General features: G+C 42.7%; 2 protein-coding genes and 1 pseudogene across 7 annotated transcripts; 1 reads left to right on the forward strand and 2 right to left on the reverse strand.

The window, feature by feature from the left end:
* Positions 1-11,105: 11,105 nt before the first annotated feature.
* LOC309856259 (melanoma-associated antigen D4) lies at positions 11,106-18,791 on the reverse strand (the record flags this gene model as incomplete). Of its 3 annotated transcripts, none has more annotated exons than XM_082717175.1 (13): positions 11,106-11,324; positions 11,527-11,957; positions 12,510-12,624; positions 13,468-13,530; positions 13,960-14,002; positions 14,085-14,164; positions 14,775-14,866; positions 15,255-15,334; positions 15,573-15,636; positions 15,741-15,944; positions 16,299-17,153; positions 17,441-17,651; positions 18,662-18,791. In XM_082717175.1, the coding sequence occupies 12 exons, from the start codon at positions 17,648-17,650 to the stop codon at positions 11,315-11,317; spliced, it is 2,247 nt and encodes a 748-aa protein (XP_082573301.1). The 3 variants fall into 3 exon arrangements, with proteins under 3 accessions (XP_082573301.1, XP_082573302.1, XP_082573303.1); XM_082717176.1 differs by having other exon boundaries at positions 17,441-17,681; positions 18,662-18,734; XM_082717177.1 differs by lacking the exons at positions 11,106-11,324; positions 18,662-18,791 and having other exon boundaries at positions 11,523-11,957; positions 17,441-17,650.
* Positions 18,792-38,615: 19,824 nt separating this feature from the next.
* Positions 38,616-95,028, reverse strand: LOC309856610 (elongation factor 1-alpha 1 pseudogene; annotated as a pseudogene). Its single transcript, XR_014316630.1, has 2 exons — positions 94,948-95,028; positions 38,616-39,612 (listed from the first exon to the last, which is right to left on the reverse strand). The product of XR_014316630.1 is annotated as an elongation factor 1-alpha 1 pseudogene (transcript).
* A 20,674-nt stretch (positions 95,029-115,702) lies between these two features.
* LOC309856258 (melanoma-associated antigen D4-like) lies at positions 115,703-123,359 on the forward strand (the record flags this gene model as incomplete). 3 transcript variants are annotated; one of them, XM_082717173.1, is made up of 13 exons in its annotated part: positions 115,703-115,790; positions 116,771-117,011; positions 117,299-118,153; positions 118,508-118,711; positions 118,816-118,879; positions 119,118-119,197; positions 119,586-119,677; positions 120,287-120,366; positions 120,449-120,491; positions 120,931-120,993; positions 121,837-121,951; positions 122,504-122,934; positions 123,141-123,359. In XM_082717173.1, the coding sequence occupies exons 2-13, from the start codon at positions 116,802-116,804 to the stop codon at positions 123,148-123,150; spliced, it is 2,247 nt and encodes a 748-aa protein (XP_082573299.1). In that variant the 5' UTR covers positions 115,703-115,790; positions 116,771-116,801. The 3 variants fall into 3 exon arrangements, with proteins under 3 accessions (XP_082573299.1, XP_082573298.1, XP_082573300.1); XM_082717172.1 differs by having other exon boundaries at positions 115,707-115,790; positions 116,800-117,011; XM_082717174.1 differs by lacking the exon at positions 123,141-123,359 and having other exon boundaries at positions 115,707-115,790; positions 116,800-117,011; positions 122,504-122,938.
* Positions 123,360-144,179: the final 20,820 nt, after the last annotated feature.

Below are 144,179 nucleotides of genomic sequence, written 5' to 3' on the forward strand. Positions count from 1 at the left end.
CAAAGTTGTCTGCATTTAGAAGAAATAGATCATCTACATTGAATGAGTACAGCGTGAGAAGGTGAATGGCATGAATGTCCATGTGGGCATTCACCCTAGCAAGGTGGCTACCACTAGACTAAAGCTAGACAAAACCCACAAAATGATCTTTGAAGGTCAAGCCAGATCTCATCAGGTAGGAAAGGAAAACTGGAAATGTAAGGAAGAAACATTGACAAGACAGAGGAATAAACTAATCTCATATAAGACATCAAATAAAAACTGTTAAAATGAAAAAAAAAAAAGTGAGTTTCTATTCAATGGCATATTGTGTGTCTTGCAGCTCTCCTGCCTAACAATCTCCCTTTTATCAGGAAAATTTAGAATATATACAACTAGCTTAAGTGTAAGGATTGTTGGCTTTAACATCATCATCTTATTTTTTAAAATTTAATTTAATTTAAAATTTTTCAGTGTTCCAAAATTCATTGTTTATACACCACACTCAGTGTTCCATGCAATACGTGCCCTCCGTAATACCCACCACCAGGTTCACCTAAGCCCCACCATCCTCCCCTCTAAACCCCTCAGTTTGTTTCTCAGAGTCCACAGCGTCTCATGGTTTGTCTCCCCCTCCAGTTTCCCCCAACTCACATCATCTTATTTTGAGTAGCTTTATTTCTCTCTTTCTTTCCTTCTTCCGGGCTTCCTTTATCCTTCCTTCCCTCCTTCCTTCCTTCTTTTATTTCGTTCTTTCCTTTGTCTTTTCATTCTTTCTTTAACCCAATTCCCTCCCCACCTTATGTATAACTGAAGTATTTATCTTTCTCTTTTCCTTTTTTTGATGTATTTTCCAGTATTGCATTTTTAATCTACATCTTGCTTTAATACTTATTCCTTTTGTTTTATATGTAAGTGGTTCCTGTAAGGATTATGTGATACATAGTTAAAATCAGGCATTTCATCTTCAATGATAAAATTTTTCTTCACGTATGAAGTAAAAACTTACCTTGCATGCTTTTATTTCTACACTCCCATCTGATTGCTTTTATTTCCATAAACTTTATATATATGTATATTGCACCCCCCCAAAAGCATTGTTATTGGTTTTATAAACATTCACCTAACTTTTTTTTAAAAGATTTCTTTATTTCACACACACGCACACGCACACGCACACAGAGCACGTGTGATTAAGGGGAGAGGCAAAAGGAGAGGGAGAGAGAGAATCTCAAGCAGACAGCCTGCTGAGCATGACACCTGACACAGGGCTCAATCTCAAGAGCATGAAATCATGACCTGAGTCAAAATCCAGAATAGGACACTTAGCTGACTGAGCCATCCAGGTGTTCCAACATTCACTTAACGTTTATGTATTTAATTTTCTTAAGCAAAAAGATTTCATTATGTTCAATTAGCCAACATATGGTACATCATAAGTTTCTGTTGTAGTGTTCAACAATTCATCAATTGGGTATAACACCCAGTGCTCATCCTAACACATGTGCTCCTTAATGCCCATCACCCGGTGACCCCATCCCCCTGACCTCCTCCCTTCTATAACCCTCAGTTGGTTTCCCAGAGTCCAGAATCTCTCATGATTTGTCTCCCTCTCTGATTTCTTCCCATTCTGTTTTCCCTCCCTTCCCCTGTGGTCCTCTGCTCTAGTCCTTATGTTCCACATATGAGTGAAACCATATGATAATTGTCTTTCTCTGCTTGACTTATTTCACCTAGCATAATCCCCTCCAGTTCCATCCATGCCGATGCAAATGGTGGGTATTCATCCTTTCTGATGGCTGAGTAATTTTACATTGCATATCTACACCACATCTTCTTTATCCATTTGCAGTTTGGCTATTGTGGACATTGTTGCTATGAACATTGGGGTGCACGTGCCCCTTCTTTTCACTACATCTGTATCTTTCAGGTAAATACCCAGTAGTGCAATCACTGGGTCGTGGGGTAGCTCTATCTTTAACGTCTTGAGGAACTTCCATACTCTTTCCAGTGTGGCTGTATCAGCTTGCGTTCCCACCACCAGTGCAAGAGGGTTCCCCCTTCTCCACAACCTCGTCAACACTTGTTGTTTCCTGTCTTGTTAATTTTGGCCACTCTAGCTGGTGTAAGGTGGTATCTCATTGTAGTTTTGATTTGTATTTCCTTGTATTTGATTGTATTTCCTCGATGGCTAGAGATGCTGAACATTTTTTTTCATGTGTCTGTTAACCATTTGTATGTCTTCTTTGGAGAAGTGTCTGTTCATGTCTTCTGCCGATTTCTTGAAGGATTATTTGGTGTTGAGTTTGATAAGTCCCTTATAGATTTTTGGATATCAGCCCTTTATCTGAATGTCATTTGCAAATATCTTCTCCCATTCCATGGATTGATTGCCTCTTAGTTTTGTTGACTCTTTCCTTTGCTGTGCAAGAGCTTTTCCATTCACAATAGCTCCAAAAACCGTAAGACACCTAAACCAAAGGGATCTATACTCTAGGAACTATAGAACACTTAAAATACAATGAAAGAAATTGAGGAAGACACAAAGAGATGGAACAACACTCCATGCTCATGGATTGGAAAAAATAAACATCGTTAAAATGTCTATGCTGGCCAGAGCAATTTACACTTTCAGTGCCATCCCTACCAAAAGAGCATTGACATTTTTCACAGAGCTGGAGCAAACAATCCTGAAATTTTGTGGAATAAGAAACGATCCCGAATTGCCAGGGGAATGTTGAACAAGAAAACCAAAGCTGGGGGCATCACAATGCCTGACTTCAAGCTGTATTACAAAGCTGTAGACATCAGGACAGTATGGTACTGGCACAAAAACAGACACATAGACCAATGGAACAGAATAGAGAGGTCAGAAATGGACCCTCAACTCTATGGTCATATGGTCAACTAGTCTTCAACCAAGCAAGAAAGAACACCCAATGGGAAACAAAAAAGTCTCTTCAAAAAATGCTGCTGGGGCATATTGCATGGAGCACTGGGTGTGGTGCAAAAACAATGAATACTGTTACGCTGTAAAGAAATTTAAAATTCTCATTTAAAATGAGAATCTAGGGAATCTAATGGGTAGTAACCTTAGGTGGAATGTTTATCATGAATTTGAGTCATAGTTTTTATAAAATAAAATGCACTCCTTTTAAGTTTGATGAAAATAAATGGTGCTGGGGGGATGCCTGGGTGGCTCAGTTGGTTGAGCATCTGCCTTCGGCCCAGGTCAGGATTCCAGGGTCCAGGGATCGAGTCCCGCATCGGGCTCCTTGCTCAGCAGGGAGCCTGCTTCTCCCTCTGCCTGCTCTGCCTGTTCTGCCTACAGCTCTCCATGTTTCTGCTCTCTCTCTGACAAATAAATAAATAAAATCTTTTTAAAAAATGGTGCTGGAGGCATAATACTCCATAGTGTATTACAAATAGCATGGAGGACAAGGGGAGATGGAGAGGAGAAGGGAGTTGAGGGAAACTGGAAGGGGAGGTGAACCATGAGAGACTATGGACTGAAAAATAATCTGAGGGTTTTGAAGGGGTGGGGGTGGGGGGTTGGGGGAGCCAGGTGGTCGGTATTATGGAGGGCAGGTATTGCATGGAACACTGGGTGTGGTGCATAAACAACGAATACTGTTACACTGAAAAGAAATAAAAATTAATTAATTAATTAATTAATTAAAAAATTAAATACAAAAATAATGGTGCTGGGAAAACTGGACAGCCACATGTGGCAGAATAAAACTTAGACCATTCTCTTACACCATGCACAAAGATAAGCTCAAAATGGATGAAAGACCTCAATGTGAGACAGGAATCCATCAAAATCCTAGAGGAAGACATAGGCAGTAATCTCCTTGACACTGGCCACAGAAACTTCTTTCAAGACACATCTCTAAAGACGAGGGGAACAAAAGCAAAAATGAACTTGTGGGACTTCGGTTAATTTTAAAGAAATTTTTGAAGAGCAAAATAATTTACTTTCCCTACATTTACACCATTTCTATAGCTATTCATTCATTCATTTGTGTTCATCTGGGTTGACATTTGGTATGGTTTTCCTTAATCCTAGAAGAATGTATTCAATATTTTTTTTTTAGTGAAATACACTACTGTTCAATTCTAACAATGTTTGGTTGAAAAAAAAACCATTTTGTCATTATTTCTCCAATTGTATCTTTAAATACAGTGACATAGACTTCTTCTGGACCTCCAGTTCTAGGGATTTGAACACATGTATAGATTCCTGTAGCCCCCATCAGAACACATCTACAGCCCCAAGAAGACCCTGGTATTATCCCTTTGTACTCACATTCCTTTTCTACACCTAACCAGGGCACCACTGACTTGCTTTCCTTTATGATACTTTTAACATCTCCAGAAAGTCATAGAAATGGAACCATTTAAAATGTAACCTTCTGGGGCTCCTGGTCGGCTTAGTCGGTTAAGTGTCTGCCTTCAGCTCAGGTCATGATCCCAGGGTCCTGGGATGGAGTCTTGCCTTGGGCTCCCTGCACAGCCAGGAGTCTGCTTCTCACTTTCCCTCTGCTCTGCTCATGCTCACTCTCTCTCTCTCCTTCAGTCTCTCTCTCTCTCTCTCTCAAATAAATAAATAAAATCTTAAAATAAAATAATAAAACAAAATAAAATAAATTGTAACCTCTCTGAGCCTGGTGTCTATCACTAAACATAATGCTTTTGAGTTTCATCCAAGTTGTTGACTGCATTAATACTTCATTCCTTTAGACCACTGAGTAATATTTAATTGTATGGAAGGAATACACTTTGTTGTAGGATATTTGGGTTGTTTCAAGCTTGGGGTGATTTTTTTTTTAATTTTATTTTTTTTTCAGTGTTCCACGATTCACTCTTTATGCACCACACCCAGTGCTCCATGCAATATGTGCCGTGCCTTCCTTAGTAGGTTTGGGATGATGAAGAACAGAACTGCTACAAACATTCACTCACAGGTAATTTTAATGAACTCAAGTTGAAAATCGTCTAGGAGAAATACTTCAGAGTGAGATTGGTAGGTCATGTGGCTGAGTAGATGTCTAACTTCATAAAAAGCAATAACATTGCTTTCCAGAGTGGTTGTTCCACCTTACATTCCCCTCCAGCACCAGTTGCTGCCCATCCTCAACACCATTTGATATTGTCACATGTTGGTGTTTTATTTGCTTGTTTGCTTTTTGTAATTTCAGCAATTTTAATACAGGAATACTGGTATCTCACCATAGTTTTAATTTGCATTGTCTGAAAGCCAGTGAGTGTGCTCATCTGTTCATGTGCTCAATTGCCACCTCTATATCCTTTTCATTGATGTATCTCTTGAAAACTTTTTCCATTATTTTCTTACTGTTGTTTTTTTTTTTTTAGAATTTATTTATTTATTTGACAGACAGAGATCACAAGTATGCAGAGAGGCAGGCAGAGAGAGAGGGAAGTGGACTTCCTGCTGAGCAGGGAGCCCAATGCTGGGCTCCATGCAGGGCTTGATCCTGGGACCCTGAAAGCATGACCTGAGCTGAAAGCAGCGGCTTAACCCACTGAGCCACCCAGGAGCCCCTTACTGTTGAGTTTTGACAGTTCCTCACCTACTCTGGATCTGAGTCCTCTATTATTGAGGTAATTGTTAATACATTCTCCAAGCCTGAGATTTTTCTCCTCAAACCCTTTAACAGCATATTTATCAGAAACAAAGACAAAAACCAAAACCAAACCAACCAACCAACCAAATGAACAAAAACAACAAGGCGTGCTGGGGGATGGTGGGGGAAGTGGTGGCAGGTTGGAGTTATTCTACCTAGAACATGTTTCTCAAACCTAAATCGAAGATTTTGTTGCTCCTTTTTACACATTTTAGAGTTTCATATTCATGATTTATATATAAGTTTTAGTTTTAGTGAGTTATAGTATAAAGTGTGCGATCTTTTTTCTTTTAGATGGACAGCCAGTGTTTTCCACACATTTGTTGAAGAGTTGTCAATGTCGCTAATATGATTCCTCCACATTTATTCTTTTTTTCCCCCATACATTTCTTGGCTATTCGTCTTGTTTGTGTGTTTGTTTTTAGTTTCCATATAAGCTTTAGGATCAGCTTGTCTATGTCTACAACACATCCTGCTGCCAGGATTTTTATTGGAATCACAGTAAGTCCAGAGATCAATTTCAGAAGAATGCACATCTTTACTATGTTAAATATTCTAACTTGTGACCACGGTATGTTCCTCCATTTATTTAGGTCTTCCTTTGTCTGTTTGGTTTTTTTTTTCCCCCCCAGCATTTTCCTGCTTTTAGCATATAAATACCCTGCATCATTTGTTAGAGTCACATCTAAGAACTGATTTTCTTTTTTGGAGTGATGAATTTCTTTTTCCAACACTCTTTTGCTAGTGTGTATAAATATGGTGGCTTTTGTATTTTAATCTTATATCCTGCACTGTAGGTTAATTCGTTTATTCGTTCTAAGATATTTTTGTGTATCTGTGTGATTTTAACAGAGAGAATCAGATTTTCTGTGAATAGGAGCCATTTTGATTTATTTGATTTATTTATTTTTTAAAGATCTTATTTATTGACTTGAGATAGTGAGAGCTAGAAAGAGGACGAGCGGTGAGCAGGGGCGAGGGGCAGAGGGAGAGGGCAAAAAAGAGACTCCCTGCCAAGCACGGAGCTCTGACCTGGCTTCTATCCCAGAACCCTGAAATCGTGACCTGAGCTGAAGTCACGTCCTTAACCAGCTGAGCCTCCCAGGTGTCCCACCATTTTGATTTAACCTACTGATTTGTGCCACCCCATGGATGAATATCCAAAGCACTGAAGCAGAGAAAAAGAAGGCCGACATGGAAGATTACATACGGTATGTTTATGTGTATATCAGACTCCAAGAAAGAGAATTCTAATCCGCAGTGATAGAGAAAGGTCAGTGGTAGACTCAGGCTGGATGTGGATGGTAGGAATTCCCTGGGAAGAGGTGCAAGGGAACGCACTTAGATGGTGAAACTATTCTTTCTCTTGATTGGGGTGGGAGTGACATGGATGGTAGCATTTGTCAAAGTCCGTGGAACTGTCCACTTAAATGGGCATTATTTTGTTTGTAAATTAAACCTCAGTAAAGCGGATAAAGAGAGCCCTGCTGTTAGGTTGATTTGGAGGACCTCGGGTCGCTAAAAGACAAAACAGAGACCTGTGATAATGAAAACGTTCCAGGCCTGATCATCATTCAAAGCTTGTACCTGTGGGCACCAGGCAGAAGGCTCCAGCCAGCCTCTCCTCCCCACCCACTCCCGCCACCACACAGATGAACAAGGCGTGCTTCAGAACAAGAATTTGAAACTACACTGGTTGGAGTCCATCTCCTGGGAAACGTCCTTCTGCATTGATTTTTGCCCTTACCTTTGCCCCCACTGCATTCCAACCTTGTGCCTTGTGCCCCTTTTTTTCAGGTTGGGGGGGGGGCAAGAAGGAGGAGATTTGAGGGAGTGGTCTGAGTGTAGGAGCCCTCCACGGTGTCTCTGTTCCAGTTGCTAGGACCCCAAATTTTCTCAGACAGCTTCAGAGACAGGCTAAAGCCTAATTTGCAGCTGCTGCTGTTCCACAAGGCACATGTTTACTCAGCTCCTCAGGTATCTCAGATTCCTGGCTAAAGTCCATGGGCTAGTGGTAGTAGAGCTCCGTCTTTCCATTTCTTCTCTCTCTGCTTTCAGAAGGCTCACTTCCACATAGACCTTGTCTCTGACATCCCCTCCCTCGGGGCCACGTGGGGTAGCAACATGCGACAGTTCTCTAATGTTTTTGAAGAGTCATGCACAAATTCAGACTTCCATGGACAGTGTAGGGGAGTTGATCTGTTCCACATCCTCCTCAACTCTCGCCTCACAGTCATTGTAGTTTTCTTCTTTCTTGTGGTCATTGGGTATGTACACTGCTTTTCACTTCTGGAGCTTTGCAACCCATAGATACGTCAACTACTGCAAAAATAAATTTTCATGTACTGCCTGAACCACAGGCTGAGACAGGATGCCTGGCAAGGGACTGTTGTGTCACCTTGAGGTGTGACAGCCCATTTCTGACATAGATGCTGAAGTGTTGGCATCTTGGGAGACTGCGACGCTATGACATGGAGTGTTCAAAGTCATATTTGAAGTGTACGATGTCCTGCAGGTTTGTACCATTTCTACGATGCTAGTTTCCAAATAAAAGGCACCTGTAATACGGAGTCGTCCCAAACTGAAATCTGGGGAACTTGAGAACTTGAGATTGGCCAAGTCCTTTCCTCTGCCTGGCCCTCAGTCTCCTCACTGGAAAGGGGGTTGGTGTTTAGGGTGAGGGTTCTTGTGCTACTAGATTTCCGATGACTTCCGGTCTGTACTGCTTGGTACTGTTTTTGAGACCTCCAAGCAAACATTGTAGGTAACCCTAACTGTGCAGATGAGAAAATGGAGGTTCTGAGAGGTGAAGGGACTTGCCCGAGGTCACGGGGCTCAGAGGGACAGGGAGGGATGTCAATCTCAAGTGCTTTCCCGAGGACCCCCTTCTCAGACATGCACACATTGGGGGAGGGGCACATGCATCTGTCATTCTCACACTGCTACACTGCTTTACCCACTTCCTACCTTCTTTCATGCACAGGCCACACCAGCTGCTCCCAGCCGCGCATGGAGCTGGGCCAGGCAGTGCTGGGTTCACGCTTTTACCCCTATTACTCCGTGAGGAAACTTGAGGCCCAGAGAGTTGATGTGACTGGGAAAGCAGACCCATAATACCTCGGAGTACATCTATCTAGCCCAGTCTTGTGCTGTGAGAGGTGGGAACTCTGAGGGCCAGAGTGAGAAAAGGCTGGGCCAAGGTCACTCGTCCAGGTGGTAGCAGAGCCAGGTCAGAGACTTCAGGCAAGTCACTTCCCTTCTCTGAGTCCGATTTGTCACGTGTGCCATGGGGAACAGTAAGCCCTGCAGAGTATCCACGAGGGTGAAATGAGGTCTTACACCCAAAGCACCAGACCCCAGGGCCTGACAGCCATGATGACAAAGAGGAGGATGAGGAGCAGGATGGATGCCTAGGATACCTCCAAACCTGATGTCTCAGGAGGCTGGGAGGCTGGTGGGAGCCTTAAAAGCCCAGGATGGATCTCAGGGACAGAGAAGCCATGAGGGGTTTGGATCTGGCCCAGTGAAGGGAGATGGAAAGTGGTAAGGGCAGCCTGGGAGGGAGAGAGTGGCTGTTGTTGGAGAGTGGTGAGAGATGGAGGTGTTGTTCCCACAACACTGTGAGCCCCTCCAAGGCAGTGGTAGCCGGCTACAGTGGATGGAGCGAGCATGCATTTAGCCTTGAAGGGTCTTGGGTTGGGGTCCCGGAAAGGACATCTGCCTTGGTGTCACGTTTACCCTGTTGAGTGAGCGGGTGGGCAGCCTCCCGGGTGACCGGCCTGACAGTCTGTCAGCATTCCCCTGGGCACTCCTTCCTCCCTGTCCCAGAGGCCACCCCACTGCTTTCTTCCTCCCCGCCCACCCTGCTCTCAACTACCCTGTGCAGAGTGCAGCTCCTGGGAAGCCCGCCCCGCCCCCAAACCCTGCCTGGAGAGGCCAGGCAGGGGAAAGGAGGATGGAAGAGGGGAGTGTTGTGAGGCCACAGGCCTGGGCAGGTCTCCCTCACCAGCACCCTGTCTGTCTCTGAGAGCTGCTTTCTCCTCCTTTCCAGATGAGATGCCATATCTCAGGTGTGCTCTGCACCCAGTGCTCAAATTCCCGCCTGTGGTTTTGGGTGAACGCCCGAACCCTCATCCATGAAAAGGCCCGTGCCTGCTATGTGCAGGTCCTGGGAGGTTCCCAGGCTGAGAGAATCAGAAAAGTCTCAGATCGTTCATCACCCCAGGACCACGGTCCCAGGCATCCTTCATCCCTCTCACATCCCTGACCACGTGTCAGTAGATGTCAAAGTGAAAGGAACTCAAGTTGTGTCGGAATCACAGCATCCACGTGGCCAAGCAGGGGCTCAGCGGCCGGACAGGCAGAAACCACAGCAGTGGCCAGCATGGCAGAAGCCCCGCTGAGGCCCGACTTCAGGGGAGGAAAACTTATACAGCTAGCTTCCTGGGGGTGTGACCTATGAAGCCCCAGATGACCTTATGCTCGGAGGGGCTGCACACCCAGTTCACGGCTAAGCCATCAGTCTCTTGGAATTCTTCCTCATTTTTGAGCAAGGGGACCCACGTTCTTCATTCCTCACTGGGCCTGTGAAATTATGTGCCTGGATCTGGGTCCGGAGCCAAGGCTGGGGGAGAGAAGGGAACCTCTTCCTCGGGAAAAGAGGCAGTGGGGTGCAGGGGCCCTTACGCGATTCACTCTTTCTTAACCTGGGGCCTCGTCCTCCCAACTATGGACATCACTTAGCTCCGGACACTGCCCCAACCTGCCACTGAGCCCTTCCCAGGCGTCTCTGCTCTCACTGCCAGTCACTGGAGGAACTCCAGTCCCAGCCCCACTCCTACAGGGATTCCCCCCAGCCCTCAAAGACACCAGGATATAGGCCCGGCCTTGGCTTCACTGGGAGGGCCCTGCTTCCAGTGAAGAAGAGTTCCGGAGCCCACCAACTGGCCTCGGGTCAGGGTCACAGGCTGTCGAGGTCTGTTTTCATCGAACCTACTCTGTGGGCAATAATGCCTCCTCCTTCAACCTGCTGGAGGGGTGAGAACGTCGCCAAGGCCTATCTCATCGTCCTTCAGCCTCCATCTGAGGGAGGGATGAGGTGCTGAAGTTGTGTGGAGGATGAGGGAAGGGTTCCAAGATGGCACCTCCAAAGATGGGGAGGAGGAAGTGGGCCCGGTTCCTTGGTGGGAGGGACAGCGGCTCCAGCCCACAGCCTTCCACTCCATCCCTTTTCCTGCCACCTCCCCCACCACTGGCGTCTTAACTGGGGTTGTACCACATAGGAAATCATGTCACGGTGTCGAAACTCATGGTCTAGACACTCAGCTGGCACCTCTCCACATCTCCCCAGCACCCTCCCCACACCTGCTGCCTTCCAGGCAGAGGCGGGTAGTGTCTAGGTCACAGCCCCCAACCACGTGCCACTCAGAGCACCACGGGCACAGGTACGTGAGCAAATAAAGGAGGAAACGTCCCAAATAATTTTGCAACTTTAATGGAACACTGATACCAAAAACATGGAAACACGACAAAAGCGCACGACAAAAGCACACACCAAAAGCAGGAAGGGCAAAGAGAGCTTCATCTTGCATGCCACCTTGGATGGGCTGGTAGAAGCTGCCTAGAGTGCTGTGTTAAGGAGGGGTCTGAGGAGGCACTCTGGCTCAGTGAGGGACGGCCAGGGTTCATCAACGCTGTCTGTAACACAAGACAAAAGCTGAAACAGGACTATCAATAGACGGGAGAGGGGGAGGGACGCGAAGAACAAAACAAGTGTCTCTCACAACTCTTTGTTCCGCGACCCTGCACCCAGGCCTGCCTCCCCACCCCCCGACCTAACTTCTCACAGCCCCTTCCCACCCCCTCCCTCGGAGTTTCATGTAGCCACCGAAAATCTTACTGGATCCAGGAGAAGAAGTTGGCACTCGTTCTGGCGGCATTTCTGGTCCGGATGGTGGAGCTGGTGCTGGGCCCATCTAGAATGCTGGTGCTGGCCCCACCATTAGTGCCACTGCTGACGCCAGCTCTCCAAGTGGCCCTCCGGTTGGCACGGTTGCTATTCAGGATGTACTGATGGTATCTGGCCCAGAAAGCGAAGGGAATCCTGGCCCAGGCGTCACCAAAATCTCCGTCCTCATCCCAGGTCAGTAGCTCCACCTGTATGTCATCCCAGCTCCAGCGTCCAACCAGAGCTTCATCCCCGATGTTCATCTGGGCTCTCATCTGGGCCCTGGCATGTTCCTCAGCCATATCCACGTCCATCGTCTTGAAAGCGTCATCCACAGCCTCCAGGAAATGAGCCTTCCATTCCCGGGGGTCTCGGTTCTGATTCTGCGGTAGAGTAACAGACGCCATCCACACAGCTACCCCATGTTCACTGAGCACCTGCTTCCAGCCATCCAACCCTCCCATGGGTGGTGCACGGTCATGACAAAAGTCAAGACCAGGGGCGCCCTGGGTGGCTCAGGGGGTTAAAGCCTCTGCCTTCGGCTCAGGTCATGATCCCAGGGTCTTGGGATCGAGCCCCCCATCAGGCTCTCTGCTCAGCGGGGAGACTGCTTCCTCCTCTCTCTCTGCCTGCCTCTCTGCCTACTTGTGATCTCTGTCTAACAAATAAATAAACAAATAAAATCTTAAAAAAAAAAAAAGTCAAGACCACTGGAATCCGACTCTCCTATGACTCCGTGCCAGCCCCGGGACCTCACCCCATCCCTCACACTTACGACACCTGTGAACTTGCCTAAGCTACCGACTTAGGAACCTGTCCGGATCCTCACTGGACCAATGGCCTCAGGAGGAGGCCATAGCCAAGAACCAGAGAAGGTACAGCAAGTGCCAAACCCACACCCCACCGCCGGGCCCCAAACAGAGGCTCTCTGTTACCTGGGCGATGAATCTCAGCACCCTCATCTTGCTGGTCTCGTGACGGGCTCGCAGGCCCCAGAGGAATTCATACTCGGGTGGGCTGCTATTGGGGATCTTCTTGTATTCCAGGTACCTCAGTGCAAGAGGAAGAGAAACGTTTGCTTCCAGCCAGGCAGACCTGTCGCTGGGGACCCCAGGTAGCCCCTGCCCAGCCCCTGGGGTTTCTGCCTCCAGGACTGAGGCCTACAAAGAAGCCACGTCGAGGTGCGGGGTGGGACACGTGTCGGGTATCTGTTTGTAGGAAGGCCACAAGTTTCATGCCCCTTGTCACAATGAACCCAGATTCCCGTCGGGTGTGTTGTAAGCACAGGAGCCACTTCTTCAGGCCCCCTGCCATGAGCACACTCCATCACAGGCCCCTACCCACGGCCTAGTGGAACCCTGGGACAGTCCACCATAGAAGAGGACCGTAAAGGGGAGAAAAGCGGCACACTCCGTGCATGCCCTCCACGCTGCGTGTGCGCGCTGCGCGCGTCTGCGTGCACGTGGGCATGTGCAAGTGTCACCTGTGTGTTCTCCAAGGACCTAGGTAGGACAGGGTGGGCCAGACCAGACAGTTTTTGGAGCACGGGGCTCCAGGACCCAATGGGCCCCTTACTAGCCAGGGCCATACTCAGACTTCCACTCTCTGAGCCCCAGGTTCCTGGGATGGAAAGCAGGAGAAATTCTCCTGCAGCCCGCGGGGCAGGTACCAAATGGCAGTGTGGTTCTAATACTCTGTCAACTTCGACTCCTTTTCCCCAAGGCTGCGCTGGAATTCTACTCCCTGACAACACTCACATACCCCGCCCACCCTCACACCAGAGACACCTATCCCTCTGGTGCCAAGATCTGGCACGGGGAATGGCTTGCGCAGCCAGACCAGCCCACGAGGAATGCATGAGCGTGAGACAAAGTTAACTTGGCCACTACTTACTTCTGCTTCACAAAATCCTCCGTAATGAGCTTCCTCAGATCTCCAAGGAATGGGTGCCTCACCCTGAAGGCCAGGAAAGGAATCCGTAACTATAGACAGTGGCAGTGCCCAGATGGGGGCAGGAGCACTCCCTATCAAGGCGGAGAGCTCCCAGCAGGTAGCGCGCGGGGCCGGGGGGGGGGGGGGCATCCCCATGGAGGCCTGGGATGGCAGCAGGGGTCACAGGGCCACACATGTCAGGGATGCCTTAGGCAAGGCTGTGACTGGAACCCCTAATTCTGATGGGTTCTCTTGGATCTCATCTGGGAACAGAGAAGGGATATGGAGCAGAGAGGGGAGGAGAGTTCAGGACCACTTCCCCATGCACCCTCTGAGCCCTACCCAGTCCAAGACGTCCACTCCCCTGCACTAGGCCCCCAAGCTAATCCCATCCCAGGGCCACTGGTGCCCAAGGACAACGCTGAGAGGGGGAAGCCGAGAGCCCAATCATACCCAGGGCGCAGACCCATCTTTCGCAGTGCCTCCCAGAGGACAGCTGTGAGGGGAGAAGAGCCACGAGACTTCAGCACACAAAGCTGACTGTGGGCAACCCCCCAGCTGCGGACCCAGCCACTCACCCTCGCTGGCACGGTTGCCATTCATGAAAATGACTCCCAGAATCACCAAGAGGAGGCTCAGCCTGGGAGTGTCCTTGGTCCTGAAGGTGTAGAAAGAGAGATCCTGTCCAGCAGCCGTTTGCCCCAGGGACTAGGGCTTGCTCACCCAACTAGCTCTTCCCAGAGGGCTGGGCGACCGGGTGGTCTTCCCACTCTACATATGGCTTGCTCTCTCATCCAGACCATTCATTCCTCTGAGACTGAGTCGTTTCGCGCCTCAAATGTGGATGCAAACACGTGGGTTCAGGCGGGGAGCAACCACTTGGCAACAGTATGTCTAGAGCGGGCATCCAGACCTCCCCTGCCCTTTGAGCATTAGGAGTCACACTGGATGGGAAGCCTCCTTCTCCCAGGACCACTCTGCTAAGCCCAGACCAGGCACGTAGCAGGAAGAGGCAGGCAACAAGGAGCCTGCTTTCCTGGGAAGACGGGGTGGTGTGGTAGTGGGGAGGGGGGGGGTGGGGGGGAGCCCTGTGAGCACCAGGGCTTCACTCCAGGCTACTTCCCCTTTCATCCCCTAATCACTGGGCACCACTAATGGTGGGTGGGAGCTGTGCCAGGCACCAAGGCCCCTGTTTTTCCATTTCTCTGAGAAGAAGGGGAGGGGGAGGCACCAGTGAGGAAGGCCCCAACCCTCCTGCCCTTTCTTACTTTCCCAGGAGGCGAGCTGAGGAGTCCCGCGTGCACACGAGAATGTACAGGTGTTCTTCCTTGTCGATTTCCTTCAGGTGGATCCCAAACTTCTACATGGGGGAGGAAACAGCATGAGAGCAGAAAGCCACACTGCCTGTCCTGCAGACAGTCCCTCTGTTCCCCATTAGAAGTTTCCCTCAGCAGGGACCCCGAAGTCATAGGGAAGACTCAAGAAGAGAGGCTGCAGAGGGACTGCCTTGTGGGAGCTCTGGCATTGGCCAAGGCAACAGAACCCACTTCAGGAGACAAGGGACAATAAAGAATCCGAGGGAGAGGGAACCTCCAGGGACGGAAGTATGCAGTGGGTGCTCCCAGGAGGAGAAGCTAGGGAAGCTTTCCCAGAGCAGGTAGCACTGAAAGGGGGCCTCAAGGAGCTGCAGGGCTCAAGGCTCCCCTGCAGCTCTGGCACCACCATGAGCTGCCCAGGCACTCGCCCACCTTTTCCAGGGTGTATGTTGCTCGTTCAATGATCTCGGGGAAATGTTCGTCGTATTCTCGGATGACATCCTTCATCATGTCTGCAGGAGGTGAGAGAAGTGCAGAGAGCACCTGGGCTGAGCAGGGGCCAAAGAGCTGCAGCAGCCCCTTGGTCAGCCCTGCTGAGGGGAGCACCATTGGGGACCCCACCCCCACCCCCAGCCCCACCCCCCTTACTGTGCAAATGCGGCGATCAGCTGGGCATGCTGGGTGGAGGCCTCTGATGCCAGATGGGACAATGGAAGGGCAGAGCTCGGGGAGGGGGCCCGGGTTGCCTACCTGAGCGCTTGATGGGGATCTTCTTGTAGTCCTTAATCATCAGATATTTCACCAACTTATTCGCCTGGAGAAGGAGCACCGCACAGGGAGATCAAGACATGGGTGACCTCCAAGAACTGGCCCACAGGAGAGGAGAGGTGGGAGATGGGGGAAAGGCAGGTTTCTTACCCTCTCCTGCAGAAGGGTCACGTTGCGGGGTGGCAAGCACAGTACGTGTCTTGAGGGTACCTGGGACCTCAGGGCCATGGGGGGCCGGGGAGCCATCTGAGCCCGCACCGTCAATGGGGGCTGCGACGCTCTCCAGGTCGGTGGGACCGCAGGAGGCTCTCTCTCCTCCTCGCTGCTCTCATATTCATCATCCAGGTGCTTGGACTATAGCGTGAGAGGGAGGAGAGACCCAGGGCTACCAGGTTCGCCGTGCAAAAGTGCCCAGCACACATCTTAACCAGAGCAGGTGCTTGGAAATCAAGTAGTACAAACAGCAGATGACGTGTGCTGAGTGCTTACTACGTGCCCGGCACTGAGCCAACCTCTTCTCCCTCCAGGCCTGAGGGCAGAGACTTTGTGCAGTCAAAGCACGCTATTGCACTTGGGTTGGACAAACATGCACAAGCTGAGAGAAGGGGAGAGGGGAGGGGAGGGGAGGGGGAGGAGGGGGCAGGGATGAGGACTAAGCAGAGAATGGAGGGGAGCAAGGGGGGATGGGAGATAGCAGGGAGGTCTCACCTTCTTGGTCCTCTTGCCTCCCATCCTGACCCAGGGCTCAGCACTGTGCTGAGCGGTGGCAGCTGCACCCTCGGGCTCAGGGATGCTCGGGGCCACCTTGGCCTTGGTGGCAGCTGCTGGCACAACATTCTGAGGCTCCACCCACCGAGTCTTGGCGAGAGCCTTTCCGGACTTGGTCGTCTTGGGCCGGGTGGCTGCCCCTTCCCTGGCAGGTGCCGCCTGGGGCACCCCCGAGGAGGCAGCACTGGGGCCCTCTGGGGCAGCCTCTTGGGCCGGGGCGGGCCTCTTGGGGCGTGGAAAGGCCATGCCACTGACACCTGCTGGCTGGGTGAAATCAAAGACATCGTTCTGACCCAGGAAAGCTGTCTTGGGCCGGGTGGCATCCATCTCACTAGCACATGGAGCCTGAGCGAAAGCACAGGCGGTACTGGGGCCCTCGGTAGCGGCCTCTTGGGCCTGGGAGACTGGCTGGGGCTGAGTGGACGCTGCCAGAGCCCCGGGGGCGGCCATCTCACTGTTGACTAGCATCTGGGAGGAAGGGGGCAATGGAGCAGCCAGGGTTTTCTCGGGGGCAGCTGCCTGTCTCGGGGCAGCTGCCTGAGCCTGGGCCGCATAGGTCATGGGCTGAGTATCTTCTGAAGCCTGGTCTGTGGCCACCGGGCGGTTAGCAACCACCTGATTATAGGTGGCACGAGCAGCAGCGGCGGCGGCCCTAGCAGCACGGTTGGAGGCGGCTGCACGGGCTACGTTGGCAGCACGGGCAGCAGCCTCATTGGCAAGTGTTTCTGGATCCAGCTGAAATGCCTCCATCAGAGTCCTAGCCAGCATAGGGTTTTCCAGTTCCCAGGGCTCATTCTGCAAAGCCAGAGAGAAAGAAGGGTAGGGGAAGGCAGACAGCTCTGTGTGCTCCCATGATGCTTCCCTGTGCTGGCCAGCCTCCTCCCTGCAGCCAGCGCCCACCCCGCCCCCCAAACCTTCCCAAGCCCCCTTTCTCTGAGCAGGAGAGGGAAGGCTGGGGAAGCTGGGCATTCCTTCCCCCACTCAACCCTCCCTTTGATCCACCGCCCCTCCCCTCCCCAGCAGCTTCATGGGGGAGGGGGCAGAAGGCCCAGGGCCAGCAGGTGGCCCCCAAGGGGCCTCACCGATAAGATGCGAAGGCCTGGACCCAAGCTCCCAAAGGCTCTGAGGATACGGATGTCAAAGCTGGTGAGGGTGCCATAGCCTCCAAAAGCACCGAACTCTTCATAGTCGTTTCCTTCAACCATCTCCTCCTCCCCGACTTCATCACTACCCTCATCCATGTCTTCAACGTTGTAGGCTTCCGATTCCACGCGGTAGCTTCCCTCAGCCATGCTGGGGGTCCCAAGGAGAAGAGAGCTCAGCCTGGGAGGGAGGGTAAGGCCTCTTCAGGGGGAGGGGGAGGCGGAGGGATCCAGTGGGAGGTGGGATCTCTCAGGAGGTGGGGGGGGAGTCGGCAATCATCAGGTTACTAGGCAGTACAAGGCGGGGGGAGAAGGCGGGGGAGGAGGCGGGGGCGGGCGGGGGGGGGGCAGGGGTATCTGTTGGGTTAGAGTCTGTCAGAGACAGAGCTCTAGGAGAGGGAGAGAGGTGGTGGGAGAGACCCGGCACTTAAAGGGGAGTTTAGGATGGGCAGGCTCCCCATCCCAGCGGCTAGATTTGAATAGGGGGTGGACTGGCGGGCTTGGGTCTCAAGAGTCCCACAGGGGATGTGCATGGAGACAGGGAGAAACAAAGGGCTTTGATTTAACGATGAAAGGGGAGCAGATGACACAAGAGGGCTTAGACAACAGGGGCCCGGAAAAGCTTATGGGAAACTGAATCCAGAGACCCTCTGGCTAGGTCCGGGCGGGGGCATTCAGCTGATTGAGGTCTGGGTTGGGCTCATACAGGAGGAGCTCTAAGGGGTGGGGGCGGGTGGGGGGCGTTAGGGGCTCGGACCAGGTGAGGCATGGATTGGAGCGCTGGAGGTCTCAAACCCCAGGGCTGCAAATCCAGGAAAGGGGCAACGGGGTCAGCTGGTTGGGAGTGATCTAGGAGTGGTTGAGGTGGGGGTAGGGCCGCCGCTCTAAGGAAGCTCAGCAGGCAGCACACGGGTCTGCTGAAGGGGTTCGGATCCTAGGCTCTGGTGTAAGTAGGGCTCGGATCAGAGAGTCCTGCGTCTCCTACCGGGAGAGGGCGGCGAGGGGGCGGGGGGAGGGTCCTACCTAGACCTTGGGTCTAAGAGGGGTCGGGTTCTGAGTGCCTGGGCTTTGTTCAGATCCGGGTGTGGGGGTGGGGAGGGCGCAGCGTGCCGGGTTCCACTCGCCCTCTCCCTGTCCGCTCTGAGGCTGCAGGGTCCTTACCTTCCCTGGGGCTCCAATGGCGTCCGTCCTCAGCACCAGGAACCCCGCAGCCGCGCCCTCGCCTACTGCTGCCAGCACAGCAGCTCCGACCACCCCGCCCCTTTTCTCCGCGCACACCCCCCCCCCACCCCCGCGGCCGGGCAGCCTGCGCATGCGCGGACCCCTCCAGCCCGCCGGCTTTCCCAACAAAAGCCCTCTCCACCGAGTCCCCAGTGCTCTTGCGATCCAGCGAGTGGGTGGGCGGGGTGGGGGGCTTTTTCGCCTTCCCTCCAGATACCCCTCACCCCTCCTCTGACCCGAGGCCCGCGCTCTCACAGCCTGTGGTGCCCTTGGACCACCCAATCATCTACCCTTGATCCTCGCACTTCTCTTCCCTGCCCTCTGGGTTCCCGCTAAGCTCCTCTGGTGTGGTCTGAGGTACACTATGCCTGGCTTCCCCAGCACGACCCCTAGGTCACAGACACAGAGGTCTCTAGTTGGGTCTCTAACTGCAAAAAAGGAATGGAAGGGGGTGCCACTTGCCTTTGTGTTCCCCAGCACTATCCATCCCTGCGGCCCCCAGACACCCTGGGAGCATTTGCTTCCCCAGCTACTCTTTTTTTTTTTTTTTTTTTGAGATTTTATTTACTTATTGGACACAGAGAGACACAACGAGAAAGGGAATACAAGCAGGAGGAGTGGGAGAGGGAGAAGCCGAGCAGGGAGCCGGATATGGGACTCGATTTCAGGACTCTGGGATCATGACCTGAGCCGACGGCAGAGACTTAACCCACTGAGCCACCCAGGCACCCTTCCCCAGCTGCTCTTAATGCGGCTTGGGCACCACAGCACACTGGGTGCTGGGGCTGGTCTTCCTCTCACAGCAGCCCTGGGAGGCAGATGTCAGCATCCCCATTTTACAGAACAGAAAGCTGAGGCACAGACACACCGCAGGAACAGCTAAGGCCACAGAGCCAGTCAACAGAAAATACAAACTGTGGGCCTGAGTCTCCCTGACTCCAAACCCCATGTCCCCAATAGTGCTGGCGTGGGGACGGAGGTGGGCTCCCCTCTCCAGTTTGAGCGACAGACCTACTCCTCCCAAACCACCCACCCACACACACACACACACACACACACGCACACACACGCCCCTCTTCTGCCCTGCCAACACCTGTCCCAAACAAGCAAAGTTTGTGCTCTCTGAGACCCAAGCTCATGCTCTGCATCCAGGACACAGGTAGGAACACCACTCGCCTACTCTAGGTGTGAGAATTGCTCCTTGGGATCCACTCCCTGCCCCAACTGTCAGGCCTCTTCGCTGTGAGGGACACAAACAGGCTGCCCCTGAGGCCTTCCTGGTGCCTGCTGAAGCAGCCAGGACAATCAGGCACTTGTGTGCCTGAGCCATGGCGAGCCCCGATTCAGAGTAAATGTTTGCCCCGGGGTTCCTTCCAGGGCAGGGGCTTGGGGCAGTTGTGGTCTTGTGGAAAGAAGCTGGGCTGGTCTTCAGAACTCCAGGGAAGGAGTGCCTGGCCAGTCTGTTGCTAGCTGTGTGAGCCTGCCCAGGTCACCGGACGTCTCTGAGCCCGGTTTCTCAATATGCAAAAATGGGAAGCACAGGAAGCACTTACTTACCCAGCCCAAACCAGGCTTCTATGCTTCCAGAATGACTGGAGGAACCGCTTTGGAGGGAGAAGATGCTATGTTTCCAACTCCGATTGGACCTGTGTTTTTGACAAAAACCCTGGTGGGCTTTTATATTTGTTTTTAAAGTCAGTCTCTCCGAGACTCCTGTGCATGAATGGAAGCTATTGCTAGGACCACAGCTTTTACTCTCCAGTGCCCAGTATCAATTCTGGCTGGTTGGATGGCTTTCCTCAGCTGTTGCATAGCAACCGCCACTGTCAGCAGCCTGCGTCTCTTCAGCCCTTCCTGTGTAACACGTTTCCGTGGGAGGTGACCAGACCCTAGAAATGAAAGCCTTGACAGACTGCTCAGTGCTAGTAGAAAATACTACGTTCCCATCTCAAACTGAACCTGTGCTTTTTACAAAAACCATAGTGGACTCTTATATTCGTTTTGCTATTTGCTTTATTATTTAGTTTTTTCTTGCTTTCTCCTTTTTAAAATTGAGATATAATTGACAACTAACCTTATGTTAGTTTCAGGTGTACAACATAATGATTCAAAAGTTTTATATATTATGAGATGATCACTGCAGTTAGTCAGTTAACATCCATCACCATATATAGCTACATCTTTTTTCTGATGATGTGGGCTTTCATTACATTTATTTTTCTATAAGCCTCTCTCTCTCTCTCTTCTATATAACTATTTATGCTAATATGCTAATAACTCCAAAATCTACAGCCCCAGTTTGAACTTCACCTTTGAGATCCAGAGCCGTCTATTCATTCTCGTACCTGACATCTCTGCATGGATGTCTTGAGGGCTCTTCATAGTGAGTCTGTCTAGAGCCAGTCACTTGGTAAACCTCCTCCTCCCACACACTCACACTCCCTGTCTCCCTTGTTTTTAAAATTCTCATCTTTACCACCTCAGTAAGTGGCACCATTACCCACACAACTCACCACAGAAAATGGAAGTCCCTACCACCACTCCCCCTTGCTCATACACTGCACCCCGAAGAAACCTCCGCAGCTCTCTGAAACTACCTCTCCGTGTGTCTCTCCCCTCCCTTCCTTCCAGCAAATTCTAGTCATGTTCGCCTCTCAGAATTCTCAACTCTGTCTCCTTCACTCAGGTCCTCCACTGGGCTCTGTTTGTTTCCAATCTCCCCGTGCGATAGCCTGTCAACTCTATCCAGGCAAGAAGCTGGAGGAGATGGGCAATCTGAGGGCTCTCCATGTTAGTTTCCCTTTCTCAGGGATCACTGGCCTGTGTTGCCTGTGGTGCCGTGAGGTAAAGCACAATAATTGTTTTGGTTTACAGATATTTAGGTGGGAGAGTAAATCGGGTTCCTGTAAATCCATCATGGCTAGAGGCATGATGATATAAAATTTTTCTTAAATCTGAATTTTTTTTCACTGAATGGCTTTAAGAAGTGTTTACTTTGCTATGCATCCATCGAAGATCTACCGAAGTGACTAGGCACAGATACCGCAAAGTGTGTATTCATGACATTCTTCCAGTCTGGTCCCCCTCACTCCTAAAGAAGTGAGAGACCAGAAAAAATATAGAATCATTCAGGACCAGAGGTAAGAATTATAGAGAACTTCTGATCAGAAACAGTGCAAGTTATAAGAAAGTGGCGTACCATCTTTATAATAGTGAAATAATTAATTACTGTCAACTCAGAATTTTGTACTCAATGGATATCTTTTTAAAGTGAAGTGGGGGGTGCCTGGATGGCTCAGCCCCTTAAGCTTCTGCCTTCAGCTCAGGCCATGATCCCAGGGTCCTGGGATTGAGCCCAGCCTTGGGCTCCCTGCTCAGCGGGGAGTCTGCTTCTCCCTCTGCCCCTCCCCCTGCTCATCCTCTTGTACTCTTGCACTCCCTCGCTCTCAAATAAATACATAAAAAATATATTTTTTTAAAAAGTGAAGTTGAATTAAAAGTTTTTTCATACTTACCAGAGTTGAAATAATTCATCATCATTAGGTATGCACTATGAGAAATATTAAAGGATGCCTTTCAGGTACAAGAAAAATGGCAGTAAATGTAAACATGTTCTATAGAAATGAATAATCAATACTGGAGATGCTAAATATGATGATAGTAATAGAATGTTTACTTTTTTTAAAATTCCTTATGAATCAATTCAGAGTGTAAACAGAAATTCATAACAATGCATTGTGGAGTATAAATTATGTGGAATTATTAATTTCCTGGACAATAATAACACAGGGACTGGGGGGAATGTAAGTATATTGTGGTAAGACTCTAATTCTACAGGTGAAGTAGTACAATATTATTTGATGGTAGACCGAGGCAAGTTAAAGAAGCATCAAGTATAAACCAAAATGGACTTATCCAAAAAATTACGGTTAATAAGCCTACATGGGAGATCAATGATAACATGAAATACTCACTTTACTACTCATTCATTCATTCTGAGAGAGAGAGAGAGTGTGCTTGGGAAGGGGGAGGGGCAGAGAGAGGGGGAGAGAGAGCATCTGAAGCAGGCTCCACAACCAGCATGGAGCCTCACACAGGGCTGGATCTCATGACCCTGAGATCATGACCTGAGCCGAAATCAAGAGTTGGACCCTTAACCGACTGAATCACCCAGGCACCTCCTCACTTAATTTGAAATACATCCTAAAAGGGGAATACAATAAGACAATAGATGAGCAAGTAGAAAACAGGTAGCATGACAGCTTTAAATCCAACCATATCGATAACGGTATTAAATACAAATGGTCTAATTCACCAATTAAAATGTAGAGATTGACAATCTGGAGTCCTTTTTCTTAAAATAGACTTTATTTTTTTTTAGAGCACTTTTATGTTCACAGCAAAATTGAGCAGGAAGTACAGAGCCATCCCATAAATCTCTTGCCCAAAACAGACACAGCATCCCCGACTATCAGCATCCTGCACCAGAGAGGTATACTTCTTACAATCAATGAATCTACGTCCATACATCATTATCACCCAAAGTCCACAATTTACATCAGTGTTTACTGTTGGTTTTGTGCATTCTGTAGGCTTGAACAAATATATAATGACATGTATCCACCATTATAGTATCATACAGAATTGTTTCACTGCCGCCCCCCATCCCCCCTCCAAATCCTCTGTGCTCCACATACAAACTCCTCTCTCTCTCTCCCCTGACCACAAGCAACTACTATTTTTTTTTTTTAGTACTGTTTGCATAGTTTTGCCTTTTTCGGAATGTCATATAGTTGGAATCATGCAGTATGTAGCCATTTCAGATTGGTTTCTTTCAGCGAGTCATATGCATTTAAATAAGTTTCCTACATGTCTTTTCATGGCTTGATGGCTCGTTTCTTTTTCATGTTGAATACTGTTCCATTGTCTGGGTGTGCCACAGTTCATTTATTCATTCACCTACTGAAGGACATCTTGGTTGTTTCCAAGTTTTAGCAATTATGAATGAAGCTGGTATAAGCATACATGTGAGATTTTTATGTGGACATACATTTTCAGCTCATTTGGGCAAATACCAAGAAACGATCCATACAGCTTTACTGTATGGTCCGAGTAGATTTAGTTTTGTAAGAAACTGTCAATATGTCTTCCAAAGTGTTCTTGCTATTTTGCATTCCTACCAGCAATGAAGGAGAGTTCCTGTTGCTCCACATCCCCACCGGCATTTGGTATTGCCACCGTTTTGGATTTGGGCCATTTTCATAGGTGTGCAGGGGCATCTCACTGTTCTAGTTTGTATTTCCCCGATGACACAGGACATGGATTTTAAAAATAAGATCCAGCTATATGCTGCGTAAATCCCACTTTAAATATAAAGGTGCACAGAGGTTAAAAGTAAAAGGATGGGAAAAGATAGATCATGCTAGCTGTAGCTATAACAAAGCTATACTGGATATATTAATATCAGACAAAGCAGATTTCAGAACAAAATATATCAGCAGGGATAGAGAGGATCATATATAAGAAGATCCTTTATATTGGTAGTCGGCTAAAATGGCCAATTCATCAGGTAGACGTAAAAATTCTAAATGTTTATACACCTATAAACAGAGTTTGGAAATACATGAAAGAGAGAAAGATTCACAATTAGTTAGGGTCAGAGATTTTAAGTCTTTCCTCTCAACAACTGAACAAATTGATGAAAAGGTAAGTGTATAGACCGCAAAACACTATCACCTAAATTAACCTAATCAACATCTTAGAACACTCTCCCCAACAAAGAACACACACTACTTTCGCATGTACACGAAAACTGACCAAGATAGACAGTATATTCCAGGCCACAAATAAGTCTTACTACATTTGACAGGATTAGCATCACCCCAAAGATTTTCCTAGAGGACAGTGGGATTAAATTAGAAGTAGATAGCACAAATGTATCTGTAATATTTCAAAAATACTTGGAAAATATGGAATACATTCTTCAATAACAGATGGGTGAAAGAGGAAATAAAAAAGAAATTTAGAAAGTAATTTGAACTGAATGAAAATTAAAGTACAACTTACTAAAATTAGTAGGCTGCATTTACAGCAGTCCTTAGAAACAAATTTATAGAACAAAAATGCCTATATATAAAAACTGGAATTCAAACCAATGGCCTTAACTTCAGTACTTAGAAACAAAAATACAGAAACAATGGAGACCAAAAGAGCAGAAGAAAGGAAACAAGGGAAAGTGCAGAAGTCACTGAACTAGACAATAGAGAAGATAAAAGACTTTAAATCTGACCTCTAAGAATATCAATACAAACGGGGTGCCTGGGTGGCTCAGTCAGTGAAACCTCTCCCTGTGGTTCAGGTCATGATCCTGGGAGTCCCGGGATAGAGCCTCAGCCTGGCATTGGGCTCCTTTCTCAGCAGGGAGTCTGTTTCTCTCTCTCCCTCTGTTCCTATTTCTCCTTCTCCCTCTGCTCCCCTGCTCCTTCTGCCTGTCTGTCTGTCTGTCTGTCTGTCTCTCTCTCTGTGTGTATGTGTGTGTGTCTCAAAGAAATAAATAAAATCTATTTTAAAAAAGAGTATCAATACAATTGATAAGCCTTTATCTTGAATGATTAGGGGAATACAAGAGAGAGGACACGAGTTACCAATATCAGGAATGAGAAAATTGTCATCAAGGATCTTTCTTTTAAAGTTTATAAGTGCATATTTTCAATAACTTTATTGTAATCAATGCAGTTTGGTGCAACAAAAATAAGTAATCAAGAGAATGAAATTTAAAATACCATTTGCAAGAGCAAAAATACCATTTACAATAGCCTAAAACTATGAATTGTTTAGGTATAGATCTGACAAAACACGTGCAACATTTTACCTGAAAACATTAAAATATTGCTGAAAACAATTAAGACAATTAAAGAAGACCTAAATAAATGCAGAGATTTACCGTGTTCATGACATCAAAGACCAGATATTGTTAAAGAGTTAAATCTCCGCAGATTCACCAATAGACTCAGCACAATCTCGATAAGAATCCCATCAGGGTTTTGGTAGGAATTGACCAACGGATTCTGAAATTTATAAAGAGAATGAAGAACACCTAGAATAGCTAAAACAATTTTGGAAAAGAAAAACCAAATCGAAAGATTTACACTGTCAGATTTCAACATTTTTATTTTTTAGGTGATCTGGATTAAGGAGGGCGCTCCTTGTGATGAACATCGGGAGTTGTATGGAACTGTTGAATCCTTGTGTTGTACACCTGCAACAAATACTGTCCTCTGTGTTACCTAACTGGAATTTAAATGAAAATTAAAAAAGAAAAAAATCAACACTTACTATGAAGCTACAATAATCAAGAGAGTTTGCTGCTGACATAAAGATTGATGACAGGACAATGGAGCATAATAGTGATTCCAGGTACAAATACACACAAGTATGTAGTCAACTGCTTCTTCAAAAAATGTGCCAAGAATATTCAATGGGGAAAAAATAATCTTTTCAAATCATTGTTGTGGAAAAGATGAAATAGCCATATGCGAGAGAGAGAGGGAAAGAGGGAGAGAGAGAGAGAGAGAGAGAGAGAGAGAAATCGGAGGGGGGGGGAGAGGAACCATGAGAGACTATGGACTCCAGGAAACAAACAGGGTTTTAGAAGGAGGAGGGTGAGGGGATGGGTGAGCCCGGTGATGGGTATTAAGGAGGGCACAAATTGCCTGGAGCACTGAGTGTTATACACAAACAATGAATCATGGAACACTTCATCAAAAACTGATGATGTACGGTATGGTGACTGATATAACATAATAAAAAATTTTTAATTTAAAAGAAGAAAGAAAAAAAGATGAAAGAAAGAAAGAAAAGGAAAGGAAGGAGGAAAGAGAGACTTCTATTCTTACTTGACACCATAAGCAAAAACAAACTGGAAATGGAAATGGAAAACCTAAGTGTGAGTTAAAATTCTTAAAATCCTACAAGGAATCATGGGAAATTATGACCTTCATAGTGTGCTTGATTTGGATAAAGTTTTTCAAAATAGGATGTCTAAAGCACAAACTATACAAGAAAAAAATGGGTAAATTTGACCTCACCAAAATAAATAAATATGTATATATATATATATATATATTTGGTATTCAAGTGTCACTGTTTTGAAAATGAAAGAGAAAGTCACAGGCTGGGATGAAGTACTTAGGAAAAAATATATATCCAACATAGGACACGTTTCAACTATATAAAGAACTCTTCAAATTCAATCATAAGAAAATAAATACCCAACTAAAAAACTAAAAGCCTGGACAAAATATTTCAACAGAATACCTCAATAAAGAAGTAATACAGGTGGCAAGTAGGCACATGAAACATGCTCACCGTCATTTATTATTAGGGAAATGCGGATTAAAACCACTAAAACTGTGGACACCCTAGCATGACTAAAATAAAATAGCTGACCATAACAAATGGAACAGAGCAACTGGAATACTCATACACTGGTGGTGGAAATGTAAAATAATGCAAACACTTCAGAAAATAGGGGGCACCTGGGTGGCTCAGTGGGTTAAGGCCTCTGCCTTCGGCTCAGGTCATGGTCTCAGGGTCCTGGGATCGAGCCCCACATTGGGCTCTCTGCTCGGCGGGGAGCCTGCTTCCCCCTTTCCTTTTCTCTCTGCCTGCCTCTCTGCCTGCCTCTCTGCCTACTTGTGATCTCTCTCTGTCAAATAAACAAATAAAATATTAAAAGAAAATAGTTTGATAGTTATCTGGCTAAATATACATGTCCCATACAACCCAGCCATTCCACTCCAAAGTATACACAGAAAAAAGGAAAATCTATTTCTACAAAAAGTGTGCATATGAATGTTCCTTGCAATTTTATTTCTAATAAACAAAACCCCAGAGACAAACCAAATGTCCATCAACAGGGACATGATCTAATTGTGGTATATCCATACGATGTCATAAGCCATTGAAAAGGAATGAATTATTGATATATACAGCAGCGTGAATAAATCTGAAAATATAATACTAGAAAGAAGGCAGAAGATCCCCTGCCCCTCAAAAAGAATACATGCGGTATGATTACACTTATTAATACTAGAAAATGAACATTAATCTATAGTGACAGAAATCAGTTCTATGGTCGCCAGGTGATGAGGGCATGAGGAGGGCAGGATGGCTTTCAAAGGCACACAAGGATATTTTTGGTTGTTGGTATTGAATAGATAATGAATATATACGTATATGTACATATACATACATACATACATACATACATATACATACGTATACATACATATATATTCATTATCTTGACTATGATGATTGGTCCACAAGTACATATAACAAAGTGCATCAGACTGTACACTTTACTTCTAGAAGATTTACATTTGTTAATTTGAGAGAGAGGGGGAGGGAGTGTGTGCCCCAGAGTAGGGGGACGACGTGCAGAGAGAGAGAATCTTCAAGCAGACTCCCTGCTGAGTGCAGAGCCCAACGCAGGGCTCAATCCCCTGATCCATGAGATCACCACCTGAGCCAAAACCAAGAGTCGGGCGCTCAACTGACTGAGCCACCCAGGTGTGCCCAGACTGTGTGCACTTAAATTAAGTCTGCTGGGTCTCTAGTATGTCAGTTTTAACTCAAGGCAGCCATAAAAAAAATAAATAAATAAAAGATCAGGGATGAGGATATATGTTACACATTTTACAAATTTATAAAATATAAATATCAAATACTGTGTACACCAAGAACACTGGTCTCACTGTATGCATTTTTCAGTTGCATAAAGAAAATGATACATATTAAACACACTGGATTTCTTGTTTCTGTAAGAGGCACAGAGTTGGAGTGGAAAATGCAAACAAAGAGCATCAAATAAATGAATGACAAGTGAGGGGCCTGGCCTGAAAGAATCACGAGAACAGTGATATGAGCTGGAAATAAGATTTTGTCAAACTCTGACCCTAAAGTATCCGCACTGCCCCTTTGCTTGAACTATTCTGACCTTCTCTTAGGCCTGTGAGAATCATACTTGGGCCTGCCTCAGGAACTTTAGAGTGCTATTCCTGGAGACCCCGAAGTGGTAAGCCATTTTCCTCTCCTGTTCATCTGTCTACCTCATGCTTATTTTTGAGGTCTCAACTTAAATATCACTTTTTCATGAAGGCATTTTCTGGCGACCAACCACTTTATCCCCAATTTAAATTACTCATCCTCTTTTCCTTTCTCTTAGTACCTGAAAACTTCCTCCACTTCGGTATTTGTCACAAAAGTTTATATTCATTAGAGAGAGCCTTTCTGAAACATCTGTCTCCCCGTTCCAGCCCAAGCCCCATGGTGAAAGTTGCCATTGTCTGTTTTCTTCTCCACTGTATGTCCTGAGGGCCTATTCCAATGCCTGTTACATAATGGACTCTCAAGTATGTCTGTGGGAGGAATAAACGAATAAACGAATGAATTGAAAAACTGAGTGGAAAGGATGGAAGAATTGGTAGAGGGATTGGTATATGAATGTATAAATTCACGGTTTTCCTGCAGATGTGGCTCCATGTGGCCCTGACAGTAGGGAAACAGACAGGCATATGGGAGGGAGAGCAAACGGATGAAAGGTACCCAGATATGGAATATGGGGGAAAGGATGGAAGGGAGAAAGAGAGACTAAGCAGAAAAACCAGTGGGAGGACCGAAAAGACTTAGGAAAGAGGGAGAGAGAAGTAGTAGCAAAGAGAGAGGGAGGAATCAGGGGAGACGAGGGAGAGGTGGGGGGAGAGGGGCAGTAAATAGGACAGCAGGGTGACAAGCAGAAAGGCAAGGGGTAGGAAGAAAAGTTAAGGAGCACCTCTCCCCAGTGACACACCTTACTGGGTGGTGAACAAAATAATGAATTCCAGAAGTGCCCCCCTTTTCTTTCTATCACTATCATCTCTCAACATGGGCCACGGAAAATTTAGAGCTGTTTGTAAAAACCGAGACCACAGAGGTCCTGCCTCATTCATTGCTCTTGGTGAAAAGCTGGTAGCTGAGATCTCACCAGCGATAAGGCTACAGGGAAGAAACATGAACAAGAACACACTCCTCATTCTGAAGCCAGCTGCATTCAGGTGGCTACACAGGAAGCACATACTGTGAAGGTATGTGCTACACTGACGTGTGCATTGTATTTGTGGAAAGAAAATAAAAAGGAAATATTTTACCAAGTCTTTCATGTAACATGCCATGGAGAATTCCCCATCGTGGGGGCACTGGGAAGGAATTGAATCCTCTCAGGGACAACACAAGGAATTCCAGATAGAATTTGCTTCTGCTGCTGTTGGTATTGGGAATTCATTATGTCAAACCTCTGGAGTACTCTCTGGAATAGAGAATTTAATGTCCCAAAGCCATGAAAAGGTTTGTAAACATGATCATTTGATCCCAAGCACGTTTCTGCAAGTGGTGTTAGACTAAGGGCACTCAATGAAAACAAACAGCCACATTTTAGCATTTACATGCTAATACGAAACTACCCTAACATCCTGATCTTAGTTTTGCCATTAGATCTTCCCCTTCCTTCTCCTGAGACATGAGGGAGGTAAAAATTTACAATGATCCCATTTTGGTTACATTTGAGTAATGGTGTGGGGGGGTGTGTGTTGCCCCTCACAGTGGATTTTATTTGGGGAGGACAAGGAAAGCAAACATGAGGAGAACTTATGAGAACAAAAATTCATTATTTTGTCCAGTTACTATTGGCTTCCCAATAGTAAACGGCAGCCCTGGGGCAGGTAACACAGGATTAACCGAAAGGCTGATTACTAACAGACTTGTGAGGCTTATTCAGAAAGTGGTTATCAAGGGAAAGTTATTCTTGGATCCCTTTTATCATCAGATCCTTCTTTGGGGGGGGGGAGAGGGGAGGGGGCCATTAGGGGGGCTAGGTACAACAAGAAATGTGCAGAGTATTATCAATATAGTACTTAATGGTAGCCAAAAGGCATTTCTCAAAAAGGCAGTAGGGTTATGTGTTGTCCAGTTGCAGATAACTGTAAAATGTGAGGTACATGAAGTAACATCGTGTCCAGAGTAAATGGATAATTATTTACATATGTGGGAGTAGTTACTAAGTATGACCTGAAGTGGCCAATTCTATCTGAAAAATATCAGACGCCAGTAACTCAACCATGGGACGTGTTGCCAGTTTGGACAATCTAAATGTCAAGAACAAAGTGCTGAGAGATAAAACGAGGCTTAAATGAGGACAACCTACTTATGTGGGACCAGTTTAAGGTTAAGAACACTGATGTCATGGTACCAGACATTAGTGCATGAGCCCCTGATGGAAAAGCAGGTGTGAGGGAATGACTGAAAATTCAGGGGTCCTTAACCAGACAATTTACCTTATCTTCACATGCGTTGAGTCCACCAACCATGCCTGCAAACACCAAGTGCCGGTCTCTGGATGAGACTATGGCATCACCTGAGGCCATGTCTATTCAAATGGGTACATGTGATATTTCAATGTGGGTTATGACATTTGGGTATATGTGTTTCCCATCTGCAGTAGGGTGAGAGGTATGTGAAAGTGTGGAGTTATCGGTAAGAATCTGACAGTACGGGACTAGTATTTGTCCAGAGGACGAAACGACATCTTCCTCCTACCCGGCACTGCCACTCTGCCCTCTCCCAGAGCTTTCTCTAAATGAGGCACAGACACAAGGGCTTGGAATATTGTTCACTGGGCTAGTTCCTTGTACCCCTTCATTTAGAGCCTTCTGGTTCTACACACAGGCGTGGGCTCAAGAATGAAGCAGAATTCCTTTAATTCATTCTGCATCTTACCACCACTGACCCCTAATGTGCAAGGATGAGGACTCAGCCCCAAAGCTCCAGTGGGAAGACAGGAAGAGAGAGTGACGTGGCAGCACCCAGCCTTCACAGGTGGGCACTGACTCAACTTACCAATTAGTATTGTAAGAGAGAACATGGGTGTGTCCTACATGTATGCATGTCACCTCACAGTGGCCAGTGGTACTGTGCTCAGTGCTCCAGAACCTGGACCATCATAGGAGTCTTCCCCCTTGGGATCAGGGCCTTTCCCTGGACTGAGGAGTGCAAAGAGAAGCCCGATTCCATTCCCTGTGAGCTAGAACCACAGATAGAAACCAATTTGGTCAAAGAACAAGGAAGTCATGTGTAAAAACTGGTTTCTCTAAAACAAAACAAAACAAAACAAAAAAACAAAAAACAAAAAACTGGGTTTGCTGTTACAACCTCAAACTGTTAAAATCTGGGCCTGATGAGAAAAACAAAGGTGAATTCACGAAAGTGAACTTTCACTAAAAAATGAAGGAGCAATAAAATCTAGAATGTAATGGCTGACGATTTTGAAACTTTTAATCAAGGTGGAAATCAGTCACATGATTTGGTTGACAACCTACAACTCTATAAAGTACTACAGTGTGGGGTTTATACAAATTAAAAAAACAAAGGATATTTATTATACACATTTATTACAACATGTTAATTATTTTGAAAAAATCAAGCACTACAAGAAAATATTAACATGGATACAATAAATTATATCAAATTGCAATGTTCAGAATTACTGGTTCAAAATCATTGCATACAAACATCTATGTTTTCACTTGTGAGATAAACTGACAGGCTAGCAGGTGGATAGCAAGAAAGATAGATAAATTTACAGAGATGATTTTTACAAGAATCAGCTTCTAACACACATGCTATTCAAATAAAAAGTACCAGATTTTATTTTATTAGACTATGACAAAATAAAGGGCAGGAATCAAGAAAGAGGTAAATCTTGTTTAGTGATCTCTTTACCCGAAGAGATATTTGTTTATGGAAGATTACTCCAACGTTAAGGAAAAAGAATTCTGGAAACCAATAAAAGGTGGATCTATTGAGAAAAATAAATGTGAATTCACTCACAGAAAATTACCCCTGAAACTAATATTATGCTGTATGTTAACTAACTAGAATTTAAATAAAAACTCAAAAAAAAAAAGGGAAAAAAGCAACAAAATCTAGCATATAGATGCTGAGGATTTTAAAGTGTTCGATGGTGGGTATAAATTGAAAACACGGTTTAATTAACTAATGCTATTCCGATCAAAATTCCACCGGTATTCTTCAAAGAGCTGGAGCAAATAATCCAAAAATTTGTATGGAATCAGAAGAGACCCCGAATCGCTAAGGAAATGTTGAAAAACAAAAATAAATCTGGGGGCATCACGTTACCTGATTTCAAGCTTTATTACAAAGACAAGCTTTATTACAAAGCTTTATCACCAAGACAGCATGGTACTGGCGTAAAAACAGGCACACAGACCAGTGGAACAGAGTAGAGAGCCCAGATATGGACCCTCAACTCTATGGTCAAATAATCTTCGACAAAACAGGAAAAAATATACAGTGGAAAAAAGACAGTCTCTTCAATAAATGGTGCTGGGAAAACTGGACAGCTATATGTAGAAGAATGAAACTCGACCATTCTCTTACACCGTACACAAAGATCAACTCAAAATGGATAAAAGACCTCAATGTGAGACAGGAATCCATCAGACTCCTAGAGGAACACATAGGCAGTAATCTCTTCGATATCAGCCACAGCAACTTCTTTCAAGATATGTCTCCAAAGGCAAAGGAAACAAAAGCGAACATGAACTTTTGGGACTTCATCAAAATCAAAAGCTTCTGCACAGCAAAGGAAACAGTCAAAAAAACAAAGAGGCAACCCATGGAATGGGAGAAGATACTTGCAAATGACAGTACAGACAAAAGGTTGATATCCAGGATCTTTAATGAACTCCTTCATCATCACTAGCCATCAGGGAGATTCAAATTAAAACTACATTGAGATATCACCTTACACCAGTTAGAATGGCAAAAATTAGCACGACAGGAAACAACATGTGTTGGAGAGGATGTGGAGAAAGGGGAACCCTCTTCCACTGTTGGTGGGAATGCAAGTTGGTGCAGCCTCTTTGGAGAACAGTGTGGAGATTCCTCAAGAAATTAAAAATAGAACTTCCCTATGACCCTGCCATTGCATTACTGGGTATTTACCCCAAAGATACAGATGTCGTGAAAAGAAGGGCCATCTGTACCCCAATGTTTATAGCAGCAATGGCCACGGTCGCCAAACTGGACAGAACCAAGATGCCCTTCAACGTACGAATGGATAAGGAAGATGTGGTCCATATACACTATGGAGTATTATGCCTCCATCAGAAAGGAAGGATACCCAACTTTTGTAGCAACATGGACGGGACTGGAAGAGATTATGCTGACTGAAATAAGTCAAGCAGAGAGAGTCAATTATCATATGGTTTCACTGATTTGTGGAGCATAACAAATAACATGGAGGACATGGGGAGATGGAGAGGAGACGGGAGTTGGGGGAAATTGGAAGGGGAGGTGAATCATGAGAGACTATGGACTCTGAAAAACAATCTGAGGGGTTTGAAGTGGCGGGGGGTGGGAGGTCGGGGTACCAAGTGGTGGGTATTATGGAGGGCACGGATTGCATGGAGCACTGGGTGTGGTGAAAAAATAATGATACTGTTATGCTGAAAATAAATAAATTAAAAAGAATTTATATATATAAAAAAAACAACATGTAGCTACATTTACAAAATGTAAGAGGGTTAGGTATTATAAATTTAAAGACATAGGCCTGTGATTTCATAAATTTATTACAATACGCTGATTGTTAATAAAAGAAATCAAGGACAATGTGGAAAAATAAGTGCAAAACAAAAAATTATACCAACTTTAACATCCAGAATTATCTAGTTCCAACACTGGCTCAAAATCACTTCAGATACTTTGTTATTCACCTATGAAACAAAAGGATAGGTTGGTAGAGGGAAAGCAAGAAAGAAGGACAACTTGAGAGAAATGAATATCACAAAAAGTGGCTTATACCACACATGCCATTCGAGATAAAAATATACTCAATTTTGTTTTATCAGTATGCTAAAATAAAGGGAAAGGGAAAAAGAAAGAGATGAATCTCAGTTTGGGGATATTTGTGTCTGGAAGATTCCTTCAAAGTTAAGAAAATAGATCCTCAGTAACATTATGTATTTGGGAACTTTATTATTTTCATGGTTCATTTAAATTTTGTTGGGCTCAGGAAAATCCCTGCCTTGGAAGATAACATACGAAGAGGATAGTTCCCTTGCACTTTCCACCACAACAAACCCCACCCACATCCATTCTCCCATTTTTTTCAAATACACTTATTTATTAAAGTATAAATTACAAAAATTATACAAATCATGATTGTGTTGCTCCATGTAATTTTTTTTTCACAAAGTGAACACACCATACCTATACAATCCCCACTCAGACTGAAATGTAGAATATCACGTACCTCCCTACAAGGCCCTCTTGGGCCCCTTGCCAGTTACTGCCCATCCCTCGTCTGCAAAGTAACCATAGTCCTCACCTCTGGCATCATGGTGTGGTTTTGTCTGATTTTAAATTTATGTAAATGGACTCATATGGTATAGAGTCTTTTGTGTTTAGCTTCTTTTCACTCAACATCATTTTCCTGTGTTTTATCCATGCTCTTGGGTCTGGTAGTTATTCAATCATTTAATTGCTACGTTGTAGTCTGTCATATGAATGTGTATAATTTATTCATCAATTTTACTTGTTGTAAATATTTGGGTAGTTTTTTGGTCTGGAAAAGTACATATTTTGCTATATGAACAATATTGTATAGACTTTAGCATTAACTGTGCTTATATATGTGAATTTGTGTGGTCACCTAGGAGCTGAACAGCTAGGACATAGGACATTGCCTACAGTCAGCTTTATTAGGTAGTACCAGAGAAATCTCCAAAATGATCGTACTACTTTAAAAAAAAAATGCATGGTAAAATGTACATATCATAATAGTTATCATCTTAACCATCCATAAGTGTAGAATTCATGGTATTAAGTACATTCACAATGTACCCATCACCATCACCACTAACTGTACCTAAAAGTTTGTCATCATCCCCAACACAAACTCTGTACGTATTAAAAAATAACTCCCCATTTCTTCCTCCTGCTGGTCAACACAAATATAGTATTTGTTTTACTGTGTCTGCCTTATTTTAGTTAGCATAACGTTTTCAAGGTCCATCCATGTTGAGGCATATGTCAGAATTTCATTTTTAAAATATCTGATTAAAATTCCATTGCATGCACATACCACAAATCATTTACCGATTCACCAGTTGATGGGCACGTGGCTGTTTACACCTCTTGGCCACTGTCAATAATGCTGCTATGAACGTGGGTATACAAATTTCTGTTTGAGTCCTTGCTCTCAAATTTTCTGGATATATACCTACAAGTGGAATTGCTAGGTCATGTGGTAGCCCTGTGTTTAACTTTATGAGAAGCTGCCAGCTCCTTGGCCATGAAAAGCTGTGATCAACAATCAGAATCCAGAGCCTCAATATTTAGAGAACAAGGTTCTAATTGCCCACGCTGGCTCCAGCAAGCCACACCAGCTGCCTGACTGTATTTTCTTCTGAAAGCTTTATTATTTTACATTTCTTACTTAGATGTGGAATACATCTCAAATGGATTGTTTCACATTTTGTGAGAATGGAGGAATATTCTTTTATTTCCCCCTGTAGAGATACACAACTGATACCGCACAAGTTATTGAAAAGACCATCTTTTCCCCACCTCACTGCAATGGCATTTACATCATCAGTGACCATATATGTGCATGTGTGTTTCTGGACTCTTTAGTCTATTCCATATGTCTGTTTATCCTTGCACCAATAATACAATGTCTTCATTATAACTTTCTATTAACTCTTCTTATAGAGCCCTTCAGCTATGCTTTTCTTCATCAAGATTAATTGGCTCTTTCTCTCCATTTCCATTTCCATATACATGTTAAAATGAACTTGTCAATTTCCAAAAATCCTGCTGTGATTTTTAAAATGTAATTAAATGTAATTTAATTTTAATTCCAGGATAGTTAATATATAATGTTGTATTAGTTTCAGGTGTACAAATAGTGATTCAACAATTCCATTCATGACCCAGTGCTCATCACAGCAAGTGCACTCCTTAATCCCCATCACCTATTTCGCCCTTCCCACCCCCCACCTCCCATATGATAACCATTGGTTTGTTCTCTGTAGTTAAGAATCTGTTTCTTGGCTCTTCTCTCTCTCTCTCTCTCTCTCTCTCGCTCGCTCGCTATTGGTGTTTCTTTAATTCCACATATGAGTGAAATCATATGGTATTTGTCTTTCTCTGAATGACTTATTTCACTTAGCATTATACTCTCCAGCTCCATCCATGGCATTGCAAATGGCAACATTACTTTCTTTTTTGTGGCTGAATAATATTCCATTGTGTGTATATACCACATCTTCTTTATCCATTCATCTATCAAGGGATACTTGTGCTACTTCCATAACTTGGCTATGGTAAATAATGCTGCTATAAACATAGGGGTGCATGTATCCCTTTGAATTAGTGTTCCTGTATTATTTGAATTAATACCCAGTAGTGTGATTGCTGGATCATAGGGTAGTTCTATTTTCTAACTTTCTGAAGAACCTCCATACTGTTTTCCACAGTGGCTGCAAAAGTTTGCATTTCCACCAACAGTGCAAGAGAGTTCCCTTTTCTCCAGTCCTCATCAATACCTGTTGTTTTTTGTGTTGTTGGTTTCAGTGATTCTGACAGGTGTGTGGGGTGATATCTCATTGTAGTTTTGATTTTCTCGGTGATCAGTGATGTTGAGCATCTTTTCATGTGTCTGTTGGCCATCTGGGTGTCTTCTTTGGAGAAGTCTGTTCATATCTTCTGCACATTTCTTAACTGCATTGTTTGTTTGGGGAGCTGAATTTGGTAAATTCTTTATAGATTTTGGATATTAGCTCTTTATCAGATATATCATTTGGATCTATCTCCTCCCATTCAGTAGGTTGCCTTTTTTTTTTAAGGATTTATTTATTTATTTATCTGAGAGAGAGGGAGAGTGGAGCGAGGTGCAGAAGGAGAGGGAGAGAGCGAATCTTCAGCTGACTCTCCACTGAGTGTGGAGCCTGACGTGGGGCTCAATCTCAAGATCCTGAGATCACGATCTGAGCCAAAATCAAGAGTCAGATGCTTAACTGACTGAGCCACCCAGGCACCCCAGGTTGCCTTTTAGCTTTGTTGATTGTTTTCTTCAACATCCAAAAGCTTTTTATTTTGATGGAGTCCCAATAGCTTATTTTAGCTTTTGTTATCTTTGCTTCAGTAGACAGAAGCTGCTATGGCTGATGTCATAGAGATTACTGCTTATGTTCTCCTCTAGGATTTTGATAGTTTCCTGTCTCACATGTAGGTCTTTCAACCATTTTAGAGTTATTTTTGCAAATGGAGTAAGAAAGGGGTCCCTTTCATTCTCCTGCATGTTGCTGTCCAGTTTCGCCAACACCATTTGTGGAAGAGACTGCCTTTGTTTTCACTGGATGAACTTTCCTGCTTCATCGAATATTACTTGACCATATAGTTGTGGGTCCATTTCTGGGTGTTCTATTCCATTCCACTGATCTAGGTGTCTACATTTGTGCCAGGACCATACTGTCTTGATGACTACAGCTTCTTTTTTTCCCCTCATTAAACTTATGTTTTAATGGGTCTCGAAATTCTGTGACAGATTTTTGGTCAAGTTGTTTCCATTACAAAGTACTGATTTTAGTAATAGCTTAGAATTGCCACACACATGAAAAAAAAAAAAAAAGAACAAATGGTCCACAAGACATTTTCCTTTCCTTCTGAAGGTTTTACGATGCATTGTTATCATTTACCAGTCTTTTACTATTAAACTTAAATGGTCAACTGACACAAACCATTCTGAGACCATTCTTCCACAGCTGATTAAGACCAGAGTGACAGATATTGGGAATAATATACATTTAGGCTTCTGAGCTTTCTGGGAAGACTTGGTGACCATACCAGCTCCAGCTGTCTTCTTGTCCACTGCTTTGATGACACCCACAGCAACACGGCCCAGAGGGGGATAGTCAGAGAGGCTCTCAACACACACAGGCTTGCCAGGAACCATCTCAACAATGGCAGCATCACCAGATCTCAAGAACTTGGGACCATCTTCCAGCTTCTTTCCAGAATGATGATCTATCTTCTCCTTCAGCTCATCAAACTTGCAGTGTGAGCTGTGTGACAATGCAGCAGAGGTGCATATCCAGCACTGATTTGGCCTGGATGGTTCAAGATAATCACCTGAGCTGTGAAGCCAGCTGCTTCCATTGGTGGATCATTTTTCCTGTCACCAGCCACATTGCCACGATGAACACTTTGGCAGACACCTTCTTGACATTGAAGCTCACATTGTTCCCAGCAAGAGCCTCACTCAAAGCTTCATGGTGCATCTCAACAGACTTTGCTTCAGTTGTAACATTGACTGGAGCAAAGGTGACCACCATGCCAGGTTTAAGAACACCAGTCTCCACTCGGCCCACAGGGACAGCACCGTACCACCAATTCTGTAGACGTCCTGGAGAGGTAGACACAAGCTTGTCAGGTGGACAAGTTGGTGGCAGAATGCAATCCAGAGCTTCAAGCAGTGTGGTTCCACTGGCATTCCCATCTTTTCGGGTGACTTTCCATCCCTTGAGCCAAGGCATGTTAACAGTTGGCTCTGGCATGTTGTCACCATTCCAACCAGAAATTGGCACTAATGCTACTGTGTTGGGGTTGTAGCCCATTTTCTTAATGTAGGTACTGCCTACCTTAATGATTTCCTCGTATCTCTTCTGGTTGTCGGGTGGCTCAGTGGAATCCATTTTGTTAATACCAACAGTTAGTTGTTTTACACCCAGTGTGTAAGGCAGAATGGCATGCTCATGGCTCTGCTCATTCTTGGAGATGCTTCCTTCAAATTCACCAATGACAGCAGCACTAATCAGGACAGCACAGTAAGCCTGGGATGTACCTGTAACCATGTTTTTGATAAAGGCTCTGTGTCCTGGGGCATCAGTGATGGTCCCATAATACTTGCTGGTCTCAAATTTCCACAGGGAGATATCCATGGTGATACCACATTCACATTCAGCTTTTGGTTTGTCCAAGACCCAGGGACACCGGAAGGAGCTCTTTCCCATCTCAGCAGCCTTCTTCTCAAAATTTCCATGGTTCTTTTATTGATTCCATCACATTTGTAGGGCAGATGACCAATAGTGGGTTCAATTCCTTGATTTATCTTTCTGCTGCTTCTTTATGGGTGTATAGAAGTACAAGACACATAGATCATTGTAACAGAATAGAGAGCCCAGAAATAGACCCTCAACTCTATGGTCAACTAATCTTTGACAAAGCAGGAAAGAATGTCCAATGGATAAAAGACAGTCTCTTCAACAAATGGTGTTGGACACATTGGACAGCCACATGCAGAAAAAAGAAACTGGACCACTTCCTTACACCACACATGAAAATAGACTCAAAATGGATGAAAGACCTCAATGTGAGAAAGGAAATCATCCAAATCCTTGAGGGGAACACAGGCAACAACCTCTTCGACCTCAGCTGCAAATCTTCTTCCTAGGAACATCCCCAAAGGCAAGGGAAGCTAGGGCAAAAATGAACTATTGGGACTTCATCAAGATCAAACTCTTTTGCAGCAAAGGGAACAATTAACAAAACCAAAAGTCAGCTGACAAAATGGGAGAAGACATTCACAAATGACATATCTGATAAAGGGCTAATTACAAAAATCTATAAAGAACTTAGCAAACTCAACACCCAAAGAACAAATAATTCAATCAAGAAATGGGCAGATCATTTGCGAGGATGTGGATGGAACTAGAGGATATCATGCTTAGTGAAATAAGCTAATCAGAGAAAGACAACTATTATATGATCTCCCTGATATGAGGAACTGGAGATGCAACATGGGGGGTTATGGTGTAGGAGAAGAATGAATGAAACAAGATAGGATTGGGAGGGAGACAAACCATAAGTGACTCTTAATCTCACAAAACAAAATGAGGGTTGCTGGGGGGAGGGGATTTGGGAGAGGCGGTAGGGTTATGGACATTGTGGTGGGTATGTGCTATGGTGAGTGCTCTGAAGTGTGTAAACCTGGTGATTCACAGACCTGTACCCCTGGGAATAAAAATACATTATATGTTCATAAAAAAAAATAAATAATAAATAAATTTTTTAAAAAAGAAAGAAAGCTCTAAGTTTTCCCCTAAAAAACCTGCTGTGTTTTAATATTTTTTTTTAACTTTTTATTTTTTATAAACATATATTTTTATCCCCAGGGGTACAGGTCTGTGAATCACCAGGTTTACACACTTCACAGCACTCACCAAAGCACATACCCTCCCCAATGTCCATAATCCCACACCCTTCTCCCAAACCCCCTCCCTCCAGCAACCCTCAGTTTGTTTTGTGAGATTAAGAGTCACTTATGGTTTGTCTCCCTCCCAATCCCATCTTGTTTCATTGATTCTTCTCCTACCCACTTAAGCCTCCATGTTGCATCACCACTTCCTCATATCAGGGAGATCATATGATAGTTGTCTTTCTCTGCTTGACTTATTTCGCTAAGCATGATACGCTCTAGTTCCATCCATGTTGTCGCAAATGGCAAGATTTCATTTCTTTTGATGGCTGCATAGTATTCCATTGTGTATATATACCACATCTTCTTGATCCATTCATCTGTGGATGGACATCTAGGTTCTTTCCATAGTTTGGCTATTGTGGACATTGCTGCTATAAACATTCGGGTGCATGTGCCCCTTTGGATCACTACATTTGTATCTTTAGGGTAAATACCCAATAGTGCAATTGCTGGGTCATAGGGCAGTTCTATTTTCAACATTTTGAGGAACCTCCATGCTGTTTTCCAGAGTGGCTGCACCAGCTTGCATTCCCACCAAAAGTGTAGGAGGGTTCCCCTTTCTCCGCATCCTCGCCAGCATCTGTCATTTCCTGACTTGTTGATTTTAGCCATTCTGACTGGTGTGAGGTGATATCTCATTGTGGTTTTGATTTGTATTTCCCTGATGCCGAGTGATATGGAGCACTTTTTCATGTGTCTGTTGGCCATCTGGATGTCTTCTTTGCAGAAATGTCTGTTCATGTCCTCTGCCCATTTCTTGATTGGATTATTTGTTCTTTGGGTGTTGAGTTTGCTAAGTTCTTTATAGATTCTGGACACTAGTCCTTTATCTGATATGTCGTTTGCAAATATCTTCTCCCATTCTGTCAGTTGTCTTTTGATTTTGTTAACTGTTTCCTTTGCTGTGCAAAAGCTTTTGATCTTCATGAAATCCCAATAGTTCATTTTTGCCCGTGCTTCCCTTGCCTTTTGCGTTGTTCCTAGGAAGATGTTGCTGCGGCAGAGGTCGAAGAGGTTGCTGCCCGTGTTCTCCTCAAGGATTTTGATGGATTCCTTTCGCACATTGAGGTCCTTCATCCATTTTGAGTCTATTTTTGTGTGTGGTGTAAGGAAATGGTCCAATTTCATTTTTCTGCATGTGGCTGTCCAATTTTCCCAGCACCATTTATTGAAGAGGCTGTCTTTTTTCCATTGGACATTCTTTCCTGCTTTATCGAAGATTAGTTGACCATAGAGTTGAGGGTCTATTTCTGGGCTCTCTATTCTGTTCCATTGATCTATGTGTCTGTTTTTGTGCCAGTACCATGCTGTCTTGATGATGACAGCTTCGTAATAGAGCTTGAAGTCCGGAATTGTGATGACACCAACGTTGGCTTTCTTTTTCAATATCCCTTTGGCTATTCGAGGTCTTTTCTGGTTCTATATAAATTTTAGCATTATTTGTTCCATTTCTTTGAAAAAGATGGATGGTACTTTAATAGGAATTGCATTAAATGTGTAGATTGCTTTAGGTAGCATAGACATTTTCACAATATTTATTCTTCCAATCCAGGAGCATGGAACATTTTTCCATTTCTTTGTGTCTTCCTCAATTTCTTTCATGAGTACTTTATAGTTTTCTGAGTATAGATTCTGTGTCTCTTTGGTTAGGTTTATTCCTAGGTATCTTATGATTTTGGATGCAATTGTCAATGGGATTGACTCCTTAATTTCTCTTTCTTCTGTCTTGCTGTTGGTGTAGAGAAATGCAACTGATTTCTGTGCATTGATTTTATATCCTGACACTTTACTGAATTCCTGTATAAGTTCTAGCAGTTTTGGAGTGGAGTCTTTTGGGTTTTCCACATAGAGTATCATATCATCTGCGAAGAGTGATAATTTGACTTCTTCTTTGCCGATTTGGATGCCTTTAATTTCCTTTTGTTGTCTGATTGCTGAGGCTAGGACCTCTAGTACTATGTTGAATAGCAGTGGTGATAATGGACATCCCTGCCGTGTTTTTGACCTTAGCGGAAAAGCTTTCAGTTTTTCTCCATTGAGAATGATATTTGCGGTGGGTTTTTCATAGATGGCTTTGATGATATTGAGGTATGTGCCCTCTATCCCTACACTTTGAAGAGTTTTGATCAGGAAGGGATGCTGTACTTTGTCAAATGCTTTTTCAGCATCTATTGAAAGTATCATATGGTTCTTGTTCTTTCTTTTATTGATGTGTTGTATCACATTGACTGATTTGCGGATGTTGAACCAACTTTGCAGCCCTGGAATAAATCCCACTTGGTCGTGGTGAATAATCTTTTTAATGTACTGTTGAATCCTATTGGCTAGTATTTTGTTGAGTATTTTCGCATCTGTGTTCATCAAGGATATCGGTCTATAGCTCTCTTTTTTGGTGGGATCCTTGTCTGGTTTTGGGATCAAGATGATGCTGGCCTCATAAAATGAGTTTGGAAGTTTTCCTTCCATTTCTATTTTTTGGAACAGTTTCAGGAGAATAGGAATTAGTTCTTCTTTAAATGTTTGGTAGAATTCCCCTGGGAAGCCGTCTGGCCCTGGGCTTTTGTTTGTTTGGAGATTTTTAATGACTGCTTCAATCTCCTTACTGGTTATGGGTCTGTTCAGGCTTTCTTTTTCTTCCTGGTTCAGTTGTGGTAGTTTATATGTTTCTAGGAATGAATCCATTTCTTCCAGATTGTCAAATTTATTGCCGTAGAGTTGCTCCTAGTATGTTCTTATAATAGTTTGTATTTCTTTGGTGTTAGTTGTGATCTCTCCTCTTTCATTCATGACTTTATTTATTTGGGTCCTTTCTCTTTTCTTATTGATAAGTCGGGCCAGGGCTTTATCAATTTTATTAATTCTTTCAAAGAACCAGCTCCTAGTTTCGTTGATTTGTTCTATTGTTTTTTTGGTTTCTATTTCATTGATTTCTGCTCTGATCTTTATGATTTCTCTTCTCCTGCTGGGCTTAGGGTTTCTTTCTTGTTCTTTCTCCAGCTCCTTTAGGTGTAGGGTTAGGTTGTGTACCTGAGACCTTTCTTGTTTCTTGAGAAAGGCTTGTACCGCTATATATTTTCCTCTCAGGACTGCCTCTGTTGTGTCCCACAGATTTTGAACTGTTGTATTTTCATTATCATTTGTTTCCATGATTTTTTTCAATTCTTCTTTTATTTCCCAGTTGACCCATTCATTCTTTAGAAGGATGCTGTTTAGTCTCCATGTATTTGGGTTCTTTCCAAACTTCCTTTTGTGGTTGAGTTCTAGCTTTAGAGCATTGTGGTCTGAAAATATGCAGGGAATGATCCCAATCTTTTGATACCGGTTGAGTCCTGATTTAGGACCGAGGATGTGATCTATTCTGGAGAATGTTCCATGTGCACTAGAGAAGAATGTGTATTCTGTTGCTTGGGGATGAAATATTCTGAATATATCTGTGATGTCCATCTGGTCCAGTGTGTCGTTTAAGGCCTTTATTTCCTTGCTGATCTTTTGCTTGGATGACCTGTCCATTTCAGTGGGGGGAGTGTTAAAGTCCCCTAATATTATTGTATTATTGTTGATGTGTTTCTTTGATTTTGTTATTAATTGGTTTATATAGTTGGCTGCTCCCACGTTGGGGGCATAGATATTTAAAATTGTTAAATCTTCTTGTTGGACAGACCCTTTGAGTATGATATAATGTCCTTCCTCATCTCTTATTATAGTCTTTGGCTTAAAATCTAATTGATCTGATATAAGGATTGCCACTCCTGCTTTCTTCTGATGTCCATTACCATGGTAAATTCTTTTCCACCCCCTCACTTTAAATCTGGAGGTGTCTTCGGGCTTAAAATGAGTTTCTTGGAGGCAACATATAGATGGGTTTTGTTTTTTTATCCATTCTGATACCCTGTGTCTTTTGACAGGCACATTTAGCCCATTCACATTCAGGGTAACTATTGAGAGATATGAATTTAGTGCCATTGTATTGCCTGTAAGGTGACTGTTACTGTATATGGTCTCTGTTCCTTTCTGATCTACCACTTGTAGGCTCTCTCTTTGCTTAGAGGACCCCTTTCAATATTTCCTGTAGAGCTGGTTTGGTATTTGCAAATTCTTTCAGTTTTTTTTTGTCCTGGACGCTTTTAATCTCTCCTTCTATTTTCAGTGATAGCCCTGCTGGATATAGTATTCTTGGCTGCATGTTTTTCTCGTTTAGTGCTTTGAAAATATCATGCCAGCTCTTTCTGGCCTGCCAGGTCTCTGTGGATAAGTCAGCTGCCAATCTAATATTTTTACCATTGTATGTTACAGACTTCTTTTCCCAGGCTGCTTTCAGGATTTTCTCTTTGTCACTGAGACTTGTAAATTTTACTATTAGGTGATGGGGTGGGGGCCTATTCTTATTGATTTTGAGGGGCGTTCTCTGAACTTCCTGAATTTTGATGCTCATTCCTTTTGCCATATTGGGGAAATTCTCCCCAATAATTCTCTCCAGTATACCTTCTGCTCCCCTCTCTCTTTCTTCTTCTTCTGGAATCCCAATTATTCTAATGTTGTTTCGTCTTATGGTGTCACTTATCTCTCGAATTCTCCTCTCGTGGTCCAGTAGCTGTTTGTCCCTCTTTTGCTCCGCTTCTTTATTCTCTGTCATTTGGTCTTCTATATCACTAATTCTTTCGTCTGCCTCATTTATCCTAGCAGTTAGAGCCTCCATTTTTGATTGCACCTCTTTAATAGCTTTTTTCATTTCAACTTGGTTAGATTTTAGTTCTTTTATTTCTCCAGAAAGGGCTTTTATATCTCTCGAGTGGGTTTCTCTAATATCTTCCATGCCTTTTTCGAGCCCGGCTAGAACCTTGAGAATTGTCATTCTGAACTCTAGATCTGACATATTACCGATGTCTGTATTGATTAGGTCCCTAGCCTTCGGTACTGCCTCTTGTTCTTTTTTTTGTGTTGAATTTTTACGTCTTGTCATTTTGTCCAGATAAGAGTAAATGAAGGGGCAAGTAAAATACTAAAAGGGTGGCAACAACCCCAGGAAAATATGCTTTAACCAAATTAGAAGAGATCCAAAATCGTGAGTGGGGAGAAAGGGGATAAAAAGAGGTTCAAAAAGGAAGAAAGAAAAAAAAAAAGCAAAAAGAAAAGAAAAGAATTTTTAGAAAAAGAAAACACTTTTCAGAAAGTGGTTGTTTTTCTGTTTCCAGAATTGCTGTTCTTCTTCTCTTCGATCTGCCGATGGATTTTCAGGAGTTTGCAATCTTTAGATAGGCTATCTAGCTGATCTCCGGCTAGCTGAAGCAGTCTCAGCTTGCTACTTCTCCGCCATCTTGACTCCTCCCCCTGAACATTTTATTTCTTTTTCTTGCTTGGTACTGTCTAGAATCTCCAGTACAACTTGAAAAAAAGAAAAAAGAAGTTGCGAAAATGGATAACTTTGTTCTAAATAATAAGGGAAAATATTCAATTTTTCACATTGAAATATGATGTTAATTGTGGGGAGTTGTTGTAGATGACCTTTATCTGGTTGAGGAAGTCCTTATCTTTTCCTAGCTTTTTGAGTGACTCTATCATGAAAGGTGTGATATTTTTGTTACATACTTTTTCCTGCTTGTATAAGATGATCATGTGAGGTTTGTCCATTAGCCTGTTAATGTGGTATATTGTATTAATTGTTTTTGAGGTGTTAAGCCCACTCTCCGCTCCTGGGATAAATCTCACTTGGACACACTGTATAAAGCTTTTTATATGTAACTGGAATCAGTTTGCTAGTATTCTGTTCGAGTTTTTTTTTAAGATTTTATTTATTTATTTGGGAGAGAGAGAATGAGAGAGAGAGAGAGAGAGAACGTGAAAGTAGAGAGGTCAGAGGGAGAGCAGACTCCCTGCAAGCAGGGAGCCCAATGTGGGATTTGATCCTGAGACTTCAGGATCATGACCTGAACTGAAGGCAGCTGCTCAACCAACTGAGCCACTCAGGCATCCTCAAGATTTTTTTTTTTAATTAACATACACTGTTATTTGTTTCCGAAGTACAGGTCTGTGATGCATCAGTCTTACAGAATTCATAGCACTCTCCATAGCACATACCCTCCCAATGTTCATCACCTAGCCATCCCATCCCTCCCACCCCCCTTCCCCTCCAGCAACCCTCAGTTTTTTTCCTGAGATTAAAAAGTGCCTAATGATTTTCCTCCCTCTCTGATTTCCTCTTTTTTCATTTTTCCCTCCCTTCCCCTTATGATCCTCTGTCTTGTCTCTCAAATTCCTCATATCAGTGAGATATGATAATTGTCTTCTTCTGATTGATTTATTTTGCTTAGCATAATAAACTCTAGTCCCGTCCATTTCATTGCCAGTGACCAGATTTCATTTCTTGATGGCTGCATAGTATTCCCTTGTATATATATATACCACCTCTTCTTATCCATTCATCTCTTGATGGACATCTAGGTTCTTCCCATTATTTAGCTATTGTGGACATTGCTGCTATAAACATTCAGGTTGCAAGGATTTTTTTATTAAAACATTAAAAATTTTAAAATTTTTTAAAAAATTATAATTGCAATAGGGTAACTCTATTTTCAACTTTTTGAGGAAACTCCATACTGTTTTCCAGAGTGGCTGCACCAGCTTGCATTCCCACCAACAATGTAGGAGGGTTCGCCTTTCTCCACATCCTTGCCAACACCTGTCATTTCCTGACTGGTTAATTTTAGCCATTCTGAATGGTGTGAGGTGGTATCTCACTGTGGTTTTGATTTGTATTTCCCTGGTGCCAATTGATGTTGAGCACTTTATCATGTGTCTGTTGGCCATTTGGATGTCCTCTTTGCAGAAATGTCTCTTCATATCTTCTGTCCATTTCTTCATTGGATTACATGTTCTTTGGGTGTTGAGTTTGATAAGTTCTTTATAGATCTCAGATACTAGCCCTCTATCTGATATGTCATTTGCAAGTACCTTCTCCCATTATGTTAGTTGTCTTTTAATTTTGTTGACTATTTCCTTTGCTGTGAAAAAGCTTTTTATCTTGGTAAAGTCCCAATAGTTCATTTTTGCCCTTGCTTCCCTTGCCTTTGGCGATGTTCCTAGGAAGAAGTTGCTGAGGCTGAGGTTGAAGAGATTGCTGACTGTGTTCTCCTCTAGGATTTTGATGGATACCTATCTCACATTGAGGTCTTTCATCCATTTTGAGTCTATTTTCAAGTGTGGTGTAAGGAAATGGTACAATTTTATTCTTCTGCACGTGGCTGTCCAATGTTCCCAACACCATTTGTTGAAGAGACTGTCTTTTTTCCATTGGTCATTCTTTCCTGCTTTGTCGAAGATTAGTTGATCGTAGAGTTGAGGGTCTATTTCTGGGCTCTCTATTCTGTTCCATTGATCTAGGTGTCTGTTTTTGTGCCAGTATCCTACTGTCTTGATGATGACAGCTTTGTAATACAGCTTGAAGTCTGGAATTGTGATGCCACCAACGTTGGCTTTCTTTTTCAACATTTTTCTGGATATTCAGGGTCTTTTCTGGTTCCATATAAATTTTAGGATTATTTGTCTCATTTATTTGAAAAACGCTGATGGTAAATTGATAGGGATTGCATTAAATGTGTAGATTGCTTTAGGTAGCATAAACATTTTCATAATATTAGTTCTTCCAATCCATGAGCATTGAATGTATTTCCATTTCTTTGTGTCTTCTCAATTTCTTTCATGAGTACTCTATAGTTTTCTGAGTACAGATTCTTTGCCTCTTTGGTTAGATTTATTCATAGGTATCTTATGGTTTGGGGCGCAGTTGTAAATGGGATTGACTCCTTAATTTCACTTTCTTCTGTCTTGTTGTTGGTGTATAGAAATGCAACTGATTACTGTGCATTGCTTTCATATCCTGATACTTTACTGAATTCCTGTATGAGTTCTAGCAGTTTTGGAGTGGATCTTTTAGGTTTTCCACATAAAGTATCATTTCATCAGCAAAGAGTGAGAGTTTGACTCCTTCTTTGCTGATTCAGATGCATTTTATTTCTTTTTGTTGTCTGATTCCTGAGGCTAAGATTTCTAGTACTATGTTGCATGGCAGTGGTGATAGTGGACAGCATTTCTGTGTTCCCTACCTTAGGGGAAAATCTCTCAGTTTTTCCCCATTGAGAATGATATTCGCTGTGGGTTTTTCATTGATGGCTTTGATGATATTGAGTTATGTACCCTCTATCCCTACACTGTGAAGAGTTTTGATCAAGAAAGGATACTGTGCTTTGTCAAATGCTTTTGCACCATCTATTGAGAGTATAGTATGTTTCTTGTTCTTTGTTTATTAGTGTATTGTATCACATTGGTTGATGTGTGGTATCGATCCAAACTTGCAGGCCAGGAATAAATCCCATTTGATCATGGTGAATAATCCTTTTAATGTACAGTTGGATCCTATTGGCTAGTATTTTGGTGAGAAATTTGGGGTCCTTTCTCTTTTCTTTTTTATAAGTCTGGCCAGGGGTTTATCAATCTTATTAATTCTTTCAAAGAACCAGCTCCTAGTTTCATTCATTTGTTCTACTGTTCTTTTAGTTTCTATTTCATTGATTTCTGCCCTGATCTTTATTATTTCTCTTCCCCTGCTGGGTTTAGGCTTTCTTTGCTTTTCTTCCTCCAGCTCCTTTAGGTATAAGATTAGGTTGTGTATTTTAGACCTTTCTTGTTTCTTGAGAAAACTTATATCGCTATGTACTTTCCTCTCAGGACTACCTTTGCTGTGTCTCATAGATTTTGAACAGTTGTGTTTTCATTTTCATTTGCTTCTATGAATTTTTAAATCATTCTTTAATTTCCTCATTGACCCAATCATTCTTTGGTAGGATGTTTTTTAGCCTCCATATATTTGAGTTCTTTCCAAGTTACCTCTTGTAATTGAGTTCTCATTTCAGAGTATTGCGGTCTGAAAATATGCAGGGAATGATCCCTGTCTTTTAGTATTGGTTGATACTTGATTTGTGACGCAGGATGTGATCAATTCTGGAGAGTGTTCCATGTGCACTAGAGAAGAATGTGTATTCTGTTGCTTTGGGATGAATGTTCTAAATATATATGTGATGTCCATCTGATCCAGTGTGCCATTTAAAGCCTTTATTTCCTTGTTCATCTTTTCCTTAGATGATCTGCCCATTTCAGTGAGGGGGGGGGTGTTAAAGTCCCTTACTATTATTGTATTATTGTGATTTGTTTCTTTGATTTTGATGTTAATTGGTTTATATAGTTGGCTGCTCCCATGTTAGGGGCATAGATACTTTAAATTGTTAGATCTTCTTGTTGGACAGATGCTTTAAGTACAATATAGTGCCCTTCCTCATTTCTTATTATATTCTTTAGCTTAAAATCCAATTTATCTGGTATAAGGATTGCCAACCCAGCTTTCTTTTGATGTTCATTAGCATGGTAAATTTTTTTCCACTCCCTCACTTTAAATCTGAAGGTGACTTTTGGTCTAAAGTGAGTTTCTTGTAGACAGTATATCGATGGGTCTTGTTTTTTGTTTGTTTGTTTGTTTGTTTTTCCAAATCCATTCTGATACCCTGTGTCTTTTGATTGGGGGCATTTAGCCCATTTACATTCAGGGTAACTATTGAAAAATATGAATTTAGTGCCATTGTATTGCCTGTAAGGTGACTGTTACTGTGTATTGTCTCTGTTCCTTTCTGGTCTATTTCTTTTAGGCTTTCTTTGTGCCTAAGGACCCTTTTCAGTATTTCCTGGTAGGCTCATTTGGTGTTTAAAACTCTTTTAATTTTTGTTTGTCCCAGAAGATTTTTATCTCTCCTTCTATTTTCAATGACAGCCTAGCTGTATATAGTATTCTTGGCTGCATATTTTTCTCATTTAGTGCTCTGAATATATTATGCCCATTCTGTCTGCTCTGATATGTCTCTGTGGATAGGTCTGCTGTCAATCAAATATTTCTTTCATCGTAGGTTACAGACATCTTGTCCCAAGGTGCTTTCAGAATTTTCTCTTTGTCTCTGAGACTTGTAAGTTTTACTATTAGATGATGGGGTGTGGACCTTTTTTTTTTTTTTATTGTGATGGGAGTTCTCTGTACCTCCTGGACTTTGATGTTTGTTCCCTTCGCCAAATTAGGGAAATTCTCTTCTATAATTTGTTCCAATATACCTTCTGCCCCCTCCCCTTTCTTCTTCTTCTGGGATCCCAATTATTCTAATATTGTTTTTGTCTTATGGTATCACTTATTTCTTGAATTCTCCCTTCATGGTCCAGTAGTTGTTTATCTCTCTTTTTCTCGGCTTCTTTATTCTCCATCATTTGTTCTTCTATATCACTAGTTCTCTCTTCTGCCTCATTTATCCTAGCAGTAAGAGCCTCCATCGTTGATTGCACCTCATTAATAGTTTTTAAAATTTCAACTTGGTTAGACTTTAGTTCTTTTATTTCTTCAGAAAGGGTTTTTATTTCTCCAGAAAGGGATTCTCTAGTATCTTTTATGCTTTTTTAAAAAAAAGTTATTTTCAGTGTAACAGTATTCATTGTTTTTGCACCACACCCAGTGCTCCATGCAATCCGTGCCCTCTCTAATACCCACCACCTGGTTCCCCCAACCTCCCACCCCCTGCCCCTTCAAAACCCTCAGATCGTTTTTCAGAGTCCATAGTCTCTCATGGTTCACCTCCCCTTCCAATTTCCCTCAACTCCCTTCTCTTCTCCATCTCTTTTATGCTTTTTTTCAAGCCCAGCTTGTATCTTCATAATCATCATTCTGAACTCTAGTTCTGACATATTAATAATGTCCATATAGATTAAGTCCATAGCAATTGGTACTGCCTCTTTTTCTTTTTTGAGGTGAGTTTTTCCACCTTGTCATTTTGTCCCAAGAAGAATAGATGAATGAGAGAACAAAATATTAAAAGGGTAACAGTGACCCTAGAAAAATATACGCTAACCAAATCAGAAGAGACCCAAAAATGGGGGAGAAGAAAGAAAAAAATATATGATTATGCTGGTGAATAGAACAGAGCCACCCACTTGACTTTGAGTGTATTTTGGCCTCTTAAAATAAACTGCCTCATAAAATTTTAAAAAAAAGAAAAAATATGTATGTATATGTATATGGGTAAACATGATGAAGGGATGGAATATGACTGCAAAGATTAAAATTAAAAATGATTTAAAAATAGAAATTAATAAGATAAGTAGTCAGTTGAAAAAAGAAAAAAGAAGAGAGAGAATGTGATCAGGCTGGAAACTAGAACAAAGCCATATACTAGATCTAGGGTATATTTTGGTCTGTTAGAAGAAACTTTATCCCAAAATTTTAAAGAAAGAAAAACTTACATGTATACAAAAAATAAGTTTAAATACAATGAAGGGATAGAATATGAGTATAAAAATGAAAATTTAAAAAAGGCTTTAAAAAGGTACTGAGAAGATAAAATAGTTAAAATAGGTTAAATTAGGAAAGAGTAAAAGTTCAAAAGGAAAAATATAAGAAAAGAAAAAATGACAATTTTTAAAAAATTTTATTTATTTTTAAATTTCTTTTCAGTGTTCCACTGGGTGTGGTTCATAAACAATGAATTCTGGAACGCCGAAAAATAACAAAAACTTTAAAAATTTAACTTTTAAAGACTAAAGAATCATGATGGGGGAAAGCCACGAATTCCATGTGTTATATTCCCCTAGCACTGGTTTTTTGTAGTTCTCATTGATCAAACTTGATCGTGGCTGGATGTTCTTGCTGATCTTATGGGTGAGGGCCCTCTTACAGTGATTCTCAAATGTCTTTGCCTGAGGCAGAATTGTATTGCCCTTGCCAAGGGCCAGGCTAAGCAATTTGCTCAGGTTTGCCCTTGGTAGCTTTTGTTCCCTTAAAGCTTTCTGTACAGCTTTGGAGGACAAGAATGAAGATGGCATCCTCCCAATCTCTGGCCCTGGAGGAGCTAAGAGCTTGAGGGCACCCCTCTTTAGTGAGTCCTCAGAGAAAACCAGTCAATCACTCCTGTCTCTCTGGTCTCTGGCCGCACTCCATGCTCACCTGACCTGTGACTGAGCATTTGTATTTCTGGCATGTGGCCCCATTTGGCATTTCCAAACCCAGCCGATTCCTGCAACAAACTCCCATGCCCCTCCTCCCAGTGGGGGAAGAGGGGGTCTCCCCTGATCTGCCCTTAGTGGGATCCCTGCTCAAAGAGTAGTGGCCTGACTTTGCCTCAGATCATGGTTTATGGCAACCCCAACTGAGAGCCCCCTCCTTGGCTCCATCTTTGTAGCTGGCTTCCCTGCTGTGATACCTGGGAGCTCTGCCAGACTGAGGCACCCCTTGTCTTTCTGTGCCCCTGAGGGTCCTGAGACCACACTGACCCAGTGAGTATTCCACCCCCTGCTTAGCCACTGGAGTGACATCCCTCCAAAGAGCAGACTTCTAAAAGTTCTGATTTTTCTGCTCTGATGCTCTCTCACTTGCCAGGAGCTGGCCCCTCCCCTGTGGTCTATCTTCCTGTATATCGCCTCTGATTCACTTTTCTGCCCCTTCCAGAAATTGGTCGCTTTTTTGTTCATAGAATTGCTATTATTCCTTCTTCCATCTCCTATTGAGTTTGTAGGAGTTCAGAACGGTTTGATAACTATCTACATGAATTCCTGGTAAATTTAGGTCTCCTATTCCTCTGCCATCTTACTATTCCCTTCTGTTCAAGATTTTCATTCAGATTTTTGTTGAAGCTTATTGTTCTGAACTTTCCTGTTTTTGTGATATCTTTGTCGGGCTTTGGCATAAAAGTACTACTGGCCTCATAAGTTGAAAAGTATTTAATTCTCTCCCATTTATTGGAAGATTTATTGAAAAAATGGTAATAATTCCCGTTAAATTTTTGGTACAAGCAGTGCCAGGACTTTTCTTTGTGGGTGGTTTTTAAGTTATTACTTCAAAGACCTTATTTGCTTATATTTATGCAGATTCTATATTTCCTCTGTAGTAGATTTTGGTAGTTTGTGTTTTTTAGGAATTTGTCCATTTTATCTAACCTATCTAACATGAAGGCATGAAATTGTTCATAGTATTCCCTTATAATTATTTTAGTATCTATAAAGTTATTATTGATATCCCAACTTTCATTTTTGGTTTTAGCACTTTGAGTCTTTTAAAATTTTGTCATCATAGCTAAAGGTCTGTCAATTTTTTTTAATCTTGTTCACTTTTTTAAATATATTTTTTTGAATTATTTTAAATTTTTTATTTCTTTTCAGCATAACAGTATTCATTGTTTTTGCACCACACCCAGTGCTCCAGGCAATCCTTGCCCTCTCTAATACCCACCACCTGGTTCCCCCAACCTCCCATCACCAGCCCTTCAAAACCCTCAGATCGTTTTTCTGAGTCCATAGTCTCTCATAAATCACCTCCCCTTCCAATTTCCCCCAACTCCCTTCTCCTCTCTATCTCTCCATGTCCTCCACGCTATTGGTTATGCTCCACAAATAAGTGAAACCATATGATAATTGACTCTCTCTGCTTGACTTATTTCACTCAGCATAATCTCTTACAGTCCCGTCCATGTTGCTACAAAAGTTGGGTATCCTTCCTTTCTGATGGAGGCATAATACTCCATAGTGTATATGGACAACATCTTCCTTATCCATTCGTCCGTTGAAGAGCATCTTCAATTAAATTAAAATTTAATTGAATTCAATTCAATTTTTAAAATTTATTTTCAGCATAACAGTATTCATTGTTTTTTCACCACACACAGTGCTCCATGCAATCCTTGCCTCTATAATACCCACCACCTGGTACCCCGACCTCCCACCCACCACCCCTTCAAAACCCTCAGATTGTTTTTCAGAGTCCATAGTCTCTCGTGATTCACCTCCCCTTCCAATTTCCCCCAATTCCCTTCTCCTCTCCATCTCCCCTTGTCCTCCATGCTATTTGTTATGCTCCACAAATAAGTGAAACCATATGATAATTGACTCTCTCTGCTTGACTTATTTCACTCAGCATAATCTCTTCCAGTCCCGTCCATGTTGCTACAAAAGTTGGGTATTCATCCTTTCTGATGGAGGCATAATACTCCATAGTGTATATGGACCACATCTTCCTTATCCATTCGTCTGTTGAAGGCATCTGGGTTCTTTCCACAGTTTGGCGACCATGGCCATTGCTGCTATAAACATTGGGGTACAGATGGCCCTTCTTTTCACTACATATCTTTGGGTTAAATACTCAGTAGTGCAATGGCACGGTCATAGAGAAGCTCTATTTTTAATTTCTTGAGGAATATCCACACTGTTCTCCAAAGTGGCTGCACCAACTAGCATTCCCACCAACAGTGGAAGAGGGTTCCCCTTTCTCCACATCCTCTCCAACACATGTTGCTTCCTGTCTTGCTAATTTTGACCATTCTAACTGGTGTAAGGTGGTACCTCAATGTGGTTTTAATTTGAATCTTCCTGATGGCTAGTGATGATGAACATTTTTACATGTGTCTGATAGCCCTTTGTATGTCTTCATTGAAGAAGTGTCTGTTTATATCTTCTGCCCATTTTTTGATATGATTATCTGTTTTGTGTGTGAATATTGTTGATCTTTTTTAAAAGAATCAACTTTTGATTTTGTTGATTTTATTTATGGTTGTCTATTCCTTATTTTATTTCTTTTCTCTCTAATATTATTGCTTTCCTCTTTTTGCTTACTTTAGGTTTAATGTGCCCTTCTTTTCCCTGTGCCTAAAGGTCAATAGTTAAATTATTGATTTGAGATCTTTCTTCTTTCTAATATATTAATTTAGAGCTATATATTTTCCACCGAGCATGCTTTAACGTCATTCTGTAAGTTTCATTATTTTTCATTTTCACTTTCATTGAAGTATTTTCTAACTTCCCTTGGGATCTCTGCTTTGAGCCAATGTTATTTATAATTTGATGATTTGTAGCAGTGCAGTGCCAACACTGGCTGCCTAACTTGCATACATCAAGTACCTGCCCCTGGTGCTCTGGTAGCACTTTTCTTTTATTCATGCTATCCTCTGTTCCAGCATGGTGGTCCCAAACCCCAGAAGACTGGCACAAATCACTGCACACAACATGTCCCCCAACCAGAGAGTCCTTCAGGGCTTTGTTCTGAGGGAGGTGGTGACAGGTCTCATTTCACAAACAGACTAGAGCACACCAATTTAAAACTCACCATATTCAGGCCAGGAACCAAACACTGCCCATGGCAGGCAAGGAGAGTCTCTGAAGATGACTGGTCTGAAGAAAAGAGCTGCCACACACAACAACAGAGCACAAGCGACATACATTTGAGACACTCTTTGAAGCTGTAGGCCCTGGGCACTGCATGACCTCTTCTTCATAAGGCCATTACTTTCAGGAGTGGGAGGCATAACTGACCTTCCTAACACAGAGAAGAAGGCAGCGACTTAGACAAAATGCAAAATCAAGTAACTTGCCTGATACATGATACATGTAACTTGCTTGATGCAGAATTTAGAGTAACAATCAAAAGGATACTCACTGGGCATGAGATAAGAATATAAGACATCAGTGAGACCCTTACCATGGAGCTAATATTAGAAAAGAATTGATCAGAGATGAAGAGTACAATAAATGAGATTGGAAACAGATTTGATGTAGTGAACAGCTGGCTGGAAGAAACAGAGGAATGAATTATCAACCTAGAAGACAGCATAATTGAAAGCAATGAAGCTAAAAAAAAGAAAGAAAGAAGAATTATGCAAGATGAAAATAGACTTGGGAACTCAATGACTCCATCAAATGTAATTAACATTCATATTATAGGAGTCCCAGAAGAAGAAAAGACAAAAAGGGTGGAGAAAATTTATTTGAGGAAATCATAGCTGAAAACTTCCCTGGGCTTAGGAAGGAAACAGGGGTCCAGATCCAGGAGGCACAGATAATTACCATCAAAATTAACAGAAGCAGGCAACACCAAGCCTCATTGTAATTAAATTTGCAAGATACAGTGATAAAGAAAAAAACTTGATGAAATCCCAAAAGTTCATTTTTTGCTTTTGTTTCCCTTGCCTTTGCAGATATATCTTCTTTTTTTCTTTAAAGATTTAATTTTTTAAATTTTTTTATTTTTTAGAAACATATATTTTTATCCCCACGGGTACAGTTTTGTGAATCGCCAGGTTTACACACTTCACAGCACTCACCATAGCACATACCCTCCTCAATGTCCATAACCCCACCCCCCTTCTCCCAACCCCCTTCCCCAAGCAACCCTCAGTTTGTTTTGTGAGATTAAGAGTAATTTATGCAGACGTATCTTGAAAGAAGCTGTGGTGGCTGATGTTGAAGAGGTTACTGCTTATGTCCTCCTCTAGGATTTTGATGGATTTCTATCTCACATTGAGGTCTTTCATCCACTTAGAGTTGATCTTTGTGTATATGGTGTAAGAGAACCGTTCAGTTTCATTCTTCTGAATATAGCTGACCAATTTTCCTAGCACTATATATTGAAAAGACTGTCTTTTATCCACTGGATATTTTTTCCTGCTTTGTCAAATATTAATTGACCGTAGAGTTAAGGGTCCATATCTGGGCTCTCTACTCTGTTCCATTGATATATGTGTCTATTTTTGTGCCAGTACTATGCTGTCTTGGTGATCACAGCTTTGTAATGTAGCTTGAAATCAGGGAATGCAATGCCCCCCAGCTTTTTTTTTTTCTTTTTCAATATTTACTTGGAGATTTGGGGTCTTTTCTGGTTCCATACAAATTTGAGAGCTGTTTGTTCCAGCACTTTGAAAAATGCCATTGGTATTCTGATCAGGATGGCGCTGAAAGTATAGATTGCTCTGGGCAAAATAGATATTTTGATGATGTTTATTCTTCTGATCCATGAACATGGAATGTTTTTCCATATTTTTGTGTCCTCTTCAACTTCTTTCATAAGTGTTCTGTAGTTCCTATAGTATCAATCCTTTACCTCTTTGGTTAGGCTTATTCCCAGGAATCTTATGGTTTTTGGTGCTATTGTACATGGAATCAATTCCCTAATTCCTATTTCTACAGTTACATTGTTAGCTTATAGGAAAGCAACTGATTTCTGTGCACTGATTTTGTATCATTCCACATTACTTAATTGTTGTATCAGTTCTAGTAATTTGGGGGGTGGAGTCTCTTGGGTTTTCCAAATAAAGTATCATGTCATCTGTGAAGCGAGGGAATTTGACTTCTTCTTTATCAATTTGAATAGATGTTATTTCTTTTTGTTGTCTGATTGCTGTTGCTAGGACTTCTAGTACTATGTTGAACAATAGTGAGAGTGGACATCCTTGTAGTGTTCCTCATCTTAAGGGACAGATGTCAGCTTTTCCCCATTGAGAATGATATTCTCTGTGGGCTTTTCATAGATGGCTTTTATGAAATTGAGGAAAGTTCCCTCTATCCCTACACTCTGAACAGTTATAATCAGGAAAGGATGCTGTATTTTCAAATGCTTTTCCTGCATCAACTGATAAGAACATGTAGTTTTCTCTCCTTTTATTAATGTGTTCCATCACATTGATTTGGGATTGTTGAACCAACCTTGCCTCTCAAGGATAAATCCCACCTGGCCGTAATGGATAATCTTTTTAATGTGTTGTCAGATCCTATCAGCTAGGATCTTGTTGAGAATTTTGGCATCCATATTTATCAGGGATATTGGTCTGAAATTCTCCTTTTTGATGGGGTCTTTGCCTGGTTTTGGATTCAAGGTGATACTGGTCTCATAGAATGAGACTGGAAGTTTTCCTTCTGTTTCTATTTTTTGAAACAGGTTCAGGAGAATAAGTATTATTTCTCCTTTGAGTGGTAGAATTGCTTAGAGAATCCATTAACTTCAAGACATGTCTCCAAAGGTAAGGGAAATAAAAGTGAAAATTAACTTTTGGGACTTCATCAAGATAAAAAGCTTTTGCACAGCAAAGGAAAGAGTCATAAAAACTAAGAGACAATCATATAAAAAAATGGGCAGAAGATATGAACATACACTACTCCAATGAATACATACAAATGGCTATCAAACACATGAAAAAATGTTCATCATCATTAGCCATCAGGGAGATTCAAATTAAAACTACATTGAGATATCACTTTATACCAGTTAGAATGGCCAAAATTAGCAAGACGAGAAACATGTGTTGGAGGGGATGTGGAGAAAGGGGAACCCTCTTCCACTGTTGGTGGGAATGCAAGTTGGTGCAGGCTCTTTGGGGAACAGTGTGGAGATTCCTCAAGAAATTAAAAATAGAACTTCCCTATGACCCTGCCATTGTACTACTGGGTATTTAACCCAAAGATACATATGTAGTGAAAAGAAGGGCATCTGTATCCCAATGTTATAAACAGCAATGGCCACGGTCGCCAAACTGTGGAAAGAACTAAGATGCCCTTCAACGGACGAATGGATAAGGAAGATGTGGTCCATATACTCTATGTAGTATTATGCCTCCATCAGAAAGGATGAATACCCAACTTTTGTAGCAACATGGACGGGACTGGAAGAGATTATGCTGAGTGAAATAAGTCAAGCAGAGAGAGTCAATTATCATATGGTTTCACTTATTTGTGGAGCATAACAAATAGCATGGAGGACAAGGGGAGATGGAGAGGAGAAGGGAATTGGGGGAAATTGGAAGGGGAGGTGATTTATGAGAGACTATGGACTCGGAAAAACAATCTGAGGGTTTTGGGGGGGGGGAGGTCGGGGTACCAGGTGGTGGGTATTATAGAGGCAAGGATTGCATGGAGCACTGGGTGTGGTGAAAAAACAATGAATACTGTTATGCTGAAAATTAATAAAAAATAAATTAAAGGGGGAGGAGTCAAGATGGTGGAGAAGTAGCAGGCTGAGACTACTTCAGCTAGCCAGAGATCAGCTAGATAGCTTATCTAAAGATTGCAAACACCTGAAGATCCATCGGCAGATCGAAGAGAAGAAGAACAGCAATTCTGGAAACAGAAAAACAACCACTTTCTGAAAGGTTGGACCGGCGGAGAAGTGAATCCAAAGCGTCGGGAAGATAGACCCCGGGGGGAGGGGCCGACTCCCGACAAGTGGCGGAGAAATCGCGCACAAAATGAGGACTTTTAAAAGTCTGTTCCGCTGAGGGACATCACTCCAGAGGCTAAACCGGGGCGAAGCCCACGTGGGGTCAGCGTGGCCTCAGGTCCCGCAGGGTCACAGAAGGATTGGGGGTGTCTGAGTGTCGCAGAGCTTGCGGGTATTGGAACGGGAAAGCCGGCTACAGAGACAGAGACGACAGTAAGATCACAGCTCGGTGTTACCTTGAACCCGTCGCAGGCTCGGTGAGGTCGGAGCGCGGCTGGAGGTCAGGCAGACGGGAGTAACTGGGTGCTGTTCTCTGAGGGCACACTGAGGAGTGGGGCCCTGGGCTCTTGGCTCTTCCGGGCCAGAGACCAGGAGGCTGCCATTTGTATTCCCGTCCTCCGGAACTCTACGGAAAGCGCTCAGGCAACAAAAGCTCCTGAAAGCAAACCCGAGCGGATTACTCACCCCGGCCCGGGGTAAGGGCGGTACAATTCCGCCTGGGCAAAGACACTTGAGAATCACTACAACAGGCCCTTCCCCCAGAAGATCAACAAGAAATCCAGCCGAGACCAAGTTCACCCACCAAGGAGTACGGTTTCAATACCAGGGAGAGCAGCAGAATTCCAGAGGAGGAGAAAGCAAAGCACGGAACTCATGGCTTTTCCCAGTGATTTTTTTTAGTCTTGCAGTTAATTTAATTTTTTTCTTTTTCATTTTTTGTTTTTTTTCTCACCTTCTGGTATTTTTTTTTTTAACTTTTACCTTTTTCTTTTTTAACGTTTTTTAACTAGTTTATCCAATATATATATTTTTCTTTTTTATATTTTTCTTATTTGTTTTCTTTTTTTAAATTCTTTTCTTTTCTTTTCTTTTTTCTTTTTTTTCCTTTCTTCCTTTTTGAACCTCTTTTTATCCCCTTTCTCCCCCCTCACGATTTGGGATCTCTTCTAATTTGGTTAAAGCATATTTTCCTGGGGTTGTTGCCACCCTTTTAGTATTTTACTTGTTCCTTCATATACTCTTATCTGGACAAAATGACAAGACGGAAAAATTCAACACAAAAAAAAAAGAGCAAGAGTCAGTACCGAAGGCTAGGGACCTAATCAATACAGACATTGGTAATGTGTCAGATCTAGAGTTCAGAATGACAATTCTCAAGGTTCTAGCCAGGCTCGAAAAAGGCATGGAAGATATTAGAGAAACCCTCTCGAGAGATATAAAAGCCCTTTCTGGAGAAATAAAAGAACTAAAATCTAACCAAGTTGAAATTTTAAAAAAGCTATTAATGAGGTGCAATCAAAAATGGAGGCTCTCACTGCTAGGATAAATGAGGCAGAAGAACGAATTAGTGATATAGAAGACCAAATGACAGAGAATAAAGAAGCTGAGAAAAAGACGGGCAAACAGCTACTGGACCATGAGGGGAGAATTTCAGAGATAAGTGACACCATAAGACAAAACACATTAGAATAATTGGGATTCCAGAAGAAGAAGAAAGAGAGAGCGGAGCAAAAGGTATACTGGAGAGAATGATTGGGGAGAATTTCCCCAATATGGAAAGGGAACGAGCATCAAAATTCAGGAGGTTCAGAGAACGCCCCTCAAAATCAATAAGAAAAGGCCCACACCACGTCACCTAATAGTAAAATTTACAAGTCTCAGTGACAAAGAGAAAATTCTGAGGGCAGCCCGGGAAAAGAAGTCTGTAACATACAATGGTAAAAATATTAGATTGGCAGCTGACTTATCCACAGAGACCTGGCAGGCCAGAAAGAGCTGACATGATATTATCAGAGCACTAAACGAGAAAAACATGCAGCCAAGATTACTATATACAGCTAGGTTATCATTGAAAATGGACAGATTAAAAGCTTCCAGGACAAACAAAAACTAAAAGAATTTGCAAACACCAAACCAGCTCTACAGGAAATATTGAAAGGGGTCCTCTAAGCAAAAAGAGAGCCTACAAGTGGTAGATCAGTAAGGAACAGAGACCATATACAGTAACAGTCACCTTACAGGCAATACAATGGCACTAAATTCATATCTCTCAATAGTTACCCTGAATGTTAATGGGCTAAATGTGCCTGTCAAAAGACACAGGGTATCAGAATGGATAAAAAAGCAAAACCCATCTATATGTTGCCTCCAAGAAACTCATTTTAAGCCCAAAGACACCTCCAGATTTAAAGTGAGGGGGTGGAAAAGAATTTACCATGCTAATGGACATCAGAAGTAAGCAGGAGTGGCAATCCTTATATCAGATCAATTAGATTTTAAGCCAAAGACTATAATAAGAGATGAGGAAGGACACTATATCATACTCAAAGGGTCTGTCCAACAAGAAGATCTAACAATTTTAAATATCTATGCCCCCAACGTGGGAGCAGCCAACTATATAAACCAATTAATAACAAAATCAAAGAAACACATCAACAATAATACAATAATAGTAGGGGACTTTAACACTCCCCTCACTGAAATGGACAGATCATCCAAGCAAAAGATCAGCAAGGAAATAAAGGCCTTAAACGACACACTGGACCAGATGGACATCACAGATGTATTCAGAATATTTCATCCCCAAGCAACAGAATACACATTCTTCTCTAGTGCACATGGAAAATTCTCCAGAATAGATCACATTCTCGGTCCTAAATCAGCACTCAACTGGTATCAAAAGATTGGCATCATTCCCTGCATATTTTCAGACCACAATGCTCTAAAGCTAGAACTCAAACACAAAATGAAGTTTGAAAAGAACGCAAACACATGGAGACTAAACAGCATCCTTCTAAAGAATGAATGGGTCAACCGGGAAATTAAAGAAGAATTGAAAAAAATCATGGAAACAAATGATAATGAAAATACAACGGTTCAAAATCTGTGGGACACAACAAAGGTAGTCCTGAGAGGAAAATATATAGCGGTACAAGCCTTTCTCAAGAAACAAGAAAGGTCTCAGGTACACAACCTAACCCTACACCTAAAGGAGCTGGAGAAAGAACAAGAAAGAAACCCTAAGCCCAGCAGGAGAAGAGAAATCATAAAGATCAGAGCAGAAATCAATGAAATAGTAACCAAAAAGACAATAGAGCAAATCAATGAAACTAGGAGCTGGTTCCTTGTAAGAATTAATAAAATTGATAAACCCCTGGCACGATTTATCAAAAAGAAAAGAGAAAGGGCCCAAATAAATAAAATCATGAATGAAAGACGAGTGATCAAAACTAACAGCAAAGAAATACAAACTCTATATAGGAACATACTACGAGCAACTCTACGGCAATAAATTTGACAATCTGGAAGAAATGGATGCATTCCTAGAAACATATAAACTACCACAACTGAACCAGGAAGAAATAGAAAGCCTGAACAGACCCATAACTAGTAAGGAGATTGAAACAGTCATTAAAAATCTCTAAACAAACAAAAGCCCAGGGCCAGACGGCTTCCCGGGGGAATTCTACCAAACATTTAAAGAAGAACTAATTCCTATTCTCCTGAAACTGTTCCAAAATATAGAAATGGAAGGAAAACTTCCAAACTCATTTTACGAGGCCAGCATCACCTTGATCCCAAAACCAGACAAGGATCCCATCAATAAAGAGAGCTATAGACCAATATACTTGATGAACACAGATGCGAAAGTACTCAACAGAATACTAGCCAATAGGATTCAACAGTACATTAAAAGGATTATTCACCACGACCAAGTGGGTTTTATTCCAGGGCTGCAAGGTTGGTTCAACATCCGCAAATCAGTCATTGTGATACAACACATCAATAAAAGAAAGAACAAGAACCATATGATACTCTCAATAGATGCTGAAAAAGCATTTGAGAAAGTACAGCATCCCTTCCTGATCAAAACTCTTCAAAGTGTAGGGATAGAGGGGACATACCTCAATATCATCAAAGTCATCTATGAAAAACCCACCGCAAATATCATTCTCAATGTTGAAAAACTGAAAGCTTTTCCGCTAAGGTCAGGAAAACGGCAGGGATGTCCATTATCACCACTGCTATTCAACATAGTAGTAGAGGTCTTAGCCTCAGCAATCAGACAACAAAAGGAAATTAAAGGCATCCAAATCGGCAAAGAAGAAGTCAAATTATCACTCTTTGCAGATGATATGATACTATACTTGGAAAACCTAAAAGACTCCACTCCAAAACTGCTAGAACTTGTACAGGAATTCAGTAAAGTGTCAGGATATAAAATCAATGCACAGAAATCAGTTGCATTTCTCTACACCAACAGCAAGACAAAAGAAAGAGAAATTAAGGAGTCAATCCCATTTACAATTGCACCCAAAACCATAAGATACCTAGGAATAAACCTAACCAAGGTGACACAGAATCTATACTCAGAAAACTATACAGTACTCATGAAAGAAATTGAGGAAGACACAAAGAAATGGAAAAATGTTCCATGCTCCTGGATTGAAAGAATAAATATTGTGAGAATGTCTATGCTACCTAAAGCAATCTACACATTTAATGCAATTCCTATTAAAGTACCATCCATCTTTTTCAAAGAAATGGAACAAATAATGCTAAAATTTATATGGAACCAGAAAAGACCTCGAATAGCCAAAGGGATATTGAAAAAGAAAGCCAACGTTGGTGGCATCACAATTCCGGACTTCAAGCTCTATTACAAAGCTGTCATCATCAAGACAGCATGGTACTGGCACAAAAACAGACACATAGATCAATGGAACAGAATAGAGAGCCCAGAAATAGACCCTCAACTCTACGGTCAACTAATCTTCGACAAAGCAGGAAAGAATGTCCAATGGAAAAAAGACAGCCTCTTCAATAAATGGTGCTTAGAAAATTGGACAGCCAGATGCAGAAAAATTAAATTGGACCATTTCCTTACACCACACACAAAAATAGACTCAAAATGGATGAAGGACCTCAATGTGCGAAAGGAATCCATCAAAATCCTTGAGGAGAACACAGGCAGCAACCTCTTCGACCTCAGCCGCAGCAATATCTTCCTAGGAACAATGCCAAAGGCAAGGGAAGCAAGGGCAAAAATGAACTATTGGGATTTCATGAAGATCAAAAGCTTTTGCACAGCAAAGGAAACAGTTAACAAAATCAAAAGACAACTGACAGAATGGGAGAAGATATTTGCAAACGACATATCAGATAAAGGACTAGTGTCCAGAATCTATAAAGAACTTAGCAAACTCAACACCCAAAGAACAAATAATCCAATCAAGAAATGGGCAGAGGACATGAACAGACATTTCTACAAAGAAGACATCCAGATGGCCAACAGACACATGAAAAAGTGCTTCATATCACTCGGCATCAGAGAAATACAAATCAAAACCACAATGCGATATCACCTCACACCAGTCAGAATGGCTAAAATCAACAAGTCAGGAAATGACAGATGCTGGCGAGGATGCGGAGAAAGGGGAACCCTCCTACACTGTTGGTGGGAATGCAAGCTGGTGCAGCCACTCTGGAAAACAGCATGGAGGTTCCTCAAAATGTTGAAAATAGAACTGCCCTATGACCCAGCAATTGCACTTTTGGGTATTTACCCTAAGGATACAGACGTAGTGATCCAAGGGGCACGTGCACCCGAATGTTTATAGCAGCTATGTCCACAATAGCCAAACTATGGAAAGAACCTAGATGTCCATCAACAGATGAATGGATCAAGAAGATGTGGTATATATACACAATGGAATACTATGCAGCCATCAAAAGAAATGAAATATTGCCATTTGCAACAACATGGATGGAACTAGAGCGTATCATGCTTAGCGAAATAAGTCAAGCAGAGAAAGACAACTATCATATGATCTCCCTGATATGAGGAAGTGGTGATGCAACATGGGGGCTTAAGTGGGTACGAGAAGAATCAATGAAAGATGGGATTGGGATGGAGACAAACCATAAGTGACTCTTAATCTCACAAAACAAACTTAGGGTTGCTGGGGGGAGGGGGTTTGGGAGAAGGGGGTGGGATTATGGACAATGGGGAGGGTATGTGCTTTGGTGAGTGCTGTGAAGTGTGTAAACCTGGTGATTCACAGACCTGTACCCCTGGGGATATAAATATATGTTTATAAAAAATAAAAAAATTTAAAAAAAATTTAAAAAAACCTGAGAGTTAACCCGCGGAATGGGAGAAGATATTTGCACATAACACTACAGACAAAGAGCTGATATCCAAGATCTCTAAAGAATTTCTCAAATTCGACCTCCAAAAAACAAATAATTAAGTCAAAAAAATGGACAGAAAACTTGAACAGACACTTCTCCAATGAAGACATACAAATGACTGGGAGACACATGGAAAAATATTCATCATCATTACCCATCAGAGAAATTAAAATAAAAACCACATTGAGATCTCACCTTACAGCAGTTAGAATGGCTAAAATTGACAAGGTAAGAACCAACAAATGTTAGAGAGGTTTTGGAGAAAGGGGAACCCTCTTACACTGTTGATTGGAATGTAGGTTGATATAGCCACTTCAGAAAAATGTGGAGGTTCCCCAAGAAGTTAAAAATAGTGCTACCCTATGACTCAGTAATTGCACTACCAAGCATTTATCCCAAAGATACAGGGGTAGTGAAAAGAAGAGCACATGCACCCCAATGTTCATAGCGACAATGTCCACAATAGCCAAACTGTAGAAAGAGTCACAATGCCCTTCAACAGACAAATGGATAAAGAAGATGTGGTTCATATATACAATGGAATATTACTCAGCCATCAGAAAGGATGAATACCCAGCTTTTGCATCAACATGGATGGGACTGGAGGACATTATGCTGACTGAAATAAGCCAGAGAAAGTCCATTATCATATGCTTTCACTTTTTTTATGGAACATAAGGAATAGCATGGAGGACATTGAGAAGGAAGGGAAAAATGAAGATGGGGGAATCAGCGGGGAAGATGGTCCATGGGAGACTATGGACTCTGGGAATCAAACTGAGGGCTTTAGAGGGAAGAGGGTTAGGGGAATGGGTTAGCCCCTTGAAGGGTATTAAGGAGAGCATGTATTGCATGGAGCACTGGGTGATATACATAAACAATGAATCTTGGTACACTACATCAAAAAAAACCAAAAAAGCCTAAATATGTACTCTATGGTGACTAACATAATAAAAAAAAGAAAAAAATCTTAAAAGCAGCAAAACAAAAGAAGTCCTTAACTTGCAAAGAGAAAACCCCTAAAGCTTGCTGAATATTTCTCAATAGAAACTTGACAAGCCAGAAGGGAGTGGTATGATATATTCTAAATGCTGAATGGGAAAAATCTGTAGTAAAGAAACTGTATCCAGCAAGGCTATCATTCAGAATGACAAGATAGATAGTTCCCCAGAGAAACAAAAATTAAAGGAGTTTGTGACCCCTAAATCAGCCCTGCAAGAAATACTGAAGGGGACTCTTTGAGTGCAAAAGAGAGACCAAAAATGACAGGGATAAGAAGGGAATCAGAGAAAATCTCTAGAAACAAAGAAAAAAACAAGTAATAAAATGGCACAAAATACGTAGCTATCAATAATTACTTTGAATGTAAATAGACTAAACACTCCAGTCAAAGGACATGGATTGTCAGAATGGATTAAAAATAATAATAATAAAGGCAGGGGGAGGGGCGCCTGGGTGGCTCAGTGAACCCACTGAGCCAAAGCCTCTGCCTTTGGCTCAGGTCATGATCTCAGTGCCCTGGGATCGAGTCCCACATTGGGCTTTCTGCTTGGCAGGGAGCCTGCTTCCTCCTCTCTCTCTGCCTGACTCTCTGCCTACTTGTAATCTCTCTTTGTCAAATAAATAAATAAAATCTTTTAAAAAGGGGTCATCTATATGCTTTCTACAAGAGACTTATTTTAGACCTGAAGACACCTGCAGATTTAAAGTGAGGAGATGCGGAAACATCAATCATGCAAATGAATGTCAAAAGAAAGCTGAAGTAACAATATTTATATCAGACAAACTAAACATTAAAACAAAGTTTCTAAAAAAAGACAAATAAGGGCCTGTATAATCATAAAGGGGATAATCCAACAAGATTATATAACACTTGTAAATATTTATGCACCTAAGATGGGAGCACCCAAATATATAAAGCAATTAATAAAAAGCATAAAGGAATTCACTGATAATAATATAATAATAGCAGGGGACATTAACACCCCACTAACATGAATGAACAGGTCATCTAAGCAGAAAATCAACAAGAGAACAATTGTTTTGAATGACACACTAGACTAGATGAACTTAACACTGCATCCTAAAACAGAAGAATATACATTCTTTTCAAGTACACAAGGGACATATATTAGGTCACAAAACAGGCCTCAACAATACAGAAAGAGTAACATCATATACTGCACCTTTTCTGACCACAGTGCTATGAAACTAGAAGTCAGATAGAAGAAAAATATCTAGAAAGACCACACATACATGGAGGTTAAACAACATGCTACTGAACAATGAATGGGTCAACCAGGAAATCAAAGAAGAAATAAAAATTACATGGAAAGAAGTGAAAATGAAAGCTTTTGGGATGCAGCAAAAGCAGTCCTAAGAGCAAAGTATATAGCAATAGAGGACTACCTGAGGAAGCAAGCAAAATCTCAAATGTACAACCTAGCCTTACACCTAAAAGAGCTAGAAAAAGTACAAATGAATCCTAAAGCCACTAGAAGGAGGAAAATAAAGATTTAAGCAGAAATACAAGGTATAGAAACTAAAGAAAACATTAGAACAGATGAATGAATCCAGGATCTGGTTCTTTTAAAAATTTAACAAAATTAATAAACCTGTACCCCTGGGGATAAAAATATATGTTTATAAAAAATAAAAAATTAAAAAAAAATTTAAACTTTTAAAAAATAAAAAAAAAATTAATAAACCTCTTATTGAAGAGACTTTTTTCCATCGGAAGTTTCCTCCTGCTTTGTCGAAGATTATTTGACCATAGAGTTGAGGGTCCATATCTGGGCTCTCTACTCTGTTCCATTGATATATGTGTCTGTTTTTGTGCTGGTATCATGATGTCTTGGTGATCACATGTAGCTTGAAATCAGGGAATGCAATGCCCCCAGCTTTGTTTTTCTTTTTCAACATTTCCATGGTGATTTGGGGTCTTTTCTGGTTCTTTTCTAGTTCCATACAAATTTGAGAATTGTTTGTCCCTGCACCTTGAAAAATGCTCGTGGTATTTTGATCAGGATGACATTGAAAGTATAGATTGCTTTGGCCAGTATAGACATTTCAACAATGTTTATTCTTCTGATCCATGACAATGGAATGTTTTTTCATCTTTTTGTGTCTTCAATTTCTTTCATGAGGGTTCTGAAGTTCCTTAAGTACAGATCCTTTACCTCTTTAGTTGGGTTTATTCCAAGGTATTTTATGGTTCTTGGTGATATAGTAAAAGGAATAAATTCTCTAATTTCCCTTTCTATAGTTTCATTGTTAGTGTATAAGAAATCAACTGATTTCTGTGCATCAATTTTGTATCCTGCCACATTACTGAATTGCTGTATAAGTTCTAGTAATTGCAGCCACTTTGGAAAACAGTGTGGAGATTCCTCAAAAAATTAAAAATATAGTTACCCTATGATCCAGCAATACCCATTAGTGTATTTACCCCAATGATACATCTATAGTGAAAAGAAGGGCCATATGCACCCCAATGTTCATAGCAGTAATGTCCACAATCACCAAACTGTGGAAAGAGCCAAGATGCCTTTCAACAGACAAATGGATAAAGAAGAATTGGTCCCTATATACAACGTACTATTGCTCAGAAAATATGAATACCCAGCTTTTGTATCAACATGGATGGGACTAAAGGAGATTGTGCTGACTGAAATAAGTCAAGCAGAGAAAGTCAATTATCATATGGTTTCACTTAATTGTGGAACATAAGGAATAACATGGAGGACATTAGGAGAAGGAAAGGAAAAGTGAATTGGGGGAAATTGGAAGGGGACATGAACCATGAGAAACTATGGACTCTGAGAAACAAACTGAGGGTTTTAGAGGGGAGGGGTGTGAGGGGTCTGGGTGAGCCTGGTGGCGGGTGTCAGGAGGGCACATATTTCATGGAGCATTGGGTGTGGTACATAAACAATGAATCTTGGAGCACAGAAAAAATAAAATTAAATTAAAAAAAGGCAAGCTCATAAAAATAAAAATAAAAAAATAAAATTGATAAACCTCTAGCCATATGTATCAAAAAGAACAGACACAAAATAAATAAAATCACAAATAAAGGAAGATAAATAATAACAAGTACCACAGAAATGCAATTATAAAAGAATATTATGAAAAATGATATGCAAACAAATTGGACAACTCTTAAGAAATGGACAAAATCCTAGACACATATAAACCCACAAAATGGAAATAGGAAGAAATAGGAAACTTGAATAGGCAGATAACCAGAATATAAAGGGAATCAATAATCAAAAACTCCCAACAAACAACAGTTCAGGGCCAGATGGTTCACAGGAGAACTCTACCAAACATTTAAAGAAGAGCAATACCTTTTCCTATGTAATGATTCCAAAAAATAGAAGTGGAGGGAGAACTTCCAAATTCATTTTCCCAGGCCAGAGTTACCCTGATATCAAAACCAGACAAAGACTCCACTAAAGAAGAATAGTACAGGTCAATATCCCTGATGAACATGGATGCAAAAATTCTCAATAAAATACAAAAAAACCCACCTGAATCCAACAATATATTTAAGAAAATCAGACCCCAATCAAGTGAGATTTATTCCTGATTTGCAAGAGTGGTATAATATTTGCAAATCAATCAACACAATACGTCACATTAATAAAAGAAAGGATAAAGATTGTATAATCATTTCCATAGATCCAGAAAAAAATTGACAAAATACAGCATTCATTCTTTTTTTTTTTTAACAAAAGATTTTATTTATTTGAGAGAGTGAGAGCACAAGCAAGGGGGAGGGGTAGAGGAGAGGGATAAGCAGACTCCTTGGTGAGTAGGAAGATGATGTGGGACTTGATTCCAAAACCCTGGGATTATAACCTGAGCTGAAGGCAGACACTTAACTGACTGAGCCACACAGGCGCAACAATTTTTGATAAAAACTCAACAAAGTAGGTTCTGAAGGAACAGACCTCAACATAATAAAGGCCATTTATTGAAAACCCACAGCTAATTTCATCCTCAATAGGGAAAAACTGAGAGGTTTTCCTCTACAGTCAGGAAGAAGACAGGGATATCCACTCTCACCACTTTTATTTGTCATAGTAGTGGAAGTCCTAGCCACGATTAGACAACAAAAATAAATAAAAATCATCCAATTCAGCAAGGAAGAAAGAAAATTTTCACTATTTTCAGATGACATGATACTCTATATAAAAATCCTGAAGCACTCTACCAACAAATTGTTGTAACTGCTAGATGAATTCAATAAAGCCACAGGATAAAAAATTAATATACAGAAATCTGTTGCACTTCTGTATACTAATAATAAAGTAGCAGAAAGAGGAATTAAGGAATCAATCTTATTTACAAGTGCACCAACAATGATAAGATACCTAGGAATACCCTAACCAAAGAGATTAGAGACCAGCACTCTGAAAGCATAGAACACTTACGAAAGAAACTGAGAAAGACACAAAGAAATGGAAAGACTTTCCATGCTCATGGATTGGAAGAACAATATTGTTTCAATGTCAACGCTATGTGTAAGGGCCTATTTAGCCAGTGGGAGCCATTTTGTTGTTTATGCAGTAAAATTAGACTGACCCTATGCAGTAAACTTACATTGGCCCTGCCCCTCCCAGAGGAACTTACTTGCAAAGCCCAGATACAAGGGCAGGTCAGGCCAGGTGGAGACATCCAATCAGTGGAGTGTGCATACTGTCTCCCTAGCTACCAGGGAGCGTGGGCCCCACCTTTGGGGCGCCAATTCTGACCAAGGTGATAGGCTAGCTCAAATATCTACTAGGGTAAATTGTAATCTCATTGGCCACCTGTAGGTAGCCAGGCTCAACCACATGGCCTTTGCTCTATAAAAGTTAGTCTGTGAGGCTGGGAGGGGTTGCCTCTTTGTAAGAGATGGCCCTGACCTGTCAGTTTGACTCTCGAAGCTTGGCGTGAAATAAAGCTTTGCTTGGCCTTCGCTTTGTATCAGTCTTGTTCCTTTGATTACAGACTCAACATTGGGGGCTCATCCGGAATTAAACGACAAGAACTGAGCCAGCATCAGAATTTCTGGAAAAAGCCTCTGGAGGTAAGATCTCGGGATCCTGTCTATCTGTCTGGTTGTGGAGCTCCAGGGTATGGCCCACCAGGGAGAAGCTGGACACAGCCATGCTCCCCAAGGCTGGAGTGGATGTGGGGAAGTCCCTTCCCTCCACTGGTAGATCGCCAGGGGGTTTGAGTCCCCCTAGAAATCCCCACCAGTGTCAGGACTACTGGACCTGTGGTTGTCTTTGTCTTGTCTTTTTGTTGTCTGTTGTGTTGTTTGCTGTGTTTGAAGAAATGGGGCAAGCAGAGAGGGAGGGGACTATGACTTTTAATGGCTATATATAACTGGAGCCAACTGTGGTTAGTCCAACTTGAGACAGAGACTTTAGGGAATATTCCCAAGCAGCTGCCAAAACTCCCTTTGTTTCAGGGAAGTTCCAGTCTTCTCTGGCCAGATGTGGACTGCATAGCCCCTCCCTTTGCTGGCAGGAAAGTGGAGTGGGCCCAGGTGGAACGTGAAATCTGTTAACAAAGAGATTACTAAAACTGATGGTTAATTGTCTGTCTCAGGGTTTTAATGGGTAATTGTTAAAGTAGCTCTCAAAGTCTTTGGTAACCTGAAACAGTGAAGGAAGGGTTGCTTGAAAGACAAATGGAATTAAATTTGTTGGACATCTAGGTCTTAATCAAATGGGATAAAATGCTAGAGTATTGGTTGCTGGAACTGGGTTTGTGCTTTTGAAATCTGTTGGTGAACATTTTTTGTGCTTAACTGATTCATAAATTTGCCTTCTGAGAATTCTCTTGTAAAATAACTTCCGCCTTAAAGGGAATTCATATGGGAAGACTTTCAAGACAAATACAGGTCTTTGATATGTTAATATCCTGGAACTGAAATGGTAAGAATTTCCAGAAGTAAAAGCTGCATTCGGACTAAACCAGAATTAATAACATGGGACTAGATGCACTGAAAGATTGTAATGTTGTATCTCTTGATGTTTTGTTTTACTTTAAACATTACTGGTTCTGTAATGTTTGCTCTTCCAGCCTAAGAAAACTTTTTCTTAAGTTATCTGTAACTTACAGAGATGTAAAAGTAAATGTTTGTTTACCTAAGCTAGACAACTTGAGGTAAACTCAGGGAAGTTGCACGATAGCTCGTTTAGATGATCTTGCTTTTGCCAGTCAGTCAGCCCCAGATATAGGGAGGAAACTTCAGAAAATCAAAGGACTTGAAGGGAAGATTCTGACTGGGTTAGTGGCAGAAAAGGTGTTAAACAACAGGGATGCACAGGAGGAAGATTTTGGCATTACATGAGGCAGGTAAATGGAAGGAAAAGCCTAAGCACAGAGAAGGCAGGCAGGAAGACTTAGGTTCAGATCAATGTGCTTACTGTAAGGAAAAAGGACACTGGGCCAGGGAGTGCCCCAAAAGGAAGACAGCAATGCTGGCCACCAGAGACTGAAGGGGCTGTGGTTCAGAGCCCCTCCCCGAACCTCAGGTGAAAACTGAAGTGGAGGGGAAATCAATTGATTTTTTGGTAAACATGGGAGCCCAATTTTCATCATTACTTAAATCTATGGGAAAACTATCTGGAGAGGAAGTCTGGGCACAAGGGGTGAATGGCACAGAAAGACATAAATGGACAACAGAAAGGACTTTAAATTTGGTCTCAGGAGTAGTCAATCATTGATTCTTGGTCCTCCCTAATGCCCCATAGAACCTGATGGGAAGAGATCTCCTCCACAAACTATGAGCTGGTATTCAGTTCTCAGAAGGAGATATGACTATAACCTTGAGACAACCCACTGTGAAGATGTTTGTGGCAGCATTAGATGAATACCTTTTTTACAAGCCAGTCTCAGAATCAGAGGAGACAAGAGAAGGGAGTCTTCTCCAAACCCTAAAGGTCGAGTTTCCCGAAGTCTGGGCAGAAAGGAAGCCCCCTGGCTTGGCCAAGGGACAGCCTCCAGTGGTGGTACAATTAAAAGCAATGGCGACAGCTGTTCACATCTGGCAGTACTCCCTTCCCTGGGAAGCAAAGGAAGGGATCAGAAAACACATTAACCGCCTCCAAGGAGACGGGATCCTAGTTCCTTGCAAGTCTCCATGAAACACACCTTTGCTGTCCATCAAAAAGGCCGAGACTGGGGAGTACCAGCCTGTTCAGGACTTGCGGGAAGTTAATAAATGGGTTGAAGATATCCACCCAACAGGGCCTAACCCCTATACCCTACTCTCCATCTTGGGTCCCAAAAGAACTGTTTATACTATCTTAGATCTCAAGGATGCATTTTTCTGCATATCTTTAGCAAGGGATTCTCAGCCCCTCTTTGCTTTTGAGTGGTCCGACCCACAGGAAGGATTCCAAGCCCAGCTCACCTGGACAAGACTTCCCCAAGGATTCAAGAATTCACCCACTATCTTCAACGAAGCCCTACATGAGGATTTGTGTGAGTGCAGAACCTCCAACCCGGGAGTCACTCTGTTACAGTATGTTGAGGACTTGCTAATAGCCGCTGAGGACTATGAGTCATGTTTGCTGGGGAGGAGAGCTCTCTTACAGACTCTTCAGGAAAAAGGGTATCAGGTGTCAGCAAGGAAAGCACAGCTTGTCAGAGCCATGCCACTTATATAGGCTTTGATCTCCACGAGGGAGTGTGTTCACTGTCTGAGTCCAGGAAACAGGTGATCACCCACCCCAACACGTCCCGACAAGTGAGGGAGTTTCTTGGGACAGTGGGCTACTGTAGGCTGTGGATACCACGGTTTGCAGAGATTGCCCAACCTCTCTACGAACTGGCAAAAGGGGGGCTCACTATGATAGAGTGGACAACTGAGGAAGAAGGAGCATTTCGGGAATTACAAACAGCCTTACCAAGTGCCCCAGCATCAGCCATCCCAGATGTTACCAAGCCCTTCCACTTGTATGTGGATGAAAAAGCAGGGGTGGCCAAAGGAGTTTTGACTCAGACTCTGGGGCCTTGGCCAGTAGCCTATCTTAGCAAGAAAATAGATCCAGTAGCAGCTGGGTTTCCCCCCTTGCCTCCGCATAATTGCTGCCACGGCCCTCCTGGTCAAGGATGCAAGTAAATTGACTTTGGGTCAAAATCTCATCTTGACCACCACCCACGTTATCGATGGCCTTCTCCGGACTCCCCTAGACTGATGGATGATGAACGCCTGAGTGACAGGGTATCAGGCCCTTCTCCTCAACAAACCAAGAGTGACCTTCTAGCCCCTGCGGTGCTAAATCCAGCCACACTGCTGCCAGAGGAGCTGGCTGACCACCCACACGACTGCAGGGAGGTCCTAACCCAAGTCACAGGAATAAGGCCGGACCTCAGAGACATTTCCTTCCCAGATGCAGAGATGACTCTGTTCACAGACAGGAGTAGCTACATGGTCAATGGAAAGAGGTATGCAGGGGCTGCGGTGGTTTTCCCCTGAGCAGGAACTCTGGACGGCAGCCCTGCCACATGGAACCTCAGTGCAGAAAGCAGAGCTGATTGCACGCACTAAGGCACTGCAGATAGCCAAAGGTAAAACTGCCAACATCTATATGGACAGCAGGTATGCCTTTGCTACTCTCCATATACATGGCGCTATTTATAAAGAAAGGGGCCTATTAACAGCAGAAGGAAAAGGAATTAAAAACAGAGAAGAAATATTGGCTCTCCTCCAAGCTATTTGGGACCCAAAAGAGGTGGCTGTTATGCACTGCCTGGGACACCAAAAGGGGACCGATCTGATTTCAAAAGGAAACCAATTAGCAGATCAAGCCACAAAGCAAGCAGCCCAAGAGACAGTGCAAGAGCTGGTTGCACTCCCGGCTCCAGCCCTACCAGAAAAACTTGACTACTCAGAGGAAGATTTAAAGTATTTACCAAAAAATGGGCTAAATTAGACTATGAAGGGGATTGGGCTAAGACTAAAACAGGAATGTTAATTCTTCCTCGAAGACTAGGCAAGAAGTTAGTAGACCAGATACATCAGGGTACTCATTTGGGGATATGTGAACTCAAGGAGCTTATAGGCAAGCAGTTCCAGGTCTCTAAATTAGGGCGTATGGTTCAGGATGTAGTTGATAGATGTGCTCAATGCCAGGCAGTTAATGTGGGGGGAATTAGAATGGGAAGAGGGAAAAGAGAAAGAGGTAAGGAAACAGGAATTTATTGGGAAATAGATTTTACAGAGATGAAACCCAGAAAATATGGGCACAAGTGTATGTTAGTTTTTGTAGATACCTTTTCAGGCTGGGTAGAGGCTTTTTCTGCCAAACATGAGACAGCAGGAGTGGTAGCCAAAAAGCTACTAGAAGTTTGGGTTGCCTCTCACTATTGGGTCAGACAACGGCCCTGCATTTGTGAGTTCAGTCTCACAGGCATTGGCCAAGGCTGTGGGCGCTAATTGGAAACTACATTGTGCCTACTGGCCTCAGAGTTCCGGGCAAGTAGAAAGAATGAACTGACTCTTAAAGAGACCTTGACAAAGCTAATTCTGGAGACTGATGGTGGATGGGTGGATCTCCTTCCTTTTGCCCTCCTCAGGGCGTGGTGTACACCCTACTTAAACAAGGTGACCCCATTTGAAATAATGTTCGGGAGACCACCCCCCAACTCTGCCCTCAGCTACAAGAGGTTGCTATAGCAGAAATGACTAATCAGTCTGTACTCCGGTCACTGCAGGCATTATAGTCTGTCTTTTAAAAAGCCCACACAGGGATCCAGACTGCCCACACTGGGACAGAGATGGAGGTGGAGCTACATCTTTACCAACCTGGGGACTTGGTTTGGATATGCCACCACCAAGTGGGAAACTTGGAGCCTCGCTGGAAGGGACCATTTACTGTCATCCTGACCACCCCCATGGCAATAAAAGTAGACGGCATCAGGGCCTGGATTCACGTGGGTCACGTCAAATGAGCTGAGGACAAGGACACCCCCCAGAGATGGAAGCTGAAGCCAATGGACCCCGCTGACCATGGACTAAAGCTAAGACTCAAAAGACTATGAGTTCATTGTTGCTCCTATTGTTACCTGCTTGTGTAAGAGTTTCTGAGTCACCTCAGAAAAGTATAGGTGGGAAAGACAAAAAAGTATAGGTGGGAAATTAGACAAACAGAATTAGGAAAAATGGAAAAGGTTATACAAAGCGGTGAATGGCTACCTCATCAACCGACTGTGCACTAATGTTACTTTTTGGCCCCTGCATTAAAAACACCCTAATGTCATTTGTACAAAAGAAAATTAGAGCGATAAAAATGTTAGTCTTACATGCTCAATATAACCCCTTACAACAGGAGAACATAGAACTGGCTGAAAAGTAAAAAATTTGACTAATCTCCAAAGAAAAGTGGGGAATGTAAGGGCCTACTTAGCCAGAGGGAGCCATTTTGTTGTTTATGCAGTAAAATTAGACTGACCCTATGCAGTAAACTTAGATTGACCCTATGCAGTAAACTTACATTGACCCTGCCCCTCCCAGAGGAACTTACTTGCAAAGCCCAGATACAAGGGCAGGTCAGGCCAGGTGGAGACATCCAATCAGTGGAGTGTGCATACTGTCTCCCTAGCTACCAGGGAGCGTGGGCCCCACCTTTGGGGCGCCAATTCTGACCAAGGTGATAGGCTAGCTCAAATATCTACTAGGGTAAATTGTAATCTCATTGGCCACCTGTAGGTAGCCAGGCTCAACCACATGGCCTTTGCTCTATAAAAGTTAGTCTGTGAGGCTGGGAGGGGTTGCCTCTTTGTAAGAGATGGCCCTGACCTGTCAGTTTGACTCTCGATGCTTGGCGTGAAATAAAGCTTTGCTTGACCTTTGCTTTGTATCAGTCTCACTCCTTTGATTATGGAATCAATCGTATTTACAAGTGCACCAACAATGATAAGATACGTAGTAATACCCTAACCAAAGAGGTTAGAGACCCGCACTCTGAAACTATAGAACACTTTTGAAAGAAATTGAGAAAGACACAAAGAAATGGAAAGACTTTCCATGCTCATGGATTGGAAGAACAAATATTGTTTAAATGTCAGTGCTAGGGTGCCTGGGTGGCTCAGGGGGTTAAGCCGCTGCCTTCGGCTCAGGTCATGATCTCAGGGTCCTGGGATCGAGTCCCACATCGGGCTCTCTTCTCAGCAGGAGGCCTGCTTCCCTTCCTCTCTCTCTGTGATCTCTTCCCTTCCTCTCTCCTACTGTGATCTCTCTCTGTCAAATAAATAAATAAATAAAATCTTAAAAATGTCAATGCTACCCAAAACAATCTACACATTTAGTGCAATCCCATCAAAATGCTAACACTATTTTTTGCAGAAGTAGAACAATCAATTCTAAAAGATATATGGAACCACAATAGCCAAATACAACCTTGAATAGCCTGAATAGCCAAAACAACCTTGAAAAAGAAGAGCAAAGCTGGAGGCATCACAATTCCATACTTCAACTGATTACAAAGCTGTAGTGATCAAAAGAGTAGGTGTTTGGCACAAATTACTGGATCAATTGAACAGAAAAGGAAACCCAGAAATGAACACACTACTATATTGGCAATTAATCTTCAACAAAAAAGGAAAAAATACCAAATGGGGAAAAGACAGTCTCTTCAGCAAATGCTGTTGGGAAAGCTGGACAGTTAACATGCAAAAGAATGAAACTGGACCACTGTTTTTGCATTTTTAAAATTTAAATTCAATTATCCAACAAATAACACATCATTAGTTTTTTATATAATTTTCAATGATTCACCAGTTGTATACAACTTCCAGTGCTCATCACATCATGTTCCTTCCTTAATGCCCATCACCCAGTTGCCCCATCTCCACAGCCACCTACCTCCCTGTCCACAGCCCTCAGTATATTTCCTGGAGTCAAGAGTCTCTCATGGTTTGGTTGCCTCTCTGATTTCTTCCCTTTCAGTTTTCCTCCCTGCCCTATGATTCTCTGCACCATTCCTTATATTCCACATATGAATAAAACCATATAATTGTCTTTCTCTGATTGACTTACTTCACTTAGCATATTACCCTCCAGTTCTTTCCATGTCAATGTAAGTGATAGGTATTCATCCTTTCTGATGGCTGAGTAATATTCCATTGCATACGTGGACCACATCTTCTTTATCAATTCATCCATTGAAGGACATCTTGGCTCCTTCCACAGTTTGGCTATGGACATTGCTGTTATGAACATTGGGGTGCATGTAGCTCTTCTTTTCACCACCTCTGTATCTTTGGGGTAAATGCTCAGTAATGCAATTGCTGGGTCATAAGGTAGCTCTATTTTTAACTTCTTAAGGTACCTCCACACTGTTTTCCAAAGTGACTGTACCAACTTGCATTCCCACCAACAGTGTAAGAGGGTTCCCCTTTCTCCGCATCTTCACCAACATTTGTTGTTTCCTGTTTTGTTCATTTTTAAAAATATTTTATTTATTTATTTGATAGAGAGAGATTACAAGTAGGCAGAGAGGCAGGCAGAGGGGCGGGGGAAGCAGAATCCCCGTGGAGCAGAGATTCCAGTGCGGGGCTCAATTCCAGGACCTTGAGATCATGACCTGAGCTGAAAGCAGAGGCTTAACCCACTGAGCCACCCAGGTGCCCCGTTTTGTTCATTTTAACCATTCTAATTGGTATAAGGTGGTATCTCAGTGTGATTTGATTTGAATTTCCCTGGTGGTTAATGATGATGAATATTTTTTTCTTGTGTCTGTTAGCCATTTGCATGTCTTCTTTGGAAAAGTGTCTGTTTATGTCTTCTGCCCATTTTTTGACTTATTTGGTTTTTTTTTTTTTTGAATGTTGAATTTGAGAAGGTCCTTATAGATTTTGGATACCAGCTCTTTATCTGTAATGTCATTTGCAAATATCTTCTCCCATACTATGCGTTGCCTCTTAGTTTTGTTAGCTGTTTCCTTTGCTGTGCAGAAGTTTGTTGTTGTTGTTGTTGTTTATCTTGATGAAGTCCCCGAATTGCCAAGGAAATGTTGATAAAGAAAAACAAAGCTGGGGGGCATCATGTTGTCTAATTTCAAGATTTATTACAAAACTCTGATCACCATGAGAGACTATGGACTCTGAAAAACAATCTGAGGGTTTTGAAGGGGCGAGGGTTGGGAGGTTGGGGGAACCAGGTGGTGGGTATTAGAGAGGGCACGGATTGCATGGAGCACTGGGTGTGGTGCTCTGTGAACATAACATAACATAACAGTGAATACTGTTATGCTGAAAAGAAATAAAAAATTTTAAAAAAACCCTCTGATCACCAAGACAGCATGGTACTGGCACAAAAACAGACACATAGACAAATGGAACAGAATAGAGAGCGGGGGGGGGGGGGGGGGGAGGGGGACAAGATGGCAGGGGTATAGGAGGAGGCGCCTTTTCAGCCAGTACCCCAAAGTGAGCTGATTACCTACCAAAGAACTCCATTCACCCATGAAATCAGCCTGAGATCAGAATTATACACGTCTGGATCTCTACAGGGGCAGAAGATGCCAGTGGCAGGTAAAGTGGAGTGGGAATGGCAGACTGATATCAGAAGATAAACAAAAGGGGGAGGGAGCCACCAGAGGCGACCAGTTGGAAAGTAATACCCCAATAGGAGCGAGAGTGCCCTGCGTCTGGGGACCAGCATTAACTTGGAGACTGGTTGAAAGCACTCCAACAGAGCAAAGGATTGCGGGGGGGATATTGTGGGAATCGGGACAGCTAGGGACAGGGGCTTAAGTCTCCAGTCCCAGGACAGACTCCCCAGCATTGAGGCCGAGAGAGTGTGGCGGAGAAACCAGGTCTTGGTCCCTAAACCACCAGCGCGCCCGAGAATGCGTGGGCTCTAGCTCCTGTGATGGGATGGGAGCCAAGCGGGTCGGCAGAACATGAGAGCCCTACTACAAAGCCTGAGATATGCGCGCATGTCCCTCATGCTCCCCTGAGAGAGTTACCAAGGCCCGGCCTGCGCTCTTTGACCCGCGCCATTGTTTCAGAGCCTAAGCCACATGGCCCAAACTCTCCCCTGACAGAGGTGCGCAAAAGCCCAGCCTGCTGCGTTCGGACCAGCGCCCCGTTCTCAGTGCCCGAGAATTGCCCGCGACCCATAGCCACCCCTGAAAGAGGTGCGCACAAGCCGGGCACTCTTAGACCCAGCAAGACCAGGCACTCCCAGACCCAGCAAGACCAGGCACTCCCAGCCCGGGCCAGCGGCAAAATCTTAGTGTGCGATTGCTGCTTGGAACCTCTCTGGCGGTCGGGAGCTCCCAGACAGCCACCACTGCCTTGGCTTTGGGTACAAGCAAAAGATCCTGCGCCCCCAGGGTCTGCAACTTGGAACCTGCTCTGCTAGGGGCCAAGGGGGGACTTATTTAGGCTCTGCACCCAGACTGAGGCTTCTCTCTGAGAGGGAGATCAGGGTGCGGTTTGTTTTCCTCTAAAACTACAAAAACCATCAAAGGCGGTCAAGGTGAGAGAAAAAAAAGTGAACAAACATAAAAACCGCCAGAGAACAAAAGCCTGAAAAGAACCTGTTTCCTCAGAGCCCACCCCCTTGAGGGGGAGGGGAGGACTTAACTCAGAAAACATCATTGACTGACAACCCACGTGGCAGGCCCCTCCCCCAGAAAACAAACCAACAAAGAAAAAAGAGAGAGAGAGAAAGGACTACAGGAGAACAACCACTACTTCATGGGAAAACTTTTATTGTTCACTCCTTCCCCCTATTCTGGTTCATTTTTTTTTTTACACATAGGTAATTTTTTAAACCTATTTACCATCACAGCGAGCTGTACAGTACATCAAATTCCATAATACCCTTCTAATCTTAACTTTTTGATACATACACCTATGTTTTTCTTTTGCATTTTTATTTTTTGAATTCCTTTTTTTAAATTTTAGTTTAGTGTAGTCTAGTTTATTCCTTTTTATTTTTATCCTCTAATATTCATATCGAGTAAAACTTCAAAGTAATTCCCTTTCCCCAATCAATACTACACCTATATTTTTAATCCCTTCTTTCTTAGGAAAGTTGAGTCCTTTAACAAAGATATCAAGATACATCCAGGAAGAATCAAAACAACCTTCCTCGCATACACTGAGAATTTAAAAGAACTCTCCCATCTTCTTCTTACACCAGTGTTTCTGTGTTTGTCCTGATAGCATATAAATCTTACACTTGGGGTTCTTTTTGAGAGGTTCTTCCTTTATTTGCATATATATATTTTTTCTCTTGTCATATACCTGTATCAGTCTTTTTGTTTGTCTCTTTTTCTTTGTCAACTTCATAAATCTTACCTTGGGGCCCATCTGGGCTGAAACTTCTTTTTCATCTACACTTTCTTTCCTGCCTCTCTCTCTCTCTCTTTTTTCTTTTCTTTTTCTTTTTCTTTTTCTTTTCTTTTGGCTCTCATTTGGGTGGGGAATCCTGATTGCTCAGAAGTGTTCCAGGGTGCACCTTGACTGCACCACAGTTGATACATCCAGCTACATCTGTTCAGTCATCTCCCACCAAAATGACTAGGAGGAGAAATGCCCAACAGAAGAAAAATACAGAGGATGGACCTTCTGCAACAGAGCTAATGGCTATCAACATAGACAATATGTCAGAAAAAGAATTCAGGCTAACCATTATCCAGGAAATAGCTAGGTTGGAGAAAGCCATGGATGACCAAATGGAATTGATTAGGGCAGAACTGAAAGCGACCAGACAGGATGTTCACAATATTAGGGTGGAGCTTAAAGCCACCAGGGAAGAGGTTCACAATGCTCTCAATGAGTTCAATCTAATCTAAACACTCTCAAAGCTAGGGTAACTGAGACAGAAGATAGAATTAATGATCTGGAAGACAAACAGAGAGAAAGAATCAGGAGGAAGCCTGGAACAAACAGCTTAGAAACCACGAAAACAGAATCAGGGAAATAAATGATGCCATGAAGCGTTCCATAGTCAGATTTATTGGAATCCCTGAAGGGGAGGAGAAAGAAAGAAGTCTAGAACATATAGGGAACAAGCTCTTCATGAAAGATCACGACCAATGCAAAAGAAACAGGGAATTGTTAGGACACATTATCAGCAACTATATACCAACACATGCAATATTAAGGGGGTTCTATAATAGAGAAAAAATCCTAATAATGGCATTGAAAAGAAATATAGAGACAATCTACAGAAAGAAAGACTTCAAAGGTAACCCGATGTCAATAAAACATATCTATCAATAATCACTCTCAATGTGAATGGCCTAAATGCGCCCATAAAATGGCACAGGGTTGCAGATCGGATAAAACGACAGGACCCATCCATATGTTGTCGACAAGAGACCCATTTTGAACCTAAAGATACACCCAGACTGAAAGTGAAGGGATGGAGAAGCATCTTTCATGCCAATGGGCCTCAAAAGAAGGCTGGGGTAGCGATTCTCATATCAGATAAATTAGACTTTAAACTAAAGACCGTAGTCAGAGATACAGAAGGACACTACATAATCCTTAAAGGGACTATCCACCAAGATGACCTAACTATTGTAAATATATATGCTCCCAATATGGGAGCATCCAATTACTTAAGAAAACTGTTAATCAAGATAAAGAGTCATATTAATATGAATACACTAATCGTAGGAGATCTTAACATGCCTCTCTCAGAAATAGACAGATCATCGAAGCAGAAAATCAATAAAAAACAAGAGCATTGAATGACACATTCAATGGTCCAGATGGACCTCATAGATATATACAGAACATTCCACCCTAAAACAACAGAATACTCATTCTTCTCAAGTGCACATGGAACCTTCTCCAGAACAGACCACATACTGTGTCACAAATCAGGACTCAACCAATACCAAAAGACTGAGATTATTCCCTGCAAATTCTCAGATCACAGTGCTTTGAAACTGGAGCTCAATCACAAGGAAACGTTCAGAAGGAACTCAAACACCTGGAAGCTATAAAGATCACCTTGCTTAAGAATGCTTGGATCAACCAGGAGATCAAAGAAGAACTGAAACAATTCATGGAAACCAATGAGAATGAAGACACTGCGGTCCAAAACCTATGGGATACAGCAAAGGCGGTCCTAAGGGGGAATACATAGCCATCCAAGCCTCCCTCAAAAAAAATTGAAAAATCCAGAATACACCAGCTGTCTCTACACCTTAAAGAACTGGAGAATCAACAACAAATCAAACCAACTCCACACATAAGAAGGGAAATAATCAAAATTAGAGCTTAGATCAATGAGGTAGAAACCAGAGATACAGTAGAACGTATCAATGAAACTAGAAGCTGGTCTTTTGAAAGAATCAATAATATCGATAAACCATTGGCCAAACTAATCCAAAAGAAAAGAGAGAGAGCCCAAATTCATAAAATGATGAATGAAAAGGGAGGGATCACAACTAATACCAAGGAAGTAGAAACAATCATCAGAAGTTATTATCAAAATTTATATGCCAATAAGCTTAGCAACCTAGATGAAATGGATTCATTCCTGGGAAACTATAAACTACCAAAATTAAACCAGGAAGAAATCGACAACCTGAATAGACCAATATCTAGTAACAAGATTGAAGCAGTGATCAATAACCTCCCAAAAAACAAGAGCCCAGGACCTGACGGATTCCCTGGCGAATTCTACCAAACATTCAAAGAAGAAATAATACCTATTCTCCTGAAGCTGTTTCAAAAAATTGAAGCAGAAGGAAAACTTCCAGACTCTTTCTAGGAAGCCAGCATTACCCTGATCCCCAAACCAGGCAAAGACCCTATGAAAAAAGGAGAATTTCAGACCAATATCACTGATTAATATGGATGCTAAGATTTTCAACAAGATCCTAGCCAACAGGATCCAACAGCACATTAAAAAGATTATCCACCGTGATCAGGTGGGATTCATCCCTGGGCTACAAGGATGGTTCAACATTCGCAAATCAATCAATGTGATACAACAAATTAATATGAGAAGAGAGAAGAACCACATGGTCCTCTCAATTGATGCAGAAAAAGCATTTGACAAAATCCAGCATCTGTTCCTGATTAAAACGCTTCAAAGTATAGGGATAGAGGGAACATTCCTGAACCTCATCAAATCTATCTATGAAAGACCCACAGCAAATATCATCCTCAATGGGAAAAAGCTTGCAGCCTTCCCGTTGAGATCAGGAACAAGACAAGGATGCCCACTTTCACCACTCTTGTTCAACATAGGATTAGAAGTCCTAGCAACAGCTATCAGACAACAAAGAGAAATGAAATGTATCCAAATTGGTAATGAAGAAGTCAAACTCTCTCTCTTTGCAGATGACATGATTCTTTATATGGAAAACCCAAAAGACTCCACTCCCAAAATTTGAGCAATTCTTATACCTCTGTTTTTTAGTCTATTGATTCATTCCTTGGCTATGAAAATCTACTGGCAAGCCTTTGAAATGCATTCTTTATATTTTTTACTGTATTTTTTATTTCTATGATTCCTTGGGTTCTTATAGTTTCCATCTCTTTGCTAAAATAACCTATCTGCTCTTTCATGTGATCAACTTTTTCTTTTAGAACCTTTATTATATTAATCACAGTCATTTCAAATTCCTTAAAAATCTTTTGACCACTTTCACCATCATTTTATTTTAACTTTTGGCATTCTTTGTAAAATTATTTGAAAGCCTAACATGTTATTTAAGGTACTAGATATGAGGGAAATAAACCTCTAGTGTGCAGATTTCTGTTAAACTAGCCAGGAATTGTACTATATTTGAAGGTTTTTTTTTTTTTCATTGCTTTGTTACCAGTGTTGAGATTTACATCTTGCTCTGGATAGTAGAGGTTTGAAATTCCTCTGGTGGTTTGTCTCCCATATTAGCTTTTGTTGCTCTCTTTATCTGGCTTTCAAGAAACAATCTGTCTCTTGTAGCTCTCCCAGCTGTACTTTGCTATGTTGCTAAATGTTTTTTACTGTGGTGATAGAGTATAGGGAATCAGTGAGGGTGGGGATTATGTGATGTCCTTATTATGCCTCAGACTTTGGGGAACACAGTGAGTCTGCCTTTCAATGATCTTACCTTCTTTATAGGATCTTCTGTCATTCATGGAAGGCTAGAGCTTTCACCATCCTCATTTCCTCTCCCCAGCTAAAGCAGCCATTTACCAAAATTCTCTGTCTGTAAGTTGGGAATTTTCTTCCTACAGATTAAGGATTTTCTTTTATTTTTTACCTAATGAGATTGTGGACCTGGACCTGGACAGAGTTCATTTTGCATTAGTATATCACTAGTGTCTCCAGGTGATATACTGCTCTTTTATTTTTTATAAAGATTTTATTTATTTATTTGACAGACAGAGATCAGCAGTAGGCAGAGTAGCAGGCATAGAAAGAGGAGGAAACAGGCTCCCTGCCGAGCAGAGAACCCGATGCAAGGCTGGATCACAGTACCCTGGGATCATGACCTGAGCCGAAGGCAGAGGCTTTAACCCATTGAACCACCCAGGCGCCCCAATACTGCTCTTTTAATTAAAAATTTTGTTTCATGGGGTGCCTGGGTGGCTCAATTAGTTAAGTGTCTGCCTTTGGCTTAGGTCATAATCACAGCGTCTGGGATCGGGCCCTGCGTTGGGTCCCTGATCACTGGAGAACCTGCTTCTCCCTCTCCCTCTCCTAGTCCCCCTACTCATGCTCTCCATCTCTTATTCACTCTCTCTCTCAAATACATAAATAAAATCTTGGACACCTGGGTAGCTCAGTCAGTTAAGCTTTGCCTTAGGCTCAGGTCATGATCCCAGTGTCTGGGGATGGAGTCCCATGTCAGGCTCCCTGCTCATTGGGAAATCTGCTTCTCCCTTCCCTTGCTCTTGTTCTCGCTCTCCCTCTAAATATACATACAAACATACAAATAAATAAATAAATAAGATTTTAAAAAAATTTTGTTCTGCAAAGTGAAAGAGTCTTGGCAGATTTCCCGGTGACTTGCTCTTCCCTTGTCCTAACCAACACCATAAAGGTGGGAGGTAATTTCTTTAGGTTCTTCTTAATCATTTTCAGAGCTTGGTGGAGTTCCTCCAAAAGCTTTCAAAAGGCTGGGAAACTCCCTTGCTCAGGTCATTTTATCTCAATGAAAGTACCTGTCTCTCCTTAAATTCATCATGACTGTTCTGTAAAATTTAGTTCTATGTTGGAACCAGTCATTAATATATTTTTTACCAGCTGTTTTTCTATATCTTTCCATCTTTGAGTTTAAACTGGAAGTCCAGCCTTCATTTTTGAAGGGTACTCATGACTCACGGTGAGTACAGAATATTCATTTTATGATTTGGGTTTTTTTCATTTAATGCATTAAAGATGTCATTCAGCTGTCTTCCTGTTTGAAAATTCTGCTATAAAATTTATTTTATTCTTTTGGGCAATGTGTCTTTTTTTACATGATTGCTTTGAAGATTTTCTTTGGTTTTCAGTAGTTTAAATGTCATATGCCCGTGTGTGTGCGTGTGTGTGTGCTGATATTTAACTTGCTAGGTATTCTCTAAACTTCCTGGTTCTATGGCTTGTTGTCTGTCATTAATGTTGGTTGACTCATGACCATTATTTTTTCAAGTATTAATTCTGGCTTTCTCCTTCTTCTCATTATGGAATTTCAATTACACATATGTTACACAGTTTGATATTGACCCACAGCTCTTGGATGTTCTTTCTTTAACTATTTTTCTCTTTGTATTTGAATTTGGATAATTTCTACTGACCTATCTTCAAATTCAGATTTTTCATTGCTGTTTTGAGAAACTGATGAGACTGTTAAAGGCATTATTCATTTCTGTTGGTGTTTCTTTTATTTCTAGCATTTTATTTGATTCTTTCTACTTATAGCTTTTATCTCTCTTCTTAAATTACCTGTCTAATCTTTCATGTACTATACTTTTTTCAATAGAGACTTTAACATTAGTTATAATTATTTTAAATTCTCTGCCTGATATTTCTTTTTTTTTTAAAGATTTTATTTATTTATTTGATAGAGAGAGATCAGAAGTAGATGGAGAGGCAGGCAGAGAGAGAGAGAGAGAAAGAGGGAAGCAGGCTCCCTGCCGAACAGAGAGCCCGATGTGGGACTCGATCCCAGGACCCTGAGATCATGACCTGAGCCGAAGGCAGCGGCTTAACCCACTGAGCCACCCAGGCGCCCCACTGCCTGATATTTCTAATGCCTGTGTCAAATCTGAGTCTAGTTTTGTTTTTTTTTTTAAGATTTTGTTTATTTACTTTGACAGAGAGAGAGATCACAAGTAGGCAAAGAGAGAGGGGGAAGCAGGCTCCCCGCCAAGCAGAGAGCCCAATGCGGGGTTCAATCCCAAGACCCTGAGATCATGACCTGAGCTGAAGGCAGAGGCTTAACCCACTGAGCCGCCCAGGCGCCCCTCTGACTCTAGTTTTAATGACTACTTTGTCTTTTCAGATTGTTTTCCTTGCCTCTCTTTATGCCTTGTAGTTGTTTGTAGCAAGCTGGACATGTTGTATAGGATAGCAAATACTGAGATAAATATATTTATGCTTTGATATGAGCCAGCCTTTCCCTTTTCTAGGCCTTTACTGTGGAGGTGTGCTTTAATGTGGTCTGGAACTGCAGTGCAGCTGAAATTTGTTGTTGCTATGGTTACCAGAATTTAAGATTGCTGTTGCTTTGGTTACCAGATTAAAGGGGAAATTTTTTTTATTATTGTTGCTATGGGTACCAGAACCTTAATATTCTTCCAGTAATTTATTTTCTTTCTCACTACTTGTGCTTCTCCCCAGAATGAATCTGTCACTTGCAGTTCTACCAGTTATATTTCACTATAATATTTACTGTATATTTGTTAGGTTTGTGTGAGGAATAAGCATGATGAATGTATTTGGTCTTTTAATTTGGTCTTAATGGTAGACATGCACTGTATATCTGAGTTTTACTGATGTGGATTTCACAAGCTTTCCTGCCCCTCCTCCATATTCAATGATGGACTTAACAAGAATTCCTTTCCTTCCTCCAGGGGAAGAGCCTTGTTTTTTCCCTGTTCCCTTACCCTATGTGCAGTGCGTTTCCACCAGTGTCCTCAAATTAATATTATGATGCCCCCTCTCTTTAATATTGAGGCTTTTCTTATTTGTGACAGATAGGGGAGATGGGTCCAGAAAAAGTTTTGATGGTGAGCATTGTGCCCTGTCCCAGTTGCAATGGAATTCCCTCAGTGCCCTCAGGATATGAGTTTTTATGAATTTTCCCCTAAAGATTAATTTTTTCTGTAATATAGACAGAGAAGATGGGTCCAGTTGGATTTGGTAATGATTGTTGTTTCTTTTTTTTTATTATTTATTTTCAGCATAACAGTATTCATTATTTTTGCACCACACCCAGTGCTCCATGCAATCCATGCTCTCTATAATATCCACCACCTGGTACCACGACCTCCCACCCCCCGCCACTTCAAACCCCTCAGATTGTTTTTCAGAGTCCATAGTCTCTCATGATTCACCTCCCCTTCCAATTTCCCCCAACTCCCTTCTCCTCTCCATCTCCCCTTGTCCTCCATGCTATTTGTTATGCTCCACAAATCAGTGAAACCATATGATAATTGACTCTCTCTGCTTGACTTATTTCACTCAGCATAATCTCTTCCAGTCCCGTCCATGTTGCTACAAAAGTTGGGTATCCTTCCTTTCTGATGGAGGCATAATACTCCATTGTGTATATGGACCACATCTTCCTTATCCATTCATCCGTTGAAGGGCATCTTGGTTCTTTCCACAGTTTGGCGACCATGGCCATTGCTGCTATAAACATTGGGGTACAGATGGCCCTTCTTTTCACGACATCTGTATCTTTGGGGTAAATACCCAGTAGTGCAATGGCAGGGTCATAGGGAAGTTCTATTTTTAATTTCTTGAGGAATCTCCACACAGTTCTCCAAAGAGGCTGCACCAACTTGCATTCCCACCAACAGTGGAAGAGGGTTCCCCTTTCTCCACATCCTCTCCAGCACATGTTGTTTCCTGTCTTGCTAATTTTGGTCATTTTAACTGGTGTAAGGTGATATCTCAATGTGGTTTTAATTTGAATCTCCCTGAGGGCTAGTGATGATGAACATTTTTTCATGTGTCTGATAGCCATTTGTATGTCTTCATTGGAGAAGTGTCTGTTCATATCTTCTGCCATTTTTTTTAATATGATTGTCTGTTTTGTGTGTGTTGAGTTTGAGGAATTCTTTATAGATCCTGGATATCAACCTTTTGTCTGTACTGTCATTTGCAAATATCTTCTCCCATTCCGTGGGTTGCCTCTTTGTTTTCTTGACTGTTCCCTTTGCTGTGATTTTGATGAAGTCCCAAAAGTTTATTTTCGCTTTTGTTTCCTTTGCCTTTGGAGACATATCTTGAAAGAAGTTGCTGTGGCTGATAGTGAAGAGATTACTGCCTATGTTCTCCTCTAGGATTCTGATGGATTCCTGTCTCACGTTGAGGTCTTTTAACCATTTTGAGTTTACCTTTGTGTACAGTGTAAGAGAATGGTCGAGTTTCATTCTTCTACATATAGCTGCCCAGTTTTCCCAGCACCATTTATTGAAGAGACTGTCTTTTTTCCACTGTATATTTTTTCCCATTTTGTTGAACATGATTTGCCCATAGAGTTGAGGGTCCATATCTGGGCTCTTTACTCTCTACTGGTCTATGTGTCTGTTTTTATGCCAATACCATGCTGTCTTGGTGATCACAGTTTTGTAGTAAAGCTTGAAATCAGGTAACGTGATGCCCCCCATTTTATTTTTGTTTTTCAACATTTCCTTAGCGATTCAGGGTCTCTTCTGATTCTATAGAAATTTTTGGATTATTTGCTCCAGCTCTTTGAAGAATACCGGTGGAATTTTGATTGGAATGGCATTAAAAGTATAGATTGCTCTAGGCAGTAGAGACATTTTAACAATGTTTATTCTTCCAATCCAAGAGCATGGAATGGTCTTCCATCTTTTTGTGTCTTCTTCAATTTCTTTCATGAGTGTTCTGTGATTGTTGTTTCTCTCCCCTCAGACAACATCAAAGAGAAAGTTTTACTGATTACTTGCTAGTTCTCCCTGTGAATGCTTGGTGGGGTCTCTTAAGGAAAAAACTGCCAAGAGTGTGGGAAACCTTTATGCCTGTGACCCCTAGTGTTTCACATTCTTAGGCTTGTCCATGCTAAGACTTAAGCAATTTATTAAAAAAAGTTTCTTTTTTTTTTTATTAAAAAAAGTTTCTAATTTAATCTTCCTACCACCTTATATGTTATCTGGTGGCATATGTACCAAGTAAACAGACACCAAACTAGTGTTTATATATGAGGGTTCCATTCTGTGTCAAAATTTTGAGTTGGCTTTTTGTTCTGTTTTCTGAAGAGTTTACGAACATTAATTTGCTGTCCATCCAACACTTTTCTTGCCATAATTATAGTAAAAGTATTCTTTCCTGCTTTCTACATTTTGTAATTTTTATTGTTATGTTAGTGACCACACAGTACATCATTAATTTTTGATGTAGTGTTCCATGATTTGTTGTGCATATAACACCCAGTGTTCCATGCAATACATGCCTTCCTTAATACCCCTCACCAGGCTCACCCATCTCTTTACCCTCCTCCCTTCGAAAACCCTCAGTTTGACTCTCGGAGCCCATAGTCTGTCATGGTTCATATCCCACTTTACTCCCCCTTTCCCTTCCTTTTCCTATTGTCCTGATTTCTACATTTTGAAATGAAAGCAGAAGTCAATGAATGCATTAATTTTATATAAACATTTGGGTTTAACAGATAAATCGTTATTTTGACATTTGAATAAATATTTGAGACATTTGTGTTGGCTAGTGTCTAAATGAGATTTTGAGACAATAGAATGAGAAAATTTGATATCTGATAATGAACACTTGCTATAGTTTTAGGTGATGCCCACCTATTCTAGTGTCACCATTGCCCATCCATTGTCACACATTTACTCACACATCGCTGGTGACTATTCATATAATGCACACATGCACAAACTTGCAGACAGTCATATGTAAACCACCATCAACCAACCCTTCCCTTCTTCTATACATTCATGGTCCAACACAAACATCTCAAAGCTGCTGCTCTCCTATTTAACAGCTTAGTTAAAGGCATCAGAACCTCCCAGTCACCAAAACCACAAAGCAATCTGTAGTCAATGTTGGATTCCCCACATATTCCATCACCAAGTCTTTTCTAGTCAATTTCAATTGTGTTTCTGTAGTCCATTCCCTCCTTAGCAACCCAATGGCCACAGCCTTATTTCAGTGTCCCCTGGAGCACTAGAACTGCATTCTCACTGACACCCTTCCAATATATCATCTGTTCTACAAAAAAAAAAAAAAAAAAGTCTGTACGATGCACACAAATCTGTCCATATCACTACTCTGGCTAACTACCATTTATGAATGACTTCCCACTGTCCTGTAGGATTAATTCTACATTTTTTTTAGCTTGGTCTTTAAAGGCCTTCTTGACCTGACTTCTGAATATTTCTTCTTCTGTGTGTCTAGGTATGTCTCCTCTTATGGACAAGAAAGGACCACTAACCAGTAACTTTGTTTTAGTTGCCTTTTGTTCCTCAAATATTAGCAACAGTCTTGAAATATGGAAGGCCATCAATAGCTTCACTAATACAACATGCATAATATATTTCAGATATTACTATACTGATTGAATTATAATATATGCATAAAAATATTTTAAAACTACCCTCAAACATGACAGAAACATGATCAGACCACTCTGTCTCTCAATCAGAAATTAGTGTATCCTGGGATGCAGCAGAGGCAGTCATAAAAGGGCAATATATAACAATACAGGCCTACCTCAAGAAGTAAGACCCAGATACACAATCTAACCACACATCTAATGGAGCTAGAAAAGAAGCAACAAACAAAGCATAAAGCCAGCAGAGGAAGAGAAATAATAAAGATTAAGGCTGGAAAAAATGATATAGAAACAAGCAAACAAATAAACCCAGAACAAATCAATGAAACTGAGAGTTGGTTCTTTGAAAGAATTAATAAAATTGATAAACACTCAGACATATCAAAAAGAAAAAAAGGACTCAAATAGATAAAATCACAAATGCAAGAGGAGAGATCACAACCCACACCACAGAAATACATAAAACTCTAAGAGAATATTATGAAAAATTATATGCCACAAAATGGAAAGAATTTGATAAATTCCTAAAAACATACAAACTAACAAAACTGAAAGAAGAAGAAATAGAAAATCTGAACATATGCATAACCAAGAAAAAAATTGAATCAGTAATCAAAAAAGTTCAGGGCCAAATGACTTCCCAGGAGAATTCACCGAACATTCAAAGAAAGGTTAATATCTATTCTTCTCAAACTATTTCAAAAAATAAAAATGGAAGGAAAACTTCAAAAGTCATTCCATAAGTCCAACACTACCTTGATTCCAGAACCAGACAAAGACTCCAATAAAAAGAATTTCAGGCCACTATCTGTGATGAACTTGGAAGCAAAAATTCTCAACAACTAACTAGCAAACCGAATCTAACAATACATTAAAAACTTACTCACCATGATAAAGTGGGATTTATTCCTGGGCTTCAGGGGTGGACCAATATTTGTAAATCAATCGATGTGATACACCACATTAATAAAAGAAAGGATAACACTATATGATCCTCTCGATACATGCAAAAATAACATTTGACAAAATAGAGCATCTATTGCTGAAAAAAACCCTCAACAAAGTAAGGTAGATGGAAAATACGTCAAGATAATAAATTCCATATATATATAAGACCAACAGCTAATATGGCCCTCAAAGGGGAAAATTTGCAACAATTCCCCCTAAAGTCAGGAATGGTGTCCATCTTTACCATTGTTACTTAACATAGTACTGGAAGTCCTAGCACTCAGACCGCAAAAAGAGATATAAGGCATCCAAATCAGCAGGAGGAGTTCAAACATTCACTATTTACAGACAGGATGATACCCAATGTAGAAAACCCCAAAAATCCACCAGAAAATAACTAGAACTGATATATGAATTCACAAAGTCAGGGATATAAAATGAATGTACAGAAATCTCTTGAGTTTCTATATACCCACAATGAAGCAGCAGAAAGATAAATCAAGGAATTGAACTCACTATTGGTCATCTGCCCTACAAATGTGGTGGAATCAACAAAAGAACCATGTAAATTTTTGAGAAGAAGGCTGCTGAGATGGGAAAGAGCTCCTTCCGGTATCCCTGGGGCTTGGACAAACCAAAAGCTGAATGTGAATGTGGTATTACCATGGATATCTCCCTGTGGAAATTTGAGACCAGCAAGTATTATGGGACCATCACTGATGCCCCAGGACACAGAGCCTTTATCAAAAACATGGTTACAGGTACATCCCAGGCTTACTGTGCTGTCCTGATTAGTGCTGCTGTCATTGGTGAATTTGAAGGAAGCATCTCCAAGAATGAGCAGAGCCATGAGCATGCCATTCTGCCTTACACACTGGGTGTAAAACAACTAACTGTTGGTATTAACAAAATGGATTCCACTGAGCCACCCGACAACCAGAAGAGATACGAGGAAATCATTAAGGTAGGCAGTACCTACATTAAGAAAATGGGCTACAACCCCAACACAGTAGCATTAGTGCCAATTTCTGGTTGGAATGGTGACAACATGCCAGAGCCAACTGTTAACATGCCTTGGCTCAAGGGATGGAAAGTCACCCGAAAAGATGGGAATGCCAGTGGAACCACACTGCTTGAAGCTCTGGATTGCATTCTGCCACCAACTTGTCCACCTGACAAGCTTGTGTCTACCTCTCCAGGACGTCTACAGAATTGGTGGTACGGTGCTGTCCCTGTGGGCCGAGTGGAGACTGGTGTTCTTAAACCTGGCATGGTGGTCACCTTTGCTCCAGTCAATGTTACAACTGAAGCAAAGTCTGTTGAGATGCACCATGAAGCTTTGAGTGAGGCTCTTGCTGGGAACAATGTGAGCTTCAATGTCAAGAAGGTGTCTGCCAAAGTGTTCATCGTGGCAATGTGGCTGGTGACAGGAAAAATGATCCACCAATGGAAGCAGCTGGCTTCACAGCTCAGGTGATTATCTTGAACCATCCAGGCCAAATCAGTGCTGGATATGCACCTCTGCTGCATTGTCACACAGCTCACACTGCAAGTTTGATGAGCTGAAGGAGAAGATAGATCATCATTCTGGAAAGAAGCTGGAAGATGGTCCCAAGTTCTTGAGATCTGGTGATGCTGCCATTGTTGAGATGGTTCCTGGCAAGCCTGTGTGTGTTGAGAGCCTCTCTGACTATCCCCCTCTGGGCCGTGTTGCTGTGGGTGTCATCAAAGCAGTGGACAAGAAGACAGCTGGAGCTGGTATGGTCACCAAGTCTTCCCAGAAAGCTCAGAAGCCTAAATGTATATTATTCCCAATATCTGTCACTCTGGTCTTAATCAGCTGTGGAAGAATGGTCTCAGAATGGTTTGTGTCAGTTGACCATTTAAGTTTAATAGTAAAAGACTGGTAAATGATAACAATGCATCGTAAAACCTTCAGAAGGAAAGGAAAATGTCTTGTGGACCATTTGTTCTTTTTTTTTTTTTTTCATGTGTGTGGCAATTCTAAGCTATTACTAAAATCAGTACTTTGTAATGGAAACAACTTGACCAAAAATCTGTCACAGAATTTCGAGACCCATTAAAACATAAGTTTAATGAGGGGAAAAAAAGAAGCTGTAGTCATCAAGACAGTATGGTCCTGGCACAAATGTAGACACCTAGATCAGTGGAATGGAATAGAACACCCAGAAATGGACCCACAACTATATGGTCAAGTAATATTCGATGAAGCAGGAAAGTTCATCCAGTGTAAACAAAGGCAGTCTCTTCCACAAATGGTGTTGGCGAAACTGGACAGCAACATGCAGGAGAATGAAAGGGACCCCTTTCTTACTCCATTTGCAAAAATAACTCTAAAATGGTTGAAAGACCTACATGTGAGACAGGAAACTATCAAAATCCTAGAGGAGAACATAAGCAGTAATCTCTATGACATCAGCCATAGCAGCTTCTGTCTACTGAAGCAAAGATAACAAAAGCTAAAATAAGCTATTGGGACTCCATCAAAATAAAAAGCTTTTGGATGTTGAAGAAAACAATCAACAAAGCTAAAAGGCAACCTGGGGTGCCTGGGTGGCTCAGTCAGTTAAGCATCTGACTCTTGATTTTGGCTCAGATCGTGATCTCAGGATCTTGAGATTGAGCCCCACGTCAGGCTCCACACTCAGTGGAGAGTCAGCTGAAGATTCGCTCTCTCCCTCTCCTTCTGCACCTCGCTCCACTCTCCCTCTCTCTCAGATAAATAAATAAATAAATCCTTAAAAAAAAAAGGCAACCTACTGAATGGGAGGAGATAGATCCAAATGATATATCTGATAAAGAGCTAATATCCAAAATCTATAAAGAATTTACCAAATTCAGCTCCCCAAACAAACAATGCAGTTAAGAAATGTGCAGAAGATATGAACAGACTTCTCCAAAGAAGACACCCAGATGGCCAGCAGACACATGAAAAGATGCTCAACATCACTGATCACCGAGAAAATCAAAACTACAATGAGATATCACCCCACACACCTGTCAGAATCACTGAAACCAACAACACAAAAAACAACAGGTATTGATGAGGACTGGAGAAAAGGGAACTCTCTTGCACTGTTGGTGGAAATGCAAACTTTTGCAGCCACTGTGGAAAACAGTATGGAGGTTCCTCAGAAAGTTAGAAAATAGAACTACCCTATGATCCAGCAATCACACTACTGGGTATTAATTCAAATAATACAGGAACACTAATTCAAAGGGATACATGCACCCCTATGTTTATAGCAGCATTATTTACCATAGCCAAGTTATGGAAGCAGCACAAGTATCCCTTGATAGATGAATGGATAAAGAAGATGTGGTATATACACACAATGGAATATTATTCAGCCACAAAAAAGAAAGTAATGTTGCCATTTGCAATGCCATGGATGGAGCTGGAGAGTATAATGCTAAGTGAAATAAGTCATTCAGAGAAAGACAAATACCATATGATTTCACTCATATGTGGAATTAAAGAAACACCAATAGCGAGCGAGCGAGAGAGAGAGAGAGAGAGAGAGAGAAGAGCCAAGAAACAGATTCTTAACTACAGAGAACAAACCAATGGTTATCATATGGGAGGTGGGGGGTGGGAAGGGCGAAATAGGTGATGGGGATTAAGGAGTGCACTTGCTGTGATGAGCACTGGGTCATGAATGGAATTGTTGAATCACTATTTGTACACCTGAAACTAATACAACATTATATATTAACTATCCTGGAATTAAAATTAAATTACATTTAATTACATTTTAAAAATCACAGCAGGATTTTTGGAAATTGACAAGTTCATTTTAACATGTATATGGAAATGGAAATGGAGAGAAAGAGCCAATTAATCTTGATGAAGAAAAGCATAGCTGAAGGGCTCTATAAGAAGAGTTAATAGAAAGTTATAATGAAGACATTGTATTATTGGTGCAAGGATAAACAGACATATGGAATAGACTAAAGAGTCCAGAAACACACATGCACATATATGGTCACTGATGATGTAAATGCCATTGCAGTGAGGTGGGGAAAAGATGGTCTTTTCAATAACTTGTGCGGTATCAGTTGTGTATCTCTACAGGGGGAAATAAAAGAATATTCCTCCATTCTCACAAAATGTGAAACAATCCATTTGAGATGTATTCCACATCTAAGTAAGAAATGTAAAATAATAAAGCTTTCAGAAGAAAATACAGTCAGGCAGCTGGTGTGGCTTGCTGGAGCCAGCGTGGGCAATTAGAACCTTGTTCTCTAAATATTGAGGCTCTGGATTCTGATTGTTGATCACAGCTTTTCATGGCCAAGGAGCTGGCAGCTTCTCATAAAGTTAAACACAGGGCTACCACATGACCTAGCAATTCCACTTGTAGGTATATATCCAGAAAATTTGAGAGCAAGGACTCAAACAGAAATTTGTATACCCACGTTCATAGCAGCATTATTGACAGTGGCCAAGAGGTGTAAACAGCCACGTGCCCATCAACTGGTGAATCGGTAAATGATTTGTGGTATGTGCATGCAATGGAATTTTAATCAGATATTTTAAAAATGAAATTCTGACATATGCCTCAACATGGATGGACCTTGAAAACGTTATGCTAACTAAAATAAGGCAGACACAGTAAAACAAATACTATATTTGTGTTGACCAGCAGGAGGAAGAAATGGGGAGTTATTTTTTAATACGTACAGAGTTTGTGTTGGGGATGATGACAAACTTTTAGGTACAGTTAGTGGTGATGGTGATGGGTACATTGTGAATGTACTTAATACCATGAATTCTACACTTATGGATGGTTAAGATGATAACTATTATGATATGTACATTTTACCATGCATTTTTTTTTAAAGTAGTACGATCATTTTGGAGATTTCTCTGGTACTACCTAATAAAGCTGACTGTAGGCAATGTCCTATGTCCTAGCTGTTCAGCTCCTAGGTGACCACACAAATTCACATATATAAGCACAGTTAATGCTAAAGTCTATACAATATTGTTCATATAGCAAAATATGTACTTTTCCAGACCAAAAAACTACCCAAATATTTACAACAAGTAAAATTGATGAATAAATTATACACATTCATATGACAGACTACAACGTAGCAATTAAATGATTGAATAACTACCAGACCCAAGAGCATGGATAAAACACAGGAAAATGATGTTGAGTGAAAAGAAGCTAAACACAAAAGACTCTATACCATATGAGTCCATTTACATAAATTTAAAATCAGACAAAACCACACCATGATGCCAGAGGTGAGGACTATGGTTACTTTGCAGACGAGGGATGGGCAGTAACTGGCAAGGGGCCCAAGAGGGCCTTGTAGGGAGGTACGTGATATTCTACATTTCAGTCTGAGTGGGGATTGTATAGGTATGGTGTGTTCACTTTGTGAAAAAAAAATTACATGGAGCAACACAATCATGATTTGTATAATTTTTGTAATTTATACTTTAATAAATAAGTGTATTTGAAAAAAATGGGAGAATGGATGTGGGTGGGGTTTGTTGTGGTGGAAAGTGCAAGGGAACTATCCTCTTCGTATGTTATCTTCCAAGGCAGGGATTTTCCTGAGCCCAACAAAATTTAAATGAACCATGAAAATAATAAAGTTCCCAAATACATAATGTTACTGAGGATCTATTTTCTTAACTTTGGAGGAATCTTCCAGACACAAATATCCCCAAACTGAGATTCATCTCTTTCTTTTTCCCTTTCCCTTTATTTTAGCATACTGATAAAACAAAATTGAGTATATTTTTATCTCGAATGGCATGTGTGGTATAAGCCACTTTTTGTGATATTCATTTCTCTCAAGTTGTCCTTCTTTCTTGCTTTCCCTCTACCAACCTATCCTTTTGTTTCATAGGTGAATAACAAAGTATCTGAAGTGATTTTGAGCCAGTGTTGGAACTAGATAATTCTGGATGTTAAAGTTGGTATAATTTTTTGTTTTGCACTTATTTTTCCACATTGTCCTTGATTTCTTTTATTAACAATCAGCGTATTGTAATAAATTTATGAAATCACAGGCCTATGTCTTTAAATTTATAATACCTAACCCTCTTACATTTTGTAAATGTAGCTACATGTTGTTTTTTTTATATATATAAATTCTTTTTAATTTATTTATTTTCAGCATAACAGTATCATTATTTTTTCACCACACCCAGTGCTCCATGCAATCCGTGCCCTCCATAATACCCACCACTTGGTACCCCGACCTCCCACTCCCCGCCACTTCAAACCCCTCAGATTGTTTTTCAGAGTCCATAGTCTCTCATGATTCACCTCCCCTTCCAATTTCCCCCAACTCCCGTCTCCTCTCCATCTCCCCATGTCCTCCATGTTATTTGTTATGCTCCACAAATCAGTGAAACCATATGATAATTGACTCTCTCTGCTTGACTTATTTCAGTCAGCATAATCTCTTCCAGTCCCGTCCATGTTGCTACAAAAGTTGGGTATCCTTCCTTTCTGATGGAGGCATAATACTCCATAGTGTATATGGACCACATCTTCCTTATCCATTCGTACGTTGAAGGGCATCTTGGTTCTGTCCAGTTTGGCGACCGTGGCCATTGCTGCTATAAACATTGGGGTACAGATGGCCCTTCTTTTCACGACATCTGTATCTTTGGGGTAAATACCCAGTAATGCAATGGCAGGGTCATAGGGAAGTTCTATTTTTAATTTCTTGAGGAATCTCCACACTGTTCTCCAAAGAGGCTGCACCAACTTGCATTCCCACCAACAGTGGAAGAGGGTTCCCCTTTCTCCACATCCTCTCCAACACATGTTGTTTCCTGTCGTGCTAATTTTTGCCATTCTAACTGGTGTAAGGTGATATCTCAATGTAGTTTTAATTTGAATCTCCCTGATGGCTAGTGATGATGAAGGAGTTCATTAAAGATCCTGGATATCAACCTTTTGTCTGTACTGTCATTTGCAAGTATCTTCTCCCATTCCATGGGTTGCCTCTTTGTTTTTTTGACTGTTTCCTTTGCTGTGCAGAAGCTTTTGATTTTGATGAAGTCCCAAAAGTTCATGTTCGCTTTTGTTTCCTTTGCCTTTGGAGACATATCTTGAAAGAAGTTGCTGTGGCTGATATCGAAGAGATTACTGCCTATGTGTTCCTCTAGGAGTCTGATGGATTCCTGTCTCACATTGAGGTCTTTTATCCATTTTGAGTTGATCTTTGTGTACGGTGTAAGAGAATGGTCGAGTTTCATTCTTCTACATATAGCTGTCCAGTTTTCCCAGCACCATTTATTGAAGAGACTGTCTTTTTTCCACTGTATATTTTTTCCTGTTTTGTCGAAGATTATTTGACCATAGAGTTGAGGGTCCATATCTGGGCTCTCTACTCTGTTCCACTGGTCTGTGTGCCTGTTTTTACGCCAGTACCATGCTGTCTTGGTGATAAAGCTTTGTAATAAAGCTTGTCTTTGTAATAAAGCTTGAAATCAGGTAACGTGATGCCCCCAGATTTATTTTTGTTTTTCAACATTTCCTTAGCGATTCGGGGTCTCTTCTGATTCCATACAAATTTTTGGATTATTTGCTCCAGCTCTTTGAAGAATACCGGTGGAATTTTGATCGGAACAGCATTAGTTAATTAAACCGTGTTTTCAATTTATACCCACCATCGAACACTTTAAAATCCTCAGCATCTATATGCTAGATTTTGTTGCTTTTTTCCCTTTTTTTTTGAGTTTTTATTTAAATTCTAGTTAGTTAACATACAGCATAATATTAGTTTCAGGGGTAATTTTCTGTGAGTGAATTCACATTTATTTTTCTCAATAGATCCACCTTTTATTGGTTTCCAGAATTCTTTTTCCTTAACGTTGGAGTAATCTTCCATAAACAAATATCTCTTCGGGTAAAGAGATCACTAAACAAGATTTACCTCTTTCTTGATTCCTGCCCTTTATTTTGTCATAGTCTAATAAAATAAAATCTGGTACTTTTTATTTGAATAGCATGTGTGTTAGAAGCTGATTCTTGTAAAAATCATCTCTGTAAATTTATCTATCTTTCTTGCTATCCACCTGCTAGCCTGTCAGTTTATCTCACAAGTGAAAACATAGATGTTTGTATGCAATGATTTTGAACCAGTAATTCTGAACATTGCAATTTGATATAATTTATTGTATCCATGTTAATATTTTCTTGTAGTGCTTGATTTTTTCAAAATAATTAACATGTTGTAATAAATGTGTATAATAAATATCCTTTGTTTTTTTAATTTGTATAAACCCCACACTGTAGTACTTTATAGAGTTGTAGGTTGTCAACCAAATCATGTGACTGATTTCCACCTTGATTAAAAGTTTCAAAATCGTCAGCCATTACATTCTAGATTTTATTGCTCCTTCATTTTTTAGTGAAAGTTCACTTTCGTGAGTTCACCTTTGTTTTTCTCATCAGGCCCAGATTTTAACAGTTTGAGGTTGTAACAGCAAACCCAGTTTTTTGTTTTTTGTTTTTTTGTTTTGTTTTGTTTTGTTTTAGAGAAACCAGTTTTTACACATGACTTCCTTGTTCTTTGACCAAATTGGTTTCTATCTGTGGTTCTAGCTCACAGGGAATGGAATCGGGCTTCTCTTTGCACTCCTCAGTCCAGGGAAAGGCCCTGATCCCAAGGGGGAAGACTCCTATGATGGTCCAGGTTCTGGAGCACTGAGCACAGTACCACTGGCCACTGTGAGGTGACATGCATACATGTAGGACACACCCATGTTCTCTCTTACAATACTAATTGGTAAGTTGAGTCAGTGCCCACCTGTGAAGGCTGGGTGCTGCCACGTCACTCTCTCTTCCTGTCTTCCCACTGGAGCTTTGGGGCTGAGTCCTCATCCTTGCACATTAGGGGTCAGTGGTGGTAAGATGCAGAATGAATTAAAGGAATTCTGCTTCATTCTTGAGCCCACGCCTGTGTGTAGAACCAGAAGGCTCTAAATGAAGGGGTACAAGGAACTAGCCCAGTGAACAATATTCCAAGCCCTTGTGTCTGTGCCTCATTTAGAGAAAGCTCTGGGAGAGGGCAGAGTGGCAGTGCCGGGTAGGAGGAAGATGTCGTTTCGTCCTCTGGACAAATACTAGTCCCGTACTGTCAGATTCTTACCGATAACTCCACACTTTCACATACCTCTCACCCTACTGCAGATGGGAAACACATATACCCAAATGTCATAACCCACATTGAAATATCACATGTACCCATTTGAATAGACATGGCCTCAGGTGATGCCATAGTCTCATCCAGAGACCGGCACTTGGTGTTTGCAGGCATGGTTGGTGGACTCAACGCATGTGAAGATAAGGTAAATTGTCTGGTTAAGGACCCCTGAATTTTCAGTCATTCCCTCACACCTGCTTTTCCATCAGGGGCTCATGCACTAATGTCTGGTACCATGACATCAGTGTTCTTAACCTTAAACTGGTCCCACATAAGTAGGTTGTCCTCATTTAAGCCTCGTTTTATCTCTCAGCACTTTGTTCTTGACATTTAGATTGTCCAAACTGGCAACACGTCCCATGGTTGAGTTACTGGCGTCTGATATTTTTCAGATAGAATTGGCCACTTCAGGTCATACTTAGTAACTACTCCCACATATGTAAATAATTATCCATTTACTCTGGACACGATGTTACTTCATGTACCTCACATTTTACAGTTATCTGCAACTGGACAACACATAACCCTACTGCCTTTTTGAGAAATGCCTTTTGGCTACCATTAAGTACTATATTGATAATACTCTGCACATTTCTTGTTGTACCTAGCCCCCCTAATGGCCCCCTCCCCTCTCCCCCCCCCCAAAGAAGGATCTGATGATAAAAGGGATCCAAGAATAACTTTCCCTTGATAACCACTTTCTGAATAAGCCTCACAAGTCTGTTAGTAATCAGCCTTTCGGTTAATCCTGTGTTACCTGCCCCAGGGCTGCCGTTTACTATTGGGAAGCCAATAGTAACTGGACAAAATAATGAATTTTTGTTCTCATAAGTTCTCCTCATGTTTGCTTTCCTTGTCCTCCCCAAATAAAATCCACTGTGAGGGGCAACACACACCCCCCCACACCATTACTCAAATGTAACCAAAATGGGATCATTGTAAATTTTTACCTCCCTCATGTCTCAGGAGAAGGAAGGGGAAGATCTAATGGCAAAACTAAGATCAGGATGTTAGGGTAGTTTCGTATTAGCATGTAAATGCTAAAATGTGGCTGTTTTCATTGAGTGCCCTTAGTCTAACACCACTTGCAGAAACGTGCTTGGGATCAAATGATCATGTTTACAAACCTTTTCATGGCTTTGGGACATTAAATTCTCTATTCCAGAGAGTACTCCAGAGGTTTGACATAATGAATTCCCAATACCAACAGCAGCAGAAGCAACTTCTATCTGGAATTCCTTGTGTTGTCCCTGAGAGGATTCAATTCCTTCCCAGTGCCCCCACGATGGGGAATTCTCCATGGCATGTTACATGAAAGACTTGGTAAAATATTTCCTTTTTATTTTCTTTCCACAAATACAATGCACACGTCAGTGTAGCACATACCTTCACAGTATGTGCTTCCTGTGTAGCCACCTGAATGCAGCTGGCTTCAGAATGAGGAGTGTGTTCTTGTTCATGTTTCTTCCCTGTAGCCTTATCGCTGGTGAGATCTCAGCTACCAGCTTTTCACCAAGAGCAATGAATGAGGCAGGACCTCTGTGGTCTCGGTTTTTACAAACAGCTCTAAATTTTCCGTGGCCCATGTTGAGAGATGATAGTGATAGAAAGAAAAGGGGGGCACTTCTGGAATTCATTATTTTGTTCACCACCCAGTAAGGTGTGTCACTGGGGAGAGGTGCTCCTTAACTTTTCTTCCTACCCCTTGCCTTTCTGCTTGTCACCCTGCTGTCCTATTTACTGCCCCTCTCCCCCCACCTCTCCCTCGTCTCCCCTGATTCCTCCCTCTCTCTTTGCTACTACTTCTCTCTCCCTCTTTCCTAAGTCTTTTCGGTCCTCCCACTGGTTTTTCTGCTTAGTCTCTCTTTCTCCCTTCCATCCTTTCCCCCATATTCCATATCTGGGTACCTTTCATCCGTTTGCTCTCCCTCCCATATGCCTGTCTGTTTCCCTACTGTCAGGGCCACATGGAGCCACATCTGCAGGAAAACCGTGAATTTATACATTCATATACCAATCCCTCTACCAATTCTTCCATCCTTTCCACTCAGTTTTTCAATTCATTCGTTTATTCGTTTATTCCTCCCACAGACATACTTGAGAGTCCATTATGTAACAGGCATTGGAATAGGCCCTCAGGACATACAGTGGAGAAGAAAACAGACAATGGCAACTTTCACCATGGGGCTTGGGCTGGAACGGGGAGACAGATGTTTCAGAAAGGCTCTCTCTAATGAATATAAACTTTTGTGACAAATACCGAAGTGGAGGAAGTTTTCAGGTACTAAGAGAAAGGAAAAGAGGATGAGTAATTTAAATTGGGGATAAAGTGGTTGGTCGCCAGAAAATGCCTTCATGAAAAAGTGATATTTAAGTTGAGACCTCAAAAATAAGCATGAGGTAGACAGATGAACAGGAGAGGAAAATGGCTTACCACTTCGGGGTCTCCAGGAATAGCACTCTAAAGTTCCTGAGGCAGGCCCAAGTATGATTCTCACAGGCCTAAGAGAAGGTCAGAATAGTTCAAGCAAAGGGGCAGTGCGGATACTTTAGGGTCAGAGTTTGACAAAATCTTATTTCCAGCTCATATCACTGTTCTCGTGATTCTTTCAGGCCAGGCCCCTCACTTGTCATTCATTTATTTGATGCTCTTTGTTTGCATTTTCCACTCCAACTCTGTGCCTCTTACAGAAACAAGAAATCCAGTGTGTTTAATATGTATCATTTTCTTTATGCAACTGAAAAATGCATACAGTGAGACCAGTGTTCTTGGTGTACACAGTATTTGATATTTATATTTTATAAATTTGTAAAATGTGTAACATATATCCTCATCCCTGATCTTTTATTTATTTATTTTTTTTATGGCTGCCTTGAGTTAAAACTGACATACTAGAGACCCAGCAGACTTAATTTAAGTGCACACAGTCTGGGCACACCTGGGTGGCTCAGTCAGTTGAGCGCCCGACTCTTGGTTTTGGCTCAGGTGGTGATCTCATGGATCAGGGGATTGAGCCCTGCGTTGGGCTCTGCACTCAGCAGGGAGTCTGCTTGAAGATTCTCTCTCTCTGCACGTCGTCCCCCTACTCTGGGGCACACACTCCCTCCCCCTCTCTCTCAAATTAACAAATGTAAATCTTCTAGAAGTAAAGTGTACAGTCTGATGCACTTTGTTATATGTACTTGTGGACCAATCATCATAGTCAAGATAATGAATATATATGTATGTATACGTATGTATATGTATGTATGTATGTATGTATGTATATGTACATATACGTATATATTCATTATCTATTCAATACCAACAACCAAAAATATCCTTGTGTGCCTTTGAAAGCCATCCTGCCCTCCTCATGCCCTCATCACCTGGCGACCATAGAACTGATTTCTGTCACTATAGATTAATGTTCATTTTCTAGTATTAATAAGTGTAATCATACCGCATGTATTCTTTTTGAGGGGCAGGGGATCTTCTGCCTTCTTTCTAGTATTATATTTTCAGATTTATTCACGCTGCTGTATATATCAATAATTCATTCCTTTTCAATGGCTTATGACATCGTATGGATATACCACAATTAGATCATGTCCCTGTTGATGGACATTTGGTTTGTCTCTGGGGTTTTGTTTATTAGAAATAAAATTGCAAGGAACATTCATATGCACACTTTTTGTAGAAATAGATTTTCCTTTTTTCTGTGTATACTTTGGAGTGGAATGGCTGGGTTGTATGGGACATGTATATTTAGCCAGATAACTATCAAACTATTTTCTTTTAATATTTTATTTGTTTATTTGACAGAGAGAGATCACAAGTAGGCAGAGAGGCAGGCAGAGAGGCAGGCAGAGAGAAAAGGAAAGGGGGAAGCAGGCTCCCCGCCGAGCAGAGAGCCCAATGTGGGGCTCGATCCCAGGACCCTGAGACCATGACCTGAGCCGAAGGCAGAGGCCTTAACCCACTGAGCCACCCAGGTGCCCCCTATTTTCTGAAGTGTTTGCATTATTTTACATTTCCACCACCAGTGTATGAGTATTCCAGTTGCTCTGTTCCATTTGTTATGGTCAGCTATTTTATTTTAGTCATGCTAGGGTGTCCACAGTTTTAGTGGTTTTAATCCGCATTTCCCTAATAATAAATGACGGTGAGCATGTTTCATGTGCCTACTTGCCACCTGTATTACTTCTTTATTGAGGTATTCTGTTGAAATATTTTGTCCAGGCTTTTAGTTTTTTAGTTGGGTATTTATTTTCTTATGATTGAATTTGAAGAGTTCTTTATATAGTTGAAACGTGTCCTATGTTGGATATATATTTTTTCCTAAGTACTTCATCCCAGCCTGTGACTTTCTCTTTCATTTTCAAAACAGTGACACTTGAATACCAAATATATATATATATATATATACATATTTATTTATTTTGGTGAGGTCAAATTTACCCATTTTTTTCTTGTATAGTTTGTGCTTTAGACATCCTATTTTGAAAAACTTTATCCAAATCAAGCACACTATGAAGGTCATAATTTCCCATGATTCCTTGTAGGATTTTAAGAATTTTAACTCACACTTAGGTTTTCCATTTCCATTTCCAGTTTGTTTTTGCTTATGGTGTCAAGTAAGAATAGAAGTCTCTCTTTCCTCCTTCCTTTCCTTTTCTTTCTTTCTTTCATCTTTTTTTCTTTCTTCTTTTAAATTAAAAATTTTTTATTATGTTATATCAGTCACCATACCGTACATCATCAGTTTTTGATGAAGTGTTCCATGATTCATTGTTTGTGTATAACACTCAGTGCTCCAGGCAATTTGTGCCCTCCTTAATACCCATCACCGGGCTCACCCATCCCCTCACCCTCCTCCTTCTAAAACCCTGTTTGTTTCCTGGAGTCCATAGTCTCTCATGGTTCCTCTCCCCCCCTCCGATTTCTCTCTCTCTCTCTCTCTCTCTCTCTCTCTCTCTCCCTCTTTCCCTCTCTCTCTCGCATATGGCTATTTCATCTTTTCCACAACAATGATTTGAAAAGATTATTTTTTCCCCATTGAATATTCTTGGCACATTTTTTGAAGAAGCAGTTGACTACATACTTGTGTGTATTTGTACCTGGAATCACTATTATGCTCCATTGTCCTGTCATCAATCTTTATGTCAGCAGCAAACTCTCTTGATTATTGTAGCTTCATAGTAAGTGTTGATTTTTTTCTTTTTTAATTTTCATTTAAATTCCAGTTAGGTAACACAGAGGACAGTATTTGTTGCAGGTGTACAACACAAGGATTCAACAGTTCCATACAACTCCCGATGTTCATCACAAGGAGCGCCCTCCTTAATCCAGATCACCTAAAAAATAAAAATGTTGAAATCTGACAGTGTAAATCTTTCGATTTGGTTTTTCTTTTCCAAAATTGTTTTAGCTATTCTAGGTGTTCTTCATTCTCTTTATAAATTTCAGAATCCGTTGGTCAATTCCTACCAAAACCCTGATGGGATTCTTATCGAGATTGTGCTGAGTCTATTGGTGAATCTGCGGAGATTTAACTCTTTAACAATATCTGGTCTTTGATGTCATGAACACGGTAAATCTCTGCATTTATTTAGGTCTTCTTTAATTGTCTTAATTGTTTTCAGCAATATTTTAATGTTTTCAGGTAAAATGTTGCACGTGTTTTGTCAGATCTATACCTAAACAATTCATAGTTTTAGGCTATTGTAAATGGTATTTTTGCTCTTGCAAATGGTATTTTAAATTTCATTCTCTTGATTACTTATTTTTGTTGCACCAAACTGCATTGATTACAATAAAGTTATTGAAAATATGCACTTATAAACTTTAAAAGAAAGATCCTTGATGACAATTTTCTCATTCCTGATATTGGTAACTCGTGTCCTCTCTCTTGTATTCCCCTAATCATTCAAGATAAAGGCTTATCAATTGTATTGATACTCTTTTTTAAAATAGATTTTATTTATTTCTTTGAGACACACACACATACACACAGAGAGAGAGACAGACAGACAGACAGACAGACAGGCAGAAGGAGCAGGGGAGCAGAGGGAGAAGGAGAAATAGGAACAGAGGGAGAGAGAGAAACAGACTCCCTGCTGAGAAAGGAGCCCAATGCCAGGCTGAGGCTCTATCCCGGGACTCCCAGGATCATGACCTGAACCACAGGGAGAGGTTTCACTGACTGAGCCACCCAGGCACCCCGTTTGTATTGATATTCTTAGAGGTCAGATTTAAAGTCTTTTATCTTCTCTATTGTCTAGTTCAGTGACTTCTGCACTTTCCCTTGTTTCCTTTCTTCTGCTCTTTTGGTCTCCATTGTTTCTGTATTTTTGTTTCTAAGTACTGAAGTTAAGGCCATTGGTTTGAATTCCAGTTTTTATATATAGGCATTTTTGTTCTATAAATTTGTTTCTAAGGACTGCTGTAAATGCAGCCTACTAATTTTAGTAAGTTGTACTTTAATTTTCATTCAGTTCAAATTACTTTCTAAATTTCTTTTTTATTTCCTCTTTCACCCATCTGTTATTGAAGAATGTATTCCATATTTTCCAAGTATTTTTGAAATATTACAGATACATTTGTGCTATCTACTTCTAATTTAATCCCACTGTCCTCTAGGAAAATCTTTGGGGTGATGCTAATCCTGTCAAATGTAGTAAGACTTATTTGTGGCCTGGAATATACTGTCTATCTTGGTCAGTTTTCGTGTACATGCGAAAGTAGTGTGTGTTCTTTGTTGGGGAGAGTGTTCTAAGATGTTGATTAGGTTAATTTAGGTGATAGTGTTTTGCGGTCTATACACTTACCTTTTCATCAATTTGTTCAGTTGTTGAGAGGAAAGACTTAAAATCTCTGACCCTAACTAATTGTGAATCTTTCTCTCTTTCATGTATTTCCAAACTCTGTTTATAGGTGTATAAACATTTAGAATTTTTACGTCTACCTGATGAATTGGCCATTTTAGCCGACTACCAATATAAAGGATCTTCTTATATATGATCCTCTCTATCCCTGCTGATATATTTTGTTCTGAAATCTGCTTTGTCTGATATTAATATATCCAGTATAGCTTTGTTATAGCTACAGCTAGCATGATCTATCTTTTCCCATCCTTTTACTTTTAACCTCTGTGCACCTTTATATTTAAAGTGGGATTTACGCAGCATATAGCTGGATCTTATTTTTAAAATCCATGTCCTGTGTCATCGGGGAAATACAAACTAGAACAGTGAGATGCCCCTGCACACCTATGAAAATGGCCCAAATCCAAAACGGTGGCAATACCAAATGCCGGTGGGGATGTGGAGCAACAGGAACTCTCCTTCATTGCTGGTAGGAATGCAAAATAGCAAGAACACTTTGGAAGACAGATTGACAGTTTCTTACAAAACTAAATCTACTCGGACCATACAGTAAAGCTGTATGGATCGTTTCTTGGTATTTGCCCAAATGAGCTGAAAATGTATGTCCACATAAAAATCTCACATGTATGCTTATACCAGCTTCATTCATAATTGCTAAAACTTGGAAACAACCAAGATGTCCTTCAGTAGGTGAATGAATAAATGAACTGTGGCACACCCAGACAATGGAACAGTATTCAACATGAAAAAGAAACGAGCCATCAAGCCATGAAAAGACATGTAGGAAACTTATTTAAATGCATATGACTCGCTGAAAGAAACCAATCTGAAATGGCTACATACTGCATGATTCCAACTATATGACATTCCGAAAAAGGCAAAACTATGCAAACAGTACTAAAAAAAAAAAAAATAGTAGTTGCTTGTGGTCAGGGGAGAGAGAGAGAGGAGTTTGTATGTGGAGCACAGAGGATTTGGAGGGGGGATGGGGGGCGGCAGTGAAACAATTCTGTATGATACTATAATGGTGGATACATGTCATTATATATTTGTTCAAGCCTACAGAATGCACAAAACCAACAGTAAACACTGATGTAAATTGTGGACTTTGGGTGATAATGATGTATGGACGTAGATTCATTGATTGTAAGAAGTATACCTCTCTGGTGCAGGATGCTGATAGTCGGGGATGCTGTGTCTGTTTTGGGCAAGAGATTTATGGGATGGCTCTGTACTTCCTGCTCAATTTTGCTGTGAACATAAAAGTGCTCTAAAAAAAAAATAAAGTCTATTTTAAGAAAAAGGACTCCAGATTGTCAATCTCTACATTTTAATTGGTGAATTAGACCATTTGTATTTAATACCGTTATCGATATGGTTGGATTTAAAGCTGTCATGCTACCTGTTTTCTACTTGCTCATCTATTGTCTTATTGTATTCCCCTTTTAGGATGTATTTCAAATTAAGTGAGGAGGTGCCTGGGTGATTCAGTCGGTTAAGGGTCCAACTCTTGATTTCGGCTCAGGTCATGATCTCAGGGTCATGAGATCCAGCCCTGTGTGAGGCTCCATGCTGGTTGTGGAGCCTGCTTCAGATGCTCTCTCTCCCCCTCTCTCTGCCCCTCCCCCTTCCCAAGCACACTCTCTCTCTCTCTCAGAATGAATGAATGAGTAGTAAAGTGAGTATTTCATGTTATCATTGATCTCCCATGTAGGCTTATTAACCGTAATTTTTTGGATAAGTCCATTTTGGTTTATACTTGATGCTTCTTTAACTTGCCTCGGTCTACCATCAAATAATATTGTACTACTTCACCTGTAGAATTAGAGTCTTACCACAATATACTTACATTCCCCCCAGTCCCTGTGTTATTATTGTCCAGGAAATTAATAATTCCACATAATTTATACTCCACAATGCATTGTTATGAATTTCTGTTTACACTCTGAATTGATTCATAAGGAATTTTAAAAAAAGTAAACATTCTATTACTATCATCATATTTAGCATCTCCAGTATTGATTATTCATTTCTATAGAACATGTTTACATTTACTGCCATTTTTCTTGTACCTGAAAGGCATCCTTTAATATTTCTCATAGTGCATACCTAATGATGATGAATTATTTCAACTCTGGTAAGTATGAAAAAACTTTTAATTCAACTTCACTTTTTAAAAAAATATATTTTTTATGTATTTATTTGAGAGCGAGGGAGTGCAAGAGTACAAGAGGATGAGCAGGGGGAGGGGCAGAGGGAGAAGCAGACTCCCCGCTGAGCAGGGAGCCCAAGGCTGGGCTCAATCCCAGGACCCTGGGATCATGGCCTGAGCTGAAGGCAGAAGCTTAAGGGGCTGAGCCATCCAGGCACCCCCCACTTCACTTTAAAAAGATATCCATTGAGTACAAAATTCTGAGTTGACAGTAATTAATTATTTCACTATTATAAAGATGGTACGCCACTTTCTTATAACTTGCACTGTTTCTGATCAGAAGTTCTCTATAATTCTTACCTCTGGTCCTGAATGATTCTATATTTTTTCTGGTCTCTCACTTCTTTAGGAGTGAGGGGGACCAGACTGGAAGAATGTCATGAATACACACTTTGCGGTATCTGTGCCTAGTCACTTCGGTAGATCTTCGATGGATGCATAGCAAAGTAAACACTTCTTAAAGCCATTCAGTGAAAAAAAATTCAGATTTAAGAAAAATTTTATATCATCATGCCTCTAGCCATGATGGATTTACAGGAACCCGATTTACTCTCCCACCTAAATATCTGTAAACCAAAACAATTATTGTGCTTTACCTCACGGCACCACAGGCAACACAGGCCAGTGATCCCTGAGAAAGGGAAACTAACATGGAGAGCCCTCAGATTGCCCATCTCCTCCAGCTTCTTGCCTGGATAGAGTTGACAGGCTATCGCACGGGGAGATTGGAAACAAACAGAGCCCAGTGGAGGACCTGAGTGAAGGAGACAGAGTTGAGAATTCTGAGAGGCGAACATGACTAGAATTTGCTGGAAGGAAGGGAGGGGAGAGACACACGGAGAGGTAGTTTCAGAGAGCTGCGGAGGTTTCTTCGGGGTGCAGTGTATGAGCAAGGGGGAGTGGTGGTAGGGACTTCCATTTTCTGTGGTGAGTTGTGTGGGTAATGGTGCCACTTACTGAGGTGGTGAAGATGAGAATTTTAAAAACAAGGGAGACAGGGAGTGTGAGTGTGTGGGAGGAGGAGGTTTACCAAGTGACTGGCTCTAGACAGACTCACTATGAAGAGCCCTCAAGACATCCATGCAGAGATGTCAGGTACGAGAATGAATAGACGGCTCTGGATCTCAAAGGTGAAGTTCAAACTGGGGCTGTAGATTTTGGAGTTATTAGCATATTAGCATAAATAGTTATATAGAAGAGAGAGAGAGAGAGGCTTATAGAAAAATAAATGTAATGAAAGCCCACATCATCAGAAAAAAGATGTAGCTATATATGGTGATGGATGTTAACTGACTAACTGCAGTGATCATCTCATAATATATAAAACTTTTGAATCATTATGTTGTACACCTGAAACTAACATAAGGTTAGTTGTCAATTATATCTCAATTTTAAAAAGGAGAAAGCAAGAAAAAACTAAATAATAAAGCAAATAGCAAAACGAATATAAGAGTCCACTATGGTTTTTGTAAAAAGCACAGGTTCAGTTTGAGATGGGAACGTAGTATTTTCTACTAGCACTGAGCAGTCTGTCAAGGCTTTCATTTCTAGGGTCTGGTCACCTCCCACGGAAACGTGTTACACAGGAAGGGCTGAAGAGACGCAGGCTGCTGACAGTGGCGGTTGCTATGCAACAGCTGAGGAAAGCCATCCAACCAGCCAGAATTGATACTGGGCACTGGAGAGTAAAAGCTGTGGTCCTAGCAATAGCTTCCATTCATGCACAGGAGTCTCGGAGAGACTGACTTTAAAAACAAATATAAAAGCCCACCAGGGTTTTTGTCAAAAACACAGGTCCAATCGGAGTTGGAAACATAGCATCTTCTCCCTCCAAAGCGGTTCCTCCAGTCATTCTGGAAGCATAGAAGCCTGGTTTGGGCTGGGTAAGTAAGTGCTTCCTGTGCTTCCCATTTTTGCATATTGAGAAACCGGGCTCAGAGACGTCCGGTGACCTGGGCAGGCTCACACAGCTAGCAACAGACTGGCCAGGCACTCCTTCCCTGGAGTTCTGAAGACCAGCCCAGCTTCTTTCCACAAGACCACAACTGCCCCAAGCCCCTGCCCTGGAAGGAACCCCGGGGCAAACATTTACTCTGAATCGGGGCTCGCCATGGCTCAGGCACACAAGTGCCTGATTGTCCTGGCTGCTTCAGCAGGCACCAGGAAGGCCTCAGGGGCAGCCTGTTTGTGTCCCTCACAGTGAAGAGGCCTGACAGTTGGGGCAGGGAGTGGATCCCAAGGAGCAATTCTCACACCTAGAGTAGGCGAGTGGTGTTCCTACCTGTGTCCTGGATGCAGAGCATGAGCTTGGGTCTCAGAGAGCACAAACTTTGCTTGTTTGGGACAGGTGTTGGCAGGGCAGAAGAGGGGCGTGTGTGTGCGTGTGTGTGTGTGTGTGGGTGGGTGGTTTGGGAGGAGTAGGTCTGTCGCTCAAACTGGAGAGGGGAGCCCACCTCCGTCCCCACGCCAGCACTATTGGGGACATGGGGTTTGGAGTCAGGGAGACTCAGGCCCACAGTTTGTATTTTCTGTTGACTGGCTCTGTGGCCTTAGCTGTTCCTGCGGTGTGTCTGTGCCTCAGCTTTCTGTTCTGTAAAATGGGGATGCTGACATCTGCCTCCCAGGGCTGCTGTGAGAGGAAGACCAGCCCCAGCACCCAGTGTGCTGTGGTGCCCAAGCCGCATTAAGAGCAGCTGGGGAAGGGTGCCTGGGTGGCTCAGTGGGTTAAGTCTCTGCCGTCGGCTCAGGTCATGATCCCAGAGTCCTGAAATCGAGTCCCATATCCGGCTCCCTGCTCGGCTTCTCCCTCTCCCACTCCTCCTGCTTGTATTCCCTTTCTCGTTGTGTCTCTCTGTGTCCAATAAGTAAATAAAATCTCAAAAAAAAAAAAAAAAAAAAGAGTAGCTGGGGAAGCAAATGCTCCCAGGGTGTCTGGGGGCCGCAGGGATGGATAGTGCTGGGGAACACAAAGGCAAGTGGCACCCCCTTCCATTCCTTTTTTGCAGTTAGAGACCCAACTAGAGACCTCTGTGTCTGTGACCTAGGGGTCATGCTGGGGAAGCCAGGCATAGTGTACCTCAGACCACACCAGAGGAGCTTAGCGGGAACCCAGAGGGCAGGGAAGAGAAGTGCGAGGATCAAGGGTAGATGATTGGGTGGTCCAAGGGCACCACAGGCTGTGAGAGCGCGGGCCTCGGGTCAGAGGAGGGGTGAGGGGTATCTGGAGGGAAGGCGAAAAAGCCCCCCACCCCGCCCACCCACTCGCTGGATCGCAAGAGCACTGGGGACTCGGTGGAGAGGGCTTTTGTTGGGAAAGCCGGCGGGCTGGAGGGGTCCGCGCATGCGCAGGCTGCCCGGCCGCGGGGGTGGGGGGGGTGTGCGCGGAGAAAAGGGGCGGGGTGGTCGGAGCTGCTGTGCTGGCAGCAGTAGGCGAGGGCGCGGCTGCGGGGTTCCTGGTGCTGAGGACGGACGCCATTGGAGCCCCAGGGAAGGTAAGGACCCTGCAGCCTCAGAGCGGACAGGGAGAGGGCGAGTGGAACCCGGCACGCTGCGCCCTCCCCACCCCCACACCCGGATCTGAACAAAGCCCAGGCACTCAGAACCCGACCCCTCTTAGACCCAAGGTCTAGGTAGGACCCTCCCCCCGCCCCCTCGCCGCCCTCTCCCGGTAGGAGACGCAGGACTCTCTGATCCGAGCCCTACTTACACCAGAGCCTAGGATCCGAACCCCTTCAGCAGACCCGTGTGCTGCCTGCTGAGCTTCCTTAGAGCGGCGGCCCTACCCCCACCTCAACCACTCCTAGATCACTCCCAACCAGCTGACCCCGTTGCCCCTTTCCTGGATTTGCAGCCCTGGGGTTTGAGACCTCCAGCGCTCCAATCCATGCCTCACCTGGTCCGAGCCCCTAACGCCCCCCACCCGCCCCCACCCCTTAGAGCTCCTCCTGTATGAGCCCAACCCAGACCTCAATCAGCTGAATGCCCCCGCCCGGACCTAGCCAGAGGGTCTCTGGATTCAGTTTCCCATAAGCTTTTCCGGGCCCCTGTTGTCTAAGCCCTCTTGTGTCATCTGCTCCCCTTTCATCGTTAAATCAAAGCCCTTTGTTTCTCCCTGTCTCCATGCACATCCCCTGTGGGACTCTTGAGACCCAAGCCCGCCAGTCCACCCCCTATTCAAATCTAGCCGCTGGGATGGGGAGCCTGCCCATCCTAAACTCCCCTTTAAGTGCCGGGTCTCTCCCACCACCTCTCTCCCTCTCCTAGAGCTCTGTCTCTGACAGACTCTAACCCAACAGATACCCCTGCCCCCCCCCCGCCCGCCCCCGCCTCCTCCCCCGCCTTCTCCCCCCGCCTTGTACTGCCTAGTAACCTGATGATTGCCGACTCCCCCCCCACCTCCTGAGAGATCCCACCTCCCACTGGATCCCTCCGCCTCCCCCTCCCCCTGAAGAGGCCTTACCCTCCCTCCCAGGCTGAGCTCTCTTCTCCTTGGGACCCCCAGCATGGCTGAGGGAAGCTACCGCGTGGAATCGGAAGCCTACAACGTTGAAGACATGGATGAGGGTAGTGATGAAGTCGGGGAGGAGGAGATGGTTGAAGGAAACGACTATGAAGAGTTCGGTGCTTTTGGAGGCTATGGCACCCTCACCAGCTTTGACATCCGTATCCTCAGAGCCTTTGGGAGCTTGGGTCCAGGCCTTCGCATCTTATCGGTGAGGCCCCTTGGGGGCCACCTGCTGGCCCTGGGCCTTCTGCCCCCTCCCCCATGAAGCTGCTGGGGAGGGGAGGGGCGGTGGATCAAAGGGAGGGTTGAGTGGGGGAAGGAATGCCCAGCTTCCCCAGCCTTCCCTCTCCTGCTCAGAGAAAGGGGGCTTGGGAAGGTTTGGGGGGCGGGGTGGGCGCTGGCTGCAGGGAGGAGGCTGGCCAGCACAGGGAAGCATCATGGGAGCACACAGAGCTGTCTGCCTTCCCCTACCCTTCTTTCTCTCTGGCTTTGCAGAATGAGCCCTGGGAACTGGAAAACCCTATGCTGGCTAGGACTCTGATGGAGGCATTTCAGCTGGATCCAGAAACACTTGCCAATGAGGCTGCTGCCCGTGCTGCCAACGTAGCCCGTGCAGCCGCCTCCAACCGTGCTGCTAGGGCCGCCGCCGCTGCTGCTCGTGCCACCTATAATCAGGTGGTTGCTAACCGCCCGGTGGCCACAGACCAGGCTTCAGAAGATACTCAGCCCATGACCTATGCGGCCCAGGCTCAGGCAGCTGCCCCGAGACAGGCAACTGCCCCCGAGAAAACCCTGGCTGCTCCATTGCCCCCTTCCTCCCAGATGCTAGTCAACAGTGAGATGGCCGCCCCCGGGGCTCTGGCAGCGTCCACTCAGCCCCAGCCAGTCTCCCAGGCCCAAGAGGCCGCTACCGAGGGCCCCAGTACCGCCTGTGCTTTCGCTCAGGCTCCATGTGCTAGTGAGATGGATGCCACCCGGCCCAAGACAGCTTTCCTGGGTCAGAACGATGTCTTTGATTTCACCCAGCCAGCAGGTGTCAGTGGCATGGCCTTTCCACGCCCCAAGAGGCCCGCCCCGGCCCAAGAGGCTGCCCCAGAGGGCCCCAGTGCTGCCTCCTCGGGGGTGCCCCAGGCGGCACCTGCCAGGGAAGGGGCAGCCACCCGGCCCAAGACGACCAAGTCCGGAAAGGCTCTCGCCAAGACTCGGTGGGTGGAGCCTCAGAATGTTGTGCCAGCAGCTGCCACCAAGGCCAAGGTGGCCCCGAGCATCCCTGAGCCCGAGGGTGCAGCTGCCACCGCTCAGCACAGTGCTGAGCCCTGGGTCAGGATGGGAGGCAAGAGGACCAAGAAGGTGAGACCTCCCTGCTATCTCCCATCCCCCCTTGCTCCCCTCCATTCTCTGCTTAGTCCTCATCCCTGCCCCCTCCTCCCCCTCCCCTCCCCTCCCCTCTCCCCTTCTCTCAGCTTGTGCATGTTTGTCCAACCCAAGTGCAATAGCGTGCTTTGACTGCACAAAGTCTCTGCCCTCAGGCCTGGAGGGAGAAGAGGTTGGCTCAGTGCCGGGCACGTAGTAAGCACTCAGCACACGTCATCTGCTGTTTGTACTACTTGATTTCCAAGCACCTGCTCTGGTTAAGATGTGTGCTGGGCACTTTTGCACGGCGAACCTGGTAGCCCTGGGTCTCTCCTCCCTCTCACGCTATAGTCCAAGCACCTGGATGATGAATATGAGAGCAGCGAGGAGGAGAGAGAGCCTCCTGCGGTCCCACCGACCTGGAGAGCGTCGCAGCCCCCATTGACGGTGCGGGCTCAGATGGCTCCCCGGCCCCCCATGGCCCTGAGGTCCCAGGTACCCTCAAGACACGTACTGTGCTTGCCACCCCGCAACGTGACCCTTCTGCAGGAGAGGGTAAGAAACCTGCCTTTCCCCCATCTCCCACCTCTCCTCTCCTGTGGGCCAGTTCTTGGAGGTCACCCATGTCTTGATCTCCCTGTGCGGTGCTCCTTCTCCAGGCGAATAAGTTGGTGAAATATCTGATGATTAAGGACTACAAGAAGATCCCCATCAAGCGCTCAGGTAGGCAACCCGGGCCCCCTCCCCGAGCTCTGCCCTTCCATTGTCCCATCTGGCATCAGAGGCCTCCACCCAGCATGCCCAGCTGATCGCCGCATTTGCACAGTAAGGGGGGTGGGGCTGGGGGTGGGGGTGGGGTCCCCAATGGTGCTCCCCTCAGCAGGGCTGACCAAGGGGCTGCTGCAGCTCTTTGGCCCCTGCTCAGCCCAGGTGCTCTCTGCACTTCTCTCACCTCCTGCAGACATGATGAAGGATGTCATCCGAGAATACGACGAACATTTCCCCGAGATCATTGAACGAGCAACATACACCCTGGAAAAGGTGGGCGAGTGCCTGGGCAGCTCATGGTGGTGCCAGAGCTGCAGGGGAGCCTTGAGCCCTGCAGCTCCTTGAGGCCCCCTTTCAGTGCTACCTGCTCTGGGAAAGCTTCCCTAGCTTCTCCTCCTGGGAGCACCCACTGCATACTTCCGTCCCTGGAGGTTCCCTCTCCCTCGGATTCTTTATTGTCCCTTGTCTCCTGAAGTGGGTTCTGTTGCCTTGGCCAATGCCAGAGCTCCCACAAGGCAGTCCCTCTGCAGCCTCTCTTCTTGAGTCTTCCCTATGACTTCGGGGTCCCTGCTGAGGGAAACTTCTAATGGGGAACAGAGGGACTGTCTGCAGGACAGGCAGTGTGGCTTTCTGCTCTCATGCTGTTTCCTCCCCCATGTAGAAGTTTGGGATCCACCTGAAGGAAATCGACAAGGAAGAACACCTGTACATTCTCGTGTGCACGCGGGACTCCTCAGCTCGCCTCCTGGGAAAGTAAGAAAGGGCAGGAGGGTTGGGGCCTTCCTCACTGGTGCCTCCCCCTCCCCTTCTTCTCAGAGAAATGGAAAAACAGGGGCCTTGGTGCCTGGCACAGCTCCCACCCACCATTAGTGGTGCCCAGTGATTAGGGGATGAAAGGGGAAGTAGCCTGGAGTGAAGCCCTGGTGCTCACAGGGCTCCCCCCCACCCCCCCCTCCCCACTACCACACCACCCCGTCTTCCCAGGAAAGCAGGCTCCTTGTTGCCTGCCTCTTCCTGCTACGTGCCTGGTCTGGGCTTAGCAGAGTGGTCCTGGGAGAAGGAGGCTTCCCATCCAGTGTGACTCCTAATGCTCAAAGGGCAGGGGAGGTCTGGATGCCCGCTCTAGACATACTGTTGCCAAGTGGTTGCTCCCCGCCTGAACCCACGTGTTTGCATCCACATTTGAGGCGCGAAACGACTCAGTCTCAGAGGAATGAATGGTCTGGATGAGAGAGCAAGCCATATGTAGAGTGGGAAGACCACCCGGTCGCCCAGCCCTCTGGGAAGAGCTAGTTGGGTGAGCAAGCCCTAGTCCCTGGGGCAAACGGCTGCTGGACAGGATCTCTCTTTCTACACCTTCAGGACCAAGGACACTCCCAGGCTGAGCCTCCTCTTGGTGATTCTGGGAGTCATTTTCATGAATGGCAACCGTGCCAGCGAGGGTGAGTGGCTGGGTCCGCAGCTGGGGGGTTGCCCACAGTCAGCTTTGTGTGCTGAAGTCTCGTGGCTCTTCTCCCCTCACAGCTGTCCTCTGGGAGGCACTGCGAAAGATGGGTCTGCGCCCTGGGTATGATTGGGCTCTCGGCTTCCCCCTCTCAGCGTTGTCCTTGGGCACCAGTGGCCCTGGGATGGGATTAGCTTGGGGGCCTAGTGCAGGGGAGTGGACGTCTTGGACTGGGTAGGGCTCAGAGGGTGCATGGGGAAGTGGTCCTGAACTCTCCTCCCCTCTCTGCTCCATATCCCTTCTCTGTTCCCAGATGAGATCCAAGAGAACCCATCAGAATTAGGGGTTCCAGTCACAGCCTTGCCTAAGGCATCCCTGACATGTGTGGCCCTGTGACCCCTGCTGCCATCCCAGGCCTCCATGGGGATGCCCCTCCCCCCCCGCCCCCCGGCCCCCCCCGCGCGCTACCTGCTGGGAGCTCTCCGCCTTGATAGGGAGTGCTCCTGCCCCCATCTGGGCACTGCCACTGTCTATAGTTACGGATTCCTTTCCTGGCCTTCAGGGTGAGGCACCCATTCCTTGGAGATCTGAGGAAGCTCATTACGGAGGATTTTGTGAAGCAGAAGTAAGTAGTGGCCAAGTTAACTTTGTCTCACGCTCATGCATTCCTCGTGGGCTGGTCTGGCTGCGCAAGCCATTCCCCGTGCCAGATCTTGGCACCAGAGGGATAGGTGTCTCTGGTGTGAGGGTGGGCGGGGTATGTGAGTGTTGTCAGGGAGTAGAATTCCAGCGCAGCCTTGGGGAAAAGGAGTCGAAGTTGACAGAGTATTAGAACCACACTGCCATTTGGTACCTGCCCCGCGGGCTGCAGGAGAATTTCTCCTGCTTTCCATCCCAGGAACCTGGGGCTCAGAGAGTGGAAGTCTGAGTATGGCCCTGGCTAGTAAGGGGCCCATTGGGTCCTGGAGCCCCGTGCTCCAAAAACTGTCTGGTCTGGCCCACCCTGTCCTACCTAGGTCCTTGGAGAACACACAGGTGACACTTGCACATGCCCACGTGCACGCAGACGCGCGCAGCGCGCACACGCAGCGTGGAGGGCATGCACGGAGTGTGCCGCTTTTCTCCCCTTTACGGTCCTCTTCTATGGTGGACTGTCCCAGGGTTCCACTAGGCCGTGGGTAGGGGCCTGTGATGGAGTGTGCTCATGGCAGGGGGCCTGAAGAAGTGGCTCCTGTGCTTACAACACACCCGACGGGAATCTGGGTTCATTGTGACAAGGGGCATGAAACTTGTGGCCTTCCTACAAACAGATACCCGACACGTGTCCCACCCCGCACCTCGACGTGGCTTCTTTGTAGGCCTCAGTCCTGGAGGCAGAAACCCCAGGGGCTGGGCAGGGGCTACCTGGGGTCCCCAGCGACAGGTCTGCCTGGCTGGAAGCAAACGTTTCTCTTCCTCTTGCACTGAGGTACCTGGAATACAAGAAGATCCCCAATAGCAGCCCACCCGAGTATGAATTCCTCTGGGGCCTGCGAGCCCGTCACGAGACCAGCAAGATGAGGGTGCTGAGATTCATCGCCCAGGTAACAGAGAGCCTCTGTTTGGGGCCCGGCGGTGGGGTGTGGGTTTGGCACTTGCTGTACCTTCTCTGGTTCTTGGCTATGGCCTCCTCCTGAGGCCATTGGTCCAGTGAGGATCCGGACAGGTTCCTAAGTCGGTAGCTTAGGCAAGTTCACAGGTGTCGTAAGTGTGAGGGATGGGGTGAGGTCCCGGGGCTGGCACGGAGTCATAGGAGAGTCGGATTCCAGTGGTCTTGACTTTTTTTTTTTTTAAGATTTTATTTGTTTATTTATTTGTTAGACAGAGATCACAAGTAGGCAGAGAGGCAGGCAGAGAGAGAGGAGGAAGCAGTCTCCCCGCTGAGCAGAGAGCCTGATGGGGGGCTCGATCCCAAGACCCTGGGATCATGACCTGAGCCGAAGGCAGAGGCTTTAACCCCCTGAGCCACCCAGGGCGCCCCTGGTCTTGACTTTTGTCATGACCGTGCACCACCCATGGGAGGGTTGGATGGCTGGAAGCAGGTGCTCAGTGAACATGGGGTAGCTGTGTGGATGGCGTCTGTTACTCTACCGCAGAATCAGAACCGAGACCCCCGGGAATGGAAGGCTCATTTCCTGGAGGCTGTGGATGACGCTTTCAAGACGATGGACGTGGATATGGCTGAGGAACATGCCAGGGCCCAGATGAGAGCCCAGATGAACATCGGGGATGAAGCTCTGGTTGGACGCTGGAGCTGGGATGACATACAGGTGGAGCTACTGACCTGGGATGAGGACGGAGATTTTGGTGACGCCTGGGCCAGGATTCCCTTCGCTTTCTGGGCCAGATACCATCAGTACATCCTGAATAGCAACCGTGCCAACCGGAGGGCCACTTGGAGAGCTGGCGTCAGCAGTGGCACTAATGGTGGGGCCAGCACCAGCATTCTAGATGGGCCCAGCACCAGCTCCACCATCCGGACCAGAAATGCCGCCAGAACGAGTGCCAACTTCTTCTCCTGGATCCAGTAAGATTTTCGGTGGCTACATGAAACTCCGAGGGAGGGGGTGGGAAGGGGCTGTGAGAAGTTAGGTCGGGGGGTGGGTGGGGAGGCAGGCCTGGGTGCAGGGTCGCGGAACAAAGAGTTGTGAGAGACACTTGTTTTGTTCTTCGCGTCCCTCCCCCTCTCCCGTCTATTGATAGTCCTGTTTCAGCTTTTGTCTTGTGTTACAGACAGCGCTGATGAACCGTGGCCATCCCTCACTGAGCCAGAGTGCCTCCTCGGACCCCTCCTTAACACAGCACTCTAGGCAGCTTCTACCAGCCCATCCAAGGTGGCATGCAAGATGAAGCTCTCTTTGCCCTTCCTGCTTTTGGTGTGTGCTTTTGTCGTGCGCTTTTGTCGTGTTTCCATGTTTTTGGTATCAGTGTTCCATTAAAGTTGCAAAATTATTTGGGACGTTTCCTCCTTTATTTGCTCACGTACCTGTGCCCGTGGTGCTCTGAGTGGCACGTGGTTGGGGGCTGTGACCTAGACACTACCCGCCTCTGCCTGGAAGGCAGCAGGTGTGGGGAGGGTGCTGGGGAGATGTGGAGAGGTGCCAGCTGAGTGTCTAGACCATGAGTTTCGACACCGTGACATGATTTCCTATGTGGTACAACCCCAGTTAAGACGCCAGTGGTGGGGGAGGTGGCAGGAAAAGGGATGGAGTGGAAGGCTGTGGGCTGGAGCCGCTGTCCCTCCCACCAAGGAACCGAGCCCACTTCCTCCTCCCCATCTTTGGAGGTGCCATCTTGGAACCCTTCCCTCATCCTCCACACAACTTCAGCACCTCATCCCTCCCTCAGATGGAGGCTGAAGGACGATGAGATAGGCCTTGGCGACGTTCTCACCCCTCCAGCAGGTTGAAGGAGGAGGCATTATTGCCCACAGAGTAGGTTCGATGAAAACAGACCTCGACAGCCTGTGACCCTGACCCGAGGCCAGTTGGTGGGCTCCGGAACTCTTCTTCACTGGAAGCAGGGCCCTCCCAGTGAAGCCAAGGCCGGGCCTATATCCTGGTGTCTTTGAGGGCTGGGGGGAATCCCTGTAGGAGTGGGGCTGGGACTGGAGTTCCTCCAGTGACTGGCAGTGAGAGCAGAGACGCCTGGGAAGGGCTCAGTGGCAGGTTGGGGCAGTGTCCGGAGCTAAGTGATGTCCATAGTTGGGAGGACGAGGCCCCAGGTTAAGAAAGAGTGAATCGCGTAAGGGCCCCTGCACCCCACTGCCTCTTTTCCCGAGGAAGAGGTTCCCTTCTCTCCCCCAGCCTTGGCTCCGGACCCAGATCCAGGCACATAATTTCACAGGCCCAGTGAGGAATGAAGAACGTGGGTCCCCTTGCTCAAAAATGAGGAAGAATTCCAAGAGACTGATGGCTTAGCCGTGAACTGGGTGTGCAGCCCCTCCGAGCATAAGGTCATCTGGGGCTTCATAGGTCACACCCCCAGGAAGCTAGCTGTATAAGTTTTCCTCCCCTGAAGTCGGGCCTCAGCGGGGCTTCTGCCATGCTGGCCACTGCTGTGGTTTCTGCCTGTCCGGCCGCTGAGCCCCTGCTTGGCCACGTGGATGCTGTGATTCCGACACAACTTGAGTTCCTTTCACTTTGACATCTACTGACACGTGGTCAGGGATGTGAGAGGGATGAAGGATGCCTGGGACCGTGGTCCTGGGGTGATGAACGATCTGAGACTTTTCTGATTCTCTCAGCCTGGGAACCTCCCAGGACCTGCACATAGCAGGCACGGGCCTTTTCATGGATGAGGGTTCGGGCGTTCACCCAAAACCACAGGCGGGAATTTGAGCACTGGGTGCAGAGCACACCTGAGATATGGCATCTCATCTGGAAAGGAGGAGAAAGCAGCTCTCAGAGACAGACAGGGTGCTGGTGAGGGAGACCTGCCCAGGCCTGTGGCCTCACAACACTCCCCTCTTCCATCTTCCTTTCCCCTGCCTGGCCTCTCCAGGCAGGGTTTGGGGGCGGGGCGGGCTTCCCAGGAGCTGCACTCTGCACAGGGTAGTTGAGAGCAGGGTGGGCGGGGAGGAAGAAAGCAGTGGGGTGGCCTCTGGGACAGGGAGGAAGGAGTGCCCAGGGGAATGCTGACAGACTGTCAGGCCGGTCACCCGGGAGGCTGCCCACCCGCTCACTCAACAGGGTAAACGTGACACCAAGGCAGATGTCCTTTCCGGGACCCCAACCCAAGACCCTTCAAGGCTAAATGCATGCTCGCTCCATCCACTGTAGCCGGCTACCACTGCCTTGGAGGGGCTCACAGTGTTGTGGGAACAACACCTCCATCTCTCACCACTCTCCAACAACAGCCACTCTCTCCCTCCCAGGCTGCCCTTACCACTTTCCATCTCCCTTCACTGGGCCAGATCCAAACCCCTCATGGCTTCTCTGTCCCTGAGATCCATCCTGGGCTTTTAAGGCTCCCACCAGCCTCCCAGCCTCCTGAGACATCAGGTTTGGAGGTATCCTAGGCATCCATCCTGCTCCTCATCCTCCTCTTTGTCATCATGGCTGTCAGGCCCTGGGGTCTGGTGCTTTGGGTGTAAGACCTCATTTCACCCTCGTGGATACTCTGCAGGGCTTACTGTTCCCCATGGCACACGTGACAAATCGGACTCAGAGAAGGGAAGTGACTTGCCTGAAGTCTCTGACCTGGCTCTGCTACCACCTGGACGAGTGACCTTGGCCCAGCCTTTTCTCACTCTGGCCCTCAGAGTTCCCACCTCTCACAGCACAAGACTGGGCTAGATAGATGTACTCCGAGGTATTATGGGTCTGCTTTCCCAGTCACATCAACTCTCTGGGCCTCAAGTTTCCTCACGGAGTAATAGGGGTAAAAGCGTGAACCCAGCACTGCCTGGCCCAGCTCCATGCGCGGCTGGGAGCAGCTGGTGTGGCCTGTGCATGAAAGAAGGTAGGAAGTGGGTAAAGCAGTGTAGCAGTGTGAGAATGACAGATGCATGTGCCCCTCCCCCAATGTGTGCATGTCTGAGAAGGGGGTCCTCGGGAAAGCACTTGAGATTGACATCCCTCCCTGTCCCTCTGAGCCCCGTGACCTCGGGCAAGTCCCTTCACCTCTCAGAACCTCCATTTTCTCATCTGCACAGTTAGGGTTACCTACAATGTTTGCTTGGAGGTCTCAAAAACAGTACCAAGCAGTACAGACCGGAAGTCATCGGAAATCTAGTAGCACAAGAACCCTCACCCTAAACACCAACCCCCTTTCCAGTGAGGAGACTGAGGGCCAGGCAGAGGAAAGGACTTGGCCAATCTCAAGTTCTCAAGTTCCCCAGATTTCAGTTTGGGACGACTCCGTATTACAGGTGCCTTTTATTTGGAAACTAGCATCGTAGAAATGGTACAAACCTGCAGGACATCGTACACTTCAAATATGACTTTGAACACTCCATGTCATAGCGTCGCAGTCTCCCAAGATGCCAACACTTCAGCATCTATGTCAGAAATGGGCTGTCACACCTCAAGGTGACACAACAGTCCCTTGCCAGGCATCCTGTCTCAGCCTGTGGTTCAGGCAGTACATGAAAATTTATTTTTGCAGTAGTTGACGTATCTATGGGTTGCAAAGCTCCAGAAGTGAAAAGCAGTGTACATACCCAATGACCACAAGAAAGAAGAAAACTACAATGACTGTGAGGCGAGAGTTGAGGAGGATGTGGAACAGATCAACTCCCCTACACTGTCCATGGAAGTCTGAATTTGTGCATGACTCTTCAAAAACATTAGAGAACTGTCGCATGTTGCTACCCCACGTGGCCCCGAGGGAGGGGATGTCAGAGACAAGGTCTATGTGGAAGTGAGCCTTCTGAAAGCAGAGAGAGAAGAAATGGAAAGACGGAGCTCTACTACCACTAGCCCATGGACTTTAGCCAGGAATCTGAGATACCTGAGGAGCTGAGTAAACATGTGCCTTGTGGAACAGCAGCAGCTGCAAATTAGGCTTTAGCCTGTCTCTGAAGCTGTCTGAGAAAATTTGGGGTCCTAGCAACTGGAACAGAGACACCGTGGAGGGCTCCTACACTCAGACCACTCCCTCAAATCTCCTCCTTCTTGCCCCCCCCCAACCTGAAAAAAAGGGGCACAAGGCACAAGGTTGGAATGCAGTGGGGGCAAAGGTAAGGGCAAAAATCAATGCAGAAGGACGTTTCCCAGGAGATGGACTCCAACCAGTGTAGTTTCAAATTCTTGTTCTGAAGCACGCCTTGTTCATCTGTGTGGTGGCGGGAGTGGGTGGGGAGGAGAGGCTGGCTGGAGCCTTCTGCCTGGTGCCCACAGGTACAAGCTTTGAATGATGATCAGGCCTGGAACGTTTTCATTATCACAGGTCTCTGTTTTGTCTTTTAGCGACCCGAGGTCCTCCAAATCAACCTAACAGCAGGGCTCTCTTTATCCGCTTTACTGAGGTTTAATTTACAAACAAAATAATGCCCATTTAAGTGGACAGTTCCACGGACTTTGACAAATGCTACCATCCATGTCACTCCCACCCCAATCAAGAGAAAGAATAGTTTCACCATCTAAGTGCGTTCCCTTGCACCTCTTCCCAGGGAATTCCTACCATCCACATCCAGCCTGAGTCTACCACTGACCTTTCTCTATCACTGCGGATTAGAATTCTCTTTCTTGGAGTCTGATATACACATAAACATACCGTATGTAATCTTCCATGTCGGCCTTCTTTTTCTCTGCTTCAGTGCTTTGGATATTCATCCATGGGGTGGCACAAATCAGTAGGTTAAATCAAAATGGTGGGACACCTGGGAGGCTCAGCTGGTTAAGGACGTGACTTCAGCTCAGGTCACGATTTCAGGGTTCTGGGATAGAAGCCAGGTCAGAGCTCCGTGCTTGGCAGGGAGTCTCTTTTTTGCCCTCTCCCTCTGCCCCTCGCCCCTGCTCACCGCTCGTCCTCTTTCTAGCTCTCACTATCTCAAGTCAATAAATAAGATCTTTAAAAAATAAATAAATCAAATAAATCAAAATGGCTCCTATTCACAGAAAATCTGATTCTCTCTGTTAAAATCACACAGATACACAAAAATATCTTAGAACGAATAAACGAATTAACCTACAGTGCAGGATATAAGATTAAAATACAAAAGCCACCATATTTATACACACTAGCAAAAGAGTGTTGGAAAAAGAAATTCATCACTCCAAAAAAGAAAATCAGTTCTTAGATGTGACTCTAACAAATGATGCAGGGTATTTATATGCTAAAAGCAGGAAAATGCTGGGGGGGAAAAAAAAAACCAAACAGACAAAGGAAGACCTAAATAAATGGAGGAACATACCGTGGTCACAAGTTAGAATATTTAACATAGTAAAGATGTGCATTCTTCTGAAATTGATCTCTGGACTTACTGTGATTCCAATAAAAATCCTGGCAGCAGGATGTGTTGTAGACATAGACAAGCTGATCCTAAAGCTTATATGGAAACTAAAAACAAACACACAAACAAGACGAATAGCCAAGAAATGTATGGGGGAAAAAAAGAATAAATGTGGAGGAATCATATTAGCGACATTGACAACTCTTCAACAAATGTGTGGAAAACACTGGCTGTCCATCTAAAAGAAAAAAGATCGCACACTTTATACTATAACTCACTAAAACTAAAACTTATATATAAATCGTGAATATGAAACTCTAAAATGTGTAAAAAGGAGCAACAAAATCTTCGATTTAGGTTTGAGAAACATGTTCTAGGTAGAATAACTCCAACCTGCCACCACTTCCCCCACCATCCCCCAGCACGCCTTGTTGTTTTTGTTCATTTGGTTGGTTGGTTGGTTTGGTTTTGGTTTTTGTCTTTGTTTCTGATAAATATGCTGTTAAAGGGTTTGAGGAGAAAAATCTCAGGCTTGGAGAATGTATTAACAATTACCTCAATAATAGAGGACTCAGATCCAGAGTAGGTGAGGAACTGTCAAAACTCAACAGTAAGGGGCTCCTGGGTGGCTCAGTGGGTTAAGCCGCTGCTTTCAGCTCAGGTCATGCTTTCAGGGTCCCAGGATCAAGCCCTGCATGGAGCCCAGCATTGGGCTCCCTGCTCAGCAGGAAGTCCACTTCCCTCTCTCTCTGCCTGCCTCTCTGCATACTTGTGATCTCTGTCTGTCAAATAAATAAATAAATTCTAAAAAAAAAAAAAACAACAGTAAGAAAATAATGGAAAAAGTTTTCAAGAGATACATCAATGAAAAGGATATAGAGGTGGCAATTGAGCACATGAACAGATGAGCACACTCACTGGCTTTCAGACAATGCAAATTAAAACTATGGTGAGATACCAGTATTCCTGTATTAAAATTGCTGAAATTACAAAAAGCAAACAAGCAAATAAAACACCAACATGTGACAATATCAAATGGTGTTGAGGATGGGCAGCAACTGGTGCTGGAGGGGAATGTAAGGTGGAACAACCACTCTGGAAAGCAATGTTATTGCTTTTTATGAAGTTAGACATCTACTCAGCCACATGACCTAGCAATCTCACTCTGAAGTATTTCTCCTAGACGATTTTCAACTTGAGTTCATTAAAATTACCTGTGAGTGAATGTTTGTAGCAGTTCTGTTCTTCATCATCCCAAACCTACTAAGGAAGGCACGGCACATATTGCATGGAGCACTGGGTGTGGTGCATAAAGAGTGAATCGTGGAACACTGAAAAAAAAATAAAATTAAAAAAAAAATCACCCCAAGCTTGAAACAACCCAAATATTCTACAAAAAAGTGTATTCCTTTCATACAATTAAATATTACTCAGTGGTCTAAAGGAATGAAGTATTAATGCAGTCAACAACTTGGATGAAACTCAAAAGCATTATGTTTAGTGATAGACGCCAGGCTCAGAGAGGTTACAATTTATTTTATTTTGTTTTATTATTTTATTTTAAGATTTTATTTATTTATTTGAGAGAGAGAGAGAGAGAGAGACTGAAGGAGAGAGAGAGAGTGAGCATGAGCAGAGCAGAGGGAAAGTGAGAAGCAGACTCCTGGCTGTGCAGGGAGCCCAAGGCAAGACTCCATCCCAGGACCCTGGGATCATGACCTGAGCTGAAGGCAGACACTTAACCGACTAAGCCGACCAGGAGCCCCAGAAGGTTACATTTTAAATGGTTCCATTTCTATGACTTTCTGGAGATGTTAAAAGTATCATAAAGGAAAGCAAGTCAGTGGTGCCCTGGTTAGGTGTAGAAAAGGAGTGTGACTACAAAGGGATAATACCAGGGTCTTCTTGGGGCTGTAGATGTGTTCTGATGGGGGCTACAGGAATCTATACATGTGTTCAAATCCCTAGAACTGGAGGTCCAGAAGAAGTCTATGTCACTGTATTTAAAGATACAATTGGAGAAATAATGACAAAATGGTTTTTTTCAACCAAACATTGTTAGAATTGAACAGTAGTGTATTTCACTAAAAAAAAATATTGAATACATTCTTCTAGGATTAAGGAAAACCATACCAAATGTCAACCCAGATGAACACAAATGAATGAATGAATAGCTATAGAAATGGTGTAAATGTAGGGAAAGTAAATTATTTTGCTCTTCAAAAATTTCTTTAAAATTAACCGAAGTCCCACAAGTTCATTTTTGCTTTTGTTCCCCTTGTCTTTAGAGATGTGTCTTGAAAGAAGTTTCTGTGGCCAGTGTCAAGGAGGTTACTGCCTATGTCTTCCTCTAGGATTTTGATGGATTCCTGTCTCACATTGAGGTCTTTCATCCATTTTGAGCTTATCTTTGTGCATGGTGTAAGAGAATGGTCTAAGTTTTATTCTGCCACATGTGGCTGTCCAGTTTTCCCAGCACCATTATTTTTGTATTTAATTTTTTAATTAATTAATTAATTAATTAATTTTTATTTCTTTTCAGTGTAACAGTATTCGTTGTTTATGCACCACACCCAGTGTTCCATGCAATACCTGCCCTCCATAATACCGACCACCTGGCTCCCCCAACCCCCACCCCCACCCCTTCAAAACCCTCAGATTATTTTTCAGTCCATAGTCTCTCATGGTTCACCTCCCCTTCCAGTTTCCCTCAACTCCCTTCTCCTCTCCATCTCCCCTTGTCCTCCATGCTATTTGTAATACACTATGGAGTATTATGCCTCCAGCACCATTTTTTAAAAAGATTTTATTTATTTATTTGTCAGAGAGAGAGCAGAAACATGGAGAGCTGTAGGCAGAACAGGCAGAGCAGGCAGAGGGAGAAGCAGGCTCCCTGCTGAGCAAGGAGCCCGATGCGGGACTCGATCCCTGGACCCTGGAATCCTGACCTGGGCCGAAGGCAGATGCTCAACCAACTGAGCCACCCAGGCATCCCCCCAGCACCATTTATTTTCATCATTTTAAAAGGAGTGCATTTTATTTTATAAAAACTATGACTCAAATTCATGATAAACATTCCACCTAAGGTTACTACCCATTAGATTCCCTAGATTCTCATTTTTTTAAATTTCTTTACAGCGTAACAGTATTCATTGTTTTTGCACCACACCCAGTGCTCCATGCAATATGCCCCAGCAGCATTTTTTGAAGAGACTTTTTTGTTTCCCATTGGGTGTTCTTTCTTGCTTGGTTGAAGACTAGTTGACCATATGACCATAGAGTTGAGGGTCCATTTCTGACCTCTCTATTCTGTTCCATTGGTCTATGTGTCTGTTTTTGTGCCAGTACCATACTGTCCTGATGTCTACAGCTTTGTAATACAGCTTGAAGTCAGGCATTGTGATGCCCCCAGCTTTGGTTTTCTTGTTCAACATTCCCCTGGCAATTCGGGATCGTTTCTTGTTCCACAAAATTTCAGGATTGTTTGCTCCAGCTCTGTGAAAAATGTCAATGCTCTTTTGGTAGGGATGGCACTGAAAGTGTAAATTGCTCTGGCCAGCATAGACATTTTAACGATGTTTATTTTTTCCAATCCATGAGCATGGAGTGTTGTTCCATCTCTTTGTGTCTTCCTCAATTTCTTTCATTGTATTTTAAGTGTTCTATAGTTCCTAGAGTATAGATCCCTTTGGTTTAGGTGTCTTACGGTTTTTGGAGCTATTGTGAATGGAAAAGCTCTTGCACAGCAAAGGAAAGAGTCAACAAAACTAAGAGGCAATCAATCCATGGAATGGGAGAAGATATTTGCAAATGACATTCAGATAAAGGGCTGATATCCAAAAATCTATAAGGGACTTATCAAACTCAACACCAAATAATCCTTCAAGAAATCGGCAGAAGACATGAACAGACACTTCTCCAAAGAAGACATACAAATGGTTAACAGACACATGAAAAAAAATGTTCAGCATCTCTAGCCATCGAGGAAATACAATCAAATACAAGGAAATACAAATCAAAACTACAATGAGATACCACCTTACACCAGCTAGAGTGGCCAAAATTAACAAGACAGGAAACAACAAGTGTTGACGAGGTTGTGGAGAAGGGGGAACCCTCTTGCACTGGTGGTGGGAACGCAAGCTGATACAGCCACACTGGAAAGAGTATGGAAGTTCCTCAAGACGTTAAAGATAGAGCTACCCCACGACCCAGTGATTGCACTACTGGGTATTTACCTGAAAGATACAGATGTAGTGAAAAGAAGGGGCACGTGCACCCCAATGTTCATAGCAACAATGTCCACAATAGCCAAACTGCAAATGGATAAAGAAGATGTGGTGTAGATATGCAATGTAAAATTACTCAGCCATCAGAAAGGATGAATACCCACCATTTGCATCGGCATGGATGGAACTGGAGGGGATTATGCTAGGTGAAATAAGTCAAGCAGAGAAAGACAATTATCATATGGTTTCACTCATATGTGGAACATAAGGACTAGAGCAGAGGACCACAGGGGAAGGGAGGGAAAACAGAATGGGAAGAAATCAGAGAGGGAGACAAATCATGAGAGATTCTGGACTCTGGGAAACCAACTGAGGGTTATAGAAGGGAGGAGGTCAGGGGGATGGGGTCACCGGGTGATGGGCATTAAGGAGCACATGTGTTAGGATGAGCACTGGGTGTTATACCCAATTGATGAATTGTTGAACACTACAACAGAAACTTATGATGTACCATATGTTGGCTAATTGAACATAATGAAATCTTTTTGCTTAAGAAAATTAAATACATAAACGTTAAGTGAATGTTGGAACACCTGGATGGCTCAGTCAGCTAAGTGTCCTATTCTGGATTTTGACTCAGGTCATGATTTCATGCTCTTGAGATTGAGCCCTGTGTCAGGTGTCATGCTCAGCAGGCTGTCTGCTTGAGATTCTCTCTCTCCCTCTCCTTTTGCCTCTCCCCTTAATCACACGTGCTCTGTGTGCGTGTGCGTGTGCGTGTGTGTGAAATAAAGAAATCTTTTAAAAAAAAGTTAGGTGAATGTTTATAAAACCAATAACAATGCTTTTGGGGGGGTGCAATATACATATATATAAAGTTTATGGAAATAAAAGCAATCAGATGGGAGTGTAGAAATAAAAGCATGCAAGGTAAGTTTTTACTTCATACGTGAAGAAAAATTTTATCATTGAAGATGAAATGCCTGATTTTAACTATGTATCACATAATCCTTACAGGAACCACTTACATATAAAACAAAAGGAATAAGTATTAAAGCAAGATGTAGATTAAAAATGCAATACTGGAAAATACATCAAAAAAAGGAAAAGAGAAAGATAAATACTTCAGTTATACATAAGGTGGGGAGGGAATTGGGTTAAAGAAAGAATGAAAAGACAAAGGAAAGAACGAAATAAAAGAAGGAAGGAAGGAGGGAAGGAAGGATAAAGGAAGCCCGGAAGAAGGAAAGAAAGAGAGAAATAAAGCTACTCAAAATAAGATGATGTGAGTTGGGGGAAACTGGAGGGGGAGACAAACCATGAGACGCTGTGGACTCTGAGAAACAAACTGAGGGGTTTAGAGGGGAGGATGGTGGGGCTTAGGTGAACCTGGTGGTGGGTATTACGGAGGGCACGTATTGCATGGAACACTGAGTGTGGTGTATAAACAATGAATTTTGGAACACTGAAAAATTTTAAATTAAATTAAATTTTAAAAAATAAGATGATGATGTTAAAGCCAACAATCCTTACACTTAAGCTAGTTGTATATATTCTAAATTTTCCTGATAAAAGGGAGATTGTTAGGCAGGAGAGCTGCAAGACACACAATATGCCATTGAATAGAAACTCACTTTTTTTTTTTCATTTTAACAGTTTTTATTTGATGTCTTATATGAGATTAGTTTATTCCTCTGTCTTGTCAATGTTTCTTCCTTACATTTCCAGTTTTCCTTTCCTACCTGATGAGATCTGGCTTGACCTTCAAAGATCATTTTGTGGGTTTTGTCTAGCTTTAGTCTAGTGGTAGCCACCTTGCTAGGGTGAATGCCCACATGGACATTCATGCCATTCACCTTCTCACGCTGTACTCATTCAATGTAGATGATCTATTTCTTCTAAATGCAGACAACTTTGCCAATTTGCTGGCTTTTGTCGTGTCCTGGCACAACCTGTACCTCATCATCCCTTCAGGTGGGCACGGATGAAGGATTGTACTTCTGTGTCAGCACTTTAGAAAGACAGGAAGACATAATCTTCCTGCGAGTGTGAGAAGGTGCACTAAAATGCCGTTTCTGCTTCTTGCTCAGGTCAGAAGTCACAAAGGGATTCAACTTCCTGTTGGCTGCTGACACTTCCGTGATAGCTGCAAAAGGGAAGAGTGAGACTCACTTTAATGTGTGAACAGAGATAGGCCAAAGGTAAAAGTGTCGATAAAGAGATGCCATGGGAACTTAAATTTTAAGGGGAAAAAGAAGGTTCTGATAGTGGCTAAGATAAATTTTAGGACCAGGCGTATTACTGATGATACACAGGGATATTTAATAATGATAAAACCATCAATTAATCAGGAAAGCCTAACAATCACCAGGCGCCCTGGAAAATAGAACTTTAAATTTCATAAAGTGAGGGCTGATAGAACTTAAAAGACATATAGACAAATCTATTAATAGTTAGAAGTTTCAAAAATTCTCTCAGATTTTGATATAGCAAATAGAGAGAAGGTCAATAATTATAAAGAAGACTTGAACAACACTATGAGCTGAATCGACTTAATTATAGTTCATTCCACCCAATAGCAGTAGAATACACACTTTCTTTAAAAGCACATGGAACATGCACGAGGCAGGAGCCTATCATGGGTTATAAAATAATACTCCATCAAAGAAGAAGGACTGAGAGGGACTGTGGACTCTGAGAAACAAACTGAGGGTTTTGGAAGGGAGGGACGGTGAGGGAATGGGTGAGCCTGGTGGTGGGTATCAAGGAGGGCACTTATTGCATGGAACACTGGGTGTGGTGCATAAACAAAGAATCTTGGAGCACTGAAAAAAAAAACAAAATTAAATTAAGATGTTAAAAAAATAGAAGAAGGACTGAAATCCATGTACCCTCTGGGCACAGTGGAATTAAACAAGAAATCTATAACAAGAAGATTTCTAGATAGTCCACAGAACTTTGAAATTAACCAACAGACTTCAAAATAACACACAGCTGAAGATAGGGCACTTAGGGAAATTGGAAAGTCGCTTGAACTCAAGAGAAACATAGTCACATCATGTCGACTTTTGTGTGATTCATCTAATGCACGGCTGAGAGAGAAAATTGTAACTTTCTGCGTTTATGTTAGGAAAGAAGAAAGGTTTGACGTCAATAAAATACAAAACTAAATGCTACAAAGAGATGTAAAGAAATAAACTGAGAGGAAGTAGAAAGAAGGAAGCAAAAAGGCTATCAGAGCTGATGTTCATATGTGGAATTTAAGGAATAAAGGGTGAACACAGGGGAAGGGAAGGGAAAATTAAAAGAGCAAAAACAGAGAGGGAGGCAAACTGTAAGCGACTCTTAATCTCGGGAAACAAACTAGCTGTTTGGATGTATTGGAGGGTTGGATGTATTGCAGGGTTGCTGGATGGGAAGGGGGAGGGAGGGATGGGAGTCTGTGTGGCGGACATTGGGGAGTGCATATGATGTAATGAGCACTGGGTGTTTTAGGCAACTGACGAATCACTGAATTCTACCCTTGAACCTAATAATATACTATAGGTTAACTAAATTGAATTTAAATAAAAACTTTTTTGCATTTTTAAATTGAATTTAAATCAATTTATATTTATTGAATTTAAATTTAATTTAAACTTATTTTAATTTAAACTAAATTAAATTTCAATTTAAATCAACTTAAACTTATTGAATTTAAATCAAAGTATTGAATTTAAATAAAAAAAATTTTAAGGATATCAATGAAATAGAAAGCAAACCACAGAGAAAAATGGAATGAAACCAATAGCTGGTTTATTGAAAAGATTAATACAATTGATACAACACTATGTAGACTAATCAAGGAAAAGCAGTTAAGTTAAGATGCTAATGACCAGTGTCAAGAATAATAGAGGAGACATGACTTTAGAGTGCAGAACCACTAAAGCAATCATAAAGAACAACTTCATTACCAAAAATTGACAATGCAGATAAAATAGACAAATTCTCTCAAAGATGCCAGTCTATGAACTTTGATAGACTGCAAGAAAATACAGAATGCCTGAATACCCTTATATCTCTTAAGGAAATTGAATCTGTGGCTAAAATCCTTCTCACAGAGGAGACTCCAGGCACGGTTGGCCCTGCCAGAGTGTTCTACAAGTAGTTCAGGAAGAAATAGCACCAAATTTACACAATTCTGTCAGAAAAATGAAGAAGGAATACTTCTTGATTCATTCTGTGAAGCTAGAAGTGTCCTTGTGTCAAAACCAGACAAAGGCATTACAAGAAAATATATTCAAAAACAAAATGATATTAATGGACTTGTAATTTATTAAGAGAACCATAAAATTCATCTAAACAGATGCAAGTAATAGGCAGAATAATGGAATCCAGATATATTCATGTCTTCAACCCTGTAAAGTCTGAATATGTTGCTTTCTATGGCAGAGGGTACGTTGCAGATGTGACTAAGTTGAAGATGGTGAGGTGTGGAGATTATCCTGGATGATCCAGGCGCACCAATGTAATTACAAAAGTCCTTTTAAGAGGGGAGCAGCACATGATGGTGAAGAGAAGGAGATATGAAAACAGGAGTAGAGGTCAGAGAGGTGAGTGATTGAAAGATGCTATGCTGCTGGCCTTGAATATGGAGAAAGGAGCAGGAGCCAAGGAATAGAGAGAGGTGGCCTTTAAAACATAGGGAAGGCAAGGAACAATTTTTCCCCTAGGGGTCTCAGATGAACATAACTCTGTAGACATATAGATATTGGCCATTGGCCTTGTAAGACCCATTTTAGACTTCCAACCTCCAGAGCTGTAGGATGACAGGCTTGTGTTGTTTTAAGCCATGAAGTATACAGTCATTTATGATAGCTGCAATGTGACAGTCACATAATTCAGAAAAGACATTTAACAAAGTTTAACACCTATTCAGATTAAAAATTATCTGGAAACCAGGAACGGGAAAAACTTCCTCAAGCTGATAAAGGTCATCTAAAACATACGTCCGGGTTTTTTGTTTGTTTGATGTAAAGATTTTATTTATTCATGAGGGGTTGGGAGCAGAGGAGAGAGACAGAGGGAGAGGCAGACTCCCTGCTGAGCCTGAACCAGGAGTCCGATCCCAGGACCTGGAGATCGTGACCTGAGCCAAAAGCAGATGCTTAACCACCTGAGCCACCCAGGTGTCCCTAAAACATACTTCATTGTTAAAAAACACAAAGCTTCCCCTCTATGATCTCTCACTCCTCCTAATAAGCACCAATTGGCACTCTGACATAGTGCATTAAGGCAGGATTTGAAAAAAAAAATTTAAAAGGCATACAAGTTGGAAAGAAAGAAGAAAAATTGTCTTTATTCATGAATGATATGACCATATACACAGGAAGTTCTAAAAGAAAACTCTTTTTAAAAGTGTTTATATCTACTGCTAGTGAGATAAACAAGGTTGCAGGACATGAGGTCAATAACCAAAAACCGATTATAGTTATCTATTCTAAAAACAAACCATTGGAATTAAAAGTATCATTTACAATACATGCAAAACATGAACTCTTTAGGGTGACTCTAACAAAATACGTGTGAAGCTGCAGAACGTACCACAATAAGCGTTGCTGAGAGAAATTTGAAACAATCTCAACCAAGGAAGAGATAGATGATGTGTATAAGATTTTAAGACTCAGTATTGCCAAGATGTGTATTCTCCCCACATGGACCTATTGATTCATAGCAAGTCAAATGACTAAAAAGCAGCATGGTGATTATACAACTTTTGCTGGCATACAAAGGATTCAAAGAGCCAAAATAATCGAGATAGAGGAGCACATATTTGGATTTCTCATACTGCCTCACTTCATAAGTTACTATAAAGCTACAGTCATCAAGATAGTGTGGTACTAGAATAAATATAGGCATATAAATAAATGGAAAACAAACAGAAAGTCCAGAAATAAATGTACACATGTATGGGCAATTGATTTTCAACCATGGAGCTCATGTGATTCAAAGAGGGAAAACTTGCTTTCAACAAATATTGAAGAAAAGTTGAGTATGTATGTGGAAAACAATGGAATTTCACATTAGCTCAAATCACATGCAAATATAAACCGAAATGGATAATAAGCATATAAAACTTGTTATGATAACAAAAGAAAAAACTCTGTTAACTTGAGTTAGGTCAGACTTCCTCAGCACAAAAAGCATGAACAACAACAACAAAAAAGAAAACAATGGTAAACTGACTTTGTAAATAAAAAATTCAGAAGGCAAACTAAAACTTGCACTTCAGAAGATCTTGTTAAGAAAACAAAATCTGCTAGTATAATTGCTCAATCATAGGGTTGCACTACTGGGTATTTGCCCCAAAGATACAGACATAGTGAAAAGAGGGATCAAATGCAACCCAATGTTCATAGCAGCAATGTCCATAAAAGCCAAACGGTGGAAGGAGCCAAGATGTCCTTCAATGGATGAATGGGTAAAGAAGATGTGGTTCATAAACACAATAGAATATTACTCAGCCATCAGAAAGGATGAATACCCACCATTTGCATTGACATGGATGGAACTGGAGGAGAGTATGCTAAGCAAAATAAGTCAAATAGAGAAAGACAATTACCATATGGTTCCACTCATATGTGGAACATAAGGAATAGTTCAGAGGACAATAGGGGTGGTGGGGGAAACTGAATGGAAAGAAATCAGAGAGGGAGACAAACCCTCCAAACTGAGGGTTGCAGAAAGGGAGATGGGGGGAATGGGGTAACTGGGTGATGTGAGGAGCAATGGGTGTTATACTTAATGGATGAATCATTAAACATTTTATCAAAAACCAATGATGTACAATACATTGGCTAATTTAATTTAATTTTTTTTTTTTTTTTAAAAGCCATAAGGTTGAGAGTCCATATCTGGGCTCCCTACTCTGTTCCATTTGGTCTATGTGTCTGTTCTTGTGCCAGTACCATGCTGACTTGGTGATCACAGCTTTGCACTATAGCTTGAAATTAGGCAACGTAATGCCCCCAGCTCTGCTTTTCTTTTTCAACATTTCCTTGGCAATTCGGGGTCTTTTCTGGTACCATACAAATTTTAAGAATGTTTGTTCCAGAATTTTGAAAAATGCTGTTGGTATTTTGATTGGGGTGGCATTGAAAGTGTAGATTGCTCTGAGCAGCATAGTCATTTTAACAATGTTTATTCTTCTGATCCGTGAGCATGGCATGTTTTCTCACCTTCTTGTGTCTTTTTCAATTTCTTTCATGAGTGTTTTGTAGTCCCTAGAGTACACATCCTTTACCTCTTTGGTTAGATTCGTTCCAGAGTACCTTATGGGTTTGGGTGCTATTGTAAATGGAATCAATTCTCTAATTTTTCTTTCTACAGTTTCACCCTTAATGTTTAAGAAAGCAACTGATATCTGGTGCTGGGAAAATTAGATAGCTATACACAGAAGAATGAAACTCGACCATTCTCTTACACCATACACAAAGATCAACTCTAAATGGAGGAAAGACCTCAACGTGAGAGAGGAATCCATCAAAATCCTAGAGGAAAACATGGGCAGTAACCTCTTTGGCATTGGCCACAGCAACTTCTTTCAAGACACGTCTCCAAAGGCAAGGGAAACAAAAGCAAAAATGAACTTTTGGGACCTCATCAAGATAAAAAGCTTCTGCACAGTGAAAGAAACAGTCACCAAAACACAGAGGCAACTCACAGAATGGGAGAAGATATTTGCAAATGACACTACAGACAAAGGGCTGATATCCAAGATCTATAAAGCTCTTCTCAAACTCCACACCCAAAAAGCAGATAATCAAGTCAAAAAAATGGGCAGAAGACACGGGTAGACACTTTTCCAAAGAAGACATAAAAATGGCTAGCAGACACATGAAAAAAAGGTCATGATCTTTAGCCATCAGAGAAATTCAAATCAAAACCACATTAATGCAAATATCTGAGGCCAAAATACTTTCTAAAAATCTATGACTTTGTGAGAATAATATATTTTTTTAATAATAATAACTTCATTAGGATATAATATTGTATTTCCTTACATAATTTCACTTATCTTCAAAGCAGAATTTAGAAGTTAAATGAATACATAGTAAATCAGTGTAAATGCATAGATTATAGGCCCATATTAGTACATTTTTTTTGTACTCTTAGGGTATTTTTCTTTTCTTTTTTTTTCCATTTATTTCTTTTCAGCATAACAGTATTCATTGTTTTTGCACCACACCCAGTGCTCCATGCAATCCGTGCCCTCTCTAATACCAAGGTTTTATCTATGAAGCAAAACTAACGATTTTTTTTTCAAAAAAATCATTTAAAATCTGCAATGTTCAATGAATAAATCATGGTGTGACTAAAATAATGAGAAAAAAAAACACATTGCAGCTGTTAGAATGGCAAAACTTGACAAGGCAAGAAACAACAAATGTTGGGGAAGTTGTGGAGAAAAGGGAACCCTCTTACACTGTTGGTGGGAATGCAAATTGGTGCAGCCACTTTGGAAAACAGTGTGGAGGTTCCTTAAAAAATTAAAAATAGAGCTACCCTATGATCCAGCAGTACCCAGTAGGGTATTTACCCCAACGATACAGACGTAGTGAAAAGGGCCATATGCACCCCAATGTTCATAGCAGCAATGTCCACAATAGCCAAATTGTGGAAAGAGCCAAGATGCCCTTCAACAGACAAATGGATAAAGAAGTTGTGGTCCATATATACAACGGAATATTATTCAGCCATCAGAAAGAGTGAATACCCAATTTTTGCATCAGCTTGGAAGGGACTGGAGGAGATAATGCTTAGTGAAATAAGTGAAATAAATCAAACAGAGAAAGTTAATTATCGTATGGATTCACTTATTTGTGGAGCATAAGGAACAGCATGGAGGACATTAGGAGAAGGGGGAAATGAAGGGGTAGAAATCAGAATGGAGATGAACCATGAGAGACTGTGGGCTCCAGGAAACAAACGGAGGGTTTTAGAAGGGAAGGGCGTGGGGGGATGGGTGAGCCCAGTGATGAGCCCAGTATTAAGGAGGGCACGGATTGCATGGAGCACTGGATGTTATAAGCAAACAATGAGTCATGGAACACTACATCAAAAACTCATGATGGGGGCACCTGGGTGGCTCAGTGGGTTAAAGCCTCTACCTTTGGCTCAGGTCATGATCTCAGGGTCCTGGGATCGAGCCCCGCATCGAGCTCTCTGCTCAGTGGGGAGCCTGATTCCCCTTCTCTCTCTGCCTGCCTCTCTGTCTACTTGTGATCTCTATCTGTCAAATAAATAAATAAATAATCTTTCAAAAACAAAGACTCATGATGTACTGTATGGTGACTAACCCTACACAATAAAAATTAATTAATTAATTAATTAGTTTTTTGACTAAAAAAGCATGAAAGAAAAGAAAAGAAAATCTGGTCCCAGAGAGGGAGAACACTTAGATAACACAGAATTTTCTTGTATATCTGTATATATAAAAATCTCTTTCAAGTCAGTAAAGAACATGTAGCTTGTTTTAAATATAGGCAAAATACTTGCACAGACATTTTCCTAAAGACAATACATGTAAGGTAATTAAACACATGTACATTTGTTTAAACTTATTAGTCAACAAGAAAATAAAACTTAAATCTGAAAGGATATAGCATACCACGACTACTAGAAGGGCCACATCCACATGCCTTACAATGATGACCAGACCTGGTAAGGTGAAGCCATTATGGTTTTCATCCATGTTGGTGTAAATGCTAGGCATTTTTCAAAAAGTTTGGCAGCTTCTTACTAAGTTAGGCATGCAAGTACATGTAGTCCTGTCATTTCACACTTAGGTATTTAATTCAGAAAAAGAAAAACATATGGCCACACCAAACCCATATGTGAACGTTGGTAGCAGCTTTATTCATAATGTCCCCAAACCAAGAACATCCCAAATGTCCATCAGTTGGTGAATGCATAGTGAAAGATGGGATATCCATACAAAGTATCAAAAAGGAACAATGCTTGGGCATATCAAAAGTATTACATGGAAGACTGGAAACTCAATATTGCAAGCTGTCTGATTCATTTGGCATATAATTTTTGAGAAGTTAACACCCAAAGGAGTCAAGGGAACTTGGTGGTTGCCCAAGGCTGGAGGTGGAGCGAAGAGAATGACTTGGAAGGCACAGGAGGGCACTTTGCAGGGCACTGCAAATGTTCTCTATCTTGATAGTGGTAGTAGTTATACACATTTCAGTTTGTCAAAAATCATTAAACTGTACACTTTACATAGGTACAGTTTATTGTAGGTAATGTGTGAACAAAAAATAAACAGAACAGATGTTATACATACAAAACATGCAAGACATTAGGAGAAGGAAAGGAAAAGTGAATTGGGGGAAATCGGAGGGGGAGATGAACCATAAGAGACTGTGGACTCTGAGAAACAAACCGAGGGTTTTAGAGGGAAGGGGGTGGGGGGATGGGTGACCCTGGTGGTGGGTATCAAGGAGGGCACGTGGTGCACGGAGCACTGAGTGTTGTGCATAAACAATGAATCTTGGAACACTGCATCAAAAACTAATGTTGTATTCTATGGTGACTAACATGACACACTAAAAATAATAAAATAAATAAAATAAAATATCTGAAAGCAAGAACTGTATTGGATACATTTTCAACGAGTAACACATGATGAGGAAAGATTAGTGCATTAGATGATGGATCAGATAAAAATATCCAGAATAAAATATAAAGAGAAAAGATGATGGAAAATGCAGAATGGATAGGAGGAGAATAAGCGGATACAGAGGCTAACACAGGTGTAACATATTTTAATTGGAGTTAAGTGATGAGATGACAGAGAAAACTGCCTAGGCAATATTTGAACAGATAAGGGCATGGTGTTTCCAATGCTGATGATTAACAGCTTGTTCAAGACTCAAGGAAGACTGAGAATCCCAAGCAAGATAATTCTAAAGTAAACATCTTTTAAACTTACATTGTCAAACAAACAAACAAACATAAGGTGTGTGTGTGGGGGGGAGAACAACATGAAAGCAACCAGGGTAAATAAAGGTATGGGCTTCAGGACAGGACAATGGAAGTTGACAGTGGACTTTCAATATAAACAAGGAAGTTCAGAGTCCAGAAGTTTGTAAGATGATATATTCAAAGTGCTGAAAGAATAAGTGCCAACTAAGGGCTCTGTAACCAGGAAAAAATACCCTTCAAGAAGAAGGGGAAATAAGGACATTTTCAGACAAAACAAAGAAAGTTTCATATTCCTATTATATGATCCAGCCATCATGCTTCTTGGTAGTTACCAAAGTGAGTCGAACACACTTGTCCACTCTAAATCCTGCACACAAAAATTGATAGCAGCTTTATTCACAATTGCTAAAACTTGGATGTAATCGTTACAGCATGGTGACCATAGCAGATAACAGTGTATTATATACTTGAAATTTCCTGACAGATTACATACCAAGTTTTCTCACCACCTAAAAAAGTAACTGTATTAATTTGTTTGACCATGGTAGTCATTTTGCTGTGTTTATCAAGTCATTACCTTATATCACCTAAATATATGCAATCATTACTTGTCAACCATAGCTCAGCCAAGCGGAAACAGAAGATGACCTGCAATAGCTAAGTGGATTAACTGTG

Source organism: Mustela nivalis (assembly GCF_964662115.1).
Source record: "Mustela nivalis genome assembly, chromosome: X".
NCBI lineage: Eukaryota > Metazoa > Chordata > Mammalia > Carnivora > Mustelidae > Mustela > Mustela nivalis.